Genomic DNA, 139,485 nt, shown 5'->3' on the forward strand with positions numbered 1-139,485 from the left:
TGTAGAAACCCCGTCTCTACTAAAAATACACAATTAGCTGAGCGTGGTGGCGCACTCCTGTAATCCCAGCTACTTGGGAGGCTGAGGCACGAGAACTGCTTGAACCCAGGAGGTGGAGGTTGCAGTGAGCCGAGATCGCATCACTGAACTCTACCCTGGGCAACAGAGTGAGACTCTGTCTCAAAAAGAAAGATAAAGCGGATGGAGATAATGATAGTACTTTCAGCACAGAGTTGTGAGAATGAAATACCATAATCCAGGAAATGTGTTTAGAGCACAAATGTTATGTGGTTATAGTTTAGTAGCTACCCAGAGTAAGCAGCCATAGCCTGGGGTTTCTTCTGGTCATACCCTGCCAGGAAGAGGAGGTCGCCTTTGTTAACTCTGACTCCCCTGAGATCTTAGCATTGTCGCCTCCATCGGTTTCATTGATACTTCCTTTCTGTGCTGTCTTGTTCTGTGAGGTGGTCCCTGTCATCTCTCCAGGCCCATTTCCTGATACCCTGGGCCCCACACATCACTTGCAGTTAATTAAGCACCCCTTACTCTCTGACATCTCTGTGCCTTTGCATATATCTGTTTGGAATGTCCATCCCTTGGGTTGCCTAGCAAAACCCTATTTGTTCTCTTTAGCTCAAACCAGTCACCACTTGGGTGAAGCATTTTTCCCACCTTGAGGCAGATTTAATCTGTCCTGTTGCCTGTTGTCTGTACCCCTATCACAGCTCAGATCACTCTGCATTACAATTACTTATGTGTCTTCCTCTGCCACAGACAAGGTGTTTCATGAGAGTAAGAAATGTATCTTATTTATTCTGTGCCCCCTACCCCAGCATCTAGCACAGGGGTTGGTACAAGTGGAGGTTGAGAGATGTTGAGTGATAGAATGAATTAATGGATGGATAGTGGGTGTTGGCTTTTTGCCAGCATCACGGGTTCTAGGATATTTGAATGCCCCAAGGACAGGGTGGGGTTAATGCAGGGCACAGCATGCGTCAGCTGTCTTACTGCTTAATAGGCAGTCAACGATTTGGCTAATGAAGATAGAGATAATGATGGCAATAAAATGGTTCTCTAGGCTGACCCAGAGCCACAGCCACTCTCCTGCTTTCCAGTGAGTCATCCCTGGCTGGGCCTGAGGACAGGAATCATGGCTGAGAGGTAGATGGTCAGTCAACAGTGGCTGAACTGGCTCCAGACCGCCTGATCCTGGCCATGACTCACTCCAGCTTGTGCTGCTGACAAGAACCCTCCAGAATTACACAGGTTTGAGTACAAGTCTCAGCACAGGCCAGGTGCGGTGGCTCACGCCTGTAATCCCAGCACTTTGGGAGGCTGAGGTGGGTGGATCACTGAGGTCAGGAGTTTGAGACCAGCCTAGCCAACATGATGAAACCCTGTCTCTGCTGAAAATACAAAAATTAGCCAGGCTTGGTGGTGGGCACCTGTAATCCCAGCTACTCGGGAGGCTGAGGCAGGAGAACCGCTTGAACCTGGGAGGTGGAGGTTGCAGTGAGCGGAGATCGCACCACTGCACTCCAGCCTGGGCAACAAGAGCGAAACTCCGTCTGAAAAAAAAAGAGTCTCAGCACAGACAGTGATCAGCCCAGACCTTAAGTTACATACCCATCTGAGCCTGTTTCCTCCTCTTCCCTCATTAGCAATGAGATACAGATCCCAACCCAGGATGCTGATCATGGAGACATTCTTCCCCACTTTTGGAAAGCCTACAGTCTCATGGAGAAAGCACAATTCCCCTTACTACATTGTACCATAATTATCTCTTTAGTTTTGCCGTATTTGTCTTTATGTTCCTTGCACAAGGCAAGGAAGTAGGGCACGGGGAATGACTCAAGAAATGCAGACAAGAAACAGAAGTGTAGCTCCCAAACCATGTGGACTGGTAGGGAAGAAATTTGAAAAGGATCAAGGTAGAGATTTTTCTTGTTGTTTTTTTTATTTGTTTTGAGACAGGGTCTTGCTCTGTTGCCCAGGCTGCAGTGCAGTGATGCTACCATGCTCACTGCAGCCTCCAACTCCCAGCTCAAGTAATCCTCCCACTTCAGCCTCTCGAGTGGCCAGGACTACAGGCATGAGCCACCATACCTAGCTTATTTTATTTTATTTATATTTTTGAGACGGAGTCTTACTCTGTCACCCAGCCTGGAGTGCAGTGGTGCAATCTCGACTCACTGCAACCTCTGCTGCCCCAGTTCAAGCGGTTTCCCTGCCGCAGCCTCTGGAGTAGCTGGGATTACAGACATCTGCCACCACACCTGGCTAATTTTTGTAGTTTTAGTAGAGACGGGGTTTCACCATCTTGGCCAGGCTGGTCTTGAACCCCTGACCTTGTGATCCCCCCGGCCTTATTTTTTAATTTTTTTGAGATAGAGTCTCACTCTGTCGCCCAGGCTGGAGTGCAGTGGTGCGATCTCGGCTCACTGCAACCTCTGCCTCCCAGGTTCAACTGATTCTCCTGTCTCAGCCTCCCAAGTAGCTGGAATTACAGGCGAGTGTTGCCATGCCTAGCTAATTTTTGTATTTTTAGTAGAGACAGGGTTTCACCATTGTTGGCCAGACTGGTCTTGAGCTCCCAACCTCAGGTGATCCGCTTGTCTTGGCCTCCAAAAGTGCTGGGATTATAGGTGTGAGCCACCGTGCCTGGCCCCTAGCTAATTTTATAATTTTTTGTAGAGACAGGAATCTCACTACATTGCCCAGGCTGATCTTGAACTCCTGGGCTCAAACGATCCTATCACCTCAGCCTCCCAAAGTGCTGGGATTACAGGCATGAGCCACCAGTAGTGCCTGGCAAGGTAGACTTAATAAGGGAAGCTATTTGGATGACGGAAAAAATTAAATAAGTTGAGGAAAAAAGCCTAGGGTGGGCATGGCAGGGAATGCTTCCTAATGGTTGTTCAGGGCTAGAGAAGGGGAAGGGTAAGAGGTGGAAAGATCCAGCTTTTTTCAGAGGTGGGAGGATTCAGAGAGGTGTGGCAGTTAATTAATAGAGGCAGAAACTGGCAGGGCATAAAAGATGTAGAATGACCCTAAATCCCTGAATCTTCTGGATTTGGGTCCTATGTGGGAAACAGGGCTTCTGCTCTTGAAAGAGTGGTTTCATGCGTCTACAAGGTTACACAGGGTGATGTGTGCCAGAGGGATGGGGAGGGCAGGTAGAGAGAGGCCCGGGAGACTGAGGTCTGAGTTTGGGGCATCTGGTGGGAGGTGGGGGGATGCAGGACTTGTTCTGGGCCCTGAAGGATGCCTTTATTGGGGATTTGATTTGGTCCCAGCTGGGGACAGTTGTTGAGCTGAGAGGAGGATGGACATTGAAGTCACCACGGGGAAAGAGGATGAATGGTTAGTTGGGGGTCCCAAATGCCAGGCAGAGCAGTTGGCCTGGGCTCACAGGCTCTGAGAGGACCCTGAAGATGTGCAGACACAGGTCTGCCTACTTAGGGGGCCACTTTTCCCTTTCCTGTGACACGGGGAAGATGAACACACTCTGGATGGGGGTGTCTCCACACTGTGTGCCCCACCCTCAGGTGCAAGGGTGCGTACTTGTGCTGTGTGACTGTGTCAGGGTCTGCAGTACGTTGCTGAGTGACTGTATCTGGGCAGTGCTTTTCTGGGCTGTAAGTGGGTGGTTGGAGAGTCTGTTTTCTGGGTCCGTGTAGGCGTGCCTGAGTTGTACATCTTAGTGTGTGTGTGTGTTGGGGGGGTCCAAGTTGTGTTGTTTGTATTTGTGTGAGATCTCAGCTGTGTTTTTGTCTCTATCTGGTGTCTGACTTGTGAGTGAGAGGCTGGGCAAGGGACAGGGTTCCCCTTGCTGCTGGCACTGGGTCACCATAATGGGTATGAGGCCAATCAGCTGTCGTCCTAACCTGGGGGGCTTAGAGAAAGGCCTGAATGATGACACCTAGACTCTTATCCCCAAGTGAATGGCCTCTTATTGAGCAATCATTAACTGGGCACCTGTGAGAAGAATCCAAACTGTTATGGTGAAGGGGGTGGGGACTGGTCAGGGCAGGACTTACCGCTGGCGAAAGGGGGAGGCCAGAAAATCCTATAGGCATGTGTGTTGTTATCACTCCTTCCTGCTCACCCTTCAGGTCACTCACCCTTACCCATGGCGACTGGGTCAAAATATTTAACAAACAGTGAGGCACAGACATTGACCAATCAGAATAGACACAAGTCATATTCTGAATGGAGCAGTCAGGGAGGTAATGGCTATGCCAAGAGTTGCCTCTTTAGTTGTTAGACAGTGGGAATGTCTGGGAGGAGAATCCCAGGAGAGGGGCTGGGGCAGAGGGGCAGGGAAGGAAAGTTGGGAGGCCTCAGGGCGGTGGCTGTGATCCAAGTGTCATGGAAGGGTTTCAGACTTAAACAACTGATGTAGTCAAATCCTGGTGGTCCAGCTAAACCTTGCTCTGCCTTGGTGTTCAAGTAGTTGCCAGGCCAGCCCTGGGTGCCCTTGTCCTTTCCCTTTGGGAAAATAATGGACCACCATCTTTTGTCATCTGCAGGAATGGGGGAAGTGAATGATCTTAAACTGCAGAAATGGCAGTGACCTTGTCTGTTTCAATTCGGGAATGGACTGCTTCCTGATTGGCTGTGATTGGGCTTTAACTGTGGTGAGAGGGCGCATGAAGTGGGTAGGAGCCAGGAGAGTGGTTAGTGAAGGGTTTGGGAACAGGAGAGCAACCTCCTTCCCCTGAGGATAAAGGCAATGAGGTGATGGGATTGTGAACTGATACTGTTCCCTGGAAAATTAGTTCCAGCAACCCTGTGGATTTTTTCCCTTGGGCTACCTCTGATAGGAGCAGGGTGGGCCCTGGAGGTGAGACAGTCCCTTCTATATGCACAAACGACAGTATCAGGCTCCAAGTGTTTCATACCTTTTATTACAAAAATCAATAACTTAATTCAGTTCTGTATAAAGTCAGTAGGACTTCTGGTCCAATGAGCAGCCTAAGCTTTCATTCCCATCCCAACAAGGGACAGGAGTCTTGGCCCAGAGGCTGTGGGGACCACCAAGAGCCTTCCAGGCAGCTGGAGCACTGTGTCCAAACCAAGGAAGTCCAATGTGGGGTGTGGCTGAGTGAAGGGCTGTTCCTAAGGAGCCAAGTGCTGTCTATACAGCCTTGCCCCCTCCGGGAGCATTGGGTCACCTCTGGGGATGGCCAGGCTGAATCAGCACTGCCAGCCTCTGCCCACCTGATCTCTGCCTGGGCTGCAGCTGGTCACCTCAGCAAGAGCATGTCCCCAAGAAGGCCAGCGATGTCAACATCTCCAATGATAGGGCGAAAAAAGAGGTCCCCAAGCAGGCTGGTCGGAATGGACTTGAGGGTGGAGGCTGTGAGGAGGACACGGGCCAGGCGGCCTTGGGCTGCTGGGCACCAGGGCTCCAGGACTTCACACAGCGCCCAGTGAGCCTCCTGCTGCAGGTGCCCAATGTGGGAGGCGGCTTGGAGGCCTGGCACATCTGTGGGCAGAGAGGGAGAAGAGGGTTGGTGAGCATCCTACTCCCAGCCACCAAAGGAAGAGACTGGCCCAAGATCTGGGCCATCAGAGACACCCCTCTGCCTCCTTTGCTCGGCCTTTGAGGTCCCACTACTACCTCCTCCTTTGGAGGAGGTAATTTATTTATCAATTTCCATTGTATTCATCCATCCATTTATGAAGAGGCAGTATGGAGTAATGGTTAAGAATCAGGTTTCCTGAGTATGAATCCCAGTACTGTCACTTAGCTGGGTGACCTTGGGCAAGTAACTTAATCTCTGGGCTTCAGTTTCTTTATTTGTAAAACGAGGATAATAATATTAATAGGACCTGTCTCCTAGGTTTTTATGAGATTTAAATGAACTAGTATATGTAAAACCCTTAGAATAGGGCCTAACATATGGTAAGTGTGATATGAGTATTTGCTACTATTATTGCAATTAACTACTACGATTTATGCGTGCCACAGGGACTCCTGGGGAACGCTCATCTCAGATGCTCTCCAGATTACAAAGAGCACTGTCTCATCTGCCGCTCTCCTGGCCGAATTCCACAAAGACTCCTTTCCTGTCCTCCCTACACCCCTTTCAGTTCTCTCTTCTAAGTGATCTTTCTGAACCCACAGAGGAGTTTCAGCTCTAGAGCTTCACCATGCAACCTTCCTTTGAAGATGTGACTGAGACACAGCTGTGTCTGCCCACCCCACCTCCCCCCCAGCCTTCTCTAAAGGTCAGAGCAAATTTCTCAGGCAGAGTGGCAAGGGCCAGTCTCTGGAGTGAATAGACCTGAGTTGCCATCCTGGTCTGTCCCTACCTGGTTGTGTTATCTTTAGCTCGTCACTTAGCTTCTCTGTACCTCTTCTGTGAGATGGCTATTTGATGAAAATGAGGAACCGGCCAAGCACAGTGGCTCACGCCTGTAATCTAGCACTTTGGGAGGCCAAGGTGGGTGGATCACCAGAGGGATCAGGAGTTCAAGACCAGCTTGACCAACATGGCGAAACCCCGTCTCCACTAAAAAATACAAAAATTAGGCCGGGCGCGGTGGCTCAAGCCTGTAATCCCAGCACTTTGGGAGGCCGAGACGGGCGGATCACGAGGTCAGGAGATCGAGACCATCCTGGCTAACACGGTGAAACCCCGTCTCTACTAAAAAATACAAAAAAAAAACTAGCCGGGCGAGGTGGCGGGCGCCTGTAGTCCCAGCTACTCGGGAGGCTGAGGCAGGAGAATGGTCTAAACCCGGGAGGCGGAGCTTGCAGTGAGCTGAGATCTGGCCACTGCACCCCAGCCTGGGCGACAGAGCAAGACTCTGTCTCAAAAAAAAAAAAAAAAAAAAATACAAAAATTAGCCGGGAGTTGTGGCGGGCACCTGTAATCCCAGCTACTTGGGAGGCTGAGGCAGGGAAAATTGCTTGAACCCAGGAGGCAGAGGTTGCAGTGAGCCAAGATCGCGCCACTGCGCTCCAGACTAGGTGACAGAGTGAGACTCTGTCTCAGAAAAAAAAAAAAAAAAGAAAATGTGGACCCCATGAGATAACAGATATCAAACCCTTAGAAGTTACCTTCCCTGGCTGGCTCCTGCTTCAGCCTTGCCCCCTACCCAGGAGTGTCTGGGAGCTCACCAGGGTTGAAGAGGATGGTCCCTTTCAGGCAGGCATATTCCTTGGGGCTCAGCTCCAGGCCCCAGAAGGACTCCAGACAGCACTGAAGCCACTGCACTGCAGCCAGGGAGGGCTGGGGTCTGTCTGGCGGCTGGCCACTGCCTCCACTGCTGCTGGGCTCCTCCAGTAGAATCTTCTTGAGTATGCTGGGCACTGGGGCCTCAGCCACTTCAAAGGTCACAGCATCTTGGGCCAACCCAAGCAGGAAGAGGGGGCCCCAGCAACCCTGCAGCAGCCGCCGCTGGTCCTGGGGAGGCAGCTGCCAGAAGGATGGCAGGTTCCTGAGGAAGGCCACTGTCTTGGCCAGAACATCCAAGGCCTCCCGGCAGGTGCGATGAGGTGCACATAGCTGGACGGGCCGGTGCTGCCTACATAGGCAGCGGCTACGGGGTCGGGGGACAGCCCTGAGGCTGGAGCTCAGAAGTGCGTAGAGAATGGCTGGGCGGCTTGCAGCTCCCTGGCATGGGCAGGCCCCTGGTTGGCTGGTGCTCATGGTTGGGATCTGCCCTTACTTCCAGCTCTCTGGCCCTCTGTTCTGCGCCGTGGGTGCTATTTATATTCCCAGTGAGTGGAAGGGGGGGAATGGCCCGACAACCTTGACTCCAGAAGTCATGTTCATTGAAAAAAACACACAGACACTGCCCCTGGCAGGAATGGTGGGGAAGTGGTGGGGGAGGGGGCATTGGGAACCCCACGTGGCACTGATATCACTTCAGTCAATGAAGTGGCCGGTGCAGGGCACAGGGCCACCTGCCGCTCACTCAGCTGCCCCTTATCGGATGACTCAAGTGGATAAACAAGGTCATTAACCCAGGCTGTACCAGGGCACCAAGGCCCCAGGTGCACAATCAGCAGGTGTCCCCATTGGTGCCTGCTCTTGTGTGCACAAAAGACTAGCGCTTTCGCTAAGCCAGGAAGTCAGCCCCAGAGCTGGGTGGGCCTTGAATGCAAGGCCCGACCTGGAAGTGCCTTATCACTAGCTTGTTTGCCTAACCTTGGGGCCCTGCTTCTGTTGTCGGCCAGGAGCAGGCTACAGGGAAGGGAGCCAGGACCCTGGGGGTGCTGGGAGGACTTTGCCCGCTGTCCAGTCTCGGAGGCCCCCGTCCTCTGGTTTCAGTTCTGGGCCCCCTGCAGGAATAAGGTCCTTCAGAATCCCTATCCCCTGCCTGATTCCTACCACTCCTGAAAGTCCAGTTCTGCTGAGAAGAACTCACAGAGTTATAATAAAAGATAGTTGCCAGCTGGGCATGGTGGCTCATGCCTGTAATCCCAGCACTTTGGGAGGCCGAGGAAGGGGGATCATTTGAGGTCAGGAGTTCAAGACCAGCCTGGCCAACATGGCAGAATCCTGTCTCTACTAAAAATACAAAAATTAGCCGGGCATGGTGGCATGTGCCTGTAGTCCCAGCTACCCTAGAGGCTGAGGCAAAAGAATCACTTGAAACTGGGAGGCAGAGGTTGCAGTGAGCTGAGATCATGCCACTGTACTCCAGCCTGGGCAACAGAGCAAGACCCTGTCTCAAAAAAAAATATATGTGTGTGTGTGTGTGTGTGTGTGTGTGTGTGTATGGTTGCCATTCTCTGAGCACCTGTTATGTGTCAGGCACTTCCCACTCTAATATTGGCAGCCTCCTTCTAAGGCTAGATTCTTACTTTGTGAGACTAAAAAAGTTAAAGTGACTTGCCCAAGGTCATCCCACCAGGAAGACCAAGCCCAGATCTTGCCTGACTCCAAAGTCCTTGTTTGTTCCCCTGGACCCATTGGCCCAATTGCACAGCCAGAGCCTGAGATTCTCTGAGCTTGTGGCTAGCTGCCCCCACCTTGCTGCTGCCTGCTTTGCAGCCTGCTCTGCCTACTTGTGATCTAGGCAGAAATGTTGCTCTGCTGCCATGTGGCTCCTCTGTCCCGGGCATCTTTCTCAGATGGTGGAGCACCGCGGATGAGAGAAGGTGGAGAGGCCCTTGGTTGTGTCATGTTTCTGGACCTTGGCCAGTCCAGCGTGGCAAGCCTTCTGCTGCATGCTGTTGGGCAGCCTGGTGCCCTGGATGGGGAGAGAGAGGCTCTGGCATCACCAGCTCTGGCATCTGCTCCAGAATCCATCACTTTTCAGTTGTGTGACTTGGGTTGATCCTTGAACCTCGATGAGCCTCAGGAGCCTCACTGGGACAATAATGCTTGCCTCTAGGGCTGCCATGGGGACAAAATGAGGTCCTGGTTGTTAAATTCCAAGTACTTTCTGGCATATGGTAGGAGGATTTTTCTGCCCCTTTCCTCTGTGGAGCTGAGCACCAGTGGACAAACAGGCATACCTCTTTCATTTGATTATTAGTCTTAATCCTTAAATTTATAAAGTTCCTTTCATGTCTTTAAATCTCACTGAATCTTCACAGTGTCCCCTCGAAGCAGACTCGAGTCAGACTGGCTGGGTCCAAATCCTGCTTCTTCACTTAGCTGAGTGACCTTGGGCAAATCACTTTCTCTTTCTGTGCCTCAGTTTCCTCATTTTTAAAATGATGACAAGAATATCTAGAGGTGGATATTGGTTTTATGGGGCCTGACGGTTACGATTTGGAGGATCCTCTTTAAGAAAAGAATACACAGGCCGGGCGCGGTGGCTCAAGCCTGTAATCCCAGCACTTTGGGAGGCCGAGACGGGTGGATCACGAGGTCAGGAGATCGAGACCATCCTGGCTAACACGGTGAAACCCCGTCTCTACTAAAAAATACAAAAAACTAGCCGGGCGAAGTGGCGGGCACCTGTGGTCCCAGCTACTTGGGAGGCTGAGGCAGGAGAATGGCGTAAACCCGGGAGGCGGAGCTTGCAGTGAGCTGAGATCCGGCCACCGCACTCCAGCCTGGGCGACAGAGCCAGACTCAGTCTCAAAAAAAAAAAGAAAAGAATACACACCCGGGTACGGTGGCTCACGCTTGTAATCCCAGCACTTTGGGAAGTTGAGGTGGGAGGATCGCTTGAGGCTTCAGGAGTTCAAGATCAGCCTGGTCAACACAGTGAGACTTCATCTCTACCAAAAAAAATTAGCCAGTGTGGTGGGGCACATCTGTAGCCCTAACTACTTGAGAGGCTGAGGCAAGAAGATGGTTTGAGCCCAGGACTTCAAGGCTACAGTGAGTTATGACTGTGTGACTGCCCTCCTGCCTTGCTCTAGACAGAGCAAGACTCTGTCTAAAAAACAAAAACAAAAACAAAACAAAACAACCTCCCCACACACACAAAACCTCCCCCCAAACCCTGAATATTTATATTTATTTGGTCAATGGGAACCCTTTTAAGCTGGGGTCCATGTCATTTTGGCCTGCTTCCATAATTCCTGGAACATTTGCTTTCTGGTATAACAAGATAACAACTTTTCCAGCCGCTGGAATCAACCAGTACTCCAAAGAGCTCTGATTCAATCTTTTAATGGAAAATAATATTTAGAAAGCATGAAGTAGGCACTAGAATCATACTAAAAAACCAAGAACTGGTCAGACGCGGTGGCTCACACCTGTAATCCGAACACTTTGGGGGCTGTAGTGGGTGAACTGCTTGAACCCAGGAGTTCAAGACCAGCTTGGGAAACATGGTGAAACCCCATCTCTGTAAAAAATACAAAAATTAGCCAGGCAGGTAGTGCACACCTATAATTCCGGCTACTCGAGAGGCTAAAGTGGGAGGATCACTTGAATCCAGGAGGGCAAGGCTACAGTGAGCTGTGATCATGCCACTCCACTCTAGCCTGGGCAACAGAGTGAGACCCTGACTAAAAATAGATAAATAAATAAAAATCGGGCCAGGCATGGTGGCTCATGCCTGTAATCCCCAACACGTTGGGAGATCAAGGCAGGCAGATCAACTGAGGTCAGGAGTTTGAGACCAGCCAGGCCAACATGGTGAAATTCTGTCTCTTCTAAAAATACAAAAATTAGTCAGGTGTGGTGGCATGCAATGGTAGTCCCAGCTACTAGAGAGGCTGAAGCGGGAGGATAACTTGAACCCGGGAGGCAGAGGTTGCAGTGAGCCGAGATCGTGCCACTGCACTCCAGACTGGGCAACAGAATGAGATCCTGTCTCAAAATAATAATAATAATAATAATAATAATAATAATAATAGGGCTGGATGTGGGGGCTCATACCTGTAATCCCAGCACTTTGGGAGGCCAAGGCGGATGGATCCCCTGAGGTCAGGAGTTCGACACCAGCCTGGCCAACATGGCAAAACTCCATCTGTACTAAAAATACAAAAGTCAGCCTGGCATGGTGGCACATGCCTGTAGTCCCAGCTTTTCAGGAGGCTGAGGCAGGAGAATCCCTTGAACCCAGGAGGCAGAGGTTTCACTGAGCCGAGATTGTGCCACTGCAGTCTAGCCTGGGTGAGACACAGTGAGACTCTGTCTAAAAATACTAATAATAAATAAAAATAAATAAATAAAATAAACCGTCTGGGCATGGTGGCTCAAGCCTGTAATCCCAGCACTTTGGGAAGCTGAGGCGGCCGGATCACTTGAGGCCAGGAATTTGAGACCAGCCTGGCCAACGTGGCAAAACCGTCTCTACTAAAAATACAAAAATTAGCCAGGCGTGGTGGTGCATACTTGTAATCCCAGCTACTCAAGAGGCTGAGTCAGGAGAATCGCTTGAACCCGGGAGGCGGAAGTCACAGTGAGCCAAGATCCCACCACTGCACTCCAGCCTAGGTGACAAGAGTGAGACTCTGTCTCAAAAAAAAAAAAAAAAAGAAACCAGAATCGTTCATTGTTATGAGGGTCACTAGTCCCAGTCCCTCCTAGAGCTAATGAATGTGTACACACATACACACACATTTACAATTATCTTTATTTCTATAATTACACATACTAAACATGAATTCAGACTATCATCTCCAATTCCAAGCTCATATCACATGGTTCATTCTAGTTTTTGCCTCTTGTGCATTTATACCTCCCGTCTTTCACACTGAGCAATCTGGTGTCCATTATTCTTTCTTTCTTTTTTTTTTTTTTTTGAGACAGAGTCTCACTCCGCCGCCCAGGCTGGAGTGCAGTGGCCAGATCTCAGCTCACTGTAAGCTCCGCCTCCTGGGTTTACACCATTCTGCTGCCTCAGCCTCCCGAGTAGCTGGGACTACAGGCGCCTGCCACGTCGCCCGGCTAGTTTTTTGTATTTTTTAGTAGAGACGGGGTTTCACCGTTTTAGCCAGGATGGTCTCGATCTCCTGACCTCGTGATCCGCCCGTCTCGGCCTCCCAAAGTGCTGGGATTACAGGCTTGAGCCACCGCGCCCGGCCCCATTATCCTTTCTTTCTTTCTTTATTTTTTGAGACAGGGTCGTGCTCTGTCCCCCAGGATGGAGTGCAGTGGAGTGCAGGGTTCAAGTGATTCTCTCTTTTTTTTTTCTTTTTGAGACGGAGTCTCACTGTCACCCAGGCTGGAGTCCAGAGGCCCAATCTCGGCTCACTGCAACTTCCGCCTCCCGGGTTCAAGCAATTCTCCTGCCTCAGCCTCCTGAGTAGCTGGGACTACAGGCACCTGCCACCACGCCCAGTTGATTTTTTGTATTTTTTAGTAGAGACGGGTTTTCACCATTTTGGCCAGGCTGGTCTCGAACTCCTGACCTCCTGATCTGCCTGCCTTGGCCTCCGAAAGTGCTGAGATTACAGGCATGAGCCACTGCACCCAGCATTTTTTTTTTTTTTTCTTGAGATGGAGTTTTGCTCTTCTTGCCGAGGCTGGTGTGCAATGGCACGATCTCAGCTCACTACAACCTCCACCTCCCAGATTCAAGAGATTCTCCTGCTTCAGCCTCCCAAGTAGCTAGGATTACAGGTGCCCGCCACCATGCGTGGCTAAGTTTTTGTATTTTTAGTAGAGATGGGGTTTCATCATGTTAGGCAGGCTGGTCTCAAATGCCTGACCTCAGGTGATCCACTTGCCTCAGCCTCCCAAAGTGATAAGATTACAGGCGTGAGCCACTGCACCCGGCCTAAGTGATTCTTCTGCCTCAGCCTCCAGCGTAGCTGGGATGACAGGTGCATATCACCATGCCCATCTATGTGTTTTTAGTAGAGATGGGGTTTCACCATGTTAGCCAGGCTGCTCTTGAACTCTGGGCCTCAAGCGGTCCACTTGCCTCAGCCTCCTAAAGTGCTGGGATTACAGGCATGAAACACCATGTCCGGCTGCCTTTTTTTTTTTTTTTTTTTTCTTTTTTTTGAGACAGGGTCTGGCTTTGTCACCTAGGCTGGAGTGCAGTGGCATGATCACAGCTCACTGCAGCCTTGACCTCCCAGGCTCAAGTGATTCTCCCACCTCAGCCTCCTGAGTAGCTGGGATTACAGGCTCCCGCTGCCATACCCTGCTAATTTTTAAATTGTTTTGTAGAGACAGGGTTTTGCTATGTTGCTATGTTTTGCTAAGTGTTGGGATTACAGGCATGAGCCACTGCAGCCGGCCCAGATTTGCTTCTTGTTCTGCACATAAACTTGTTTCTCTTTCACTGCTCACATACTTCCAGCTGTCTTGGAAATCATTTATATTGAGATAAGACTTCTGATCCTGTGCAGCAAGGGTCATGAGGTACAGCAAATGGTAGGAATATTCCTGGAAACCCTTTCCGCACCAGGACAGCTCACAATGACTTAACTATACACAAAAGTGACTGCCAGCCACCCAACTATATCCCATCAAATCAATCCAGACTAAATGTATCTCCAACTCAACTTCCCCTTAGCTGGATCACCAAATCCTCATGGTATCTCTGATATCACCTGATTCAAGGGAAAGTGGGATAGAGTGGGAAGAAATAGGAGTCTTAACCAATTGCAGTTTTAGAATTTTGCTTTTGCAAGTTAAAAGAAAAAAAAAAATTGTATGTATTTGACACTATGAAGACATTGCTGGGGTTGCTCCCAGTGCCTAGGATGGGCCCGTGCAAGTTCAAGGCCCTTCCTTAGCTTCACAAAAAATCTGCCTCTGCTAGTGCCCTTCCTAGGGGTGTTTGTGAGGTTCAAATAATGTCTGTATGAGGACACAAAATGCCCGGCACACAGCAAGTGCTCCATATGGGATGGCACTTGTCATTTCGATTGCTGTTGCTATCATCATCATTTTCTGGAAGAGGAAGTTGAGGAAGAAGAGACCCAGAGAAGAGAGGAGACCCTTCTGCTGGGCTGAAAGCTAGGTTCCTGGGTTCTTTTTGTTTTCCTATCCCAATAAATCAGTGTCAGGTCCTTGGGTTTTAAGTCTCAAGTTTTTTGCACTGTGGGGAACTGTGGTTTCTGAGCCCTGTGTGTGGCCTGAAGGCCAGGGTGTCAGTCCTGGAGTCCCTGGAGGTTGAGGAAAGGCCTTGTCTGGGATGTCTACAGCCCAGAGCCTGACTGGGACCATTTGCTCAGAGAGGTGGAAAGTCTCGGTGAGGGAGATGGTCCATCGGCTGCCCTTGGCCCAGGCCCTGCCCTCAGTCTGAAGGGGGAAGACGCAGCCTGCCCAAGAGCCCTCAGTCTGAGGGAGAAGACACAGATGAACTCTAGGAGTCTCTAATCTAAAGGGCGAAATCTCTAGTCTAAAGTGGGGAACACACAATTCCAACCACAAGAGAAACCTAAAGGAAAAAAGGAAAGAAGAAGGCGTCAACTGTGTCAAATGCACCTGAGAAGTTGAGTAAGATAATAGTGACTCATTGGGTTTGGCAATATGTAGCACTGTAACCATATCAGAGCCTTTAAAGAATAGACTAGAATATGCCAGGCACAGTGGCTCATGCCTGTAATCCTAGTGTGTTGCGAGGCCAAGGCAGGTGGATCACTTGAGGTCAGGAGCTTGAAACCAGCCTGGCCAACATGATGAAAGCCCCTCTACTAAAAATACAAAAAAAAAAAAAAAAAAAGAAGAAGAAAATTAATTGGGCATGGTGGTGCCTGTAAGCCCAGCTACTTGGGAGGCTGAGAATCACTTGAACCTGGGAGGCAGAGGTTGCAGTGAGCTGAGATCGTGTCATCACACTCCAGCCTAGGCGACAGAGCTAGACTTTGTCTAAAATAATAATAATAATAATAATAATAATAATAATAATAATGGATAGACTAGAATAAACTGTAGAGAGATGGAAGGTGAGGGAGTAGAGAAACAAGCAAACAAGCTTGCTGCAAATGAGAGCTGAAAATTGGGGAGGTAGCAGCAGAAGAAAGTGGGGTCATGGAATAATAATATAAAAACAGGGCTGGGCATGGTGACTCAAACCTGTAATCCCAGCACTTTGAGAGGCTGAGGCAGGAGGAGTGCTTGAAACCGGGAGTTTGAGACTTAGCCTGGGCAACACAGACTCCATCTCTACCCAAAAAAAAAAAAAAAAAAGGAGGGCTTGGTGGTGTGAGCCTGTAGTCCCAGCTACTCTGGAGGCTGAAGTGGGGAGGATGGCTTGAGTCCAGGAGTTCAAGGCTGCCGTCAGCCATGATGGCGCCACTGAACTCCAGCTTGGGTGACAATGCAAGACCCGCACCTTTAAAAACAAACAAAGGCCGGGCGCGGTGGCTCAAGCCTGTAATCCCAGCACTTTGGGAGGCCGAGATGGGCGGATCACGAGGTCAGGAGATCGAGACCATGCTGGCTAACACGGTGAAACCCCGTCTCTACTAAAAAATACAAAAAATTAGCCGGGCGAGGTGGCGGGCGCCTGTGGTCCCAGCTACTCGGGAGGCTGAGGCGGGAGAATGGCGTGAACCCAGGAGGCGGAGCTTGCAGTGAGCTGAGATCTGGCCACTGCACTCCAGCCTGGGCGACAGAGCGAGACTCCGTCTCAAAAAACAAACAAACAAACAAAAAGACATTAAGGCATGTTTGTAAATTGAAGGGAAGAAGAAAGGTATTTGTGATGCAGAAGCTAAAAAAGGGATAATTAACAGGGATAGAGTTCCTGAAAAGACTAAGATGATGAGATTCATTGCAAAAGTGGAGGGATTAGCTTGGGTGGCTGGGTCCTGTCCCTGCATTAACAGAAGTGAAGGTCAATTTCAGCACCTGTCATAATTTCCTGGGCCCTGTGCAAAGTGAAAATGTGGGGCTCCTTATTCCAAAATTATTAAGAATTTCAAGACTACAACAGAAAAGCATTAAATCAAGCGTGGAGCCTTTCTAAGCCTGGGTGCTGTGCGACTGCAATGTCTACTCCCATGAAGCTGGCCCTGGTCAAGTATGAAATGAGGTCGATGAGAAGGAGGCTGTCCTGTGGTAAGTCCCTTCTAGGATTGGAAGAGATGAGTAAGGCTACTTTCAGCTTCACTGTTCTACAAGCTGGGGGGTCACTAGCAAGGGAGAGGAGCAACACTTGTCCCTTTTTAACTTCCAACTCTGCCAGATTTGAGTCCAGGGCTTTCTAGAAGTCTCCACGGCATCGGGTGACCATAGCAACTCATGCCAAACTCTGAAGCCCACGGCTCCGCCCACCGCTTCGTGGACGCGCTTGTTGATTGGCTCAGAATGTCGACCAATGGTCGGCGAAGCGGGTTGCTTGCCGCACGGTCAGTGGCCGCGAGCCGGGAAGAAGGCGGGAAGAAAGGAGGAGGAGGCAGGCCTGCAGGGGCCGCGCGGGTGCGTGTTTCCGGCTCCGCTGCGGAAGGCGGACGACTAGAGTCGTTGGGCCCGGCGCGACCCGAAGGAGCCTAGAGAGCGCGGGACTAGAGTGCAGAGCTCGGGACGTGGATCAGGGCCGGCGCGATGGGCGGAGAGCAGGAGGAGGAGCGGTTCGACGGCATGTTGCTGGCCATGGCTCAGCAGCACGAGGGCGGCGTGCAGGAGGTAACGGTCCGCGCGGCGTCGGCCCATCCGGCGGCCCTGGCCAAGCTCCTTCCGCCCTTCTCTGCCTTCGAGGGCTGAGACCCACCCCTGGGGCTCGCGGGCTTCTGGGATGCCCCCACATTCTCACCGCGCCCAGCTTCCGGCCTGGCCACCCGCTGGCGGTCTCACCCGGTTCGCATCAGTCCCGGGCCCCCGGCGCCCCTCAGTAGTAGCAATTATCGCGTCCCTGAGCTTAGGATCCCCCTTTAGTTTCACATATACCCCCAACCCCGTTTCCACTTTCATGGTGTCTTCCGAGGAGCATCCCTTAGTAAGAACCGTGCCAAATATAGTGATTTGGATCCACCAAGGCTTGGGGCGAGCCGTCGAATGTGTGTGGTAGGGGCGCGGGGTGATGTTAGCACGTGGTCTTGTTAGGCCTTGAATGGGGGAATAGGAGAGGAGGCCTGTGTTCACGATTAGTTTCCAGCACCTACCAACTTGGAACCTTTACATCTCTCCAAGCCTGAGTTTCCTTGTCTGTGAGACAGCTGCGAATGCCGGTTTCCCGAGAGTAGTGAAGTACCGTAAGTTCTCAGTAATAAGGCTTTTTCATTCAACAAGTATTTGTCGTGTGATTAATGTGTGTCCCACACTCAACGCGACTGGGGATACAAAAACCTGTCCTCGCCCTGATAGAGCTTACAAAGAGCATTTCAAAGGGATAATTCGTGCTCAGTGACAGACACGGTAACACAGTGTATGAATAATAAGGGCCAACTGTTCCAGATTCTGGAGTTGGTTTTTTTGGAACAAACACAAAGTTAGAGGTAGAAAAGTCCGTCAGGATCAGAACTGTCATTCTCAGAGCCAGAAAAGTGGCAGGGATTTGCCTAGATCATGCAGCGTGGTCCTCACCTAGACAGGTCAGTGGGCTTCCCAGAGTCCATGGCTGATTGTGTCTCACTGGAGGTAGGTTTCCATTGAACTTTCTATTGCTATGTAACCCAGGTGTCTGGTGACCAAGGACTTCTAAGCCCTTTGTGGTGGGGAGAGTGCTTCTAATTTGGAAGTGTGAAAAGCCTTCCTGTCTCCATTCCTCTAAACTGTTAACACAAAACTGGATTTGGGAGTGAGTTCATTTTTGAACAAACTGAAAAAGTGTCTAGAAGCAAGAATGGAAATCACTGATATATGTTCTAGCGTCAGATTTCATCAGATTTAGACCCACTCTTGGGCAAATAAAGGGCTTGTGTGTGCTGACTTTAGGTCACCGCTAGATTGTTTCATTCAGCAAGAATTTTACTGAGCATGTACCTTTAGCTGTATCTGGTGCCCAGCATTGCAGGTGGCAGATAGACTAAGCCATGGGTCATGGTCCTATTTGTAAGGTGTTTACCCTCTGCCAGTGGGTCTCTTGCTCTGTGCCATACGTGGCTGAAGGCCTCAACTCCATGACCTCATGATCCTCACCAGGTCCCTAGAAATAGGTACTGCATCTTATTCCTGTTGTACAGAGTTAAGAAACTTCTGCGAAGTCAAAAGGTAATATATGTCTGTCAGATACTCAAACCCTTGGCTACACTTGTACTCCAGCCAGAGTTAATCCATCTTATCCTCCTTTGAAGTGCTTGATTTGCTCTCCCCCGTCTTGCTTTGACCCAGTAACTTTGTGTCTTTTTTTTTTTTTTAGACAGAGTCTCACTCTGTCACCCAGGCTGGAGTGCAGTGGCATGATCTTGGCTCACTGCAACCTCTGCTTCACGGGTTCAAGTGATTCTCCTGCCTCAGCCTCCCAAGTAGCTGGGATTACAGTTGCCCACCACCGCACCCGGCTGATTTTTGTGTTTTTAGTAGAGGCGGGGTTTCACCTGTTGGCCAACCTGGTCTTAAACTCCTGACCTCAAGTGATCCGCCCACCTGAGCCTCCTGAAGTGCTGGGATTACAGGTGTGAGCCGGTGTCTTGATGGGGTTTTTACTTTCTGGAGAGGAAAGCTGGGCCTGGGCTTTTCATGCCCTGGATGCAGAGGAGTGTTGCATACACTTAGGCTGCTTCAGGCATCACAAGGAAAATGAAACGCGCACACTCACACAGGATATGAGAAATCTGCTTCATGGTGGAAGTAACTAAGAGAACCTGCTGGGGAGATGTCTCCTTAGTTGGGAGGCTCAGAGGAAAAATAGTCAAGTCCCAAGTTGCCTCCTAGACAAAAGAAGTTGACTTGTGTGCACTTGAAGGGCTCCCAAATGGCAGCTCCACACCTTTAATCTTCTCCCCATCTTTCAGCTTGTGAACACCTTCTTCAGCTTCCTTCGACGCAAAACAGACTTTTTCATTGGAGGAGAAGAGGGGATGGCAGAGAAGGTAAGTGTTGGAAACTGCTCTCTTTTCGGCAGCTCTGTCTCTTCAGAAGAAAAACTCACCTGGTCTTCCTTTGGCATAATAGTAACTAACTTTCAGCAGAAGCGAAATGTCAAAGGTGAGGAGTTGGGGAAGGGAAGGAAGCTGTCATTTCTTCGGTCTCCACTCCTTGCTCAGCGCTCTATCTACCTTATTTCCCATGATTTTTGCAGTTCTACAAGAGGGGCAGGTGTTAACTATCCCCGTTGAGGAAACTGGCTCAAGAGAGTTTTGCACCTTATCCAAAGGCTTGAGCTGAGCTATGGGAGAACCAGGGTTGAAACCAGTCTGTTGAAAACCTGCCCTCTGTCCCAACACAGTGCCTCTCAGTTCCTTTTCCAATGAGGAGGTTTTATTTTTTATTTTATTTTTTTCTGAGATGGAGTCTTGCTCTGTCACCCAAGCTGGAGTGCAGTGGCGCAATCTTGGCCCACTGCAACTTCTGCCTCCTGGGTTCAAGCAATTCTCCTGCCTCAGCCTCCCGAGTAGGTGGGATTACAGACGCCCGCCACTGTACCTGGCTAATTTTTGTATTTTAATAGAGATGAGGTTTCACCATATTGGCCAGGCTGGTCTGGAACTCCTGACTTCATGATCCGCCCGCCTTGGCCTCCCAATGTGCTGGGATTACAGGTATGAGCCACCGTGCCCGGCCAGGAGGTTTTATTTTTACTTTTATTTATTTTATTTTATTTTATTTTTTTGAGATGGAGTCTCATTCTGTCACCCAGGCTGGAGTGCAGTGGCATAATCTCGGCTCACTGCAACCTCCGCGTCCTGGGTTTAAGTGATTCTTGGGCCTCAGCCTCCCAAGTAGCTGGCACTGCAGGCAGGCGCCACCATGCCTGGCTAATTTTTGTATTTTTAGTAGAAATGAGGTTTCACCATGTTGGCGAGGCTGTTCTCGAACCCCTGACCTCAAGTAATCCACCCATCTTGGCCTCCTAAAGTGCTAGGAGTACAGGTGTGAGCCACTGCACCCGGCCTGAGAAGGTTTTAACTAATTACCTAGGAGATGAGACTGGGCAGATACTAGAAACTGATGCTTAGAAATAAATTTAGAAATACTCAGAGCCATGTCTTCCCAGATGCTCTGACTCAGAGTTTAAGGGTTCGTGTTTTGTAGTCTTGATTCTGAGACCTTGAACTCCTTTCTGATTCCTTAAGGTTGTAATTATACTTTTGAAAATTGTTATATCATGAGGATTCTACCTCACTTAGCTGTTCCGTTTTTTTTTTTTTGAGACAGAGTCACTCTGTCACCCAGGCTGCAGTGCAATGGCATGATCTCGGCTCACCACAACCTCCGCCTCCCGAGTTCAAGCAATTCTGCTGCCTCAGCCTCCCGAGTAGCTGGGATTACAGGCATGCACCACCATGCCTGGATGATATTTGGATTTTTTAGTAGAGATGGGGTTTCACCATGTTGGCCAGGCTGGTCTCGAACTCCCGACCTCAGGTGATCCACCTGCCAGCGCATACAGAAATTAACGAGACATTGCAGGTGTGAGCCACCCGTCCAGGGCTTTTTTTCTTTCTTTTTTTTTTTTTTTTTTTTTTGGAGATGGTCCGGCTCTTATGCCCCAGCAGGCTGGAGTGCAATGGTGCAGAAATCTTGGTTGTCTGCAATGTCCGCCTCTTGGGGTTAAACAATTCTTGTACTTTCGGCCTCTCCTGAGTAGCTGGAATTACAGGCATGAGCCATCATGCCCGGCACCATTATCTTTATAATAGACATAAATAAGAGACATAATAAGAAGGAGATGTTCTTTGCAAACTGTTTCTGTGGCTTCAGGATTCTAACAAGTTGGTAAACTCTTTAATGTGTCTTGAAGAAGGTTTTGAGAGGCCAGCCCACTCTGTAAATAGACACATTACCCTGATAATTAGGAGTCCCAGGTTCTTGGTCTAGCTATGTTACTTAGTCGAGTTCCCAGCAATGCTCTGGTTCTTTTCATCTTTCCATCTGTAAAATGGGAGAAAGTAGACCCCTTCTAGCTCAGATATTCTTTCTGTATTGTCACTAACACCTCTGGCTTTTCTGTGGGTCAGACTACCTGTATATACCTCATGCCTCAAACTTACCAAAAATACAAAAGCACTTTTAGTTTTTATAGGTTTTGGGGCTAATCATTTATTTTTTCTTTTCTTTTCTTTTCTTTTTTTTTTTTTTTTTTTTTTTTGAGTCTCGCTCTGTCGCCACGGCGGGCTGGGTGCAGTGGCGGGATCTCCATCACTGCAGCTCACGCCTCAGTTTCACGCCGTCTCCTGCCTCAGCCTCCCAAGTAACTGGGACTGGGCGCCCGCCATCTACGCCCGCCCTAGTTTTTGTATTTTTTAGTAGAGGCCGAGGGGTTTCACCGTGTTCGCCAGGATGGTCTCGATCTTCTGACCTCGTGATCCACCCGTCTCGGCCTCCCAAAGTGCTGGGATTACAGGCTTGAGCCACCGCGCCCGGCCTTTTTTTTTTTCTGACACGGAGTTTCATGCTTGTTGTCCAGGCTGGAGTGCAATGGCATGATCTTGACCCACTGCAACCTCTGCCTCCCAAGTTTTAAGTGATTCTCCTGCCTCAGCCTCCCAAGTAGGTGGGATTACAGGCATGCACCACCATGCCTGGCTAATTTTGCATTTTTAGTAGAGACGGGTTTCACCATGTTGGTTAGGCTGTTCTCAAACTCCTGACCTCAGGTGATCTGCCCGCCTCGGCCTCCCAAAGAGCTGGGATTATAGACATGAGCCACCGCACTTAACACTTTGGATTGTGTTAGGTGCTGTATCAGACCCTTTGGGATTGCAGAGGTGAATACAGATTTGTTCTTTGTTTTCATGGATCTCACAGTGTAGCCAAAAACAAACAAACAAAAAAAACAAGCAGTGAAAAAGTAGTGGGTGTTGGGGCAGAAGCCCTGGGAACGTAAAACTAACTTAGGTTGGGGGCTCAGAGAAGACTTTGTGAGGAAGTGATGCCTCAGGTATGAAGGATAAATAGCTGTAAGAAGGGAGAGAGATGAACCCTGGGGGGGGGTGTGTGTATGTGTATGTTTGAGGCAGGGTCTTGCTCTGTTGTGTCCCAGCTGGAGCACAGTGGCGTGAGCACGGTGGCGCAATCCAGCTGCCTTAGCCTCCCAAAGTGCTGGGACTACCTAATTTTTCTTTCTTTTTTTTCTTTTGAGACGGAGTCTTGCTCTATGACCCAGGCAGGAGGGCAGTGGAGCAATCTCAGCTCACTGCAACCCCCGCCTCCCGGGTTCAAGTGATTCTCCTGCCTCAGCCTCCTGAGTAGCTGGGATTAGAGGCGCCTGCCACCACGCCCAGCTAATTTTCGTATTTTTAGTACAGCGGGGGTTTCACCATGTTGGTCAGGTTGGTTTTGAACTCCTGAGCTCGTGATCTGCCCGCCTCGGCCCTCCAAAGTGCTGGGATTATGGACATGAGCCACCGCGCCCAGCCTCTAATTTTGCTTAACTGTAAGAGGGAATAATCCTTACCTCACAAGGAAGTTACAAGGATTAAAAAAAAGGCAAAAGACCACAATCCACTTCAGAATCCCTTGGGGCCACATGTGTTTTGGTATTTAAAATTATTTGGATTTCAGGAAGGCAATACCGTGCATATAATGTGCATTATAGATCATAATCCAATCCTAGGGCCAGGAGCTGCATCCTGTAACAAAACACATTAATATTTCTGTAGAGAATACCTGATACTGCAAACTTACAAAAAATTACAAAAGCACTCTTAGATTTTATAGCTTTTGGGACTAGGAATTGTAGACTTGAATACAGCCATAGCGATCTAATCAATATGGCATTGATAGAAGAAGAGAAAAATGGACCAGTGAAGCAGACTAGAGAATCCTGAAATAAAGTCTAGCATTTATGAGGATTTAATGTGTCTAATGTGGTAATTCAGTTCATTAGGCAAAGCATGATTCAATAAGTCATGCTGCTACGTGGAATTTTTTTTGGTTAGAAAACCAAAATTTACCATCTGTCATACTCTATAAAAAAAAAAATACAGGTAAGAAAAATCCTGTAAGGAAAGCTAGGAATCTGTAGTCTTATATGGGGGAGACTTCAAGATTAGAAAACTGGAAGCTATAAAAGAAGAGATAGCTGTTTGCCTTTTCAAATGCTGAAAATTTGTAAATGGTAAAAGAGACATATTTAAGTCAATTGAAGAACACTAGATTATGAGAAAATATGTAGTGCAGAGGATGAATAACATTTAATGGTTAATTTCATATTTAGGAACTCATAAATAAAAATTAGCCAGGCCTTGTGGCACACGCCTCTAGTCCCAACTACTTGGGAGACTGAGGTAGGAGGATTGCTTGAGCCTGGGAGGTTGAGGCTGCAGTGAGCTGTGATTGCGCCGCTGTGCCACTATGCTCCAGGCTGGGTGACAGAGCAGGACTTTGTTTCCAAAACAAAACCCATAATGAGATACTACTTCACATTTGTTAGGATGGCATCTGTTAAAAAAAAAACCAAAATAACAAATGTTGACAAAGATAGGGAGAAACTGGAACCCTTGTATACTGTCGGTGGGAATGTCAAATGGTGCATCTGCTATGGAAAACGTTATGGCAGTTTCTCAAAAAATTAAAAAATAGAACTATCGTATGGTCCAGCAGTCATTCTTGTGGGTATATACCCAAAAGAATTGGAAGGAGGATTTATTTGCACACCCATGTTCACTCCTTATTCACAATAGCCAAAAGGTGGAAGGAACCAAAGGCTCCATCAGCAGGTGAATGGATAAACAGAATGTGGTATAGACATATTCTGGGATGTTATTCTGCCTTAAAAGGGAAAGAAATCCTGTCCATTGCTACATGGATGTACCTTGGAGGACATCGTGTTACATGAAATAAGCTGGTCACAAAAGGACAAATACAGTTGATCCTTTGTATTGTGGGCTCTACATCCATGAGTTTAACCAACCACTGATGGAAAATACTTGGAAAAAAATTTTTTTAAACGAGAGTACAATAATAAAAAATAATATGAGTTAAGCCCGACGTGGTGATGCACACCTGTAATCCCAGCTACTTGGGTGGCTGAGATGGGAGGATGGCTTGAGCCCGGGAATTTGAAATCAGCCTGGACAACATAGCAAGACCCCATCTAAAAAAACAAAACACCACATTAAAAAAAAATACAATCTAATTATTTACATCCATAGCACTTACATTGTATTAGGTATTAGGTAATCTAGAGATGATTGAGAGTATATAGGAAGATGTGTGTAGGTTATATGCAAATAAAATGCCATTTTATATAAGGTACTTGAGCATCCTGAGAAATTAGTGCTGAGGAGTGGTCCTGGAACGAATCCCCATGGGTACGGTGGGACTGCCCTGTTACATTCCACTTACATATCATTGAAGGCGTATTTTTTGATAAGTAAATATTGTGTGACTAAAAGAAAAGTTACTGTTTTAAAACATAACTGTAGGGCCAGGTATGGTGGCTCACGCCTGTAATCCTAGCACTTTGGGAGGCTGAGGCGGGTGGATCACCTGAGGTCAGGAGTTCGAGACCAGCCTGACCAACATGGTGAAACCCTGTCGCTACTAAAAATACAAAAATTTGCTGGGCATGGTGGTGGGTGCCTGTAATCCCAGCAACTCGGGAGACTGAGGCAGGAGAATCGCTTGAACTCAGGAGGCGGAGGTTGCAGTGAGCCGCGATTGCACCACTGCACTCCACCCTGGGCAATAAGAGTGAAACTCCGTCTCAAAAACAACAACAACAACAACAAAACATAACTGTAATGATATTACTTCCTCCAAAAAGGCATACTAATTCTTTAAATATTACCAGAGATCCACATCCACTCAGGGTTCTGATTTCCCTCAGTGCTCTCTTACTGTTTTGTTTTGTTTTGAGACAGGGTCTCGCTCTGCTGCCCAGCCTGGATGGTGTCCAGTAGTGCGATCATGACTCACTGCAGCCACGACCACTAGGCTCAGGTGATCCTCTCACATAAGCCTCCTGAGTAACTGGGACTATAGGCGTGCCCCAACATGCCCAGCTAATTTTTGTATTTTTTGTAGAGTGGGGGTTTCACCATCTTGCCCAAGCTGGTCTCGATCTTCTGATCTCAAGCAACCTTCCCGCCTTGGCCTCCCAAAGTGCTGGGATTACAGGCATGAACCACTGCGCCCAGCTCTTTTGTTTTTTAAAAAATTATGGGCTGAGGTGGGGGGATCACTTGAGGCCAGGAGTTCAAGACAGTTTGGTCCAACATAGACCATATCTGTACAAAAAAATTGAAAATCATTGCATTCCAGTCTGGGAACAGAGCGAGACTTTGTCTCAGAAAAAAAAAGTGTGGTAAAAAGCACATCATAAAATTTACCCTCTTAACCTTTGTTTTGATTTTTTTGTTTGTGTGCTTGTTTGTTTGAGATGGAGTCTCGCTCTGTTGCCCGGCCTGGAGTGTGGTGGCACCATCTCAGCTCACTGCAACCTCTGCCTCCCAGGTTCCAGCAGTTCTCCCACCTCAGCCTCCCGAGTAGCTGGGATTACAGGCGTGTGCCACCACGCCTGGCTAATTTTTGTATTTTTAGTAGAGATGGGATTTTACCATGTTGGCCAGGCTGATCTCAAACTCCTGGCCTCAGGTCATCTGCCTGCCTTGGCCTCCCAAAGTGCTGGGATTACAGGCATGAGGCACTGCGCCCTGCCTGTTTTTGTTTTGAGATGGAGTCTCGCTTTGTTGCCCAGGTTGGAGTGCAGTGGCACCATCTCAGCTCACTACAACCTCTGCCTCCCAGGTTCAAGAGATTTCTCCGGCCAGTCAGGCGCGGTAACTCATGCCTGTAATCCCAGCACTTTGGGAGGCCGAGGCGGGTGGATCACGGGGTCAGGAGATCGAGACCATCCTGGCCAACACCGTGAAACCCTGTCTCTACTAAAAATACAAAAATTAGCCGAGTGTGGTGGCACAAGCTACTCGAGAGGCTGAGGCAGGAGAATTGCTTGAACCTGAGAGTTGGAGGTTGCAGTGAGCCAAGATCGCCACTGCACTGTAGCCTGGCGACAGAAGAAGACTCCGTCTCAAAAAAAAAAAAATATTTTTCCTGCCTCCGTCTCCCAAGTAGCTGGGACTACAGGTGCCCACCACCATGCCCGGCTAAATTTTGTATTTTTAGTAGAGACAGGGTTTCACTAATATTGGCCAGACTGGTCTCGAACTCCTGACCTTGTGATCTGCCTGCCTCAGCCTCTGAAAATGCTTGGCCCTTTTTTTTTTCTTCCCTCTGAGACAGAGTCTCACTCTGTCAGCCACTGGAGTGCAGTGGCACGATCACAACTTACCTTGACCTCCCCAAGGCTCAGGTGATCCTCCCACTTTAGCCTCTTAAGTAGCTTGGACTCCAGTGCCATCATGCCCAGCTAAGTTTTTTTTTTTCTTTTTTTTTTTTTTTTTTTTTTGAGGCGGAGCCTCGCTCTGTCGCCTGGGCTGGAGTGCAGTGGCGGGATCTTGGCTCACTGCAAGCTCCGCCTCCCGGGTTTACGCCATTCTCCTGCCTCAGCCTCCCGAGTAGCTGGGACTACAGGCGCCCGCCACCTCGCCCGGCTAGTTTTTTTGTATTTTTTAGTAGAGACGGGGTTTCACCGTGTAAGCCAGGATGGTCTCAATCTCCTGACCTCATGATCCGCCTGTCTCGGCCTCCGAAAGTGCTGGGATTACAGGCTTCAGCCACCGCGCCTGGCTTTTTTTTTCTTTTTGAGGCGAAGTCTCGCTCTGTTGCCCAGGCTGGAGTATGAGTGGTGCGACCTCAGCTCATTGCAACCTCTGCCTCCCCAGTTCAAGCGATTCTCCTGTCTCAGCCTCCTGAGTAGCTGGGGTTACAGGTGCATACCACCATGCCCAGCTAATTATTGTATTTTTAGTAGAGATGAGGTTTCACCAAGTCAGTCAGACTGGTCTTGAACTCCTTATCTCATGATCCTCCTGCCTCAACCTCCCAAAGTGCTGAGATTACAGGCGTGAGCCACTGTGCCCGACCCCCAGCTAATTTTTCTATTTTTTTGTAGGGATGAGGTTTTACCATGTTGCTCAGGCTGGTCTCTAACTCCTGGGCTCAAGTGATCCACCTGCCTCGGCCTCCCAAATTGCTAGGATAACAGATGTGAGCCACTGTGCTGGCCCATGTTAAGCATTTTTAAGTGTACAGTTCAGTAGTGTTAAGTGTACTTAGATTATGAAACATATTTGTAAAACCTCTTTGCATCTTGTGAAATTGAAACCCTGTACCCATTAAACAACTTCGTTTTGCTCCCTCCCCTACCTCCTGGTAACTGCTGTTCTATTTTCTGTCTAGGTTGACTACTTTAGATACTTCATATAAATGGAATCATACAATATGTATCTTTTTGTGACTGGCTTTTTTCATTTAATGTAATGTCCACAGATTTATCCACATTGTAGTATGTGACAAGATTTCCATCCCCTTTAAGGTTGAATAATATTCCATTATATATATATATCACTTTTTTTTTTTTTTTGAGACAAGTCTTGCTCTGTTTCTTGCCCAGGCTGGAGTGCAGTGGCACGATCTCGGCTCATTGTAACCTCAGCCTCCCGAGTAGCTGGAACTACAGGCACATGCCACTATTCCCGGCTAATTTTTGTATTTTTATTAGAGTCGGGGTTTTACCATATTGGCCAGCTGGTCTCGAGCTCCTGACCTTGTGATATGCCCAACTCGGCCTCCCAAAGAGCTGGGATTACAGGCTTGAGCCACTGTGCCCAGCCACAATTTTTTTTTTTTAATCTATTCTTCTCTTGATGGACTTTTGGGTTGCTTTCACCCCTTGGTTTTTGTGCATAGTGCTTCTGTGGACATAGGTGCACAAATCTTTGAGATTCTACTTTCAATTCTTGTAGGTATTACTCAGCAGTGTAATCTATTGAATAATATGGTAGTTTTTGTTTTGCTTTTGTTTTTGTTTTTGTTTTGTTTTGTTTTTGAGACAGAGTATCACTCTTGTTGCCTAGGCTGGAGTGCAATGATGCAGTCTCAGCTCACTGCAACCTCTGCCTCCTGGGTTCAAGCGATTCTCCTGCCTCAGCTTCCTGAGTAGCTGGGATTACAGGCGTGTGCCACCACAGCTGGCTAATTTTTGTATTTCTAGTAGAGACAGGATTTCACCATGTTGGCCAGGTTGGTCTCGAACTCCTGACCTCAGGTGATTCACCCGCCTCGGCCTCCCAAAGTGCTAGGATTACAGGTGTGAGCCACTGTACCCAGCCAGTTTTTAGTTTTTTGAGGAAATGCCATGATCTTTTCCATAGCAGATGCACCATTTGACACTACCACTAATAGTACATGAGGGTTCTGTATTAGTCCGTTCTCATGCTGCTATACCCTAGACTGGGTAATTTATAAAGAAAAGAGGTTTACAACTGAGCACGGTGGCTCACGCCTGTAATCCCAGCACTTTGGGTGGCCAGGGCGGGCAGATCACAAGGTCAGGAGATCAAGAACATCCTGGCCAACACGGTGAAACCCCAGCTCTACTAAAAATACAAAAAATAGCTGGGTGTGGTGGTGTGCGCCTGTAGTCCCAGCTACTTAGGAGGCTGAGGCAAGAGAATCGCTTAAACCCAGGAGGCAGAGGTTGCAGTGAGTTGAGATCGTGCCACGGCACTCCAGCCTGTCGAGAGAGCGAGACTCTGTCTCAAAAAAGAAAAAAAAAGTAAAGAGGTTTAATTGACTCACAGTTCTGCATGACTGGGGAGGCCTCAGGAAACTTAAAATCATAGAGGAAGGCATTCCTTCACAGAGTGGCAGGAGAATCAGTGCCAGCAGAGGAAATGCCAGAGGCTAATAAAACCATCAGATCTTGTGAGAACTCACTCGTATCATGAGAACAGCATGGGGGAAACCACCCCCATGATTCAATTACCTCCACCTGGTACTGCCTTTGACATGTGGGAATTACAATTCAAGGTGAGATTTGGGTGGGGAAACAGAGCCAGACTGTATCATTCTGCCCCTGGCCCCTCCCAAATCTCATGTCCTCACATTTCAAAACATAATCATGCCCTTCCAACAGCCCCACAAAGTCTGAATTCATTTCTGCATTAACCCACAAGTCCAAGTCCAAAGCTCATCTCTGACAAGGTATTAGTTCACTCTCATGCTGCTGTGAAGAAATACCTGAGACTGGGTAATTTATAAAGGACAGAGGTTCTGTTTTTTTATTTTATGTATTTATTTTTTTTTGAGACAGAGTCTTGCTCTGTCATCTAGGCTGGAGTGCAGTGGTGTGATCTCAGCTCACTGCAACTTCCGCCTCCTGGGTTCAAGCGATTCTCCTGCCTCAGCCTCCCGAGTAGCTGGAGTTACAGGTGCCCACCACCACACGTGGCTAATTTTTGTATTTTTAGTAGAGACAGGGTTTCACCATGTTGGCCAAGCTGGTCTTGAACTCCTGACCTCAGGTGACCTGCCCCCCTCGGCCTCCCAAAGTGTTAGGATTACAGGCATGAGGCACCGCACCCGGCCAGGAAAGAGGTTTGATTGACTCATAGCTCTACATGGCTGAGGAAGCCTTAGGAAACTTACAGTGAGGTTGGAAGATGATGGGGAAGCAGGCACCACATTTCTCTTTAAGACATTTGTCTTTTTTTAATTGGGTTATTTCATTACGATTGTTTGATTCCCAATTCAAACAAGGTTCACACATTACACTGGGTGATAGAAACCTGTAGATTAAGAGACCTCAAAAACAAAAAATTAAGGATCGGGCACAGTGGCTCAGCCCTATAATCACAGCACTTTGGGAGGCTGAGGTGGTAGGATCGCTTGAGCCCAGGAGTTGAAGACCAGCCTGGGTAATATAGTGAGACTCCATCTCTACAAAAAAATTTTTTTTTTTTTTTTTTTTTTTTTGAGACGGAGTCTCGCTGTGCTCCCAGGCTGGAGTGCAGTGGCGTGATCTCGGCTCACTGCAAGCTCCGCTTCCCGGGTTCACGCCATTCTCCCGCCTCAGCCTCCCAAGTAGCTGAGACTACAGGCACCCGCCACCACGCCCGGCTAGTTTTTTGTATTTTTAGTAGAGACGGGGTTTCACCATGTTAGCCAGGATAGTCTTGATCTCCTGACCTCGTGATCCACCCGCCTCGGCCTCCCAAAGTGCTGGGATTACAGGCTTGAGCCACCGCGCCCGACTTTTTTTTTTTTGACTTGGAGTCTCACTCTCGTGATGAGGCAGGAGTGCAGTGGCATGATCTTGGCTCACTGCAACCTCCGCCTCCTGAGTTCAAGCAGTTCTGCCTCAGCCTCTCAAGTAGCTGGGATTACAGGCACCCACCACCAGGCCCGGCTAATTTTTGTTTTTCTGTTTTTTTGTTTGTTTGTTTGTTTGTTTTGAGAGGGAGTTTTGCTATTGTTGCCCAGGCTGGAGTGCAGTGGCCTGATCTCAGCTCACCACTACCTCTGCCTCCCGGGTTCAAGCGATTGTCCTTTCTCAGCCTCCCATGTAGCTGGGATTACAGGCATGCGCCACCACGCCTGGCTAATTTTTGTGGAGACAGGGTTTCTCCATGTTGGTCAGGCTGGTCTCAAACTCCCGACCTCAGGTGATCCGCCCGCCTCGGCGTCCCAAAGTGCTGGGATCACAGGCGTGAGCCATTGAGCCCGGCCTAATTTTTGTATTTTTAGTAGAGACAGGGTTTCGCCATGTTGGCCAGGCTGGTCTCAAACTCCAGTGGTCTAACTCTTGACCTCAGGTGATCCACCCGCCTCGGCCTCCCAAAGCGCTGGGATTACAGGCATGAGTCACCCTGCCTGGCCTACAAAAGAAAATGTAAAGATTTAAAAAATAAAACACAAGAGATCTCTTTTTTTCTTGCAATTTGTTTTTTGAAGAAATGGTTATTTGTCCTGGCAAAGTTTCCCACAATCTGGATTTTGCATATTGCATCCTAAGAATGGTTTTGACTCACAGCAGTTCTGACACCAAATGTGTGGGTTTTTCCACCACTTAACAAACCAGTTCTCCAGTTCTCTGGACACCAACTGGGTGTCCTACTATTCAATTGAATTCTGACCCCAACTACCCAGAATTACTGCAGCTTCCACAGGTTAAGGACTCAGTCCCATAAGACGGCGGCCACTTGACACATCAGTCATAAGTTCCAAGTTGCCTTGTGTACTTCTGACCAACCAGCTATAAACTGGGGTTTGCCATGACCACCTTTTCGGGTTTAATAATTTGCTAGAATGATTCAGAACTCAGGAAAGTGCTTTATTTACTGTTACTGGTTTATTATAAAAGACATAACTCAGGAACAGCCAAATAGCTGTGTAGGGCTAGGTATTGGGATGGGGCATGGAGCCTCCATACCCTCTCTGGGTGTGCCACCCTCCCAACACTTTGATGTGTTCACCAACCTAGAAACTCCAAACCCCATCGTTTAGGGGGTTTTTTGTTTTGAGACAGGTTCTCGCTGTCACGCAAGTTGTAGTGCAGTGGCGCAATCTCGGCTCACTGTAACCTTCGGTTCACAGCAACCTCCGGCTCCTAGGCTCAAGCAGTCTTCCCATCTTAGCCTCCCGAGTAGCTGGGACTGCAGGCATGTGCCACCATGCCCAGCTAATATTTTCGTATTTTTGGTATAGACGGGGTCTCACCATGTTGCCCAGGCTGGTCTTCAACTCCTGAGCTCAAGCGATCTGCCCGCCTCGACCTTTCCAAAGTGCTGAGATTACTGGTATGAGCCACTGTGCCTGGTAAACTTCAATTTATTTGCACAGTTGTAGTTCCCCAGTGCGTTAGCATTTATTTATTTATTTTTATTTATATTTATTTGTTTATTTTTTTGAGACAGAGTCTTGCTCTGTCTCCCAGGCTGGAGTGCAGTGGTGTGATCATGGCTTATTGGAGCCTTGACCACCTGGGCTCAAGCAATTCCCCTACCTCGGTCTCTCGAGTAGCTGGAACTACAGACACGTACCACTCCACTCAGCTAATTTTTGTATTTTTTATAGAGACAGGGTCTTCCTATGTTGCCCAGGCTGGTTTCAAACTCCTGGGCTCAAGTGATCTGTCTGCCTCTCCTTCCCAAAGTGCTGGAATTACAGATGGGAGCCCCCGTGCCTGACCTGGATTAGCATTTTAATAACAACTCTTTCATAAAATTCTTCTGCCTTCTGAAAAGTATTTGAGAGGGCTGGCATTGTGACACATGCCTGTACTGTCCTGGGCCTCTTCTCGGGGAGAGCGACAGGCTTGGCGTTAGAGCAGGCCCAGCCCTCCCCACCCTGGTTGGCTGTGGTTCCCAAATATGTGTCCAGTGACTGAAGCTTGAGTCTGTGACAGCCTCTGGGTAGGCTTCCACACCGCTGGGGTTATCTGTCTGAGGTTGGGCCTAGGTCAAGTTGATGGGAGGAGGGGTCAGAGGCTGCTGTGATTGGCCTTGACTCTGCCTGGTGGTTTAGCTCTGCCCTTGCTTAACCTCCAGGAGCTAGGAAGGAACAGTACAAATGGGATGTGACATGATTCAGTGGAGCTGGGAGAGGGGAGGGCCCTGTTCCCACCTCCCTTTGGCCACTGGTTGGCAAATGGCTTTAGTTCAAGGTCTCTCTGACTAGGGACTTGGGAACAAGGCCCTGTGGTGGAACAGCCTCTGCTGGCGTAATTATGACCCATGGTTTCCATTAACAGCAGAATGGCCTCCCCTACCAGTTTAATTCGTGGTTTAGGAGGTATATTTGGTGTTCTTTAACCTTGTAGAGTGTGGAGCTACTGTGGTGTGGCATGGGGCAGGGGGTTTGGGCATAGCAGGAGAAATTGGCATCAAATGGATGAGAATCCACAGGGCATTTAGCAGGACCCCAGGTCTGGGGCCCCGTGGGTGACTTCTGTGACCTTGAGCCCCTGCAGAGCTTTCCCTGCAGTTCTGTCTTAGAGATGCTTGAAAGAGGGTTTATTGACCACTGATCACATGGCAAGGCCTCTAGAGGTATGTGCGTGTGTGTGCACATGCACACTGTGTATGGGTTGGCATTGAGTTGAGTGTCCTAAGGGTATGTTCCTGGGCCAGAGGTGAAACTTTGACACTTGACTGGTCATGGAGGATGAATTGGTTTGCCAGGTGACCTGAGAGTGGGGACGAGACATTCCAGGCAAAGAACAACATATGCCAAGACTGCTTTTATTTATTTATTTATTTTGAGACAGGGTCTCACTCTGTTGCCCAGGATGGTAGTGCGACCTCTGCTCACTACAACCTCTGCCTCCTGGGTTCGAGTGATTCTTCCACCTCAGCCTCCCAGGTAGCTGGGACTACAGGCATGTGCCACTACACCTGGCTCATTTTTGTATTTTTAGTAGAGACAGGGTTTCATCGTGTTGACCAGGGTGGTCAAGAACTCCTGACCTCAGGTGATCCGCCTGCCTCGGCCTCCCAAAGTGCTGGGATTATGGGCATGAGCCACCACACTTGGCCAAGACTGCTTTTAGAAATAATAACATAGACCGGGCATAATGACTCACACTTGTAATTCCAGCACTTTGGGAAGAAGAGGCAGGTGAATCACTTGAGCCCAGGAGTTTGGACTAGCCTGGTCAACATGGCGAAACCTTGTCTCTACAAAAAATAAAAACATTAGCCAGGGATGGTGGCATATACCTATAGTCCCAGCCACTGGGGAGGCTGAAGTGGGAGGATCACCTTAGCCCAGGGAGGTTGATTACATTCCAGCCTGGGTGAGTGAGACCCTGCCTCAAAAATAGTAACAACAAGATAGAGGTACAGAGACATGACCTTAGGGTCACGCAAGTAAGAGTAGACCAGGAACTCAAATCTAGGTGCGACTTTGAAGTATGCATGGAACTTGGCCAGGAGGGCTTGTTAAAAATACGGATTGCCTGGCCATACCCCAGAATTTCTGATCCGGTAGATCTGGAGTGGGGCTTAAGATTTAGCGTTTCTAACAGGTTCTAGGTGTTGCTGATGCTGCAGGTCAGGGGAACCCTGTGATGTGGACCTCACTAGGCTCTTGATTTGTGCTGTCATACTCAATCCTCATGATGGATAAGGAAACTGAGGCTTAGAAAGAGTCAAAGTTGTTCACTCGTCTAAGGCCAGGAGCCAAATAATGACAGGTGGCAATAGTATGGGTGGAGGGTCGCCCTTGGGTAGCAGGGAAGCTGGCTAGCACATCGTGGGGTGGAAACTTGGGAAGGTATAGTGGAGAGAAAGGATTTGAAGTTAACAGCTTGCTGGCTGGAGAGAGGGTGAACAGGGTCTTCCTTGCTTTGACTGGGCACGGTGGCTCACACCTACAATCCCAACACTTTGGGAGGCTGAGGCAGGCGGATCACTGGAGGTGAGGAGTTTGAGACTAGGCTGACCAACATGGAGAAACCCCATCTCTACTAAAAATACAAAATTAGCCAGGCATGGTGGCACATGCCTGTAATCCCAGCTACTCGGGAGGCTAAGGCAAGAGAATCACTTGAACCCCGGAGGCGGAGGTTGCAGTGAGCTGAGATCGCGCCATTGCACTCCAGCCTGAGCAACAAGAGCGAGATTTCATCTCAAAAAAAGAAAAAGAAAAGAAAGCTCCCTGGCTTTCTGCTAACGTGGCCTTTCTGGGTGTGGTGTCAAGTCTTGCATAGCTGGACTGTGGTCTTGGAGACAGGATGCACTAAGAGTAAGAGTGATTAGTCAGAAGAGCCGGTCATTGTGGGCCTGAGAATTCAAGAAAGGCTTGTGAGGGAATGAGGCTTGAGTTTTTGCTTTTAACAGCGTCACTTTTTTTGTTTTGTTTTTTTGAGACAGGGTCTCACTTTGTCGCCCAGGCTGGAGTACAGTGGCCTGATCTCGGCTCACTGCAACCTCTACCTCCCTGGTTCAAGCAATTCCCCTGCCTCAGCCTCATGAGTAGCTGGGATTACAGGCGCACGCCACCATGCCTGGCTAATTTTTTGTATTGTTAGTAGAGACGGGGTTTCACCATGTTGGCCAGACTAGTCTGCAATTCCTTTATTTATTTATTTATTTTGAGATGGAGTCTTGCTCTGTCACCAGGCTGGAGTGCAGTGGCACGATCTCGGCTCACTGCAACCTCTGCCTCCCAGGTTCAAGCAATTTTCCTGTCTCAGCCTCTCGAATAGCTGGGACTACAGGCACACACCACCATGCCCAGCTTTTTTTTTTTTGTATTTTTGGTAGAGACGGGTTTCACTATGAAGGCCAGGATGATCTTGACCTCACGTGATCTGCCCTCCTCGGCCTCCCAAAGTGCTGGGATTACAGGCATTAGCCACCGCGCCCGGCCAAGCGTCACTTTTTAAAACAGCCAGTTTATTGAGACAGGTGCTTTGCAGGTATTCTCATTACAACCCTATGAGACAGATGTATTTTCATTTTGCAGATGAGGAAACTGAGGTTCTGGGTGCAGTGCTTTGCCCTTGCACCCAGCAGGTAGAGAGCAGGGCTGGACTCCAGGCTATGGGACACCGTCCCCTGCTCTGATGCCTCATGGCTTTTCTTCCCTCTCCAGCTTATCACCCAGACTTTCAGCCACCACAATCAGCTGGCACAGAAGACCCGGCGGGAGAAGAGAGCCCGGCAGGAGGCCGAGCGGCGGGAGAAGGCAGAGCGGGCGGCCAGGCTGGCCAAGGAAGCCAAGTCAGAGACCTCAGGGCCCCAGATCAAGGAGCTAACTGATGAAGAGGCAGAGAGGCTGCAGCTAGAGATTGACCAGGTGAAGAGTGGGCTTCCCTTCTCTACCCCTCAGATCCCCACTGGCACTGAGCAGGGGGTCCTGTTGCCAACTGCTGTGCTCTTTGCTCCAGAAAAAGGATGCAGAGAATCATGAGGCCCAGCTCAAGAACGGCAGCCTTGACTCCCCAGGGAAGCAGGTGAGATGGACTGCAGGGACTTGGGATGAGCCAGGAAGGAGGTTGGAACTTACAGGAACTCTGCTGCCTACTGCTTTCTCTGAGATACCCTTCCTTATCCTAACCCCTCCCCTCCCGGCTTTGGGAATCTTCCCCATACTTTAAGATCACACTCAGAGACATTGAACCAAAGGATCCAGGTTAAAAAAAAAAAAACCCGCTGGGCGTGGTGGCTCACGCCTGTAATCCCAGCACTTTGGGAGGCCAAGGCGGGTAGATCACGAGGTCTGGAGTTGAAGACCAACTTGGCCAAGATGGTGAAACCCTGTCTTTACTAAAAATACAAAAATTAGCCAGGCGTGGTGGCGGGCACCCGTAATCCCAGCTACTCTGGAGGCTGAGTCAGAGAATTGCTTGAACCCAGGAGGCGGAGGTTGCCATGAGCCAAGATCGCGCCACTGCACTCCACCCTGGGCAACAGAGCAAGACTCTGTCTCAAAAAAAAAAAAAAAACCAACTGGTCTTAACCCATTTATGGCAGGAAAACCCAAGAGCCAGAAAGGGCAGCGCCTATTACAGGTCCCATCTGAGGTTGGCTGGGTTCTGTGGGCCCAGCCATATCCTTTGTCACATGGTATAATAGTCTGAGCTCCTCTCAGGCTGAGATCGGAACCACATTTTACCTGGTTCCCAGTGGACCAAGGCTTGGGGTCTGCCCCTCTGTGGAGTGGGCAGGTACCAAGTCTCTTTTCTTTTGTGACTGTATGCCCAGTGCTAGCCCTGGGCTTGGCCCAGTGAGGGTTCAATGTGTGTCTTGTTTGTCAAGTAAGTAGCTGAGTGTCCCTGATTATAAGCAGGATACTGAGGAAGATGAGGAGGAGGAAGATGAGAAGGACAAAGGAAAATTGAAGCCCAACCTAGGCAACGGGGCAGACCTGCCCAATTACCGCTGGAGCCAGACCCTGTCGGAGCTGGACGTGAGTGGCAGGGACCAGAGGTGAAGCTTAGGGAGCCAGCCTGGGGTACCAGCAGCACTTAGTGGCTTCTTCTGACTGCCTCTGCCCTATGCAGCTAGCGGTCCCTTTCCGTGTGAACTTCCGGCTGAAAGGAAAGGATGTGGTGGTGGACATCCAGCGGCGGCACCTCCGGGTGGGGCTCAAGGGGCAGCCAGCGATCATCGATGGGGAGCTTTACAACGAAGTGAAGGTGGAGGAGAGCTCGTGGCTCATTGAGGACGGCAAGGTGGTGACTGTGCATCTGGAGAAGGTATGTGAGGCCCAGCCCTTCTAGCCTGGGGTGTTGATGGAAGAAGAAAGGAGGATGTGTGCTTATTTTACTCAGGAGCCATGCTGGGGGCATTGTGGAATTATCTTAATCCCCATGACAACACTCTTTAAAGTAGATCTGTCCCTATTTTATTTTCTTAAAGACAAGGTCTCACTCTGTTGCCCAGGCTGGAGTTCAGTAACACCTTCTTAGCTCACTGCAGCCTTGAACTCTTGGGCCCAAGCAATTCTCTCATTTCATCCTCCTGAGTAGCCAAGACTACAGGTGCACACCACCACGCTTGACTAATTTTTGTTATTAATTTTTGTAGATACACGGAGGTCTCACTATATTTCCCAGGCTGGTCTTGAACTCCTGGCCTCAAGCAATCTTCACACCTTGGCCTCCCAAAGTGCTGAGATTACAGGCTTGAGTCAGAAAAAGAGGTCACTGATTTACCCAAGCTCCTGCCTCTGGGAAGGGGTGGAGTCAGAATTGAAAGTCTTAGGGTTCTGAGCTGGAGCGCCAGAGCCAGGGGTCCCAATCCTAGCACTTTGGGAGGGGTAAAGACAGGCGATCGACAGGTCAGGACCTGGGAGTATTCATCTCCCAGCTGGAATAATGTGAAACGCCACTTACTAAAAATACAAAAACTAGCCGGGCCAGGTGGCAGGCCGTAGTCCCAGCCACTCGGGAGGCTGAGGCAGGAGAATGGCTGAACCTGAGGCGGGATTGCTGTGAGCCGAGATCCGCCACTGCACCTCAGCCCGGTGTGACAGAGCCATCTGCCCCAAAAAAAAAAAAAAAAAAATACAAAACTGGGGCCGGGCGGAGGTGGTGGCACCCGGTAGTCCCCAGGCCACCAAATGCTTCCCAGAAAAGCAGGAGAATGGCGTAAACCCAAGAGGTGGAGCTTGCAGTGTGCTGAGATTGCGCCACTGCACTCCAGCCTGGGCGACAGAGCAAGACTCCGTCTCATAAAAAAGAAAGTCTTAGGTTCTAAAGCCACTTCTTTTTCACTGGGTCTGTACATGGATTCAGTTCATCAAATACTTGAACACCTACTCTGTGCGTGGTACTGTTCTTGTTCTAAGTGCTGGAGAGAGAACAGTGAACAAAACATAGGAAAATCTGTGCCCTCAGGAAGCCTACATGCTCAACCTCACTGCCTTTACAGAGAGGTGGGACACAGACACCAGTAAATAAAGGTGGTCTCTGAAAAGGGCCAAAGGTCTGAGGAGAACTTCTCAGGGCACATAAGACCCTGTCCCAGCCTGCCCGACTGGCACTGGCTGCCCTCACTCACCCCTCCATGCCTCTGTACTTGCTTTGTGGCCCAGCTGGAGTGCAGTGGCGCAATCTCGGCTCACTGCAAACTCCACCTCCCGGGTTCACACCATTCTCCTCCCTCAGCCTCCAGAGTAGCTGGGACTACAGGCTCCCGCCACCATGGCCAGCTTTTTTTTTTTTTTTTTTCTGATATTTTTTAGTAGAGACGGGGTTTCACCGTGTTAGTCAGGATGATCTCGATCTCCTGACCTCGTGATTCACCTGCCTTGGCCTCCCAGAGTGCTGGGATTACAGGCATGAGCCACCACTCCCGGCCTATTCCCTGCCTTTTAAATTTATTATTTTTTGAGACAGGGTCTTGTACTCACCCAGGCTGGAATGCAGTGGCGCAATCACGGCTTACTGCAGCCTTGACCTCCCGGGCTCAAACGACCCTCCCACCTCAGCTTCCTGAGTAACTGTGAGCGCCACCCTTCCTGGCTAATTTTTAAATGTTTTTTGTAGAGACAGGGTCTCATGTTGCTCAGGCTGGTCTGAAACTCCTGGGCTCAAGGGATCTTCTTGCCTTGGCTTCCCAAAGTGTTGGGATTAGAGGTAGGAGCTACCACGCCTGGCACTTCCCTGCTTAAAAACTTTTTCAGGCTGGGCGTGGGGCGCATGCCTATAATCTCAGTGCTTTGAGAGGCTGAGGTGGGCAGATCACGAGGTCAGGAGTTCGAGACCAACCTGGCCAACATGGCAAACCCCATTTCTACTAAAAATACAAAAAAATTAGCTGGGCATGGTGGTAGGCGCCTGTAATCCCAGCTACTTGGGAGGCTAAGGCAGGAGAATCGCTTGAACCCAGGAGGCGGAGGTTGCAGTGAGCTGAGACTGCACCACTGCACGCGGTGGCTCACACCTGTAATCCCAACATTTTCGGAGACTGAAGCAGGCGGATCACCTGAGGTCAGGAGTTTGAGACCAGCCTGGCCCAATATGGTGAAGCCCTGTCTCTACTAAAAATACAAAAATCCGCCTGGTGTGGTGGGTGGTGCATGTCTATAATCCCAGCTACTCGGGAGGCTGAGGCCAGAGAATTGCTTGAACCTGGGAGGCAGAGGTTGCAGTGAGCCGAGATGGTGCCACAGCACTCCAACCTGGACAAGAAGAGCAAGACTCCATCTCAAAAAAAAAAAAAAGAAAATTTTCTTCCCATTTTAAATCTGGAATACTGCTTTGTGTCTTAGGGCTCAGCCCAAGTGTCACTTTCAAACTTTTCTCCCTCCACCCTGGATGAATATCTCCCTTTCTGCTTTCTTTCCGTTATCACACTGATTTGTAACTGTTTGCCTCTGTGTCTCCCCTAGCTGCAGGAAGGGCAGTCTTGTACCTCTGGACCCAGTATAGGCCTGCAGGGGTCTCAGGTGCAGGATATGGATGAGAGAGTTTGGTTGTGAAAGGGTTAAGGGGTGATTCCTGGTGCACAGAGCAGGCCACCTCCCACCCCCTGGTTGTTCTCTTCACAGATCAATAAGATGGAGTGGTGGAGCCGCTTGGTGTCCAGTGACCCTGAGATCAATACCAAGAAGATTAACCCTGAGAATTCCAAGGTGAGCCCTGGCTGGTTGGGAGAACTTCGGCAGGAGGGTGAGGGGCCTAGGTGTTTCCAGAGCTTCACCAATTCCCGTCACTGCCTGCCCTCAGCTGTCAGACCTGGACAGTGAGACTCGCAGCATGGTGGAAAAGATGATGTATGACCAGAGACAGAAGTCCATGGGGCTGCCAACCTCAGACGAACAGAAGAAACAGGAGATTCTGAAGAAGTGAGCAAGAGGGGTTCGGGGAGGGTGGGTGCCTGGGGGCTTAGATTTTAGTGACAGCAGTGAGTGGATCACTGAGCTGCCTCAGGAGCTGCCCTGCCCCCTTTCCAGCCATGTTTATGGCTTTATGGCTTTGGCTTGCCTACTCTTGTCACTTGCTGAGGTCATCTTGAGGGCAAGGCCGGCTCATGGCTCATGATAGGAGGGAAGGGGTAACAGGCGGGTCATTGCCACCTACAGGAAAACAGTGCCAGTGTTGGCACCTCAGCTTCCAACCTCGGGGCTCAAATGGGTCTCAGATACCCTGGGCACTGCTCTTGCCCAGCCTGGCTCGGTGTTGCTGAGGTCTAAAGAGATTAGACTTGACACGGGGGTGCTGGGAGAAGGGACAGCTTTAGAAGAGAAGGATGAGTTGTTTCATCTTCTTGCTTCCCTTTCTCCAGGTTCATGGATCAGCATCCGGAGATGGATTTTTCCAAGGCTAAATTCAACTAGCCCCTGTTTTTTCCTCCCTGAACTCTTGGGGCTGAGCTGCAACTACCCAACTTACTTTCCCACTCTTCTCTGGGACTTGTGGGCCTCAGGGCTTGGGGCAGGCATGGGAATGTCCCAGGCACACAGGTCCCAGGGCATCAGGAGAAAGGCTGGGGCTTGGGGCCTTGTCCTCCCCATTTGGCCTACTGTTACACATTAAAACAATTTGCCCAGCTCCTTCTGTGTCCTCTCTTGCCTCTGGCCTTTCTCTGGGGCACAGGCCTCTTACGGCTGCTGCTGGGAACTGGGAGTTTGGCTTCTAGCCCAGATTCTGCCGTGTGACCTAGGGCAAATCCTTGCCCTCTCTGGGCCTCAGTTTCTCATTACTTAAAGTGAAGATTAAAACAGGGCTTGGCCGGGTATGGTGGTTCACACCTGTAATCCCAGCACTTTGGGAGGCTGAGGTGGGCGGATCACCTCGTCAGGAGTTTGAGACCAGCTTGACCAACATAGAGAAACCCAGTCTCTACTAAAAATACAAAAATTAGCTGGGTGTGGTGGTGCACACCTGTAATCCCAGCTACTTGGGAGGCTGAGGCAGGAGAATCGCTTGAACCCGGGAGGCAGAGGTTGCAGTGAGCCCAGATTGCACCACTGTACTCTAGCCTGGGTGACACAGTGAGACTCCATCTCAAAAAAATAAATAAAACAAGGCATTTAGTCTATGTATGTTTCTGAACAAAGGTTGAGTTTTTCTGGCTACGGAGACCAGAACACGTGTCAGGTTCTCAAAGGGGCACATGACCCAGCAGAGGTTTTTTTTTTTTTTTTTTTTTTTGAGACAGTCTCGCTCTGTTGCCCAGGCTGGAGTGCAGTGGCCGGATCTCAGCTCACTGCAAGCTCCGCCGCCCGGGTTCACGCCATTCTCCTGCCTCAGTCTCCTGAGTAGCTGGGTCTACAGGCGCCCGCCACCACGCCTGGCTAGTTTTTTGTATTTTTTAGTAGAGACGAGGTTTCACCGTGTTAGCCAGGATGGTCTCAATCTCCTGACCTCGTGATTCGCCTGTCTTGGCCTCCCAAAGTGCTGGGATTACAGGCTTGAGCCACCGCGCCCGGCCGACCCAACAGTTTTAAGACTGCTGGACTTGTTGATCTGATTTTCACTGCCCACTGCAGCGGGTCTGCCCTCTAGCCGTGAATCAAGTATTCTTCAAACTAGAGACTATTGTGTACCAGGACAGAAGAGCAGCATGGGCCAAGGTGACACTTCCTGGCTTGGGAGGGGTACCAGGAAGACAGCTCAGGCCTCAGATCTGGTGTGTATGTGGTACAGGGACCTTACCAGGAGGACAGAGTAAAGTCCAGTGAGGCCTCATTGTTTTTATCTCTGACCTGGACCTCTGCAGATTCTAGGCCTTCTCAAAGCTAGCTCCCAGGGCTGAAGAGGTGCTCCCCTTTGCTCAGATCCAGCCCACAGAGCTGACCCCTGCCCCACTTTGGCTAGAGGGTGGAGGTCAGAATGCTTGAGCCACAGAGGTTATAGCAAGAATGTCTAGGTTGACTTGCTGTGAGTGCTTAGTTCTCTGGCCCCTAAATTTCTGGAATGCAGATGTCTTTTAGAATTTCAGAGTAGCTGGTCACAGTAGCTCATGCCTGTAATCCCAGCACTTTGGAAGGCCAAGGCGGGTGCATCACGAGGTCAGGAGATTGAGACCATCCTGGCTAACACGGTGAAACCCCGTCTCTACTAAAAATACAAAAAATTAGCTGGGTGTGGTGGTGGGCACCTGTAGTCCCAGCTACTCGGGAGGCTGAGGCAGGAGAATAGCACGAACCAGGGAGGCAGAGCTTGCAGTGAGGCGAGATTGCACCACCGCACTCCAGCCTGAGCAACAGAGCGAGACTCTGTCTCAAAAAAAAAAAAAAGCTGAGTGTGGTGGCACCTGCCTGTAATCACAGCTATTTGGGAGACTGAGGCAGACGAATCACTTGAACCTGGGAGGCGGAGGTTGTGATGCGCCACTGCACTCCAGCCTGGGCCATAGAGCGAGATTGCCTCGGGGAAAAAAAAGAAATTCAGAATAGCTTGTTAAAGATTTCAGAGAGGCTATGCAGTACATAGCTTTGTTTTCCAAACTTGCTAAACCTTTTTTTTCTGGGAATGCAAATAGTGGTTTACAAGGCTAGGTTTGGAAAATGGTGCTCTACGGCTGAGGCTAGAGTGGAGGGTTTGTGGTGTCACTCCCACTCTACTCCTGTTCTGCCCTGTGGTCATTTTAGTCTTGTGGAGGCCACCCGGATGCGACAGCAGAGCCTGGAGTTAGAACTGGACCCTACGTTCATAGTCCCGAGAGATCATCCTGTTTTCCTTAGGAAACTGGACAAACAAGTACAGTTTGTCTAGTAGTTACTTTCCAAAGGGTGCCTTTTGGAACAATAAAAAGGGCGGTGGGGGCAGCGGGTCATGTGGGAGCTGGATCAATACCTTCTAGCTGGTTAATTAAGAATGGGCTGGTGGACCTGCCCTGGCCTCTCTGCTGAAAGAGGACCAGTAGATAAGCCTGCGTGTGAGGAGCAGCCAAGTAGGATCCTTCTCAACTCATGGGCTCTGATACCTAAAGAAGGGATTCTGCATCTGCCCCAGCAAGGCCAGAGCCACAGTTACCAACTGCGTGTCCCACTAAGTTCCTTGACCTCACTGTGAGCCCCAGGTTTCCTCTCTGTGAAATATAATATCCCTTCTCCAAGGTTATTGGAAAAGCCAAGATATTGGTGAAAACCACAGTGCTGGCCGGGCACGGTGGCTCACACCTGTAATCCCAGAACTTTGGGAGGCTGAGGTGGGCAGATCGCCTGAGGTCAGCAGTTTGAGACCAGCCTGACCAACATGGAGAAACCCTGTCTCTACTAAAAAATACAAAATTAGCCAGGCATGGTGGCACATGCCTGTAATCCCAGCTGCTCGGGAGACTAAGGTAGGAGAATCACTTGAACCCGAGAGGCAGAGGTTGCGGTGAGCCGAGATCGCGCCATTGCACTCCAGCAGCCTGGGCAACAAGAGCAAAAACTCCATCTCTTAAAAAAAAAAAAAAAAAAGAAAACCACAGTGCTCTGTTACCACCACAGAGAGAGTGGGAGAGGAGCATCAGGTCCAAGGCTGGGTAGGGCCAACAAATGATCAGGGCTTTGGGGAAACGGGGCTGGGCAGAAGCAGGCCAGCCTGCAGGTGGTGGACTGGGAGAGCAGAGGCAGTTCAGACAGGTCTCCCTCGAAGAACCTCTCAAACAGTGTCAGAAACCATTTATCCAAACTTTCTCAGGCACAGACTCTGTGCTTGGTTCTTTATCTCCTGGAACTCACAGTGAACCTGAAATGGGGGCATTACTCCCATTTTATTCTTCCTACTTCAACTGCAGAGCACTAAGCCAGGCTGGACACCTATATCCTGTCTCCCGCTCTGCGCAGCAGTTAAGTGAAGGCAGACAGGAGAGAAAGGACAGCCAAGATAAGCAGGCAGATACCAATTAACTTTTCCTTAAAACTATGGTCATGTTAACATACAGAACATCAGCCAAGAACCAGAACCAACTGCTTAACATAACATAGAGTGGGCCCTGCCCACCCCCCAATACAATATATTTAAGATAAGCTTCTTTTAGCCGTTGAACTCCCCCAGGGAGGGAGAAGTTTGTATGATTGGTGAGGGTGGCAATACGGGGATAGAGTCAGGGTTCACTCCCAGAAGGTAATGCCTAAGTCCTTACTTTCCATGATCAGGCCACCTGAAGACCATGAGCAGGAAAGAAGAGGCCCAGGCAGGGATCAGACCAGCTGGGGATGCAAAGAGATGTAGACCCTATGGCCCAGTGAAATGCACATGGTCCAGGAACCCAGTCAGCCAAGGCAGGAGGAGCCAGAGTGGGCACTGCTTCAGGTCTAAGGCCCAGCCCCTCCTGCAGGGGTTCCTGGTCCCCCTCTTCATTCTGTAGGCTGTGCTTCTCCCAGAAACGGTGTGGCAGCTGGGCCTGGCAGGGGTTAGCAGTACACCTGGAGCAAGGGTGCCCCCGATGAGTCTGTGTCGGTGCCCTGGAAGGATGAGTCATGGCTGGCTGGGTACCCTGGTGGGAAGGAGAGGAGAGGAAGAAACAGGCTCAGGGGAAGGAGCTCATCCAGATCCCACGACCAGGGAGAAGCCTGCTGAGAAGGAGCAGAGTGGGACTTGAGCCTGGGTCAGTCTGATCCAGGCTGGATGACCCACTCAGTTTATTGACCTGTCGATGAGCCCTAGCCTCCCTTTGTGTAAAAGGATAATGATCCCACTCCCGGGGGTTGTTGTCAAGGGCAGTAAGACCACAACAGAACCACACAGGGTGCCTTTCCAGCACCATGCTGGATGGTTCTCCACCCACTACTTTCCTAGTCATCTGGGTGTGGGGTCTGATCACTTTCAGCTTGCCTGTTCTGGGCACCTGCACCCACTTTAAGTCAGCTTGCTGGATGGAGATGGGTCTGTGGCTGCTTAGGCCCCCATCCCTTTTTGATGTCATCCTCACCACTCCAAGAGAAAGCTGGGAGAGGAGCATGTAAGGGGCCCCTAGGGTAGTCCCCCACCCTCCACACCCCTCGTTAGGTCAGGACCACACCTGGAGCTCCATAAGGCCTCAGCTTCCGGGCGATGGCATCTGCAGTCGTCTCCTGGGAGATCTGCACTGTCAGCTCTAGGGAGGGAACGTGAGGCAGGCAGTGGTCATTAGCATGTTCTTTCAACCCCATTTCCTACTTCTGTTCCCAGCTCGATGAGGGAGGAGCCACTCACTCCTGGGCAGGGCTAGAAAAATAATGCTTAAAAAAAGACACATAGACAACGTGTGCATGCGCAGAGTGATGGATGAGTAGGAGTTTTGGTTAGCCCAGAACAGGTCAGAGGTCCAAGTTCATGTGGGTCCCTAGGTCCTGTTAACCAGACCAGGCCTAGAAGCTACTCTGGCATGAGACAGCAGGGGAGAGGAGCCTTTTGGGAAAACTTGTTGAATGCAGAGGGAACCTTGTCCTTTCTGGGGACAGCAGCGATGGCCAGAGAGCTCTCCCAGGGTCTGCATGCTTCTCTCAGCCTTGCTCAGACCTCACAGGGAAGGGCCAGAGTGGGAGCTGGGGAGGGGGAATGCAAGAGTTGACAGAAAGGAGGAGGAAGGGCAGGGACTAGCTGAGGGGTACACCCACTGTGGCCAAAGACCCCATTCCAACCCTCCCCTGGCCAGAGCCTCCCCTACTCTGCCCCTCAGCCCCATGGGGCCCCCACCTACCATCCTGGCTGAGACCTGAGCCCACCATGGTCTCATGGCCACTGTCAGGGGCAGCAGTGGTGGGGGCAGCAGCCCGAGTTGAACGACCCTCCGAGGTCTGTGGGCGAGCACGGCTCTTTCGGGTACTAATGCGAATGATCCCGCGTACCAGGCGGCCCTCAGCATCCTGCTCATCCAGGTGGTAGTCCTGCGTGATGCTGCTGATAAGGTCCGAGATCTTACTGGTCTTCTCCAGGAACACAGTGTCTGATGTGCACTTGGCCAGCTCATCGATCTGGTGTACGCTGAACAGCTCTGTCAGCTTCTTGAAGATGAGCACATCAATCTCTCGGCTCGACATGGAGCCACTGCCCATCTCGGGCAGGTCCAGGTCCGACTCATGGAAAGAGTAGTACTCCTCAGAGCCACGAGGACTACTGACAAGGGTGCTGGGCAGGCTGTGTCGCATGGGTGGGGGATCGGCCAGTGGCTCCTTGCAGCAGGAGTCCGCATCAGGTGCTAGGGAGGTGGCCCTGGGATAGGGATACACAGGGATGCCTTTGAGCTTAACGTCGGGATAGCTGAAGCTGCTGCCCATGGTTGACTTGAGTCGCTGGCCATCCCGCCGGCTGGGGGGTGCACGGTCAGGGCTAGGGGGCACTCCATTGTGCTCCTTGGTCCAGTTGGCTTCGGCAGCCCCCTCAGTGGAGTCCTCAGTAGAAAGGCAGGGGCTGCAGCCCCGCACACAGGCTCCACAGCGCTGGAGGCAATCCCGGCAGCGGCGGAAACAGAAGGCAGCCCGGCACCACTCCCACACCCAGGGTCGCCAGAGCAGGCAGCAGGCAGGGGTCTCAGTGGCCGGCTCAGCAGAGCCAGAGATGAAGGTAATGCTCTCTGGCCCATGGTGACCAGGGTCCTTGGGGTCTGGTCTACGGGTGCGGCGGCTTGGTGGGGGCTGAGGTGGTTTATCATATGTCTCCAGACATAGCTCTGTTGGCCGCTCCCAGGGTCCCAAGCGTGGAGGCCCAGATGCTGGGCGGGGGTGTCCAGGGCGGGGCATGGCTCATTGCATGGTTTGCAGCAGCCAGGCACCTGCAGAGGAGAGGCCAGGAAGGGGTCAGGATCAGAAGTCAGGGACTAACTCCTGGGCTGACTTGAGCAGCTGCACACTTCTAGTTTCTCAGAGGCCTGGGATGTGGAGGGACCCAAGTATGCCCATAAACTCTCATATCTTGTGGCCCTCCCTCCACAAAGTCTCTGTGGTCTAACCCAGATTTCAAAATTCCCTGTGACTTAGGCTTATTGGGATGGCTATGAAAGGTTGAACATCTTATCTGAAATGCCTGGGTCCAGAAATGTTTTGGATTCTGGATTGTGGATTGTATACATTATACTCACCTGTTAAGCATTCCTCATCCAAAAATCTGAAATGCTCCAATGAGCATTTCCTTTAAGTATCATCCTGGTGCTCAACTTTCAGATTTTGTAGTGTTTTGGATTTTTGGATTAGGGATACTCAATCTCTCAATCTGTATTTAAAAATAATCTCCCTTCCCCCAGAAAATAATGAGTGTTGGCAATAATGTGGAAAAACTGGAACCCTTGTGCATTTCTGGTGGGAATGTAAAACAGTGCAGCTGCTATGGAAAACAGTATGGTGGTTCCTCCAAAAATTAAACATCAAATTACCACATGACCCAGCAATTCCACTCTGGATACATACCCAACCTAATTGAGAGCAGAGACTCCGATGTTTAGACCAATGTTCACAGCAGCATTATTCACAATAGCCAAAAGGTGGAAACAATCCCAGTGTCTACCAATGGATGAATGACTAAACAAAATGTGGTATATACATACAATGGAATATTATTCAGCCTTAAAAAGGAAAGGAAATTTTTTTTTTTTTTTGAAACGGAGTCTTGCTCTGTCGCCCAGGCTGGAGTGCAGTGGCTCACTGCAAGCTCCGCCTCCCGGGTTTACGCCATTCTCCTGCCTCAGCCTCCCGAGTAGCTGGGACTACAGACGCCCGCCACCTCGCCCGGCTATTTTTTTGTATTTTTTTACTAGAGACGGGGTTTCACCGGGTTAGCCAGGATGGTCTTGATCTCCTGACCTCGTGATCCGCCCGTCTCGGCCTCCCAAAGTACTGGGATTACAGGCTTGAGCCACCGCGCCCGCCCTTTTTTTTTTTTTTTTGAGACAGAGTCTCGCTGTGCCGCCCAGGCTGGAGTGCAGTGGCGCAATCTCCGCTCACTGCAAGCTCCGTCACCTCCCAGGTTCACGCTATTCTCCTGCCTCAGCCTCCCGAGAAGCTGGGACTACAGGCGCCCGCCACCATGCCTGGCTAATTTATTTTTTATTTTTTTTAGTAGAGACGGGGTTTCACCGTGTTCGCCAGGATGGTCTCGATCTCCTGACCTCGTGATCCGCCCGCCTTGGCCTCCCAAAGTGCTGGGATTACAGGCGTGAGCCACCGCACCCGGCCCAAAAAGGAAATTCTTATACATGCTGCAACATGGATGAACCTTGAAGAACTTATGCTAAGTGAAATAAGCCAGACACAAAAGGACAAACAGCCGGGGTGTGGTGGCTCATGCCTGTAATCCCAGCAATTTGGGAGGCTGAGATGGGTGGATCACTTGGGCACAGGAGTTCGAGACCAGCCTGGCCAACATGGTGAAAGCCATCCCTACTAAAAATACAAAAATTAGCCGGGCATGGTGGTGCACACCTGTAGTCCTAGTTACCTGGGGGACTGAGGTGGGAGGACCACTTGAGCCTCGGAGGTGGAGACTGCAGTGAGATGAGATCGTGCCATTGCACTCCAGCCTGGGCAACAAAGCCAGACCCTGTCTCAAAAAAAAAAAGACAAATATTGTAATATTCCACTTGTATGACCTCTCTAGAATAGTCAAATTCATAAAGACACAAAGTAGAATGGTAGTTGCCCGGTGCTGGGGACAGAGGGAACTGGGGAGTTAGTGTTGAATGGGTAGGGAGCTTCAGCTGGGGAAGATGAAAAAGGTCTGGAGATGGATGGGCAATAGTTGTACAACAATGTGAATGTATTTAATACCACAGGAATGATGCTTAAATATGGGAATGATGCTTAAATATGTTTTGTTTTTTCTTTTTCTTTTTTTTTTTCTTTTTTTTTTTTTTTTGAGACGGAGTCTTGCTCTGACACCCAGGCTGGAGTGCAGTGGCCGGATCTCAGCTCACTGCAAGCTCCGCCTCCCGGGTTTACGCCACTCTCCTGCCTCAGCCTCCCGAGAAGCTGGGACTACAGGCGCCCGCCACCTCGCCCAGCTAGTTTTTTATATTTTTTTTTAGTAGAGACGGGGTTTCACCAGGTTAGCCAGGATGGTCTCGATCTCCTGACCTCGTGATCTGCCCGTCTTGGCCTCCCGAAGTGCTGGGATTACAGGCTTGAGTTTTTTTTTTTTTTTTTTTTACATGGAGTCTCACTCTGTCACTGAGGCTGGAGTGCAGTGGTACCATCTCGGCTCACTGCAACCTCTGCCTCCCCGGTTCAAGCGATTCTCTTGCCTCAGCCTCCCAAGTAGCTAGGATTACAGGCACATGCCACCACGCCCAGCTAATTTTTGTATTTTTAGTAGAGACAGGATTTGGCCATGTTGGCCAGGCTGGTCTCGAACTCCTGACCTCAGGTGATCCCCCCACCTCAGCCTCCCAAAGTGCTGGGATTACAGGTGTGAGCCATGGCACCCGGCCCTTAAATGTGGTCTCTGTTTTTTTTGTTTGTTTGTTTTTTGTTTGTTTGTTTGTTTAGACGGAGTTTTGCTCTTGTTGCTCAGGCTGCAGTGCAATGTCGTGATCTCGGCTCAATGCAACCTCCTCCTCCCGGGTTCAAGCGATTCTCCTGCCTCAGCCTTCCGAGTAGCTGGGATTACAGGTATGCACCACCACGCCTGGCTAATTTTGTATTTTTTTTAGTAGAGATGGTGTTTCTCCATGTTGGTCAGGCTGGTCTTGAACTCTCGCCCTCAGGTGATCTGCCCGCCTTAGCCTCCCAAAGTGCTGGAATTACAGGCATGAGCCACTGTGCCCGGCCAAATGTGGTTTCTTAAAAAAAAGGTTAGGCCAGGTGCAGTGGCTCATGCCTGTAATCCCAGCACTTTGGGAGGCTGAGGTGGGTAGATGATTTGAGGTCAAGAGTTCTAGACCAGCATGGCCAACATGGTGAAACCCTGTCTCTACTAAAAATACAAAAATTAGCTGGGTAAGGTGGTGGGCACATGTAATCCCAGTTACTGAGGAGGTTGAGGCAGGAGAATCACTTGAACCCAGGAGGCAGAAGTTGCAGTGAGCCAAGATGGCGCCACTGCACTCCAGCCTGGGCGACAGAGTGGCAAGACTCTGTCTCAAAAAACAAAAAAACAAAAAAAGGTTAATAAGGTACTTTTTTTTTTTTTTTTTTCGAGATGAGAGTCTCGCTTTGTCACCCAGGCTGGGGTGAAATGGCACGAATTCAGCTCACTGCAACCTCCGCCTCCCAGGTTCAAGAGATTCTCCTGCCTCAGCCTCCAGAGTAGCTGGGATCACAGGCATACAACATCACACCCGGCTAATTTTTGCATTTTTAGTAGAGATGGGGTTTCGCCATGTTGGCTAGGCTGGTCTCGAACTCCTGACCTCAGGTGATCTGCCCACCTCAACCTCCCAAAGTGCTGGAATTACAGGCATGAGTCACCGCACCCGGCCTAATATGGTAACTTTTATAGCTATTTTACAGAAAGATCTCCTGGATCTCACTTTCTGTGAAGTGGTCTCCCCCAGTTTCTTCCTGTTGTTGGTAAGTTTTTCTTGTTGAGAGTCTCTGTGGCTGCTGAACAAATGCCTTTTCATAAGACTTGCTATGGAACCTGATCATTAACACTTATTTCCCTCCCCTGGTCCTTCAAATCAGATCTGGGAATGTAAGAGGTCCGCTGTCAATATTTCAGTCTTACTCACATTTGCCCTGCTAGCAACATTTAACACCAAGCCCTGTTGGTGTCCTTTGATTAGATAAAAATGCTGAACCACAAAATTTGTCTTCTTTCCCATTCTGACCTGGTTGCTAGGAAGCTCAGAGCTAAGACTTCATTCACTTCATAAACACTGAGGCTGACCCTGTGCTGGATACTGTAGAACCAAAAATGAATGAACTACAGATCCTGTTCTTGATGATTCACACATGGTTTTGTAGGGAAAACAGATGCTTAAAAGTTTATAAGATGAGGGCTGGGCACAGTGGCTCATGCCTGTAATCCCAGCACTTTGGGAGGCTGAGGCGGGCGAATCATGAAGTCAGGATTTCGAGACCAGCCTGACCGACATGGTGAAACCCTGTCTCTACTAAAAATACAAAAATTAGCTGAACGTGGTAGAGCGTGCCTGTAATCCCAGCTACTCAGGAGGCTGAGGCAGGAGAATCGCTTGAACTTGGGAGGCAGAGATTGCAGTAAGCCCAGATCGCACCACTGCACTCCAGCCTATGCAATGGAGACTCCGTCTCAAACAAACAAACAAGTTTGTAAGATGGAGCATGTAGGATATATGAAGCATCATGGGAGTAAATAACTCTGCCTGACAGAAGGAAGATTATGCAGTAGTGTATTTGGGAAGGTCCTTGATTTCATGTAGGGGTTTGCCAGGCAGTAACCATCCTTAGCTTGGATTTTCTGAGACACTGATCCCTTATCCTTTTATTCCTGATTTAATGGCACTGGGGTCTGAAACTGGGGGTGCGTGATGAACATGGAACTGGGCATCGGGATATCTGTGTTTTAGTTCTACTTCTGGCCCTGATCTAACCCCAGATTTGGCACTGGGGAAAATTAATGCCACCTCCCTAAAGAGGGCCATCATTATCTCTCACCCAAATACTGTCACAGCCCCCATTCTGTCCACCTCCATTCCCTCTTACTTGCTGTAACAAGTAAAAACTTTAAAATGTTTAGAGGAACATGGCAGATACCACTTTAATCAAATGATCAAAGATAGTATCACCATAATGGGATGAACTGACATCATGTTCCTCTTGATACTATGTACTAAGGAGGATACAACTCATGAAGTATTCCTGTCAAAAATGCATAACCTAAATGTAATCATGAGGAAATAACAGACAAGCCCAAGTTGAGAAACATGACAACTAAATGCAATGTGATCCTAGATAGGATCCTGGATTGGGAGGAAAAATTGGAAATTGAATAATGTAAATAACTGGTGAAATATGTTATTTGATAGTATTATATCAATGTTACATTTTCTGAATTTGATTACTGTGGTTATATAAGATAATGTTCTATTATTAGGAAACATACACTGAAGCACTTGGGGATAAAGGGCAGGATATCTGTAACCTAATCTCAAATGGTTCAAACACAAATGAACAGAAGGTATGTGTGTGTAGAGAAAGGGAAAAAGGGAATGTTACCCACTGGTAAATGGGGATGTGAAAGATACAGTTCTTTTATTTTTTTATTTTATTTTATTTTTAGAGATAAGGTCTCCCTCTGTCACCCAGATTGGAGTGCAGTGGTGTAATCATAGCTCAATGAAACCTCAAACAACTGGGCTCAAGTGATCCTCCTGCCTCAGTCACTTGAGTAGCTAGGACTACAGGTGCATACCACCCTGTCCCACTAGTTTTTTGTTTTGGTTTGGTTTTTGGTAGATATGGGATCTTGCTAGGTTGCTCAGGCTGGTCTTGAACTCCTGGCCTCAAGTGATCCTCCTGCCCTGGCCTCCCAAAGTGCTGGGATTACAGGCATAAGCCTCTGTGCCTGACCTAGGATACAGTTCTTTAACCATTCCTACAACTCTTCAACCTACTCTCCTGGCCCTACTCAGCACTCCTTCTCCAGGGACCCTCTGGAATCACTAGTCAGATGGGAGGCCCTCTCCCCATGACCTTCGGCTGGGCTGTCAGCTGGGTCAGCCATGTACTGATTGTTTGAGGATAAGTCTATGTCCCCAAGGACCATGACCCTGAAATGCAGGGACTGTGTGTAATTCTTTTCTTCCTCAGTGTCTAGAACAGTGTTTGGTACACTAGGTGCCTCAGGGGACTGACACATTCCAGGTTGCCTCAGGGTAGAATCAGGACCATTGGGTAGAAAGAAAAAAGACTTAGGCTCTAGGTTGACCAGAGTATAGATGGAGGATAGGAGGTGACAGGGAGTGAAATCCCATCTGCAAAGGTATCCCAATTAAAATTGTAACAGGTGATTTTAAATTCCCTTGCAATCCGAGGCAAGTGGTTAAAAATTGTTGCTTTAGTTTGAGAAATGTGGGGTTGGGTATGGATTCATACATCCACGGAATTAACAGATATTTACTGAGGGCCCACTGTGTGCCACATGCTGGATTTATTATTATTATTATTATTATTATTATTAAGACAGTCTCACTCTGTCACCAACGATGGAGTGCATGGCACGATCTTTGCTCGCTGCAACCTCTGCCTCCCAGGTGGAGGCAACTCTCATGCCTCAGCCTCCCGAGTAGCTGGAACTACAGGTGCATGCCACCACACCCAGCTAAATTTTTTGTATTTTTAATAGAGATGGGGTTTCACCATGTTGGCCAGGCTGGTCTCAAGCTCCTGACCTCAAGTGATCCACCTGCCTCAGCCTCCCAAAGTGCTGAGATTACAGGCATAAGCCATGGTGCCTGGCCAGCTGTTCTAAATTCTTTTTTTTTTTTTTTTTTGAGATGGAGTCTCGCTCTGTTGCCCAGGCTGGAGTGCAGTGGCATGATCTTGGCTCACTGCAACCTCTGACTCCCCGGTGCAAGCGGTTCTCCTGCCTCAGCCTCCCGAGTAGCTCAGCCTCCGAGTAGCCTCCCAGGCGCATGCCACCACACACGGCTAATTTTTTGTATTTTTAGTAGAGACGGGGTTTCACCATGTTAGTCAGGATGGTTTCGATCTCCTGACCTCGTGATCCACCCGCCTTGGCCTCCCAAAGTACTGGGATTACAGGCGTGAGCCACCACGCCCGGCCCAGCTGTTCTAAATTCTATGGATAAAGTGATAAAACAGACAAAATCCCTCAACCTCAGGAGTTTACACTCCAGTGAGAGTTGATTATTGATGGCTTACACTGTTCTAAGTACTTCAGACATAATAACCAATTAATTTTCACAACCCTCTTTGTAATATTATTACCTGTATTATTATACTGAAGCATAGACAGGTTAAATAAGTTGTCCAAAGGCATACACCTATCTGTACACAATTGGCCTGGCCCCAGACTCTTATCCACTACCCCATCCCATGTATTACTTGGGAGGAAAGAGGCAGTCAAAGCTGCCAGCTGCCAGCTCCATGGACCAGCGTGTGCCCTGAGAGAGCCCATGTTGGGAGCCCTGTCTTCCAGGCTCAAGCCTTCAGGAGAGTGGACAAATCTACAGTTAACCATGCTGAGCTGGGAGGTATCTGGGGCTCCTGAGGATGGGCTGGCTATTTTCTTCTCCCCCAACCTCCAAAGCTTCAGGACTCGCTAATATTGATTAAATTAATCCAACAGGTATTTATTGAGCACCAACGAGGTGCCCAGCGTTGTGCTAAATGCTGAGAAAACAGCAGTGAATGGGCCAGAGGACTTTTCACCTTATTTGACTCTCACAATTGCTCTGTAAATAAGTAGCATATCTCCATTTCACAGATCAGGAATCTGAAGCTCAGAAAGGTGAAGTGACTGCCCCAGAGACACCTAGCAAGAGAGGGCTGGAGTAGGATTTGCACTGTGGTCCGCCAAGCTCTGGAGCCTGCGTACTTTGTGTGTGCCACACATCTCCAGCGGGACTGGGATGAGAAGAGAGGCAAGACCTGGGATAAGAACAATGCCTGCCTCAGTTCCCCACTTCCCTCCAGCCATTGAACGCTCCTGAAGTCAAACTCAGGCAGTTTCTTCCAGGCTATATCTCCCCGACCCTGCTGCTGCCACCGCCCCGCACACCCCGCCCAATCCTACGAACCCTGGTCACTTGGTTTAGTGAGGAGAGGCTCCCTGTCCCTATTGTGGCTTGAGGCAAGATTCTTAACCTCGCTTTCCTCATCTTTAAATAAGGAGAGACTACTATCTTCATGCCCCGCCAATCTCGTGAGATTTAAATGAAATAGTGAGGGGGCTTCCTGCAGTGGCATTGCACATGGGAGGGGCTAGGTCACTGGGCGCTCTAAGGCACCGCAAGGATCTTCCCGGAGTTCAGATGGTCCCGGCCAGCCCTCCCTGGATTTCTCTCTGATGCTTCCCTCTTCCCCATTAGTCTCGCGAACACACACACACTGAAGGGTCTATGTACCGTCTCCTCCTCCCAGGGTCCCCAGGACAGGCCCGGCCGCACCAGCCTCTGCCCCCAGCCCAGTGCCAAGCCTCGGACACCGGGCCGGGGAGGACCACCCCAGTCCTGCTCGAGAAACAGCCGTCGGCTCAGTGCACCCCCGGCCTCCTGCCCCAAAGGTGCAGCCCAAGACTCCCATATCCGCCGGCACCTGGTCCTGGGGACAAGGAAGAACCAGACCCTGGCACTGCCCCTCGGGCTACCACAGCCCCTACGCCAGCTCTGCCCTCGGGGCGACCACTACACTCTCCAGCTGCAAGGGCCCTACCCCGCGGGCGGACCCAGCCTCCCTCCCGTCCCGACGCGGTTCCTCGGGGTGAGCACCAGCCTTTGCCCCATCCCGACGCTGCCCCCCGGTGAGCGCGGCCCCAGCACCCAGCCAGTGCAGCCCTGAGAGCGAACGCGGCCCCTCACCCCATTCTGCGCGCCCAGCCCGGGTGCCCGCTCAGGCCGCTCCCCAGCCCGGCCCGCGCACCCCGGAAGTAGGAGGGTGGCCCCGAGGAACCGGGCCCGGGACCCTCCCCTGTCCGGGCTCAGCCTCGGGGGCTCCCCACACCGGCGCCGCCCTGGTTTGCGCCCCCTCGGGCCCGCGCGGGGCTTACCTGTCGCGCCAGGTGAGCCGCCTCCGGCTCAGCCCCTCCCCCGCCCCCTCGCCGCTCACCTGGGGCGCAGGTGAGTGTCTCGCGGGAGCGCTGCACGGGCCGCCGCTAGGGACACACTTCCTGCCTCCGCGAAGCGCCGCCGCGCACCTGGACCGAGGCCCCGCCCCTGGGCTCTTTGAAGCTGCGCGGCCCCGCTCGGGTGCTCGGCCTTTCGGCCTAGTCCGGGTAGGTGAGATGTGGCGGAGAGGGGTCGAGAGGCGCTGGGGCTCAGTCTCCTCTTCTATTCAACAGGCTAGTGGTCCTGTCAGTCTCTGAGCACCTGTGGAGCTCCTGCCGGGCCATAAAGCTCCAACTCAAAGGGAAGCTCTCTTCTGGGAAGCTTTCCCTGACCCTGTCTGTTTTTCTGTTGCATAGAACAGTCCCTGTACTCAGCACACTGTCGTTTTCTTGTCTTCTGTCTCTTCCTTTAGCCTCCTTCCTTACAAGCTTTGGTCTTGTTCCCCTGTGTTCCTGGTGCTCAGCACAGGTCCTGGCACATACTAGGTGCTCAACAAATATTTTCCACTGAATGAGGCCCTAGGCCCCAATCTCTCCCTTTGCCCTGAGGCAGAACTGGGAGCCTGGGCCACTGATCAGTTGACCTTTTCTTTTTTTCAGAGAAATCTGCAGGTAAAGACAGGAACCTCAGCTCTGGGGCCCTGAGTAGGGTAGAGGAGGGGTCCAGGATATGCAGCTCTGAAAGATACATCCAGGATCAAAAGTGGTGGCCAAAATGGGCCATGGTCACTACATCCAAAAAAGGTCTCTGCAAGAGGCATCACCATTGAATGTCAAGAAGGCAAGGCTCAGACTGTCCTGGGTTACTATTCCTCTTAATATTAATAACAACTCAATAACTTAACAATAGCATTAATAAACAAGTGACTTGGCCAGGCGCAGTGGCTCACGCCTGTAATCACAGTACTTTGGGAGGCTGAGGCGGGCGGATCACGAGGTCAGGAGTTCGAGACCAGCCTGGCCAACATAGTGAAACCCTGTCTCTACTAAAAATACAAAAAATTAGCCGGGTGTGGTGGCGGGCACCTGTAATCCCAGCTACTCTGGAGGCTGAGGTAGGAGAATGGCTTGAACCTGGGAGGTGGAGGTTGCAGTGAGCCGAGATTGCGCCATCAACTCCAGCCTGGGCGACAGAGCGAGACTCCGTCTCAAATAAATAAATAAATAAACAAACAAACAAGTGACTTTTAGGGTGCATCTCCAGGAGCCATGCATGCCTAAACTGTTAATCTGTGAAGTGGGTCAGGTATTATCATATCAATTTTACAGTAAGAGAAAACTGAAGCTTAGAGAAGGGACATTGTTTGCTGAGGCAGTTGGCACAAACTGACTTTGGGCAAGGCACTTTCCTCCTCTAAACCTAATCTCTGGAGATAGTAGTACCTTTCTTCCACTGGGAGGATTAAAAGAGATAATGGATGCAACAAGAAGATATCACTGGGATGCATCAGGCATAGGTGTTCAATTTCCACCAGAGACCCTCCACCCCAGAGCCTCCCACCACATCTTGTCCACATTCCCTCCTGAGGAAGGTGGCACATTGTATTCTTATTTGGAGCTCAGAGAATGAGTCACATCCTCACTTCACAGTCACATCTTGTGCAGTTGAACATCTGTGTACTCTGAAACCTAGCAAGTCCATTCCTATGTACAGCCACAGTAAGCTCTTGTACAATGCACCAGTAGAGAATGTATACAAGAATGTTAGTAGAAATATTGTTTGTGGTAGCCTCAAACCGAAAACACGAAAACACGGAGATGCTACTGACAGGAGATAGAGAAATGTGCGATATTCATGCAAAGGAATTAATTATAGAGCAGTAGAAAATGAATGAAAAATAGCAACATGGCTGGATCGTGGTAATATAATATTGAATTGAAAAAAGGCAAATCTCAGAAGACTACATATGGAATGATATCCTTTATATATGATTCAAAAATAACTAGAACTACTACATTTAGGCATAATATTTGGTTGAACCATATGAATTTGCTGTTATTGACCTGTTTTGATCTAAAAGTAATGGCAAATTCATGTGCTTCAGCCTAATTTTTATGTGAAAAAAAAACCATTTAAGAAAAGAGCAAGGGGTTGGGTGCAGTGGCCTGGGCCTGTAATCCCAGCTACTTGGGAGGCTGAGGCAAGAGAATCTCTTGAGCCAATGAGTTTGAGACCAGCCTGGGCAACATAGCAAGACCCTGGCCCAAAAAAGAAAGGAAAGAAAAGAGCAAGGGAATGAGAAACACAAAGTTCAGAATAATGAATACCTGGGGGGCTAGGCATGGTGGCTCATGCCTATAATCCCAGCTCTTTGGGAAGCCAAGGATTTGGGAGGATTGGTTGAACCCAGGACATCAAGACCAGCCTGGGCAACATAGAAGGACCTGTCTCTACGGAAAAAAAAGAAAAAAAGAAAAAAAGAAAGGCTGGGCATGCATCTGTAGTCCCAGCTACTTGGGAGGCTGTGGCAGAAGGATTGCTTGAGCCCAGGAGTGAGCCATATTAACACCACTGCCCTGCCCTCCAGCCTGAAACACACACACACACACACACACACAATTACCTGGGGGAGGATGCAGAGATCCTCCTATTAAATCTACCTGTGGGAGAGAAATAGGTAGATTTAATTTTTAGCAATGTTCTGATTTTTGTGTTGAATAGTGGATTCCGGAGGTTTCATTTTATAATGAATGAATGAAAAAATATAAGTTTATGCTCTAATGCTAAATAATTAGAGTTAGTGTCACTTGCAAAGGTCTCAAGATATGCAAACACATGAGAGCCTAGGGTCTTATTTATTTTATTTTATTTTATTTTTTTGAGATGGAGTCTTGCTTTGTTGCCAGGCTGGAGTGCAGTGGCACGATCTCGGCTCATTGCAACCTCTGCCTCCCGGGTTCAAGCGATTCTGCCTCCTGAGTAGCTGGGACTGCAGGTGTGCACCACCTTGCCCAGCTAATTTTTGCATTTTTAGTAGAGACAGGGTTTCACCATGTTGGCCAGGATGGTCTCAATCTCTTGACCTCAATGATCCACCCACCTTGACCTCCCAACATGCTGGAATTACAGATGTGAGCCAATGCGCCCGGCCTAGGTTCTTATTTAGTTTTTGTTGTTGTTGTTGTTGCTGTTGTTGGAGACAGGGTCTCACTTTGTTACCGAGGCTGAAGTGCAGTGATGTGATCTTGGCTCACAGGAGCCTCCGCCTCCTGGGTTCAAGGAATCCTCCCACTTCAGCCTCCCGAGTAGCTGGGAGTATTATTTAGTTTTCTCCCCATTTATTTATTCATTCTTTTTAAAAAAAAAAAATTGGGCCGGGCGCGATGGCTCAAGCCTGTAATCCCAGCACTTTGGGAGGCCGAGACGGGCAGATCACGAGGTCAGGAGATCGAGACCATCCTGGCTAACGGTGAAACCCCGTCTCTACTAAAAAATACAAAAAACTAGCCAGGCGAGGTGGCGGGCGCCTATAGTCCCAGCTACTCGGGAGGCTGAGGCAGGAGAATGGCGTAAACCCGGAAGGCGGAGCTTGCAGTGAGCTGAGATCTGGCCACTGCACTCCAGCCTGGACGACAGAGCCAGAGTCCGTCTCAAAAAAAAAAAAAAAAAAAAAATTAAGGTATGATTTACTTATAGTAAAATTCACCCTTTTTAGTGTACAGTTCTGTCAGTTTTGAAAAATGCATACAGTGGCACAACCGCCACAGCAATCAAGATATTGATCAGTTCCATCACCCCCCAGAAATTCCCCTGAACCCCTCTGTGGTCAGTTCCTCCCCTTGACTCCAGCCCTTAACAACCATTGATCTTTCTTCTGTTTCCATAGTTTTGCTTTTTCCAGAACTTTAGTTGTAGAAGTGCAGAATTGCTCTACAAAATTCTAATTCTGTGGTACCTAAAATGCTGTGGATTAATAAGAATATGATGACTGAAGCAGCTCAGTGCTACTTTCCTTGCCTAGAAAGCAAAAAAGGAAGGAAGGAAGGAAGAAAGGAAGGAAGGAAGGAAGGAAATAAATATGATCTCAACCTCTGGCTATGCTTTCTGGTGAGTGTTTTGTGAAGAGTTTTGCAATAGGCACAAGGTAGCTGTTATAATTCTAATTATAGCCACACTGAAACTTCCCCTTTCTCTGCTCCTCTCCCTCCCTCACTCAAAGATACTGGGCCCTGTTCCCAAGGGTCCTTCCCATTGCCACGGTGCATATTCAATAACTCTGTCAAAAATCAATGACACTCTTGGGCCAGGCATGGTGGCTCATGCCTGTAATCCCAGCACTTTGGGAGGCCGAGGCAGGTGGATCACTTGAGATCAGAAGTTCGAGACCAGCCTGGTCAACATGGTGAAACCCTGTCTCTACTGAAAATACAAAATTAGCCAGGCGTGGTAGCAGGCGCCTGTAATCCCAGCACTTTGGGAGGCCGAGGCCGGCAGATCACCTGAGATCAGGAGTTCGAGACCAGCCTGGCCAACATGGTAAAACCCTGTCTCTACTAAAAATACAAAAATTAGCCAGGCATGATGGCAGGCGCCTGTAATCCCAGCTACTCAGGAGGCTGAGGCAGGAGAATCACTTGAACCTGGGAGGTGGAGGTTGCAGTGAGCCAAGAACACGCCATTGCACTACAACCTGGGTAACAAGATCACAACTCTGTCTCAAAAAAAAAAAAGAAAAAATAAAAAAATCAATGACACTCTAGATACATACACAAAATAATCAAAATAGGGCCTTAAACAGATACTTGTATGCCAGTGTTCTTTGCAGCATTATTCATAATAGCCAAAAGGTAGAAACAACCCAACAGATGAATGGATAAACAAAATGTGATATATATACGTGCAAGGGAATATTATTCAATCATAAAAACAATGAAGTTCTGACACATGCAACAACAGGGATGAACCTTGAAGATATTATGCTAAGTGAAATAAGCCAGATACAAAGGACAAATATTGTATGATTCTCACTTACATGAAATATCTAGAATAGTCGAATTCATAGAGACAAAGGTTAGCGGTTATCAGGGGCTGGAGGGAGAGGGGAATGGGGAGTTACTGCTTAATGGGTACATAGTCTCTGGAGTGATAAAAAAAAGTTTTGGAAGTAGATAGTTGTGATGGTTGCACAACACTGTGAATGTAATTAATGCCACTGACTTTATACTTTAAAATGGTTTAAATGGCAGATTTTATGTAGAAGTATTTTCCCACAATTAAAAACCAAACAATACCATATAATTTTTACTAGTCAATTTAAGTAAATAAATAAATAAATAAATAACAAAACAAGCCAGGCGCGGTGACTCATGCCTGGTTTTTTTTTGTTGTTTTTTTTTTTGAGACGGAGTCTCGCTCTGTCGCCCAGGCTGGAGTGCAGTGGCTGAATCTCAGCTCACTGCAAGCTCTGACTCCCGGGTTTACGCCATTCTCCTGCCTCAGCCTCCCGAGTAGCTGGGACTACAGGCGCCCGCCACCTCGCCTGGCTAGTTTTTTGTATTTTTTAGTAGAGACGGGGTTTCACCATATTAGCCAGGATGGTCTCGATCTCCTGACCTCGTGATCCACCCGTCTCGGCCTCCCAAAATGCTGGGATTACAGGCTTGAGCCACCGCGCCTGGCCGGGGACTCATGCCTGTAATTCCAACACTTTGGAAGGCTGAGATGGGTGGATCACCTGAGGCCAGGAGTTCGAGACCAGCCTAAATGACATGGTGAAACCCTGTCTCCGGTAAAAATACAAAAAAAATTGCCAGATGTGTTGGCTCATGCCTGTAATCCCAGCTACTCAGGAGGCTGAGGCAGGAGAATTGCTTGAACCCAGGCGGCAGAGGTTGCAGTGAGCTGAGATTGCGCCGTTGCACTCCAGCCTGAACGACAAGAGCGAAAATGTCTCCAAATAAGTAAATAAAAATAAATAAATAGGCCGGGCGCGGTGGCTCAAGCCTATAATCCCAGCACTTTGGGAGGCCGAGACGGGCGGATCACGAGGTCAGGAGATCGAGACCATCCTGGCTAACACGATGAAACCCCGTCTCTACTAAAAATTACAAAAAACTAGCCGGGCGAGATGGCAGGCGCCTGTAGTCCCAGCTACTCGGGAGGCTGAGGCAGGAGAATGGCGGGAACCCAGGAGGCGGAGCTTGCAGTGAGCTGAGATCCGGCCACTGCACCCCAGCCTGGGCAGCAGAGTGAGACTCCGTCTCAAAAAAAAAAAAAATAAATAAATAAATGAAACAAACCCCCTCCCCACCAAAAAAAAAAAAAAAGAAAAACAGTGACACTCTTTGAAGCAAAACAGAGTACCTTATAGGTCCATCATTGAGCTGGCAAAGGAGACAGGTCTACTGGGGTGAATTTTCCAGGTCACAACCTGCCTCTCCTGTGCACTTTCCTTTACAGTTTACAAAACAACACATTTTTTATTTGATCCTTATTACAGCCCTATGAGGTCGGCATCGTCATATTCATTTTTACAAGTGGGGAAACTGAGGCCATCAAGGTTAGACCATTTGCTCAAGGCCACACTACGAATGAGTAGTGAAGCTGGGTGGGAACCCCATCTTTCTGATTCCCTATACAGTATTCCTTACTGTGCCCTCCTCCAAGCCCTTACAGCTGTGTCTGGGTTTCTTTCTTTCTTTCTTTTTGAGACAGAGTGTTGATCTGTCTCCCAGGCTAGAGTGCAGTGGCATGATCTTGGCTCACAGAAACCTCTGCCTCCCAGGTTCCAGCGATTCTCCTGCCTCAGCCTCCCTAGAAGCTGGGACTACAGGCATGTGCCGCCACGCCTGGCTAATTTTTTGTATTTTTACTAGAAATGGGGTGTCATTGTGTTAGGCAGGATGGTCTCAGTCTCCTGACCTCATGATCCACCCACCTCAGCCTCCCAAAGTGCTGAGATTACAGGTGTGAGCCCCCGTGCCCAGCGTGTCTGGGTTTCTTTCTAAGCAGAGTGGACAACTGCCTCTGTCATCAGCCTCTTGAGCTCAGTTTTTCCTTTTGGACTTGACCTGGGGCCATTGTCCCAATCCTCTGCTTTCCCGGTGGTTGCTCCACTCTCTTCAATTTTTACTTTTCTGATCACCGTCCTCAACCACCATTTAGGTTCCTGGGCTGGTGGTGACAGCTTGCAGGGAGAAGAGAGGTATCAAGGATGACGCTGGGCTTCCGGCTGTGTTACTGGATGAATGGAGATGACTGGAGAGGACAAGTTTGGGGTGTAAGAATGCAATGTAGTGTTAGACCTGTTGAATTTGAGGATCTGTAAGATAGCCCAGACATATCACCATTGTATCCATGGATGCCATTTTGGAGTGCTGTTTAGGAGCTGCAACACATACAGCATTGGGGCTGCGGAGGAGCTGTGGGTCAGGGGAATGTGGGCAGTGGTATCTGGAGCCGGCTTCAGTCCGCCTGCCTCCCTTCCTTCCCTGGGTATCTGCTGCTTGCCTCTGGTGTGCTTCTCCCATGAGGGCACTAGGGGACAGCACACAGCAGTGGAAATTGCCAGAACTTCAGGGTCACAAGTTCTGACTTGGAATACTAGATGCTTAACTCTGCAGTGTGAACTTAGCCTCTTGGGACCTTAGCATTTCTTTTTTTTTTTTTTTTGGAAATGGAGTCTTGTTCTGTTGCCCAGGCTGGAGTGCAATGGTACGATCTTGGCTCACTGCAACCTCCGCCTCCTGGGTTCAAGCGATTCTCCTGCCTCAGCCTCTGGAGTAGCTGGGATTACAGGCGCGGGCCACCACGTGCAGCTAATTTTTGTATTTTTAGTAGAGACAGGGTTTCACCATGTGACCAGGCTGGTCTTGAATTCCTGACCTCAGGTGATCCATCCACCTCGGCCTGCTAAAGTGCTGGGATTACAGGCATGAGCCACCATGCCTGGCCCGGACCTCAGCATTTCTCATCCAAAAATGGGTTTAACATGAGGCAGGACAATACAGTGGTTTAGAGTGTGAGCTCTGGAGCCATGGGATCTGAACTTGTGCCTCAGCTCATACACGTACCTGCTGTGTGTTCCTTTGGCCAAGTTATTGAACTCCTCTGTGCCTCAGATGCCCCATCTGTAAAGTGTGGGTAATAGCTTCATGTGGTTGTTACAACGGAGACCAGCACATAGTAAGTGCTAAACAGATGTTAACTATTTTATATTAACCCCTTTCCTCACCTCCACGCCCCACCCTCTGGCTCTCTGCCCTGCCATTCTGGGGCTGGGACTCTCAAAGGCAAGACCACTGCCTCTGAGAATAAGCCGAGCAAATTACTGGTATTGACCACGACTGCCTACAACTTGTTAGGTTTATTATGTGCCCTATTCCATTTAATCCCCATAATAAGGCCAGCAGGGTGGCTCACACCTGCAATCCCAGCACTTTGGGTGGCCAGGACAGGAGGATTGCTTGAGCTCAGGAGTTCAGACCAGGCTGGGAAACAGCAAGACCTTGTCTCTACCAAAAAAAAGGGAAAAAAATTAGCCAGTATGGTGATGCATGCCTGTGGTCCCAGCTACTCAGGAGGCTAAGGCAGGAGGATCACCCAGTGAGTGAGTCTGGGAGGTGAAGTTTGGTCAAGGTTGCAGTGAGCAGTGATCATGCCATTGCACTCCAGCCTGGGTGACAGAACAAGACCCTGTCTGTCCCCCCAGCAAAAAAAAAAAAAAAAAGTGTTACACTGGTGGGATGGGGACAGTGGTGAGGGGGACGAGGGGCAAGCAAACGGGCTCTGTACTGTGTGGAAGCTGTGGACAGAGGTATAGGGGGAGCCCCCTGGAACTCCAGGCTGCATTGTTAGACGGGAGGCCCCAGGGATTCCTGGGGTTCTCTGGCTTGAGCCAGTGCTGCATCCCGTTGGCTGGGCCTAGAGGGAGCTGCAGGCTGAGGAACCATCTTGTGCCAGTTTGAGGCAGGTTCTGCTGGTTGGTTCCAAGTCCCTAGTAAAAGTGTTTTTCAGAGTCCTTGTGCCAAAGAAGCTTCATCCAACCCCCTCAATTTGCCAATGAGAAAATGAGGTGCAAGAGGGGAACAAGCTTAGTTGAGGTCACATAGTGAGTAAGGCATGGGCCTCGGTGAATATGGACCTCTACTCCCTAACCTGGCTCTGTGTGGTGTCAGGTTAAACCTGGGTTCAGATCCTGCCTTTACTGCTTGGTGCTTTGTGAGCCTGGACAAGTGACTCAGACTCTCTGGGCTTTAGTTTCTACATCAGTGAAATACATTTATTCATTCAGCCCTTCTCTTGGCTGCACCCTCATCCCCCACCATACTACTCCCTCACTGTTACACACACACACCCACACACACACCCCTCCCCACACACACACACAGAGGCATGGCTACACATGGCCGAGCTGAGGCTCCTGGTCACTAAGAGAGAGCACTGCAGCTCTGGCCACCGAACACCACCCCCACTTTCCACCCACCCCAGCCAATTTCACTGCCTCTTGGAAGCCTTCCTAGAGAGCCCGCAGCTAGAAGGCGGTCCCCTATGCCAACTCAAGGCCATCTGGGCGCCTGAGTGACCTTGACCTCCCCTGTTGCTTTTCCCGCCTCCAGACTGAAGCTCCCAAAGGGCAAGTTCTGTTCTGATTCATCCCTCTGTCCCCAGCACCCAGCCGAGGGCAGAGCCCAAAGGCTCCGGCTGGGAGTGTTTATGGAGGGGGTAAGTGAAGGAAGCCCCTCCAATTCTTCCCCTTTCTCAGGAGCCCATGGCCACCAGCTTTGCCTCCCAAACCATCGATGTGGCAGAAAGTGCCCTGGAGAGAGCGGTCAAACAGACCTGGCATGGAATCCTGGTCCAGCCTTTTCCTAACTGTGTGAACTTGAGAAATGACCTCACTTCTCCAAGCCTCAGTTTCCTGTTCTATAGATAGCATTCCTGAGGAAGAGACACTTAAACTGAGAATGGAAAGACCTAGATGGAAAGACCGAGAGGAAGAGTGTTCCAGGCAGGGTGAACAGCTGGTGCAGAGGCCCTAAGGTTGGGATAAGTTCAGCATGTTAGAAGAACAGGAAGGAAGCCAGTGTTGTCCCAGTGCAGTGAGCAAGGGGGAGAGGGACTTCTTTTAATCGTTTTTTTTTTTTTTTTTGAGACGGAGTCTTGCTGTCACCCAGGCTGGAGTGCAGTGGTGCGATCTTGGCTCACTGCAACGTCCACCTCCTGGGTTCCAGCGATTCTCTTGCCTCAGCCTCCTGAGTAGCTGTGATTACAGATGCGCACCACCATGCCCGGCTAATTTTTGTATTTTTAGTAGAGTAGGGGCTTTCAGCATGTTGGTCAGGCTGGTCTCGAACTCCTGACCTCGTGATCTGTCCACCTTGGCCTCCCAAAGTGCTGGGATTACAGGCATGAGCCACCACACCTGGCCGGGACTTCTTTTAATCTAAGGGATATGGGAACTGATTGGAGGGTGCCAAGCCAGGGAGTGGCCCTGTTTGCTGTCTGGTGATTGCAGGAAGGCAATGCTCACGCAGGGAGTCCAGGTGAGAGATGATGGCGCCTGGGGATGTGGTGAGAAGTGGTCAGATCCATGAAATATTCCACAGGCGGATCCCACAGGACTGGATGTAGAGGGTAAGGGAAGAGGGGACTTAGAGTATCCCTTGTTTCAGTTATTTATTGCTGAGAAACAAACTATCCCTGAAACTTAGTGGCATAAAACAACAATGATATATCATTGTTGATGATCTATCTAAAAATTCTGTCGTTTGGCTGGGGCTCAGCAGGGCAGTTCTGGTTCCTCATGGCTGATGCATGTGGCTGGGAGCTTAGCTGGGACTGGATAGCCCAAAATGGCTTGTCTTCCTCCATGGCCTCTCATCACTTAGGAGTCTAGCCGACCGTGTTTTAGGAGGGCAGCTGGCTTCCAAGAGGACATGCCCCATTGTGCAAATGCTTATCAAGCCTCTGCTTGCTTCATGCTTCTTGGTGTCCCATTGCCAAAGCAAGTCCTACAGCCAAGCCCAGAGTCAACATGGGAGGGGACCATACAAGAGCATGGATCCATGGAGGCCTGGTTCATTGGAGGCCACCAGTGTAACAGTTTAGCACCACCCCCTACGTTTGTGGCGGAAGGAAATGAATGAAATTCAAGGGTAGAGGGGAGTGGGTGGGGTTTGCCAGAGGTCGTGGGGTGACGGTGCAGGGTCCTGCCCAGGACCTCCCAAATTAGGCACAGGAGGACCCTGGGCTTGGGAGAGTCAGCAGCGTGGAGACACGAAGTCCCCGGCAGTTCTGGTGAGGGAGGTTGGGGTGGGAGTGGGGATGGAGAGGGGGCAGTCATCGAGGTAGGGAGCCCAGGAAGTCTCCCTGAGCCCCTACTCTGTGCCTAGCCCTAGGCCAAGCACTGAGAGAACAGGACTCAGTGAGTGACCCTGAGGAGCCCACAGCGTGTCAGGACACAGACTATGCCCAGAGATGCCAACACAACGTGAGAGGTGACAGTTTAATGCTGCAGTAGAAGGTTATCCAGGGCCCACTGGGCCCCAGAGGAGGGATTCCAGGAATGCTTCTCCATTTGAGGAGGCGCTAGAAAATAGATGTGGGTCAGACAAGGTGGTGCAGGGTGAGATACCAGCCGCCTTCCATCCCTGGCAGCAATAGGTAAAAGCAGACACACAAGAGAAGACCATGAAGATAATATTCTTCCCATTTTATGGATAAGCAAACTGAGGCTCTTAGTGAAGAAGTAACTCAACCCAGACCTGTCTCCCCGCATCCTGGGCTTCTTTCCATCCTGTCCAATTCTTGTCTAAATCATAGGGAAGGTGAGGGAAGGGAGGGCTCTCTGCAGAGCTGGTGTGGGATGGGGAGGAGCTGCTGTGGGAGTGCCCCTCTGTCCTAGGCTTGTGCTACCTCCCCTAAGGAAGTCCTTTCTCACTGTGGGCAGAACCCTGTGAGGAGACATCAAGGGATCTGGTGCCATGGACTGGGGATGGGCAGACCCAGACTTGTGCCCAAGGAGCCCCCAATCTGAGGAGGGAACCCCAGCCTTGCCTTCAGGCCCCGCTCTGTGGAATCCAGGCCTCAGAGTCTCCCTGTCTGAGGGGGTAGGGAAACGTAGGTCTGATCTCAGGAACCCCAAGTCTACAGGGATGAAGGAGAACTGTGTGAAGGTCAGAAGCCATAGGTCAGGGCCAGAGAGAGCATGGAGTATCTCAGGCTGGGTCTGAGCAGGGTTCCCTACCAAGTGGGGAAGGAGAGTCATTGCCAGGTTTAGCCCTTGGGGCTCAGGTTGGGGAATAGGAGGGAGGCTGGGAGCTCAGAGCCTGGTCTAGTTCAGCCTTGGTCTGAGTGACCCTGAGTTTGACCTACTCTTCTAGGCTGGTCCTGCGGGTCTCCAGGACTCTGCCAAGCAGAGCTGCAGCACGGGAGCTCAATGATACATAAGCCATCCCAGAAGAATCTGAATGGTAGAAAAAAGGAAAAAATACACGAGCCAGCTGAACTCTGGCCTTCTGTAAAAGGAAAGGCAGCCCCACATTCGACCACAGCCTGAGCCCTGCTGTCCCTTCCTCCCAGCATGTCTGGGGGCGGGGGTGGGGGTGGCTGCTGTGTCCTCAGAAATGGGAGGAGGAGAATGGAAGGGATGGAGGGAGAAAAAGGAGAGGTCCTGAGGTATTCAAGAAACAGGCTATTTTTAAAAACGCACTTAGAGTCCTCATTCTATCTGGCTGGTGCGAAATCCAGTCTCCATCATTGTTGGGCTCTCTTAACCTATGATAGCCCCTAGAGTTTGGCCAAGGCCCAGAGATGTTACAGAACCAGATATGAACAAGACCCTTCAGCCGGGTCCGATGGCTCACGCTTGTAATCCCAGCGCTTTGGGAGGCAGAGCAGGCAGATCACTTGAGGTTAGGAGTTCAAGACCAGTCTGGCCAATATGGTGAAACCCCATCTCTACTAAAAATACAAAAAGTAGCCGGGTATGGTGGCAGGTACCTGTACTCTCTCGGCTCAGGAGGCTGAGGCAGGAGAATCACTTGAACCCAGGTGGTGGAGGGTACAGTGAGCTGAGATTGTGCCATTATACTCCAGCCTGAATGTCGCAGCAAGACTCCATCTCAAAAAAATAAAAAAAAAATACAAAGATTCTGGGTCAGGTCCCTCCTGCTCATGTACATTGAAGCTCCAGCTCTGGCTGGCTGCCGCCCCCCCACCACCCAGGGATGGGGATCCTGGGATGCTCCCACCCCCACCTCAGCAGGCTCTCTGGCTGAGCCTGAAGCTTCCAGGCCCAAGAGGGATTGCTAGGCTGGTCCCAGGTGCTTGGCTGTAGGATGCTGAGGGACAGGTCTCCAGACCCAGAGACTAGAGTGGGAAGCTCCTTCCCCAGCCTCTTAGGCAGGGGTGGCAGTTAGGTTCCCCAGTTCCAGGGAAGGGATCCAGGGCCTGAGTTCAAAGGGATGAGTGCCATTCAGAAGGTGGGATCCCACACGGCTCCCAGAGAAGCAAAGATTCCATGTTCCATGCACAGCTGGCATCAAATGGCACAGCCCCTCACCTGATGGGGTCAGGTGGGTCAGGGGACCAGAGCAGCCCGGTAACCAGACTGAAGGGCCTTGTTGTTGTTGTTGTTGTTGTTGTTGTTTTCTGAGACGGAGTCTTACTCTGTCATCCAGGCTGGAGTACAATGGCACGATCGCAGCTCACTGCAACCTCCGCCTCCCGGGTTCAAGTGATTCTCCTGCCTCAGCCTCCCAAGAAGCTGGGACTACAGGCACGTACCACCACGCCCAGCTAATTTTTTGTATTTGTAGTAGAGATAGGGTTTCACACTGTTAGTCGGGATGGTCTTGACGTCCTGACCTCGTGATCTGCCTGCCTCGGCCTCCCAAAGTGCTGGGATTACAGGCATGAGCCACCACGCCGGTCACTTTTTTTCTTTTTTCTTTTTTTGGAGACATCATATCATTCTGTCGCCCAGGCAGGAGTGCAGTGGCACCATCTTGGCTCACTGCAACCTCCACCTCCAGGGCTCAAGCGATTCTCATGCCTCAGCCAGGCTGGTCTAGAACTGCTGAAGTCAGGTGATTGCGCCTCAGCCTCCCAAAGTGCTGGGATTACAGGCGTGAACCACCATGCCTGGCCCTATTATCTTTTAAATCTCAGCAACAACTATAGTTAAGTCCCTTTCTTCAAGCCTAACATTGTTTATTTGTGCCACCTCCCTTTCTTTGTCTTGATCAATTTTGACAGAAGTTGCTCAGTATTGTTACTCTATCAGTTAGGAATTGGATTCAGCTGGAGTCTAACCCGAGGCCAGCAGCTAACTGTTCCATCATTCCTAAGGACAGGCCCCTGCTTGTTCCTAAGGTTCTTGATGGCATGCACCAAATCTGAGTTTCTAACAGCAAGATGGAGAAAAGTAGAGAAAAAAGGGCAAAGGTTGTGGCCACTTCTTCTCGCTGGCAGCTTCCTGTCAGCCCAAGGCTCAGCCCTTGGTCCTCTCCTCTCATCTCACGGTCATCTCGTCCAGTTCAGTGCTAGCTATGTGATCATTCCAAATTCATATCTTCAGCCCCATCCCCTCCCCTGAGCTCCAGAGACAATTTCAACTGCCCACTTGAAATCTCTGCTTGAATATCTAAAAGGCATTTCAAACTCAACATGTCTAAAATTGCACTCCCTAGAAAAGAAATCCAACACAATGCTGGAGCCCCAAGTGGCCTCTTTCTTCTGAATGCTTTCTGATTGCAGTGGTGATTGCAACTTGGCTTCCACTCCCCAAATAGAATACAACTCTTGGTACTGCATCATTCAATGGAACTCAACCTGCACCTTTTTTTTTTTTTTTTTAAGACGGAGTTTCGCTCTTGTTGCCCAGCTAGAGTGCAATGGCATGATCTTGGCTCATCGCAACTTTCACCTCCCAGGTTCAAGCGATTCTCCTGCCTCAGCCTCCCAAGTAGCTGGGATTACAGGCATGCGCCACCACACCGGACTAATTTTGTATTTTTAGTAGAGACGGGGTTTCTCCATGTTGGTCAGGCTGGTCTTGAACTCCCAACTTCAGGTGATCCGCCCGCCTTGGCCTCCCAAAGTGCTGGGATTATAGGCATGAGCCACTGCGCCCGGCCTGGTGCATTTAAAACAAAAAAGAAAAAGAAAATATAAACTGGGCACGGTGGCTCACACCTGTAATCCCAGCACTTTGGGAGGTCGAGGTGGGCTGATCACCTGAAGTTAGGAGTTCAAGATCAGCCTGACCAATGTGGTGAAACCCCGTCTCTACAAAAAAATAACAAAAATTAGCCAGGTGTGGTGGCATGTGCCTGTAGTCCCAGCTACTTAGGAGGCTGAGGCAGGAGAATCCCTGGAATCCAGGAGGCAGAGGTTGCAGTGAGCCGAAATGGCGCCACTGCACTCCAGCTTGGACAACAGAGTGAGACTCCATTTCAAAAAGAAAACAGAATGGCATAGAATAGAATGGCAAGGAAATATCAGTGTGCCCCACACATAATTGGGGTGAGTATGGCTTGTGAAACTTTAGTCTGTATATTGAGTCCTGTTGTAAAATGCCAAATCATGAGCTGAAGGAAAACAAATTTTGACTGATCTAGGCCTCGGGGTTCAACAGGTGCCCTTGGGACAAATGCCAGCTGTACGGCTCACTTACTGAAGAGGAGTGGCCCTTTCTTATTATTTCCGTTAATTTTTTCCCTTACTTCATGGTCAGTGCATTGTGGAGGCCAAGGCAACTCCATCTTGGATGCTAATCTGTCATGCTGACTTCTGATTAACCCTAGTTCCGGGAAGGCCTCCAAGATTTCCAGTTCTTTGTGTAAGCGCAGATACTTACCATAAATCCTGCCCTTAAGTCAAAACAACCTTGGTGTTTTCATACTTCAGTTGTCCTATACATCTCTTCAGAATCACGTATACTCTTTCCCTATGGTAGATAAGCCCTGGGTCGGGGGTAATGTTCCCCAGGAAACGGGCATAACTTCTGTTTGTAAGTCCCTATTATATGTTTCTTTCTGAAAAACCGGATCTGTCAGCCTTTTTCTTTCTTCCTTTTTTTTTTTTTTTTCTTTTTGAGACGGATTTTCGCTCTTGTTGCCCAGGCTGGAGTACAATGGTGCAATCTCGGCTCACTATAACCTCCGCTTCCCAGGTTCAAGCGATTCTCCTGCCTCAGCCTCCCTAGTAGCTGGGATTACAAGTGCCCACCACCACACCCGGCTAATTTTTTGTATTTTTAGTAGAGATGGGGTTTCACTATGTTGACCAGGTTGGTCTCGAACTCCTGACCTCAGGTGCTCCACCCGCCTCAGCCTCCCAAAGTGCTATGCCACCATGCCCGGCTCAGTCTTTTTCTTCAGCCTTTTAGCTTCTTCAGATTTTGGGGGTAGGTTTGCATAGGCCTGCCCAGGACAGGACTTCAGGACATCATCAATGCCTTACAAAAGATAATTTTGCAACATAGCCATAATTTTTTTAAGTGCTATATATAAGGAGGGGTTTCTCTGCACCCTTCTTCTTCCATTTTGCTGGAGATGGAACTCTCTTCTTGTAGCTCTGTCCCTTCTCATTCTATCAGCACAGAGCGTTGTGTTCCTGCTTTATGTGCTGACTTTGCATTCCACAAATGAGCCAAACTCTCTTCTGCAAAGTCTTTGCACTTTCTGTTCCTTCTCCCTGGGTTGCTCCTTCGTGGCACTCCCTGGCCTGGCTCCCTTGCATCCTTCAGAATTTATTGGCTCACTTAACTAAAAAGTCCAAGGGTAGAACTACCTTCAGGTACTGCTGGCATCAGGTGCTCAAGTGATTTTACCACTCGTCTGGTTTCTGTTTGTTTCTGTGCTCTCCTGCCAGGCGGGCGCATCCTCAGGCAGGCACTTTTCTTGTGATGGCAAGATGGCTGCCTGCATCTCCATGTTTATAATCTATTCGGTCAAAAATTCTCAAGTGACCGGGCGTGGTGGCTCACGCCTGTAATCCCAGCACTTTGGGAGGCCAAGGTGGGTGGATCATGAAGTCAGGAGTTCAAGACCAGCCTGGCCAAGATGGTGAAACCCCATCCCTACCAAAAATACAAAAATTAGCCGGGCATGGTGGCGGGTGACTGTAATCCTAGCTACTCAGGAGGATGAGGCAAGGAGTTGCTTGAACTCTATCTCAAAAAAAAAAAAAAAAAAAAAAAAAAAATCTCAAATACAGAGTTTCTCTTTCCCAACAGTTTCCACAAACATCCCAGTATTGAGTTTCATTGGCCAGGCCCAGGGTCACAAGCCCATTCCTAAAGATGGGCCCATTCCTAAAGACAAAAAACAAGCACTGAGCATGTAGGAGAGATGGTTCCCCACAAAATATAAAGTCACTGTTACCAAAAGTAGTACAAATGATGCTGGGAAGACAAAAGCCACAGATGCCTACTCCGTCATCCTTGACTTCCCTTTCTACTGTAGATTTCCTTGGTTATTCCCTACACTTCACTGTTCACTTCCTTCATAGCACAAATGACCTTATTTGTGTTGACTCTGTGGCCTTCCTCTCTTGCCCTGGCTTGAGAGTGCCTCAGAGGGCAGGGGTCTTGCCTGTCTTGATCACTGCTACATCCCCAGCACTTGGAGCAGTGTCTGCACATAGTAAGTGCTTAATAAAGGCTTTTTTTTTTTTGAGATTTGAGTCTCGCCTGTCACCCAGACTGGAGTGCAGTGGCCGGATCTCAGCTCACTGCAAGCCCTCACTTCCCGGTTCCCTGGGCCATTCTCCTGCCTCTCAGCCGCCTCCTGAGAAGCTAAGACTACAGGCGCCGCCACCTCGCCCGGCTAGTTTTTTGTATTTTTTAGTAGAGACGGGGTTTCACCGGGTTAGCCAGGATGGTCTCGATCTCCTGACCTCGTGATCCACCCGTCTCGGCCTCCCAAAGTGCTGAGATTACAGGCTTGAGCCACCGCGCCCGGCTAATAAAGGCTTGTGGCAGGAATGAACTTGCTGGAGAGCCAGGCGCTTGTGCTTTCTTTTTCATTTCAACTTCTTTTATTCATTTTTTTTTTTTGGAGAAGGGGGTCTTGCTCTATCACCCTGCTAAAGTGCAGTTGCACCAACATACCCCACTGCAGTACCAACCTCCCAGGCTCAAGCAATCCTCCTCCCTCAGCCTCCCTAGTAGCTGGGACTACAGGAGCGTGCCACCACACCCGGCTAATTAAAAAAAAAATTTTGTGCCGGGTGCGGTAGCTCACGCCTGTAATCCCTGCACTTTGGGAGGCCGAGGCGGGCGGATCATGAGGTCAGGAGATCGAGACCATCCTAACACGGTGAAACCCCGTCTCTACTAAAATACAAAAAAATTAGCCGGGTGCGGTGGCGGGCGCCTGTAGTCCCAGCTACTCGGGAGGCTGAGGCAGGAGAATGGCGCGAACCCGGGAGGCGGAGCTTGCAGTGAGCCGAGATCGCGCCACTGCACTCCAGCCTGGGCCACCGAGTGAAGACTCCGCCTCAAAAAAAAAAAAAATTTGTTTTGGACAGGCACGATGGTTCATGCCTGTAACGCCAGCACTTTGGGAGGCCAAAGCAGTGGATCACCTGAGGTCAAGAGTTCGAGAGCAGCCTGGCTAACATGATGAAATCCCGTTTCTACTAAAAATACAAAAAATTAGCCCGGCATGGTGGCACGCACCTGTAATCCCATCTACTCGGGAGTCTGAGGCAGGATAATCACTTGAACCTGGGAGGCAAAGGTTGCAGTGAGCTGAGATCATGCCATTGCACTCCAGCTTGGGCAACAAGAGCGAAACTCCATCTCAAAAAAAAAAAAAAAAAAAAAATTCTCCTTTCAGCTTGGAGGAGACCAAGGTGCAACTTTCTTCAGTCATCCAGAATCTAGGTTTGTCCAACATCAGCCGCCTCCCCAGTGCTGCTGAAGTTCGGCCCCAACGAGATCAAAGTCATATACCTGAGGTGCACCAGGGGTGAAGTTGGTGCCACTTCTATGCTGGCCCCCAAGATCGGCCCCTTGGGTCTGTCTCCAAAAAAGGTTGGTGATGACATTGCCAAGGCAAAGGGTGACTGGAAAGGCCTGAGGATTACAGTGAAACTGAACAGTCAGAACAGACAGGCCCAGATTGAGGTAGTGCCTTCTGCCTCTGCCCTGATCATCAAAGCCCTCAAGGAACCACCAAGAGACAGAAAGAAACAGAAAAACATTAAACACCGTGGGAATATCATGTTTGATGAGATCTTCAACATTGCTCAACAGATGCAGCACCAATCTTTAGCCAGAGACCTCTCTGCAACCATTAAAGAGATCTCGGGGACTGCCCATTCTGTGGGCTGTAATGTTGATGGTTGCCACCCTCATGACATCATAGATGACATCAACAGTGGTGCTGTGGAAAGCCTAGCTACCTTTTTTTTTTTTTTAAAGACGGAGTCTCGCTCTGTCCCCCAGGCTGGAGGGCAGTGGTGTGATCTCGGCTCACTACAAGCTCCGCCTCCCAGGGTCACGCCATTCTCCTGCTTCAGCCTCTGGAGTAGCTGGGGCTACAGGTGCCTGCCACCGTGCCCGGCTAATTTTTTTGCATTTTTTTTGGTGGAGACGGGGTTTCACCGTGGTCTCTATCTCCTGACCTCATGATCTGCCCGCCTCAGCCTCCCAAAGTGCTGGAATTACAGGAGTGAGCCACCACACCTGGCCACCCAGTTACTTAAGAAGCACAAAGGAAAATATTTTAATAAAGGATCATTTGACAACTGGTGAAAAAAAAAATTATCGCGGCCGGGCGCGGTGGCTCAAGCCTGTAATCCCAGCACTTTGGGAGGCCGAGGCGGGTGGATCACGAGGTCAGGAGATCGAGACTATCCTGGCTAACATGGTGAAACCCCGTCTCTACTAAAAATACAAAAAACTAGCCGGGCGAGGTGGCGGGCGCCTGTAGTCTCAGCTACTTGGGAGGCTGAGGCGGGAGAATGGCCTGAACCCGGGAGGCGGAGCTTGCAGTGAGCCGAGATCACGCCACTGCACTCCAGCCTAGGAGCACAGCGAGACTCCGTCTCAAAAAAAAAAAAAAAAAAAAAAAAAAAAAAAAAAAAAAATTATCTTTGTAGAGATAGGGTCTCACTCTGTTGCCCAGGCTAGTCTGGAACTCCTGGGCTCAAGCAATCCTCCTGCCTTGGCCTCCCAAAGTATAGGGATTACAGGTGTGAGCCACTGTGCCCGGGCCCAAAAATTCTTGACCTTGATTTCTCAGCCAGATCTGCTGTTTCTCAGTTTTTCCCATTTCAGACAAGTGTACCCTAATCCACCCTGCTGCTTCATCCACAAAGCCAGAGGGCATTCTGTCATCCCCACACTAATCCATGTATAAGTCCTTTCGTTCACCTCCAAATAAAACTCAAACCCATCCCCCATCCCAGCCCTTGCCAGCATTCCTGGCACCATCCCCTCTCAGCTGGGATTATGGCGGTAATCTCCTAACTGGTCTCCTTCATTCCCTTCTTGCTCCCTTTTAGTCCATTCATTTTACACAGCAAACAGCATGATCTTTTAAAAACAAATCAGATCATGTTGATCCTCAACTTAAACCATTTAAAGGCTTCCCCTGCAATTAGAGTAAAATCTGAAATCCTCACCCTAGCCTTCGGGCCCAAGCTGTGTCTCTACCTTAGTCCTCCTCACTTTCCTGCTGGCCCACCAGGCACTGCACTCACTGATTTTTCTGCCTTAGGGCCTTTGCACTTCCTATTTCTTCTGCTGGGAAATCTTACTCCCCAATTCCACTTGCCTAGTTCCTGCTCATCTTTCAGGTCTCAGCTTAAATGTCACTAAAGGAGAATATTTAATACCTCTCTGACTCCCTTTTCTATCATGTCACTAGCTTATTCCTTGGTCATGATTTCTAGGGAAGAACTCTGGAGGCACACTACCGGGGTGTTGAATCCTATTTCCACTGCTCCTTGACCATGTGACCTTAGCTAATCACTGCTCTGTCCTTCAGTTTCCTCATCTGCAAAATATAGTACCCTGTAGGATCAGTACCTGGCAAAGAGGAAGCACTAAGTAAATATTTTAATTAAAAAAATTTTTTTTGCAGGCATGAGCCACCATGCCTGGCCTAAACATTTCTTGTTATCGGCTCACTGCAAGCTCCGCCTCCTGGGTTTTTTACGCCATTCTCCTGCCTCAGCCTCCCGAGTAGCCGGGACTACAGGCGCCCGCCACCTCGCCCGGCTAGTTTTTCGTATTTTTTAGTAGAGATGGGGTTTCACCATGTTAGCCAGGATCGTCTCGAACTCCTGACCTCGTGATCCGCCCGTCTCGGCCTCCCAAAGTGCTGGGATTACAGGCTTGAGCCACCGCGCCCGGCCTCTAAGTAAATATTTTAATTAAAAAAATTTTTTTTGCAGGCATGAGCCACCATGCCTGGCCTAAACATTTCTTTTTAGAGACAGGGTCTCTGTCATCCAGGCTGGAGTGGAGTGGCACAATCATAGCTCACTGCAGCTTCAAAATCCTGGGCTCAAGCGATCCTCCCATCTCAGCCACCTGAGTAGCTGGGACTACAGGAACAGGCCACCATGCCTGGCTAATGTTTTTATTTTTATTTTTGTAGACATAAGGTCTTGCTTTGTTGCTCAGGCTGGTCTTGAACTTCTGGCTTCAAGCGATCCTCCTGCCTCAGCTTCCCAAAGTGCTAAGATTATAGGTGTGAGCCACCATGCCTCGCCTTAAATATTTTAAAAATATTTATTTATTTATTTAGAGATAGGGTCTCACTCTGTCACCCAGGCTAGAGTACAGTCAAAATATAGTACCCTGTAGGATCAGTACCTGGCAAAGAGGAAGCACTAAGTAAATATTTTAATTAAAAAAATTTTTTTTGCAGGCATGAGCCACCATGCCTGGCCTAAACATTTCTTTTTAGAGACAGGGTCTCTGTCATCCAGGCTGGAGTGGAGTGGCACAATCATAGCTCACTGCAGCCTCAAACTCCTGGGCTCAAGCAATCTGCCTCAGACTCCTGAGTAGCTAGGACTATAGGTGTGAGCCACTGTGCCCAGCCATATATATTAGAAGGCATTTTATTATTCCCTCATGGTACATTTCTTGGGATTTAACTATTTTGATTTCTGAGATGTAAGCTTTGTGGAAACAGGGATTGCACTGCATCTCTTGTATTTACTGCTGTGCCTCTAGCACCTTGCACAGTGGCTGGTGTGTAGTAGGTGCTTAATGACATTGAATTAATGCATAAATACGGACGGGACCTCAGCCCTTATGGAACTGACGTTGCCCTACTTGCCCTTCAAGATATGGCTATTTTAGAGGTGTGAAAACTGAGACCCTAAAGGTGGGGTGATTTGGCTGGGCACGGTGGCTCACGCCTGTAATCCCAGCACTTTGGGAGGCTGAAGCGGGTGGACCACTTGAGGTCCGGAGTTTGGGACCAGCCTGGCCAACAGGGTGAAACCCTGTCTCTACCAAAAACAAAAACAAAAACAAAAAACACAAAAATACAAAAATTAGCCAGGCGTGGTGGCAGGCACCTGTAATCCTAGCTACTTGGGAGGCTGAGGCAGAGAATCACTTGAACCTGGGAGGTGGAGGTTGCAGTGAGCCAAGATTGCACCATTGCACTCCAGCCTGGGCGACAGAGTGAGACTTTGTCTCAAAAAAAAAAAGAAAAAAAAAAAAAAACACCACAAAAAAAACAAGGAGGGATGATTTGAGCAATGCTTCAAGGGGGAAGGTATAATTTCTACTTTTCAGAAACGTGATAAATTTCTCTTCCTCAGGGCTGTCTACAGAAGTGGCATCCATCTTCTTAGCAGCATGACCACCCTCACACCCCTTGGGAAGCCCAAGAACGTCAAAAAGAGGACCAAGAAGTTCATGTGGCATCATGAACAGTCTGATGGATGAATCAGACTGTTAAGTGAAAATTAAGTGTAACTGACAGAAACCTAGCAGTATTGGCAGTAGGGTACAGAGAAGATTCAAGGGCCAAATCTTGATGCCCAGCATTGGGTATAGGCAGAACAAGAAAACAAGGCACATGCTGCCCTGTGGGTTCTGGAAGTTCCTGGTCCACAATGTCAAGGAACTGGAAGTGCTGCTGATGTGCAGTAAATCTTACTGTGCTGAGACTGCTCGCAATGTTTCCTCCAAGAACCATAAAACCTGAGTGGAGAGAGCAGCCCAACTGGCCCCCAGAATCTCCAACCCCAATTCCAGGCTGCGCAGCAAAGAAAATGAATAGACGGCTCACGTGCATGCTTTATTTGTGTTTAAATAAAACCACGAAAACTGCAAAAAAAAAAAAAAAAAGTAACACCAAAAATGTGATGAAGCATCAAAATCACATGGAACCTGCTACCACCACTGTGAACACAAGTCATAGCCTTTTATTCTAGGAATAATAACTAGGGCGAAGCTTTCTTCACAAGAGAAATCAAACACAGAGAAACCTGGGCTCCCTGTGTAGGGCAGCAGGATGGATGGATTGTAGTGCCATTGACTGAGATGACATTGATACTGTAGTTGTGCCTTCCTGGGGAAGACATCCAGTCCCCTATCCAAGTAATTGGCACCCACACCAACATTTTGTTCATGTCATATTTAGGAATCCAGAGGCCTCATTTCAAAAAAAATTTTTTTGAAACAGGGTGTTGCCCAGGCTGGAGAGCAGTGGCACAATCTTGGCTCACTGCAGCCTTGACCTCCTGGGCTCAAGCGATCCTCCCACCTCAGCCTCCTGAGTAGCTGGGGCTACAGACATGTGCAACCATGTCCAGCTAATTTTTAAATTTTTTTGTAGAAACGGGGTCTCCCTATGTTACCCAGCCTGGCCTCAAATTCCTGGGCTTAAGTGATTTTCCTGCCTCAGCCTCCCAAAGTGCAGAGATTACAAGCATGAGCCACTGTGCCTTGCTTCCAGAGGCCTCATTTTACAAATGCAGGAACAGAGACTCAGAGAGAAGGACTTGCTCAGGTCTACACAGTAAATTAAGCCCAAGTCTTCTGACTTCTAGGAAAGATTTTGTTTCTTTTCTTTTTTTTTGTTTTTGTTTTTGTTTTTATTTTTTGAGGTGGAGTCTTGCTCTGTCACCCAGGCTGGAGTGCAGTGGCACAGTCTTGATCTCGGTTCACCACAACCTCTGCCTCCCGGGTTCAAGTGATTCTCCTGCCTCGGCCTCCTGAGTAGCTGGGATTACAGGTATGTGCCACCACGCCCAGCTAATTTTTGTACTTTTAGTAGAGATAGGGTTTCACCATGTTGGTCAGGTTAGTCTCGAACTCCTGACCTCGTGATCTGTCCGCCTCGGCCTCCCAAAGTGCTGGTATTACAGGTGTGAGCCACTGCACCCGGTGGAAATATTTCTTTAAGCCCTAATTGATATAAAAGCTTTTTGTTTGTTTGTTTGTTTGAGACAGTGTCTCACTCTGTCACCCAGGCTGGAGTGCAGTGGTGCGATCTCAGCTCACTGCAACCTCCACCTCCCGAGTTCAAGTGATTCTCCTGCCTCAGCCTCCCAAGTAGCTGGGATTACAGGTGTGCACCCTTGCACCCAGCTTTTTTTTTTTTTTCAATTAGAAAAAGTATTTATTTCTGCTCCTTTCATACATTTTATTGTTCAGGAAACAGTCTTACATACATATCTGAAATAATCTACCATCATGCACTCTAGTTAAAGCGAAACACCACACATAAAGCTGATCAGCTGTCCGGAGTTCTCAGCTTATGTAATCTTACTTCTTGATTTTATGTTAATTTCTGAAAATCAGAAATGTCATCTCTAAAAAATGTGAAGGGGGTTGTAAAAAATAATCACTTTACTTGATATTATAGTTGAGATATGGAGTATATTTTCTTTAAGAAATGAAAAACTAATTAGAAAATGCCACTCACCATCGTTGGTACAGCAGTAGGTCAGCAGGAAAAAAAATACTGTGATAAACTTGTCTCTTCAATACCAAGAAGAAATTCTGGTCCAAGCTTCAATACGCTTCCTGTTTTTTCACTAGATATTTCTTTTACTGCTGCTTTTCATTCTTTTCCACATTTCATATTAGAGGATTAGTATAGCCTTTAAAACTTCATTGTCAGGAGAAACCCAGTATCCACTGATTTCTTCTCAAAGGCACTCTAACCCATCAGATAGCTTGCAAGTTTCATTCTCATAAATACTCTAGCCATGAAAAACTCAATAGGACACAGATGAAACCAATGAATAGAAGAAGAAATCTATTGAGTGTAGGATATTTGGGGCATTCGATTGGTCCAGGATTATGAAACCTAAACCTCCCATTGTAAACAGGAAGCTGGATGCAAGTCCTTCCATAATATATTGTCCATTTACTCTGTAGGCAAAGAAAGCTACTGGCCTCTGATGCCCACGTTCATCAGTCATAGAGCCAACGCTTGGAGGTTCAACAATAACATCATAAATGATTCCTCCGGTGATGAGGAAGTAAGACACCACCACCAGAGCATACACAGTCATGGCCGACGGCACGTGCAGCCAGGGTGGCTTCTTCAGCTTCAGGTTAGGACATTCGAGCACTAAGAACAGGACATGATACAAAATCTCCATGGCAAAAGCTCTTTATTTTATTTATTTATTTATTTTATTATTATTATTGTTATTGAGACGGAGTTTTGCTCTGTCATCCAGGCTAGAGTGCTGTGGTGCAATCTCAGCTCTCTGCAACCTCCGTCTCCCAGGTTCAAGAGCTTCTTCTGTCTCAGCCCCCCAGGTAGCTGGGACTACAGGCATGTGCCACCATGCCCAGCAAATTTTTTCTATTTTTAATAGAGACAGGGTTTCACCACGTTGACCAGGCTGATCTTGAACTCCTGATCTCAGGTGATCCACCTGCCTTGGCCTCCCAAAGTGCTGGGATTACAGGCGCGAGCCACCATGCCCGACCCATATAAAATCTCTTGATATAACAATGGAGAGAAAGGAGTGAGGAGGAGGAGAAGAATGAGGAAGCATTGAATCAGGTGTTCACTGGCAGGCAGGAACACTGACAGGTGTGTAGGGCAATCAGAGACCTTGCCGGCAGGGCAGGGGAGTCTGTTAAAGAAAGGGGAGGTGGAGGCTGGGGCCTGACTGGGTTATTTTCAGAGCTGCTATTTTTGTCTGCATCTGCTAAATTATTAAACTGAGATCACTTCCTAGAGGGTGCCAGGCCAGGTTGCCAGGGAGAGGCTGAAAGGGAAAGGTTGGATCTCTTAGCAGAGGCCTCAGATATTCTAGGCTGGGATGGAAATAGGCTCCTCAGGCCTTGACCCCTTCCCCACCCCACTCTCAGCTGATGGAGGGGATTGGGGATCCTGCTTGGGGCCATAGCCATAGTCACTGTCCCCTCCACAAGGCTGTCTCTGCTGGCTGTTGTCCTGGAGTCAATAGATACATACTGAACCAGACTCTAGAACCTGGTCCCATCGCAGCTGCCTCTTCTCTTTCAGGGTCTTGAACTCAAGCCACAGGTTTTGAGTCAGATAGATACAACCAGATATGACCATAGATATGTGAGATCTTGGGCATATCCTTGCATGTATCAATGTCCTTGTCTATGCCATAGATATTAGCCGTTCCACTTCTCAGATGAAAACCCTGAAATTCAGAGAACAAAGGTGCCTTTCTCAGGGTTGCATAGCTAGAAAAGGACTGAACTATGATTCAGACATAAGTGTTTCTGATTTCAGGCTCTTTTCCTCTATTCTTTTTTTTTTTTTAATTTTTTTTAATTTTTTTGAGATGGAGTTTCGCTCTTGCTGCCCAGGCCGGAGTGCAATGATATGATCTTGGCTCACTGCAGCCTCCGCCTCCTGAGTTCAAGCAATTCTCCTGCCTCAGCCTCCCAAGTAGTTGAGATTACAGGCGTGCGCCACCACACCTGGCTAATTTTGTATTTTTAGTAGAGATGGGGTTTCACCATGTTGGTCAGGCTGGTCTTGACCTCCTGACCTCAAGTGATCCTGTAATCCCAGCACTTTGGGAGGTCGAGGCGGGTGGATCACCTGAGGTCAGGAGTTCGAGACCAGCCTGACCAACGTGGTGAAACCCTGTCTCTACTAAGAATACAAAAATTAGCCAGGCATGGTGGCGGGCACCTGTAATCCCAGCTACTTGGGAGGCTGAGGCAGGAGAATCAGTTGTGAAGGGGTGGCCTGCCCCTCCACACCTGTGGGCGTTTCTCGTTAGGTGGAACGAGAGACTTGAGAAAAGAAATGAGACACAGAGACAAAGTATAGAGAAAGAAAAAGTGGGCCTGGGGGACCGGCGCTCAGCATACAGAGGACCCACGCTGGCACTGGTCTCTGAGTTCCCTCAGTTTTTATTGATAATTATCTTTACCATCTTAGAAAAAGGGAAGTGACAGGATAATAGGATCATCGTAGGGAGAAGGTCAGCAGTAAGACATATGAATAAAGATCTCTGTGACATGAATAAGTTTAAGGAAAAGTGCTGTGCCTTGATATGCATATGCAAACATCTTCATAAACGTTTTTAGTGCATAAAGAGCAGCATTGCACTAGCAAGTCCCGCCTTTCGCCCTAAGGCGGTTTTCTCCTTTCTCAGTAAACAGAACATACAATCGGGTTTTACACCGAGATGTTCCATTGCCCAGGGACGGCAGGAGACAGATGCTTTTGTCTATCTCAACTGCCAACAACCGCCAAGAGGCCTTCTTTCCTCTTGTACTGGTCCTCCTTAGCACAGACCCTTCACGGGTGTCAGGCTAGGGGACAATCAGGTCTTTCCCATCCCACGAGGCCATATTTCAGACTATCACATGGGGAGAAACCTTGGACAACACCTAGCTTTCTTAGGCAGAGGTCCCTGCGACCTTTGGCAGTGTACGTGTCCCTGGGTACTTGAGATTAAGAGAATGGTGATGACTTTTAACCAGCAAGCTGCCTTCAGGCACTGGTTTAACAAAGCACACCCTGCACAGCCCAAAATCCTTTAAACCTTGAGTCACCACAGCACATGTCTCTTGCAAGGACAAGGTTGAGGGTAGGATCACAGATTAACAGCATCTCAAATACAGAACAAAATGGAGTCTCTTACGTCTACTTCTTTCTATATAGACACAGTAACAGGCTGATCTCTCTTTCTTTTCCCCACAGGTTGAACCTGGGAGGCGGAGGTTGCAGTGAGTTGGGATCGTACCATTGCACTCCAGCCTGGGTGACAGAGTGAGACTACCTCTCAAAAAAAAAAAAAAGAAAAGAAAAAAGAAATAAAGAGAGAAAGACAGGGTCTTACTCTGTCTCCCAGGCCAGAGTGAGTGCTGTGGTGCAGAGGTTGCTCACTGCAGCCTCAAACTCCTGGGTTCAAGGGGTCCTCCCACCTCAGCTTCCCATGTAGCTACAGGCGTGCACCACCAAATCTGGCTAATTTTTAAAATTTTTCATACAGACAGAGAGTCTTGCTGTGTTGCCCAGGCTGCTCTCAAACTCCTGGCCTGAAGCGATCCTCCCATCTTGGCCTCCCAAAGTACTAGGATTATAGGCATGAGCCACTGTGCTTGGCCTATTCTTTTTTTTTTTTTTTTTTTTTTTGAGATCGGGTCTTGCTCTGTTACCCAGGCTGGAGTACAGTAGCAAGAGACAGGTCACTGCAGCCTCGACTTCCTGGACTCAAGTGATCCTCCCACCTCAGCCTCCTGAAGAGCTGGGACTACAGGCATGCACCACCATGCCCAGGTAATTTATTTTTATTTTTCTTAGAGATGAGGTCTCACCATATTGCCCAGGCTGGTCTTGAACTCCCAAGTGCTCAAGTGATCCTCCTGCCTCAGTCTCCCAAAGTGCTGGGATTACAGGCATAAGCCACCTTGCCTGACATCCTATTCTTTTTTAGTATTTTAGAATTTTATTTGTTTTTCAGATTTTCTACAAAAGGAATGTACTTTATAACTTTTATAAAGATCAGAAAAATACAACAATCATTGTAGTTTAAAGATGGATTTCCTCATTCCAGATGTTGTGTTTGCTGGGCTGGATATGCACTAATAGGTGGTGGACTGTGGCTCCTGTCCACTCTGAGAGTGTGGTGCTCAAGCCAGTTAAGAAAGTTGACAAGAAGCTGGGTGCGGTGGCTCATGCCTGTAATCCCAGCACTTTCCGAGGCCAAGGTGTGTGGATTGCTGGAGGCTGGGAGTTCTAGACCAGCCTGACCAACCTGGAGAAACCCCGTCTCTACTAAAAATACAAAATTAGCCAGGCATGGTGGCTCGTGCTTGTAATCCCAGCTACTCGGGAGGCTGAGGCAGGAGAATCGTTTCAATCTGGGAGGCGGAGGTTGTAATGAGCCGAGATGGCACCATTACACTCTAGTCTGGGCAACAAGAGCGAGACTCCATCTCAGAAAATAAATAAATAAATAAAATAAAAAAGAATAAATGAATGAATGGAGAAGGGGACTTCTCCATTCTCAGCAAGCTCTACCCTTGTGTGTTATTTCTCTTTCCTTTCTTTCTTTTTTTTGAGACGGAGTCTCACTCTGTTGCCCAGACTGGAGTGCAGTGGTGCAATCTCAGCTCATTGCAACCTCTCCCTCCCGGGCGCAAGCAATTCTCTGTCTCAGCCTCCCAAGTAGCTGGGATTACAGGCACCTACCACCATGCCCAGCTAACTTTTTTGTATTTTTAGTACAGACGGGGTTTCACCATCTTGGCCAGGCCGGTCGTGGACTCTTAACCCCGTGATCCACCCATCTCTGCCTCCCAAGGTGCTGGAAATACAAAGGTGAGCCACTGCACCCGTCCTACCCTTGCTCTGTGCCCAAACTGGAGTGCAGTGGTGTGATCTCGGCTCACTGCAACCTCCGCCTCCTAGGTTCAAGTGATTCTGCTTCAGCTTCCCGAGTAGCTGGAATCATAGGCATGCACCACCACGCCTGGTTAATTTTTCTATTTTTAGTGGAAATGGGGTTTTGCCATGTTGTTCAGGCTGGTCTTGAATTCCTGACATCAGGTGATCAGCCTGCCTCGGCCTCCCAAAGAGCTAGGATTAGAGGTGTGAGCCACTGTGCCCGGCTGTGTTATTTTTCTTTTCTTTTCTTTCTTCTTCTTCTTTTTTTTTTGAGACGGTGTCTCGCTCCTGTTGCCCAGGCTGGAGTGCAATAGAACAATCTCGGCTCACTGCAACCTCCACCTCCCGGGTTCAAGCGATTCTCCTGCCTCAGCCTCCTGAGTAGCTGGGATTACAGCTGTGCACTATCAAGCAATTCTCCTGCCTCAGCCTCCTGAGTAGCTGGGATTATAGCTGTGCACTACCCCGCCCAGCTAATTTTTTTTTTTTTTTTTTTTTTGAGACGGAGTCTGGCTCTGTTGCCCGGGCTGGAGTGCAGTGGCCGGATCTCAGCTCACTGCAAGCTCCGCCCCCCGGGTTTACGCCATTCTCTTGCCTCAGCCTCCCGAGTAGCTGGGACTACAGGCGCCCGCCACCTCGCCCGGCTAGTTTTTTGTATTTTTTAGTAGAGACGGGGTTTCACCGTGTTCGCCAGGATGGTCTCGATCTCCTGACCTCGTGATCCGCCCGTCTCGGCCTCCCAAAGTGCTGGGATTACAGTGCAGTGGCATGATCTCAGCTCACTGCAACCTCCGCCTCCCGGGTTCAAGTGATTCTCCTGCCTCAGCCTCCCGAGAAGCTGGGACTACAGGTGCGCACCACCACGCCCAGCTAATTTTTTGTATTTTTAGTAGAGACGGGGTTTCACCATGTTGGCCAGGATGGTCTCGATCTCTTGACCTCATGATCCACCCGCCTCAGTCTCTCAAAGTGCTGGTATTACAGGCGTGAGCCACCGTGCCCGGCTAGATTTTTGTATTTTTAGTAGAGATGGGGTTTCACTATGTTGGCCAGGCTGGTCTTGAACTCCTGACCTCAGGTGATCCATCTGCCTTGGCCTCCCAAAGTGTTGGGATTACAGGCGTGAGCCACTGTGCACGGCCTACATTTTTATTTTTTTTCTTTTTTTTTGAGACAGAGTCTCGCTCTGTCGCCCAGGCTGGAGTGCAGTGGCCGGATCTCAGCTCACTGCAAGCTCCGCCTCCCGGGTTTATACCATTCTCCTGCCTCAGCCTCCCGAGTAGCTGGGACTACAAGCACCCGCCACCTCGCCCGGCTAGTTTTTTGTATTTTTTTAGTAGAGAATGGGGTTTCACCGGGTTAGCCAGGATGGTCTCGATCTCCTGACCTTGTGATCCACCCGCCTCGGCCTCCCAAAGTGCTGGTATTACAGGCTTGAGCCACCGTGCCTGGCCCAGCCTACATTTTTCAATTCAGACAAATGTTTATTGAGTGCCTTATGGGGCCAGGCACTCTACTTGACTTCAGGGGATTCTAGTGATAAGCAAAACCAGTCAAGGGGAGAGACTATTAATAATTAACAATAAACAAATACATATATATGACTCATGGGAAATACCCAGAGGATAGCGGAAGGGAGCATTGTCGGAGAACAGGGAGGTAAAGAGTGACCATGGAGTGGGTCATATCTGTGTTTGAATCCTTGCTTGGCCATTTACCTGCTGTGTGACCTTGGACAAGCCTCTTCACTTCTCTGGGCTTTGGTTTCTCATCAGGAAGAGAAGGCTATCAATCTCCCTTTCTTAGGGATGATATCACGAGACAGAGAACATTCATTCCTCCAATAAATATATATTGTGCATCTTCTCCCACTCAGACAAATTACTTGCCCAAGGTCACCCAGATGGGCAGTGTGTGTGGGTTTTGAACCCAGGTCTGACTGGTTCTCTGGATCTGGCCAGTGGTAGGGGGTGGGGATAAGTCCTAGTCTTCTTCCCCTGAATCAGTCCTTCAGGAGTTGGGAGCAGTGATCTGCCTCATGAAGGCAAAACACCTGTCTATTTCCCCACCACCATGGCAATGAGGGGCTTCTGCCCTGAGAAAGACCTATGGTTGCATGACACAAAAGAGACTGTTCAAAGGGACGTCATCATTCAGCAGGGCAAGGCTCCTTGCTGGGGGCAACCTGGTAGCTCCTGAGCCTCCCTCATCTTCACTGAGTCCCTCCAACTCTCTGAGTTCCCATGCCCCTCACTGAACCTCCCTTCCCCCATGGCGATCCTCCGCCAGCACCTTTGCACACACTCAGCCCCTTCCCTGCACTGAGCCCCAGCAGTCACTGAACAGCTCTTCTTCCCCTCTGACTAAGCCATCCTCCCAAACCCTCCCCTTCCCCTCACTGAGTCTCCACCACCCCTGGTCACTGGGCACCCGGCCTCTGACCTCCTACCTCCCCAATCCCTCCACCCTTCCTTTTCGCTGAGCCTGGCGCCTCTCACCCACCCGCCTTCCTCTCCCAGCCGCTTCTGAGCTGCCTCTTTGGAGCCCAACTGTCTCGCCCACGAGTCCCCATCACTCAGTCTCACTCAGTCTAAGACACCTGAAAGCACTTAGAGAACATGTGTTCGTGGGGGGAGGATGAGGCTCTGTCATCATCCTGCACATCATGCAAGCATGCCATCTGCCTCCTCTTCAGGCTGCAGCAGTCACACTGGCCACATTTTCCGCAGGTCCTCCTGAGCCCAGGGTCTGCTGCAGTCCTACCCAATCGGGTTCAGGGCTGGTTTCTGTACCCCCGGCCCTTGCCCCCACCCACCACAGAGACCTCCCATCTCTGATGGCACCTTCAAGTAGATGGAAACTGAGGCAGGCCCATGATGTCTGGGCCAGTGTTTGGTATGACAGCTTTATTTCTGTTGGGGGAAAAGTGAGCAGGGCTCCATTCTATCATTTGTCAGGGCCAGATGAGAAGCGTCAGATAAAGTCCCACATAAGGAACGTCCCTCCACCAAGAGGAGTAGACCCAGGTATCTGAGCCCCCAGAGGGCATGAATGGCTGAGCTGGTGCATTTCTGTCCAGATTCAAGAATCTGGATTCAGCCACAAGTCGGCAATATGACATTGGGCAAAGCACTACTGCCCTTCAGGGTCTCAGTTTATCCTTCTTTATTTTTTGAGATTGAGTCTTACTCTGTCGCTCAGGCTGGAGTGCAGTGGCACAATCTCTGCTCACTGCAACCTCTGCCTCCCGAATTCAAGCGATTCTCCTCCCTCAGCCTGCTGAGTAGCTGGAACTACAGGGGTGCGCCACCACACCTAGCTAATTTTTTTGTATTTTCAGTAGAGACAGGGGTTTCACTATGTTGGCCAGGCTGATCTAGAACTCCTGACCATAGGTGATCCACCCACCTCGGCCTCCCAAAGTGCTGGGATTACAGGCGTGAGCCACCGCACCTGGCCAGTCAGTTCCCCGCCCCCGGCCTTTTTTTTTTTTTTTTTTTTTTTTTGAGACGGAGTCTTGCTCTGTTGCCCAGGCTGGAGCCCAATGGCACGATCTTGGCTCACTGCAACCTCCGCCTCCCGGGTTCAAGCGATTCTCCTGCCTCAGCCTACCGAGTAGTTAGGATTACAGGCGCCCACCACCACGACCGGCTAATTTTTTCGTATTTTTAGTAGAGATGGTGTTTCGCCACGTTGGTCAGGCTGGTCTTGAACTCCTGACTTCAGGTGATCCGCCCGCCTCGACCTCCCAAAGTGCTGGGATTACAGGAAACTGTAATCTGTTTCCCCCTCTTTAAAAGGTGTAGGAACACCCGCTGGGAGGAGTAAACACGAGCCGGGGCAGGGAAGGAACTCTGCACACCGTGGGGTCTGGGACTCCTCTGTGATGCCACCAAGGTTTGCAGGCTCAGCGGCAGCGCTGAGGTATTTGTTCTGCGAATAAAGGACCCTACCTATGGTGGAATCAGCCCAGCCAGATCTCCGTCCCACCCGGACGGCAGTCGCCCCTCAGCGTTAACCCTTCCGCTGCCCCAGTGAGGTGGGAGAAGGGGGTCCTGGAGAGCCCTGTGGCCCAAGAGAGACCAGGCAGAACTGATTCGGCCAAGGGCAGCATGAGGTGTGGGAGGAGCACTGCACAAGGAGTCAAGCCTCCCGCGTTCTAGCCCAGGCTCTCTTCGCACAGAGGCCTTAGGTAAGACCCTCCCCCGGATGGAGACCGGATTCCATGATTTTCTAAACACCAGCTACCAGAGCTTATGACTCTGAGGGGCCTAACCAGGGAAGATGAGGCTCCCTTTGCACCCAAAATTTGGGGAGAGGCGAAAGAGAACTGGAAGCCCTAGCGGGCAGAATCCGACGAAGGGCAGGACCTGAACGGTTTCAGCAATGTCCTGAATGCGCAGCGGTGGGGACGGATTCAGGGCGTGCCCGTCTCTGATTGGCTGTGCCGTCCGTCGCTCCGCCTCGTATTCTATAAGATGCGCAGGCGGAGGGCGCGGCGCTGGGGGTGAGGGCTGTGGCAGTGTCTCGCTCTTCACGTTCCCGGTGTTCATCCTCCCTGCGCACCTACAGCCGCAGACCGCCGGGGGGCGGGGGATGCCGGGCTGCCGCATCAGCGCCTGCGGCCCGGGGGCCCAGGAAGGGACGGCAGAGCCGGGGTCGCCGCCGCCGCCCCGGGAGCCCATGCCGTTCTCTCAGCCCCCGCCCCCAACTCCGACCTTGACCTCTACCCCGACCCCGGGTCAGTCCCCGCCGCTGCCGGACGCAGCCGGGGCTTCGGCAGGCGCGGCCGAAGGCCAGGAGCTGCAGCGCTGGCGCCAGGGCGCTAGCGGGGTCGCGGGGCTCGCCGGCCCCGGAGGGGGCTCTGGCGCGGCGGCGGGGACAGGGGGCCGCGCGCTGGAGCTGGCCGAAGCACGGCGGCGGCTGCTGGAGGTGGAGGGCCGCCGGCGCCTGGTGTCGGAGCTGGAGAGCCGCGTGCTACAGCTGCACCGCGTTTTTTTGGCCGCTGAGCTGCGCCTGGCGCACCGCGCGGAGAGCCTGAGCCGCCTGAGCGGCGGCGTGGCGCAGGCCGAGCTCTACCTGGCGGCTCACGGGTCGCGCCTCAAGAAGGGCCAGCGCCGGGGCCGTCGCGGCCGCCCCCCAGCGCTGCTGGCCTCGGCGCTGGGCCTGGGCGGCTGCGTGCCCTGGGGCGCCGGGCGACTGCGGCGCGGCCACGGCCCCGAGCCCGACTCGCCCTTCCGCCGCAGCCCGCCCCGCGGCCCCGCCTCCCCCCAGCACTGACCTCCACGCCTGGACCCCTGGCCGCCCCGACAAGCTTCGCCGAGGTGCCGACCGACCGACTGATCGCGGACGCCGGCTGCATGGACTACGGATCCGCAGGAAGAGACAGTGGGGGGCCAGGGGCCCAGTAGAGGAGGCTGAGGTGCGGTCTTAGCGGCTGGTGCGTTCGAGGGTCAGGGCGTGTGGGGGGCTGGTCCAGGGCCGCGGAACTCCCTTCCCTGGAGCTTCTGGCGTCTGCTGGGTCCTTAGTAAAGCTGCCACGTTCTGTTCCCGCCTCTCCCCGACCATCTGGGGAGTGAGAGGTGGTAGCACCAAGTCTCCAATTGTAAGAGTTGGACTCTTGACGGGGCTCGATCCCAGGAACGGGTTGGCGGCAAACTTTTACCATTTGGAACCTGCGGCACGGATGCAGCGCCCCCAATCCTCACCCTCACTTGCGTGGCCTTTCCCGGGCCCCTCGGAGCTGTGAGCAGTCTTGCCCTTGAGGATGCTGCTTACTGGCCGCCCAGCTCCATGCCTTCGGGAGGACAGAATGAGTCCCCAGGATGGGGTGGGGGCTGGCACAGGGCTGTACCGCTGAATTCCCCTCTAGGCCTGTTTCACCTGTGGGAAGACGGAATCCCAGAGAGGTTTAGGATTTGTTCTCTTCATACTTACGCCCTTCTTCTAGGATACAGCTTTTCTTACGCCGTCATGCAGGTTCGCTAAAATTATGGCCTGACTCAGATAACCAGGACAGGATGTCTAGCACCTCCTCACCCAGGGACCCTTACATAGCAGAACCTAGAGGCTTAACTCCCAAACTGTCACTAAGATGACTTGGCCCGGGTGGAACCAGGTGATACCCTTTAACAGGCCCCAAGGGGGCGGGTATGGCATCATCTTCCAGAAAGGGGGGCCTTAAAGAGCCAGATCTGAGGTGAGATCTGCTTCTCTTCCTGTCCAAATGCCCTTCGGCCTCCCATTTCTCTGTCCCCACTGTGAATGACCTGGCTACTGTATTGCTGCTCACCAGCTGAGTTAATTTCACTCTCACCTGTCAGTCTGCGAAGTGGATCTCTTCGCCTTCCCAGAGGGGCTATGGTGATGTCAATACAGGGCAGAGGTCCTTCTTCTTCCCCCCTAAATCATGGAAAGATCATTTATTTTTTGTTGTTTGTTTTGAGACAGAGTTTCACCCTTGTTGCCCAGGCTGGAGTGCAACGGTGCGATCTTGGCTCACCGTAACCTCCGCCTCCCGGATTCAAGCGATTCTCCTGCCTCAGCCTCCTGAGTAGCTGGGATTACAGGCATGCATCACCACGCCCAGCTCGTTTTGTATTTTTAGTAGAGACCAGATTTCTCCATGTTGGTCAGGCTGGTCTCAAACTCCCCACCTCCGGTGATCTGCCCGCCTCGTCCTCCCAAAGTGTTGGGATTACAGGCGTGAGCCACCGCACCTGGCCGATAATGTATTATTTTAACTCCCAGCTGGAAACAGGCACTGCTTTTGCTGATAGAGCCATGAACTAATTTAAAGTCCTACTTTTGCAGAGTGAAGAGGGGATTTCTCAAGGTCACATGCCAGTGAGGGAAGAACCAAGGTCCCTGGCCTGTGTGTGCACCTCCCACAGTACCCTGGACAGGGGCTAGGGAGAGTTGTCGTCTGGATCCTGTCTGCTCTGTGGCTTAGAACAACTCTGCCCCCTCTCTGGGCCTCTTTCCTCAGTCCTTCCTTGAGTCAGGGCTTGGGAATGAGGTGAAGAGGGGAGGATGCTTCCTCCCACAGGAATCTGGGAGGGTCAGGTGCAGTGCTCTGACAGCTGAGGCTTGGGGCCCTTACCGGCTCCTCCCTCATCAGCCCTTCTCCCTGGATACCAAACTTTTTGACTGGTTTCTCGGCTAACAGCCAGGCTTTCCTGAATGCTTTCTTAGCTGGGGAAGGGGGGTTCAGGAGGGGGTCTCAGAGCCTCTGACAAAGCTAGGGAACCCCAGGGAAGCAGTGAAGGGGGCAGTGCCATCCTCTGGTCTTTCCAGACAGGGACACCTTCCAAAACCACTTGGGTCATTTGGGGTCTAGAGGCTTAGAGAGGACAGGACTTCTTGGAAGGAGCTCAGCTCAGGTGCTGGGCTGCAGCCAGGACCGTTCGTTTTCTGGGTTGCATGGGAGGGGGCACTTGGTCCAGAGGAGCTTTTAGCTAATGGTGTAAAGTGCTCGGTGCCATCACAGTTTTGACTTTCTCCAGGATTTATTTGTAATCAGCTTGTCCCGATTTGGGGGTGGGGTGGGTGAGTAGAGAATTAGAGATGATACTGGCTAGTGTGTGTGTGTGAGGTGGGGGGTAGTAAATGGAGATTGGTCCTGCTGTCACAGGCAGCTCTGCCCCCTCCCTCCACTTCCAGATGTCCCACTGCTCCTCATCAAGCTTCCTGGCCGCGGCACACACATGCAGACTTGAACCCCAGCTCCTAGTTAGTGCTATGTCCATTACCCCATAGCCAACTAACAAAAGGCACCTTCCTACACCTGCCTGACCCTCCAGGGGTCCCTCTAGAAGCTTACCCATCTGGCTTTATTCAGGCCAGGTGCAGTGGCTCATGCCTATAAGCCCAGCACTTTGGGAGGCCAAGGAGGGCCAATCACTTGAGGTCAGGAGTTCAAGACCAGGCTGGCCAACATAGTGAAACCCCATCTCTACTAAAAATAAGAAAAATTAGCCAGGCGTGGTGGCGGGCGCCTGTAATCCCAGCTACTCGGGAGGCTGAGACAGAATTGCTTGAAACCAGGAGGTGGAGGTTGCAGTGAGCCGAGATCGCACCACCACACTCCAGCCTGGGCAACAGAGCAAGACTGTCTCAAAAAAAAAGAAAGCTCACCCATCTGCCTCCATTTTCTTCTTAATCAGCAAATATTGATAGGGGCTCAGAAAGCAGAGCCAAATCACAGGGTCTCTACTTTTAAGGGCTTATGTCTCCTAGCCTTTTCCAGGCAGGCTTTCCTGGCTGTCACTATCCCAGGGGACCCCTTAGGGGCTGAGCAGTTTGTTGGAGGCCAGCTCTATCCCTGGACAGAAGGCTGACTTTCAGAACACTTTCTTGGTGGCCCTCAGCTCTGGGGACAGGACTGAGTACAGGGATCTTGGGGGACCTGTGCATGGAGGACACTGACGGCCACCAGTGAATGTATATCTCAGCAAAGGGAAATGAGGGGAACAGGAGCCTTTCTTCAGGCTGGTGCTTGGGGCTGGGAGACCAGTTCAAGGTTCTAATCTAGGCACCTGCTCCTCAACTGGATAACCATGTGGGCGGTGCCACCAGAGGGCAGTGTGGGGCTGCTTTCTTGAGAGGAAGGAGGCGTGGCCTGGAGCAGGTTCAGTCCTTTATTGTTCCCGCCCCCAGTCATCCCCTTCCCGGGTAGTCCCGGGGCTTCCTAGACATTGGGCTGTAGGGGTCTGGGAGAACGAGCGGGGTAGTCGCGGTCGGCGCAGCCCTAGAGCGGGAGTGTAGTTCTGGGGATAGCCTGGATGGAGTGGGACTGGAGGCCAGAGCTGTGCCTAGGGGCGGGAACCCTCTTTGAAAGGGGAGCAGAGGAAGTTCCTTTGGCTGGGCTGAACCTGGAACCCCGGGGAGAAGACCCATTAAGAAAGACTTCCAGGAAAGACAGGTAGCCCTTGTTGGGGGTCACTATCAGGATAAAAGACCAGAGTCATTTTGTATTCACAGATTTGTTACACTAATTGATCAGAACCCAGGGTCCCGCTGCCAGTGGCGGCCAGGGTTGCCTCTTAGAGATTAGGCTGGAGCCACAGAACATGGCCGAGGTGCTCCAAGCCTGTAGCCGCTCCCCTTCCCTAAGCCTGTCAGCGGGTTCTTTGAGAACAACTCGGGTGCTCAGGCTTCTCAGAGCTGAAGGAGAGGCCTGCTGTGCAGGAGGAGGTATTTGGGAAAACTTGGAGATCCCCAACCTACTTCTTTCCCCATTGGTCCTTGACTGCACCCTGGCCAGGGGCGATGGGGGAAGGGAACCCTTGGTTCTGGAATAATAACCACCTCCTCTATGCCAGGCCCCTGAGCACTTTACACCCATTAATCTGTTCCGGTCTTCCCAACCACTCTGCAAAGTAAGGGTTATTATTCCCATTTCCACAGGTGAAGAAAGGGGGGGTGGGTGACTTGCCCAAAGACATAGGAGCTGTAAGTGGGGGATCCCTTAAACATTAGGCTATATGGTGATTCATTTATCAGGCTAAAGAGGGGTCCATTTAGGGGGATATCTGGGCTCCCACATTCAAGGCTGTGTATAGTGACCCCTGGTCCTTCGGTCTTGGAAGGGACATGAGATGCTGGAGGGGTGGCAGAAGGTGCCCCTCCCAGAGTCTAGGCACACCCCAACCTGGTTGGGCCTTCGGGGGTGAGTCAGGCTGAGTCAACACACCTGGCTTCTGACGGTGGGCCAAGGATGCTCAGGGCTCAAGCCTCCCAAGGGCTTGCTTTGGAGGGCTGCCTCCTCTCGCTGCAGATCTGGGCTGGAATATTTGGTGTCAAGGCAAGCAGAGAGCCTGGGATGGCAGAGGAGGAGGATGACAAGCTTCATGGTGGGGGCAAAAAGGGCTGCCGGTGGAACAAGACAGACCTGAGATTTAGTCCTGGCCTGGAACTCCTCAGCTGAGGGACCCTGAGCAATGCCTTCCCTTTTCTGAGCCAGTTTCTTCTGATTTTTTGTTTTTGTATTTTTTCTTTTTTTTTTTTTTCCAGATCCAGACCTACAAATGTTTTTGTATTTTTGAGGGGACCTAGGGAGTAGAAAACTTGAGTATTACCTGGGTGCGGTGGCTCATGCCTGTAATCCCAGCACTTTGGGAGGCCGAGGCGGGCAGATCACCTGAGGTCAGGAGATCGAGACCAGCCTGACCAATATGATGAAACCACATCTCTACTAAAAATACAAAAATTAGCCGGGAGTGGTGGCATGCACCTATAATCCCAGCTACTCGGGAGGCTGAGACAGGAGAATCACTTGAACCTGTGAGGCGGAGGTGGGCAACAGGAGCAAAACTTGGTCTCAAAAACAAACAAAAAAAGAAAACTTGAGTATTAAATGAGAAGTCATACTAAGTACCTGGCACATAGTAGAGATCCATAAATGATGGAACCAATTTGCCCAGCCCTGGAGAGGCTGCCAGGACAGATCCCCAGGCAGCGTGGGCCTCTGCTTCTCTAGAGCATCACCATATCAGGAATCCCTGGAATGGGCCCTGGGGAACTCCATAAGGGGAGAAGTGGAGGAGGGGCAGGCTTTTCATCCCAGGAACATTCCATTCTAACTGCTCAGGCTAGGGGATCCCAGCCAAGGACAAAGGCCCAAGGGAGCCTCTGCTTCCCCAGGAGCCCCATTCCATACTATTGCCTCCTGCATCTTCTCTCCACAGTGCCTGCCGCCCCCCCGCCCCACAACTTCAGGCAGATTTCAAGTTGAAGGGTTTGGGTGGGGCTGGGTGGCTGTGGGAAAGAGGCCATTAAAGCTCTTGGAATTATTCTTTCCAGCTCCTTCCAACTCCTCAGAGCCTCCACTCTATGGATCTGGACTCCTGGATTCGGCTTTCTCCCCGGGCACTTTCAGGAAGACGTTGAGAATTGACCTTACACAATCCCAGCGCCCTCCTCACAGGAGCCTTTCACTTCACAGTGGCAAGGGGCTGGTTCTGGGGAACTGGCCGAGGCTCTGAATTCATATACCCCACGTTTGACTTTGGCTTACACGATACAACTGGAGATGTTGCTACAGGTCCCTGAGATGCAATCAGATCAAGCGTAGCAAGCATTGCCAATGGGAAACTCAAAAGAATTTACTTATTTTTCCCTTTCCCCCTACCCCATCCCCGGCCAAGAATTTCTTTTAAAGATACCGTCATCATTCTTAAACAACACTCTTAACCCCCAGCCGGGGTCCTCATTTTAGTAGATGTCATTGCTTCAAGTTTAATGGCACCGGGAGGCCTGTTTGAGGGAAAACATTAGTTTGAAAAATCCCTGTTTCCTTCATCCACTGCCCTTGTTCTCTCCACATGGGAGTATGCCTGTGGCCCCTCAGAAAGTCTGCTAGCTTCTAGGGGTTGGGATGGGGGACACACCTTTTTCTCAGGAAGAGGTGGTGGCGATGTAAAACATCTAAGCAAAGTTTTCAATGGAAAAAAAGGAAGCACATTTAAACATCCTGATAATGGAGGGAAGGGGGCACATTTACACACAGCCCAGAACTTGTAGAATTCTGCGAAGTGAATGTATATTGAATTAGTCTCCTGCCTTATACATTCAGGAAGAATAAATTTCCATAATGTAAGGCAAATGCATGGGGTTCTGAGGTTTACTTTGTAAGTGTCCTTGCTGCCTTTCCTCTGTGTCTATTATGGCTCTTTAAGTTGACAGTTCCTGGAGCAGCTTCTATTTAATTTCGTTCGGCAGTCTGGCCCTGTTGACTGACTTTGATTTGCAGACCAATTCTCCCTTGACCTGACTCACAGCCACCTGCTCTTACCCCCCTCCTCAGGAAGTCTTCCTCATTAAAGGATGTGATGAGGGAGCTCAGGGATGAGAATGCACATGTGAGACTGTGTGACACTGAGGGGGGTTGTGCGAATTGGTGACAACATGGCAGCACGATGGCCTGTGGGGGTTGTGTGACTGTGCTGGTGACCATATGGACCTGTTTGTCAGTCAATGGGTAAGCAGGAGATAGCACATTCAAACTGGGAAGCATTTTAAAAATAGGCTATTCTGGCCTGGCATGGTGGCTCACACCTGTGATCCCAGCACTTTGGGAGGCTGAGGCAGGAGGGTTGTTTGAGCTCAGGAGTTCGAGATCATCCTGGGAGATCCCTTCTCTATAAAAATGAAAAAATCAGCCAGGTGGGGTGGCGGATGCCTGTGGTACCAGCTACTTAGGAGGCTGAGGTGGGAGGATTGCTTGAGCCCAAGAGGTCAAGGCTGCACTGAGCTGTGATCGTACCACTGTGCTCCAGCTTGGGCAACAGAGCAAGACCCTATCTCAAGAAATAAAACGAGACTATTTCCAAAGGCATGGGTTGGGCTTAAGAAACTAACAAGGGGCTGGGTTTGGTGGCTCACACTTGTGATTCCAGCACTTTGTGAGGCTGAGGCGGGCAGATCACCTGAGGTCAGGAGTTTGAGACCAGTGTGGCCAATGTGGCAAAACCCCGTCCTATTAAAAATACAAAAATTAGCCAGGCGTCATTGTGTGCACCTGTAGTCCAAGCTCCTTGGGAGGCTGAGACATGAGAATCGCTTGAACCTGGGAGGCAGAGGTTGCAGTGAGCCAAGATTGTGTCACTGCACGCCAGCCTGGGTGAGTGCTGTTCCACCTGCCAGAAAAAAAAAAGTGAGAAGGGATGGTGCAGCTCTCTGGGGCCAGCAACAGTGAGAAGCCTTTACAGCTCTTCAGTCTGAGGGTGAGGAGAGGTCACTGTGTGGAGTGGGGCTCCTGACAGGAACGGTGACCTTTGGTTGAGGGATGTGGCCAACCATGGCAGCCTGGTAGAGAGGGAACAAAGAGAATAAACATCTTCTCCTCCCTTAAGTCTCCTTAAGACGCTGGGATGTCTCATTGGCAACCCAACAGGAAGCTGGGGAACAAGGGAGCCATTGATGCAGTCCACAGATGCCAGCCCCCAGGGCACAGAGCAGAAGTTTGGCAAGTGAAAGCGGAAGGGCAGCATATCATGTAACTGTCTGAGGCTGTGCCTTGTTCGTCAAAGTCCACAGCAATGCTCCTTCCCCATCCGCTCCTTCCCCATCCGGAGCTCCCATCACCCTCGGGTCTGAGTGGGAGGGTGGACTGTTGCTTGAAGAGCACAGTGAGGTTGGAAGGTAGAGGACAGGGCTTTCCCCCTCAGTCTTTGCCTTGCTGGCTCTGAGTCCCAGTTCCTGATTCCTGCCTGTCCTGGTGTCTTAGGTAGCCGCAGGAATTGTCCACAGGAGGAACCATGTCAGCCACTGAGTTGGTGTTTTTCTCACACCCAGAAACACTGCACCACTCCCAAACATAACCACAGGCATGCTGCTGCCATCATGAGCCCTGGATAGTCATCACAAGCCATAATTAGTGTCACATGTGTACCAAGAAAACGTACATCTTGGCCATGTGCGATGGCTCATGCCTGTAAATCCAACACTTTGGGGGGCTGAGGTGGGCAGATCACGAGGTCAGGAGTTCGAGACCAGCCTGACCAACATGGTGAAATCCCATCTCTAGTAGAAATACAAAAATTAGCTGGGTGTGGTGGCGGGCACCTGTAATCCCAGCTACTCAGGAGGCTGAGGCAGGAGAATGGCTTGAACCCAGGAGGCGGAAGTTGCCGTGAGCCGAGATTGCGCCACTGCACTCCAGCCTTCTGGGTGACAGAGCAAGACTCCGTCTCAAAAAAAAAAAAAAAAGAAAAAAAAAGAAACGTACATCTTGCCATACTGCTACACTGTGCCATAGTCACATATAAAATGAAATGACAAATGTCACAGTGATGTCAAATTATGCCCTGCTGTCACATATGTACAGGAGACAACTGTCACAATCCTGTGAAATCACAGTGCAGGAGCAGGATGGAACAGAAGTTAACAGCAATGGCTCTGGATCCAGACAAACCTCTTTGACCTCTCTGGCCTCAGTTTCTGTGTCTGCCAAATGGAAAGAATGCTTTCTTTCCCCTTGTGGAATTGTTGCAAGGATGATATGGGAGATCATGATTGGGAAGACCTCAGCATAGTGCCTGCTAGAGTGAAGCCCACCAGGAATGGTGGCTGCTACTGTGGACACCTGTCTCACATGTCCCCACTGCCTCACACCCGTGCGTGTGTGCAGTACCAGCAGCTGGATGAGGCCAGCCAGACACCCTCAGGTGCATGTGTGAGAGCACGTGCACATTCACAGGCAAGCTCTCTGCCCGGAATGCTCTTTCTCTAAACATCTTCATGCTCACCTCCAACCACCTTTATGTCTTTGTTCAATCAAATGTCACCTTTCAATGAGTTGCACCCTGACTTTTTTTTTTTTTTTTTTTTTTTGAGATGGTGTCTCGCTCTGTTGTCCAGGCTGGAGTGCAGTGGTATGATCTCAGCTCACTGCAACTTCCGCCTCCCAGGTTCAAGCGATTCTCCTGCCTCAGCCTCCTGAGCAGCTGGAATTACAGGCACATGCCACCATACCCAGCTAATTTTTGTATTTTCAGTAGTGAAATACATGGGGTTTCACCATGTTGGCCAGGCTGATCTCAAACTCCTGACCTCGGGTGATCTGCCCACCTCAGCCTCCCAAACTGCTGGGATTACAGGCATGAGCCACTGCGCCTGGCCCCTGACTTATTTTTCAATTTGCAAACCCGAGCATTTCCAGTCCCTTATCCTGCTATATTTTTGCATATCACTGATCATCTAAGACCATACGGTTCAGTTTATTTTCTGTCTACTCCGTTAGAGTGTAATCTTCACAAGGACAGGGATTTTTTTCTTTCGTTTGCTGATGTATTCCCAGCACCCAGAACGGTGTCTGGCACATGGTGGCTGAATGCAGCGTATACACACATGTACCACACAGGTTTCTGGCTTTTTCAGCCCTTAACACAAGCACATCCAGGTGAACTCCACCCCCCAGCCCAAAAACGTAAGTCTGTTGTGTTTATACTGTAAGCCTCTCATGCCAAGGCTGAAATGGGCAACTCAGGAGGTGGGACAAACTTAGTCCTTCCCATGACCATAGTTGGGTGGTCACAGCTGGGATGGGGATGGGAGCTGCTTTTAGTCACCAAGCAAATAAAGCCTGTCTGCTCACTTTCCAGCCATTTTGAGCTCAACAGCAGAAGGGACTTAGAGCAGGTGAGGTGGCTGGACTCACCCTGGTGACCTGGGGCCTCCTCTGCAGCATTGTTTTTTCCACCCTGGCTGGAACCATCAAAGTCACCACTTCAGAGGCCCCTAATGTGGCTGAATATGTTAAGGGCTTTGCAATCCCTGGATCAAAGAGGCTGGACAAACAGCGGGCAGCGTCCAGGCCCATGATTGACTGGCTGATGCCCTGAGGGCGCAGCATGCTAGGAGCTTGTGGTTGACACTCCTAGACAGCCTGGCATGGCACCATCTGGGTTTGGGAAGGGGAGACCCTCCCCGTCCAGGGGATCTGATTAGAGCGAGCCAGAGCACACCCATCAGTGCTCGGGGCAAGGGAAGGAGCTGGAGGACTGAGGGAGCCTCTCCCAAGTGGAGGCCCTACCTGGACTCAGGCTTAGGGGGGACTCTAGCAGTTCCCCAGTCTCAGCCACCTTTACTGCAGGGGCCTCCAGTCCAGATTCAGCCAGCCTGTTCTCTAGCTGCTCCCTAGGAAGAGATGGGGTAGACAGAGCTAGGTTCAAGTACCCCTGAGCACCAGAGTCTGAGTCTAGGCCCAGAGCTATTTGGATTCCAGGTAGAAAACATAAAAATATTTACTCCTTAACAAGAGTCCTAGACCTGCTAAGGCAACATGCAGGTTCAGGTCACACATGTAGACAGCAACTCTCAATATGCAGCTGGTCAGGCTGGGGCTGGGGTTGGGAGGAGGGGCAGTCCTCCAGCCATAGCCCAGGCTTCAAACCCCACCCCCCACAAACGCTCCCTTCCACAGTACAAGCCAGACTCCAACTAGGGGAGGCAGCTGCAGCCCCCACAGCTACAGAAGGTCCTTATTTCCCCAGAAAAAGCATGGCACTAAGGTTCAGTGTAGACAGTTTTTATTATAAGGCAGGTGTTAAGAGTGCAAAATAGCAACAAATCCAGGGGAATGCCAAGGGGGTAGGAGTATGGCTCCCCTCCCCTATGTGAGAGCCCTGTAACCAAGCCAGTGGGGTGGGAACATTGACTTGACTGTGGCAAATTCAGGCTTAGCACCCTCCAAAGAACAAGCTCCCAGGCAGGAGGGCTCCTTGCAACAAGGGGGAAAGGAGTGGCACCCTGGAAGGGGCCTGGGCTGTGACCCACCCTGGGCTGCTTGGCTCCTGTATACTGCCCACCTCAACCCCTCACGAGGAAGGCTTCACAGCTTGGGGTATGTATTTCAGAGAACCGGGCTAAACCCAGCCCCCCCCAAACCCATGTATCTGCCTCAGGCCTCAGTTTCCCTCCTCCCAGTGATTACCTAAGTTGGACCATCAGGCCCTGTAGTGGCCCAGCCTGACCAAAGTGACAAGTCCCCGTAACATACCATATATCAGTCAGTGTGTGGGCTGCAGGCCCTCCAAAGCTGCTGGGATCACCACAGGCTGGCCCTAGTCAAAGAGACCCTCTTAGGCCATGGCAATCAATCCGAGGTGCTGTGCATTAAGGCTACCACCCCAAATTTGTTTCGTCCCCTGAAGGCAATTGACTTCCAAGACAAATGGCTCCTGCACCCCACTGTTATGTGGGTCCAAAAGTGTGATGCAATAACCAAAGGGTCCTCCTGCTGAGAGCCACAGGGGCCTCGTGCTCGGGGAAGTCCGGTCTGTTCAATTGAAGGCCCAACCCTGCAGTGCTGGGCCACCTGGCACAGGCTGCGTCTCGGGTCATGTCCTCCACACACTCTTGGAGGCCCCACCCCACCCCGTGAGGCCCAGTCCCTTCCCTTCTGGCCAGGGTCTGAGTCAGTTACAAGGCAGCCAGGTGGGATAGGCACGAGCCAGGAGAGGCTGCACAGGGGTCACGTAGTAATTGACAGTGGCTGGCACAACCCCGTCGGTGCCTGGAGGGCGCCAGGCCAGGGCGGCAGTGGCAGCCGGGCCCTGCTCAGCCAGTGCCTGCAGCGCCAGTGCGGCAATGAGGTCCAGCGTCTGGCGGCGCTCGTGGTTCATGAGGCACACGGTGCTCTCGTTGACCACCCGGTGCAGTGTCACCAGGCAGGCGTAACGGCGGGCTGCGTCACCCCCACCAAAGTGGGCCTCCAGGTAGCGCTCTAGGGTGCGCCGCTGCTCCACCAGGTCTGGAAAGTCGATGAAGAAGCGGGAGCACATGTAGCGCTGCAGGGCGCGCACATCGGTGCTGGGCCGGGGCCGGAAGCCCCGCACCAGGAGGTGGCAGTACTTGAGGAGGCCACCACCTCGGATCTCCTCGGGACTGCGCGTGGCGATGACACGGTGCCGCAGGTGCTCCAGGGCCTCGGCGAAGTCCCCATATAGGCTTTCACCTGTGACTGTTGGGTGGAAGGCCTCAGACATGGGAGTGGACGAGCACTGGCCAAAGAGCAACAGGGAGTCCAGGATGATCTGGAAGGAGTCTATGCTGAATTCAAACTGGCGTCTCACTGAGTCCACAAACTTGAGCTCCACGTTCTTGCCGCTCTTGTTGGACAGTGAGATGAGACTCCAGCGGTCCGAGTCTGTGCATACTTTCACCAGCTTCTGCACGTATGCCTCCTTGAGTGTCAGTGGCGTGATCTTGGCCCGGTTCACACCGGCTGGCAGGAAGTCTAGCAGGCAGGCCAGCACCACTGCCTTGGTCAGCTGGAAGGATGCCTCACTGCACAGGTCCACCCGGAACACCAGGTCCAGATCCTTGTAGCCCAGGCCACTCTCAGGGTGCAGCACGTGGCTGGCAGCAGAACCATGCAGCCGCACACTGTGCACGTGTAGGCCCTGCTCCTCCAGGCTGCTGCGGACCACCTTTGAGGGGAAAGCAGGAAGGAGAGGTATCAGGAGCAGGCCCCAGGGGTCCACCAAGGACTTCCATGTACTTGTCCCAGTAACGTCAACCACTGTTGGCCCTAAGTCAACCACTGTTGGCCCCTAACCAGCTGTTAAGCTTTTGGAAAATCATCTAACTTTTTATTTTATTTTTTTGGAACGTGGGAAGTCATTTAACTCTCTAAGCCTAATCTGAGAATGGACTATCTGGAGGAATGACCAGGAAGAATAGCAATAATAATAGCACACATCTGCATAGAATTTACTAAACAGCAGGTCACTTAATCCTTACAATAACCCTGTGAGGTGGATACTATCATTCCCACTTTACACAGCAAAAATGGAAGTACAGAGGGGTCAAGTAACTAGCTCAAAGGCAAACAGCTGGTGAATGCAGAGCTGGGAATAAAACTCAGAGTCCAAAGTCTTTTTTTTTTTTTTTTTGAGACGAGTCTCACTTTGCCGCCAAGGCTGGAGTGCAGTGGCATGATCTCGGCTCACTGCAACCTCCATCCCCCGAGTTCAAGTGATTCTTCTGACAGGTGCCTGCCACTGTGCCTGGCTAATTTTTGTATTTTTAGTAGAGATGGGGTTTCACCATCTTGGCCAGGCTGGTCTTGAACTCCTGACCTTGTGATCCACCCGCCTCCGCCTCCCAAAGTGCTGGGATTATAGGTGTGAGCCACTGCACTCGGTGGTCCAAGTCTTAACCATGCTATTCTACCTCTCAAACTGCTAGTAAAACAGTTCTGTGCCAGGCACTGCGCTAACTGCTCAAACATGTTGGGAATATGGTTAGCATTTCACATTCATGACCACATTAACCCTCCCAATAATCCTACATTTGAGTATTATTTTGATTGATAGACGGAGGACCTCAGGCACAGAAAGGTTAAGAAACAAGTCAAGGTCATAGAGCGGTCAGGCTGAGACCAGAACCCAGGTTAGTTGGATTCTCAAGTTCATGTATGTCCTTTTGACTACAATGCACTCATCCTAATTCATCCTTACAAGGACCCAGTGAGGCAAATATTATATACTTTTTTTGCTCTCAGATGAGGAAACTAAGGCTTACAGTGGTGAAACAGCTAAGGCTCAGTGAAAACTCTCAGCCCTCAGACAGCCCCCAGGCCTGATGGCACAGGACAGATAAACCTATAAGTGGTCCCTCCCCTGAGGTACCAGGTAGGGAGAAGAGTGAAGCTGGGGGTTGGGGACATTCAGTTTTCTCAGTAACCCAAAGTTGCCCTGAAAGTGACCAGGCAGCATTCCTGTCCTGAGTGATTCTGCAACCCTGCCTTGCTGCCAAGTCAGCACCCAGCTCCAGACCAGGCTGTTCTCCTTGCCTCCCAGGGAATTACTACAAAGAATGCACCTAAGTGCTGAGAAGGCAAGCTGTGGTGGGGCAATCCGAGGCGGGCGGCGCCCTCCAGGAAGACTTCCGGGAGGAGCACCTTTACCAGGGGAAGATATTGTCATGGCAATGGGGGAGGTAAACAACTGGCCATAAGGAACACGGAGAATGGGGCATAAGCAGCTGGCCATCAGGAACACAGAGGGTGGCGGAAGGAGGCTAGGCACCTAATGAGTGCCAAGCAATGGACCTTGTTGCCAGAACCTATGGGGACAGGTCTTTCATTCGTTCTTTTTTTTTTTTTTTGGGACGGAGTCTCTGTCATCCAGGCTGGAGTGCAGTGGTCAGCTCACTGCAACCTCTGTCTCCCAGGTTCAAGTGATTCTTCTCCCTCAGCCTTCTGAGTAGCTAGGATTACAGGTGCCCATCACCATGCTCAAATAATGTTTGTATTTTTAGTAGAGACAGGGTTTCACCATGTTGGCCAGGCTGGTCTTGAACTCCTGACCTCAGGTGATCTACCTGCCTCAGCCTCTCAAAGTACTGGGATTACAGGCATGAGCTACCGTGCCAGGCCAAGTCTTTTTTTTTTGTTTTTAATATGGATTTTTTTTTTCTGCCTTTCCAAACCCTTCTCTACCTTCCTTTCCTCCATCCTTTATTTATTTATTTATTTTTTTTTGAGAGAGTCCTGATTTTGTAGTCCAGGCTGGAATGCAGTGAATGCAGTGGCACAATCTCAGCTCACTGCAACCTCTGCCTCCTGGGCTCAAGCAATCCTCCCACCTCAACCTCCCAAGTAGGTGGGACTACAGGTGTGTGCCACCACGCTGAACAATTTTTTATTGTTTGCAGTGATGGGATTCTGCCAGATTGCCCAGGCTGGTCTTGAACTCCTGGACTCAAGCTATTCTTCTGCTTCGGCCTCCCAAAGTGCTGGGATTACAGGCATGAGACACTGTGCCCGGCCTGGGACAGGTATCCTGGGAAACTGAAGCTCACAGGAGTGATGTCACCTGCACAAGATCACGTGGAGATGCCTTCAAACCCAGGTATGGCTGACTCCAAAGCCCATCCTGTTTCTACCACATTACAGTCCCAGGGTTCAGAAGGAACAGGGACTAGTTCGAATCCACCTTCCCTTTCTAAATTTCAAAGCAAAGGCAACCCTCAAGGTACTGAAGCCCAGAGCCAGAGTAGTTGGAGAACAGGAAGATGGGGGTTGAGAGATGCCTTGGACAGACAAGGTCAGTCGCTGCAGTCCAGCCTGTGGGACTTCTAACCCACACCCTGGCAGCTGGCAGCTGTGCCTGCATGGGCCAAAGACCTTGGTGGAAGGACCCAACCAAACCTGCAGAGAAGACCAGCCCCTTCCTCAGATCCCATTAGGGCTGAGTGAGCCTTACTCAGTGCCAGCTCCTGCTCCCAGGCCGGTGCCCACCCCAGGGCTTGGCATCCGGCCTAGTGAGTAGGTAGCAGTACTCGTTAAATCCCCTGCGTCAGGGCCATGGGGCCAGCTGTGTCAGCCAGCCAGTCGCTGTTGTCTCCTTCCCAGGTGTGACTACAGCCAGCTTGGCAGGCGGTCACCAGATACCACCACACCCAAGTACTGCAGGGCAGCTTGGTGCCTCCTGAATCAGACTTTCCAGCCATGGAGGGGCAGTGGCTGCACCCTCCTTTCTCCCATGCCAAGGCCCTCCCCACAACCACTCTGCTCCAGGCTGCTGCTGAGACCTGCAGGGAGACTGACAGACGCTGTCAGCCAGCAGGCTTACAAAACTCACATGCTGTGCCGCCTGATGCAGGCCCTCTGGCTGCAGCTGGAGAGATCAGATTGTCTAGTTCAATCCTCTGGGCCCAGAGAAGGCAAAGGTCTTGTCCAAGGTTACACAACCAATAAAAGGCCTCCCTGCCTGTAGCTCTGGGAAGCCTCCTTATGGTAGGGTGGGTCCCTTTAGCACAGGTACAAGCAAGAACAGCATCTCTACACTTGGATCGCCACTACAGGCAAAGCCTTGTAGGGGTGGAGAGGGAGAAAGCTTCCAATTTTTGAGCCATAGGACAACTCAGTAGCAGTGAAAAGCCCCAAGGCAACAATCACCACCACCCTCCCCCTCTCCCCTGCCCCCAATCCTGCACACATCCCAATAGCTTTAGAAGCTGCCAGCTGTGGATTCCTTCCAAGAAACTTTCTTTCCTGTGGAGGCAGCTGTACAGGTCAGGTGAAGGCACCTGTCCCCTTCGGAGTCTGGAACCAGAGAGGGTGTTGGAGTGCAGCAGCCTAATCCATCCATCCCAGTTGAACAGATGGGGACACTGAGCCCAGCAAAGAGAATCAACAACAAATAGTCCAGGGCCTGAATCCAGAAGTCCAACTTCCCAGCCCAGCTCTGAAGTCTCTGCCCCCCTTCCTCAGTGTCGCCGACAGCTCCCTGTTCTGTGCTATCTCTGACTCGGGTTTAGAAGGATATGGCACCACCATTGCATTGTAAAGTTAGCTTCTATTGACCTGGAGTCTCCCCCATCTGGCTAGGAGCACCTGAAGGGATGGAGGCTGAGTCCCAGTCATATCTATGCCCTTGGTTTCCTAAACAGGGCTTGGCACAGAGCAGACACCAAAAGAGGCTATCTGAGCCATACTGACAGGGCAAGGACTTCCCCTCCTTCCAGGGTACCCCTTGTTCTTGCAGAGGGGGGCTGCCATACTGAGCTCCACCTTCCCCTCCCTGCCATGCCTGGGGCCACAGTCCTGGAGGTGCAGCAGCTGGGGCCCCAGGAATTACTTGACGGTCCTGGGGAGAAAAGCCTCGACTGGTTTCCTAATCACCCAGGTGACAGCGAGCAGCCGAGGCATTCCTCGGCGAACTCCACTGGGCCGCCTGTGAGTCAGCCCAGGAGAATCTGCCCCCACCCCCTCCAGTTCCTAGTTCCTTGGGAGGGTGGGGGAGGTAATCCCCCAGGAGGCACCCCTCCCCCTCTGTGGGAAGCCCAGGTAGTAGGAGGCAGGGGAAAGGCCCGCTTCATCCAAAGGAAGCCATCAGCTGGCAGGAACGCACAGGAGTCCTTGCTGGGCTTCTTGGTTTGTTTTATCAGAGGACCCTCCCTAACACCTAGAAGTTGACCTTGGGAGCCGGGGAAGGGGTGGGAAAACATTGAACCTACTGTAATCTGCTCCTGGGAAGACCCAAGATTCTCCAGGTTTGATTTTCACCTCATGAAGCAATCTTGGGTGGCAAACTGACCCAGCTATAAAATGGGTACAATAATTACCACACTCTGGTATTTCAGAACATGACAGCGTCTGGGCTGTACAGATGAAAAAGCAGTCTTGGGGTCGTTGAGGTTCAGATAAAGGGAAGAGTTGAAGGAGGGACGGGCTGTCAGAATTCTTTTCTCCCTTTCCTCAGGAGAGAGGGGACGTGGGGCCTGAGGCCTGGGTTGGCCTTCATTTCCAGTCTTGGGAAGGAGAAGAAACACCTAAATTGGTCACTTAATGTTGCCCTTGGGGGTGGGGTATCAGGTCTGATCTTTGGCTTAATAAATCTTGGGCCACAACCCCAGCTGAGAGAGAGGGAGTCCCTGACTAGTTTTCGTGGCTTTTCCACGGGGTGGAGGGGGAAGGGGCGGTTTCTCCAGCAGAGGGCTGTAGGAGCACAAGGGCAGAGTCTGCTCCTAGAACCTCGAGAGAGAAAAGGAGGGTGAGGTCCAGGGATGCCCAGATAGGGAAGGAAAAGCTATTTTGGACTCAAGCATGCACACTTACCCACCCAGGGCTGCCTGGCGTCTTTTGTCCTTGCAGGCAGGGACAAATTCTTCCCCCAATGCCCTCGACATCCTCCTCCCCTCTCCCAGCCAGGCCCTGGGTGAGTGATCCGTGGGGAATCAGGGTTCTCTAGGAGTCGAGATGGAAAAGCCAGGTGAGGAAGGATTAGTAGATGCAGGGGGAGGTCTGATCTACCATTCAAAATGCTGTGCAATTGTTACAGCCCTGTCTCCGTTCCTCAGTTTCCCTAGCTGTCTAGAAAGTCAAACAGACTACAAATGCCTTCCAGCCACGAGGGCCTCAGAAGGGATTCCCCCACATACCCCGCCGGGCGTCCTCTCACCTGCACGATCTGCCGGGGCTGCACACTCAGCGTGGGGAAGTTGCCGCGCCCATGAATGGGAATCGGCTCGCTCAGGAGAGCGTCCAGTCGCTTCACCTGTGGCCAGCTCAGCCCGCTCAGGTGCCGTCCGGGGGAGGCCGACAAGGCCTCTGGGTCGGGGCCGCCGCCTGCCGGGGCTGCCGTGGCCACCGCCGTGGCCGCAGCCGTTCCCACCTGAGCAGCCGCCCGGTCCCGGCGCTCAGCTCCGCTCTCCGACGGCATCATCTGCCCGGCTCCCGAGCCCCGAGGGCAAAAACCGTGGGGGTGGTTAAGGGGAGGAGGACAGGGAGAGCCGCTGGGCAGGGGCCAAGGCGGGGAGGGGCACGGAGGCAGGGACGGGGCAGCAGCGACGGCGAGACAAAGCCAGGGCACACCTCGGACGGCGACGACTTACCGACCCTAGCGCCTGCAGCCCGAGGCCCAACGGACTCTTATAGGCCGCGGGCGACATGCCCATTGGCCCGGGCCGCTGCCACACAGCGAGAGCCGCCCCGCCTCTCGACGCTCCGGACAGTGGTCTGCAGAGCTTTGCACGTGAGTCACTGTTCTCTAGGGAGATTCCGATTGGCTAGAGGGCACGCCCCTTCCCCGCCCTCCCTCTCAGGCTGAATTCCCTCCTTTGGTCCTTGAAGAACTTCTGTTCACTGTGATTGGCCCGGGCCTGGACTTAAAGGGACAGCGCCCACCCCGCCCCCGCAGGGTCAGGAGGGAGGGAAGTGACCTGTGGAGTTTGTAGCAGAGTCAGACCACTGAGAAATTCCAGGTTCTGTTTTTTGTTTTTTAGCGCTGAGAGAAATTGAGAAGTCACTGAGTCTTGTCCTCCTGGTCACCTACTATTTTCAGAAGCCCAAAGAGATTGCGCCACGTGATCGACTCTGCACAGCACTGCTCATGCTCTGGCACTTTTCCAGAGCCTAGGAAAGGTATAATAATAAACTCTGTGCATACCAAGGTAAAAGCTTTTTTTTTTTTTTTGGAGACGGAGTCTCGCTGTGTCACCCAGGCTGGAGTGTAGTGGCGCGATCTCGGCTTACTGCAACCTCCGCCTCCCGGGTTCAAGCAATTCTCCTGCCTCAGCCTCCCGATTAGCTGGGATTACAGGCATGCGCCACCAAGCCCGGCTAACTTTTGTATTTTTAGTAGACACGGGGGTTTCACCATATTGGCCAGGCTGGTCTCGAACTCCTGACCTTGTGCTCCACCCACCTCGACCTCCCAAAGTGCTGGGATTACAGGCGTGAGCCACCGCGCCCGGTCCTAAGGTAAAGGCTTTCTAAGGCACTCTGTTGATTGGCCTTGCAAACCACAGCATGATGAGCGTTGATGTACAGCATAGCCAATTTAGGGAAGGAGAGATCTGCTCAGAGAGGGTTTGTGATTACCCCACTGTCACACAGCAAACTAGTCAGGCCTTGGTCCTGAACCAGGGCTATAGAATCTGTGGTGCATGTTTTTTCCACTGTACCTACCCAAACCCAGCACCTTTCTGGGGCTAGAGAATGAATAATGTGTTTACATGTTTTTCTGCAGGTCTAGACAAAATATAATTTTAAAAAATATATGTTTACATATTTTGATCTCACACTTTACAGGACCTAGGGGATGAGGCTTATGATTGTTGTTACTTTTATTTTTTATTTTTATTTATTTATTTTCTTGAGACAGAGTCTCGCTGTCGCCCAGGCTGGAGTGCAGTGGCAATAATCTCGGCTCACTGCAAGCTCCGCCTCCCAGGTTCACAGCATTCTCCTACCTCAGCCGCCCGAGTAGCTGGGACTACATGCGCCCACCACCACGCCTGGCTAATTTTTTGTATTTTTAGTAGAGACGGGGTTTCACCATGTTAGCCAGGATGGTCTCAATCTCCTGACCTCGTGATCTGCCCGCCTCGGCCTCCCAAAGTCCTGGATTACAGGCGTGAGCCAGCGCACCCGGCCTATTTATTTATTTGTTGAGACAGGGTCTCACTCTGTTGCCTGGACTGGAGTTGACTGGCATGATCATGGCTCACCGCAGCCTCAACCACCCTAGCTCAAGCAATCCTCCCAATCCCAGCCTCCTGAGTAGCTGGGACTACAGGCACACCCCACAGCACCCGGCTAATTTTTCTATTTTTTTGTAGAGATAAGGGTCTGGCCATGTTGCCCAGGCTGCTCTTGAACTTCTGGGCTCAAGTGATCTGCTCGCCTCAGACTCCCAAAGTGCAGGGATTACAGGTGTCAACTACTGTGCCTGGTCTGTTGTTACTTTTGTTTTTTTATTTTTCCCCAACCTCACCTGTTACTTTTAATTTTTTTTTTTTTTTCTGATTTTAAACATTTGTGCTGTAGCAAAAATTCAGAAATTGAGTCTATCTGATTCATTGCTGCAATTTTTTTTTCTTAAATATTGTTCTCCCAGCCAGGCACGGTGGCTCACGCCTGTAATCCCAGCACTTTGGGAGGCTGAGGCGGGCGGATCACCTGAGGTCAGGAGTTCAAGACCCGTCTGGCTAACATGGTGAAACCCCGTTTCTACTAAAAATACAAAAAATTAGCTGGGCATGGTGGTGGGCACCTGTAGCACCTGTATTCCCAGCTACTGGGGAGGCTGAGGCAGGAGAATCACTTGACCCTGGGAGGCGGAGGTTGCAGTGAGCCGAGATCCATGCCATTGTACTCCAACCTGGGCAACAAGAATGATACTCTGTCTCAAAAAAAATTTTTTTTCTAACAATACATTAAATTAAATTTCCTTCTCGTAATAGTCTCCCATTCGCCTGTCAGACAGATTGGGGAGGAGTAATACACAAAATTTACAGGAGAAATCATGACCTAGAAACAGTAAACTACATCCCAATGCCATCAGGTTGACTCTGACAGACCTGGGACTAAACCCCAAGAGCCGGACTCTCACAACATAGTAGCTACTTCCTCTTTCTGGTGGCCAGCCCAGTCAAGAGGCTGCCCCTCTCGCTTCACTCCATCTTGTCTGCAATCAGGGGCTTTCTCTGGCCCTCAGGGAGGGGACCCACTACTTGTGCTACTGCTTGACTATGTGACCTTGGGGAAGTCCCTTTCATCATCCTCAAGGCAAGTGCTTGCTTTGTTTTACCTTTTCTTGAAAGATAAGAAATGGAGGGGCCCGGTGGTTCACGCCTGTAAGACCAGGGAGACCTCATCTCTATATAAAACATAGGGAGACCTCAGTCAGGAGATTGAGACCATCCTGGCTAACACAGTGAAACCCTATCTCTACTAAAAATACAAAAAAATTAGCCGGGTGTGGTGGCGGACACCTGTAGTCCCAGCTACTTGGGAGGCTGAGGCAGGAGAATGGTGTGAACCCAGGAGGCGGAGCTTGCAGTGAGCCGAGATGGTGGCACTGCACTCCAGCCTGGGTGATAGAGCAAGACTGTCTCAAAAACAACAACAACAACAACAACATAGGGAGACCTCATTTCTATATAAAATTGTAAAAAGGCCGGGTACAGTGGTTCATGCCTGTAATCCCAGCACTTTGGGGGGCCAAGGTGGGCGGATCATGAGGTCAGGAGTTCAAGACCAGCCTGACCAACATGCTGAAACCCCGTCTCTACTAAAAATACAAAAAATTAGCCGGGTGTGGTCGCACGTGCCTGTAATCCCAGCTACTCAGGAGGCTGAGGCAGGAGAATTGCTTGAACCCAGGAGACGGAAGTTGTAGTAAGCTGAGATTGCACCACTGCCTCCAGCCTGGGTGACAGAGCGAGACTCCGTCTCAAATAAATTTTAAAAATAAATAAATAAATAAATAAATAAAAAGAAATAGCAGCCGGAAGTGGTGGCTCATGCCTATAATCCCAGCGCTTTGGGAGACTGAGGTGGGAAAGTCATCTGAGACCAGGAGTTTGAGACCAGTCTTCTTTTTTTTTTTTTTTTTTTTTTTGAGACAGAGTCTTGCTCTGTCACCCAGGCTGGAGTGCAGTGGCACCATCTCGGCTCACTGCAAGCTCCGCCTCCCAGGTTCAGGCCATTCTCCTGCCTCAGCCTCCCCAGTAGCTGGGACTACAGGCGCCCGCCACCACGCCCAGCTAAATTTTTTTTTTTGTATTTTTAGTAGAGACGGGGTTTCACCATGTTAGCCAGGATGGTCTCGATCTCCTGACCTCGTGATCCGCCTGTCTCGGCCTCCCAAAGTGCTGGGATTACAGGCGTGAGCCATTGCGCCCGGCCGAGACCAGTCTTCTTAGCGAGTCCTCATCTCTACAAAAATTAAAAGAAAGTAGCCTGGCATGGTGGCACGTGCCTGTGGTCCCACCTAGTCGGGAGGCTGAAGTGGGAGAATCACTTGAGGTGGGGAGGTCAAGGCTGCAGTGAACCATGTTTACACCACTGCACTCCAGCCTGGGTGACAAAGAGGGACCCTGTCTCAGAAAAGAAAAGAAATAGATAGAAATCTCCTTTGGCTGAGTCCAGAGTCTCCAAACCCTTGAACTTGAGACAGAGAGCCTCAGGTCTCTCTGAGGCTACTGATGAAAGAGCTTGAGGCTCAGCCACAGCACTGTCTCTTACCCCCACCTCCATACCCCAGCAGAGGAAGGAGGGGTGGGGGAAAGGAAACTAACATTTACTGAACACCTACTATGCACTAGATTATTTTACATACATAATAAGCTGTAATTCCTAAAGCTACACCACAAGATGTGGGATCATTATCCCCAATTTACAGATGAAGACACCGAGGTTTAGAGAGGTTAAGTGATATGCCCGAGGTTATATGGTCACTAATTGGCAGTTTGGGACTCAAATCCAGGTCTCCTGACCCCAGAGCCCTTTCGTTCAACCGCTCCTCTAAGAAGACTCAGCACAGATCAGTCATGCTTGGCACAGTCGTGGCACCACCCACAAGATCTATACATTCATTCATTCATCAGCCAACATACATTCTGAGCACCTACCTGTGTACCAGGTGCTGGGCTAGGCCCTGAGAAATAATAGGCAAGGTCCCTGCCCTTCTAGAACTTTTTTTTTTTTTTTTTTTTTGAGACAGAGTCTCACTTTGTTGCCAGGCTGGAGTGCAGTGGCACAATTTTGGCTCAGTGCAACCTCCGCCTCCCAGGTTCAAGTGATTCTCCTGCCTCAGCCTCCCAAGTACCTGGGATTACAGGCCCACACCTGACTAATTTTTGTATTTTTAGTAAAGGGTTTCACCATGTTGGCCAGGCTGGTTTCGAACTCCTGATCTCAAGAGATCTGCCCACCTTGGCCTCCCAAAGTGCTGGGATTACAGGCATGAGCCACCGTGCCCAGCCCTTCTAGAACTTTCGCTCTTTCTCCCTTTTTTTGTTTTAGAGATTGGGTTTCACCATGTTGCCCCAGCTAGTCTAATTCCTGACCTCAAATGATCTGCCTGCCACAGTCTCCCAAAGTGCTAGGATTACAGGTGTGAGTCACTGCTCCCAGCCCTAGAACTTTCTAATGTCGAAAGACAACAGTCAAGTAAACAAATAAAGAATACATTTCTGATAGTGCTAAAAAGAAAATAAAACAGGGTGATGGGGGAGAGAGCAACCGTGCATGTGTGAGTGTGAGATAGAGATACGGCAAGCGCGAGAACGAGAGATATCATGAGATGGTGTGGTTATGGAAGTCCTCCATAGTGAGGTGACATTTCCATTGGATCTGTTGGATCCACTTCTGCCCCATCTCCCTGTGTCTGGACAGCCAGGGCAACAGAGAAGGTACCAGGACACATATTCCTAGAACCCTGAAGGCCAGAACTAGGAGGGCCTTTGTCAATCTTTTTTTTTTTTTTTTGAGACAGAGTCTTGCTCTGTCACCCAGGCTGGAGTGCAGTGGCACAGTCTCGGTTCACTGCAACCTCTACTTCCTGGGTTCAAGCAATTCTCCTGCCTCAGCCTCCTGAGTAGCTGGGATTACAGGTGCCCGCCACCATGCCCGACTACTTTTTTTTTTTTTTGTATTTTTAGTAGAGTAGAGGTTTTACCTGTTGGCCAGGTTGGTCTTGAACTCCTGAGCTCAGGCAATCCGCCCACCTCGGCCTCCCAAAGTGCTGGGATTACAGGCATGAGCCACCGCGCCCGGGCCTGTTAATCTTCTCACTTTATAGATGTAGAAACAGTACAGAAATCAGGAGGGATTTACCCCAGGGAGAGTAGCTATGCTGGAAACCAGGCAGGGGGCAGGGCCTTGCAGTGACTGACTGGTGCTATGCCCATCCTAAACACTTGAATCAAGTTTTCTTTTCTTTTCTTTTCTTTTTTTGAGACTGAGTCTCACTCTGTTGCCCAGGCTGGAGTGCAGTGGCATGATCTTGGCTCACTGCAACTCCATCTCCCGGGTTCAAGCGATTCTCCTGCCTCAGCCTTCTGAGTAGCTGGAACTACAGGCACATGCCACCATGGCCCAGCTAATTTTTGTATACTTTTTTAGTAGAGACGGGGTTTCACCATATTGGCCAGGCTGCTCTCGAACTGCTGACCTCGTGAACCACCCGCCTTGGCCTCCCAAAGTGCTGGGATTACACGTGTGAGCCACCGTGCCTGGCCGAATCAAGTGTTCTAAGGAAGGAAACTCTGAGATCTTTTTCCTCTCTCTTCCCTCCCTCTTTCCTTCCATCTGAGCTCGAAAGAACAATTAGCAAATTCATGCTTTGTGAATCACCTTTCTGTTGACACTTTCATTCCTAAAGCTGATTGTTTCAATGTTTGCCCAACATTGAACAAGACCTGATCATCACTGTGATGGGGCTGGAGATAATGGGGGATGTAGGAAGCTGAAAGAGAAGGGGTATATCCAGTAGGATTTTTCATTTTCACTAAGACCAGCTTTTAATTGTTCCAGTGAATGGAGGGGAACGTTGACTGGAGTACCCTCTGAAGAGTCCAGTTGGCTTTCAAATATTATATATGAGCCTTCCCTCTTCCTCCTACATAATTTTTCCATCTTAATTATTATTCCACCTGATTTTATTATTTTATTCCTATTATTTATTTTTCCGAGATGGAGTCTCACTCTGTCATCAGGCCAGAGTGCAGTGGTGTGATCTCGGCTCACTGCAACCTCTGCCTCCTGGGTTCAAGCAATTCTCCCACCTCAGCCTCCTGAGTAGCTGGGGTTACAAGTGCCCGCCACCATGCCCAGCTAATTTTTGTATTTTTAGTAGAGACAGGGTTTTGCGATGTTGGTCAGGCTGGTCTCAAACTCCTGACCTCAGGTGATCCACCCACCTCGGTCTCCCAAAGTGCTAGATTACAGGCGTGAGCCACCGCGCCTAGCCTATTCTTATTTTTTTAGAGACATGGTCTTGCTTCTCCTGTCACCCAGACTGGAGTGCAGTGGCGTGATCATAGCTCAACCGCAGCCTCAAACATCTGGGCTCAAGTGATCCTTCCACCTCAGCCTTCTGAGTAGCTAGGACTATGCCAAGCTAACTTTAAATTTTTTTGCAGAGATGGAGTCTTACTATTTTACTCGGGGTGGTGTCTCCTTACCTCAAGTGATCCTCCTGTCTTTGCCTCTCAAAGCACTTCAATAATAGGCATGAGACCCCGCACCTGAACTCCGACTGATCCTTTTTTTTTTTTTTTTTTGAGACAGAGTCTTGCTCTGTCGTCCAGGCTGGAGTGCAGTGGCATGATCTCGGCTCACTGCAACCTCTGCTTCCTGGGTTCAAGTGATTCTCCTGCCTTAGCCTGCCAAGTAGCTGGGACTACAGGCGTGTACCACCATGCCTGGCTACTTTTTGTATTTTTAGTAGACACAAGGTTTCATCATGTTGGCCAGGCTGGTCTCGAACTCCTGACTTCAAGTAATCTGCCCTCCTCAGCCTCCCAAAGTACTAGTATTACAGGCGTGAGTCACCTCACCTGGCCAACTGATTCTTTTTGAGATGGGGTCTTGCTCTGTTGCCCAGGCTAAAATGCAGTAACTTGATCCTGGCTCGCTGCAGCCTTCACCTTCCAGGCTCAAGTCATCCTCCCACCTTGGTCTTCACAGTAGCTGGGACCACAGGCATGCACTACCATGCTGGGCTAATTGTTTTATTTGTAGAGATTGAGTCTCACCATGTTGGTCAGGCTGATCTCGAACTCCTGGGTTTAAACAGTTCTCCCGCCTAGGCCTCCCAAGGTGCTAGGATTAGAGGCTTGATCCACCATGCCAGGCCTCAATAGATTTTAAAAGGAAACTTACTCTGTATGATAATTGAGTCTTAGTGATATAATCACTCTTCCTATCTGGACCTCAGTTTCCTATTCTGTAAAATGGGAGTGAAATAGGAGTCAGGCTCTTCCATGCATATCTTCTATGTTTGAGATGGTGGGAAGGGAGAAAGGGTCCTGGGGAGAATCTTGTTTCATACATTGGCCCCTTCTCAGCTTCGGGACCCCAGACAAAAGTATTCTAGGAAGTGCTATGTAGCTATATTATCAGCCCAGGTTACTGAGTGCCCTCTGTGCCTGGAACTGCACTAGGTGTTTCCACACAGTCTTTCATTTAATTTTTTTTTTCTTTTTCTTTTTTGAATTGGAGTCTCACACTGTCGCCTGGGCTGGAATGCAATGGCGCAATCTCGGCTCACTACAACCTCCGCCTCCTGGGTTCAAATGATTCTCCTGCCTTAGCCTGCCGAGTAGCTGGGATTACAGGCGCGTGCCACCATGCCCGGCTAATATTTTGTATTTTTAGTAGAGACAGAGTTTCACTATGTTGGCCAGGCTGGTCTGGAATTCCTGACCTCATGATCCACCCGGCTCAACCTCCCACTGTGCCCGGCCTTCTGGTTTTTTTTTGTTTTTTTTTTGAGCCAGAGTCTTGCTCTGTCTCCCATGCTGCAGTGCAATGGCACAACCTTGACTCACTGCAACCTCTGCCTCCCGAGTTCAAGCGATTCTCCCACCTCAGCCTCCCAAGTAGCTGGGATTACAGGCGTGCAGTACCATGCCCAGCTAATTTTTGTATTTTTGGGTAGAGACGGGGTTTCACCATGTTGCCCAGGCTGGTCTTGAACTCCTGACCTCAAGTGATCCGCCCGCGTCAGCCTCCCAAAAAGCTGGGATTACAGGCATGAGTCACCGCACCTGGCCTCATTTAATTTTCAGAACATGATCTTATGAAAAGGTGCAAACTCTTACTTTGCAGAAGTGGAAACTGAAGCTCAGAGAGGCTCATTTGTTCAGGGCTCCACAGTTGGAAAGAGGGACTTTATAGCCAGCTCTGACTGAATCCCAGGCCTGTTCTCTATCCAGGGCTCTGCCTCTGAAGATGACACAGTGAGTTCAGCTACATACCCTGAAGTAAAGAGGATCACCTATCCCCTCCTTCTATGGTTTTTGTCCTCCACCCTACCTCAGGCCTACCAAGGTAATGGACCTTGTCATTAACAATAATTGTACCCCTACCCCAGGTAATTTGAATACCAAGTATCCTATCCTCCTAACACCACCTCCTATCTTTCCAGCTCACTCCTTGTACAGCTGGGAGTCCAGTAGTTCTTTGACCTGCCAGAACCTCCAGTCCACTGATACTGTTTTTGGTCACTGTTCCTTGCCTCCCTCATGTCTTGACTTTCCTCCTTTACCAGCTAGACTCCATGGAACATTGCTATAATTACATCCTAGCAACCCCTTATAATTACTTCCCTCAACCCCCTTGCCCGCTCTCATTAAACTGCATCCACCTGGCAAGGCCACACCCTGGTTAATTCCACACAGGTGACGGAGGCTAGTGAGAGACACAGCCCTGCCGACTGGTCTCCTTCGAACGTCATGCCCACTATCCTCCAGGGGCCCTTAGCACTCGCTGGCGGGCAATCCCACCACATGACCCAGGCTTTTCACTCTCCTGCAGTCCTGCAGGACAAGGACATAACTTCTCTCTCCTCTGTCCCCGACAGCTCCTCCCCCATTGTCCTCTCATCCGGTGTTTCTGCTTCCTACTTCACTAAGAAAACAGGCAATCAGAGTAAGAGGAATAGTGTGGGGTGGTCAGAGGAGAATAAAAATTCCAGACAGCAGTTTCACATGACTATAGGCGAGGGGCTGATAAGACTCTGAAGAACAGGATGTGGACCAAGCTGGCCGAGACTGACTGGACCCAACATGGTGCTGGATTTGACATAGGTTTTTCCTCGGACCTCATTATGATAGATGCAGAAGGAAGATAAGGGGAAGGGTCCCTGGTGAATCTCCCACCAGCCTGCCCACTGGGAGGATGGGGTGGAGACTCAGGAAGTTCACACCATTTGCGAGGGGGAGGAGTGTGGCCTCTCCTGTTCCTGGATGGGGACCTGGGATTCAATCTGTGAGGTGGGAGCCTGTAAGCAGGAACTCCTCTTGCTATGCTGAGCTTTTTTTTCCTTTTCACCCAATAAATTCTGTTCCCCCTCACCCTTCAAAGTGTCTGCGTGCCTAACTCTTCCTGGTCCTGTGAGAAGAACCCGTTTTTTCCTACAACAATTACATGCCCATTAACATTAACATACCAAAAATCACACACCCACCAGCACCACAGCAGTTCTGAGAACACCCATAATTGGTGTAAAAATGAGTGGCGCCACAGTTCCGAGAAATCTCCACCTTTCTCCAGGAGTTTTCATGAATATTCCACCACTTGGTGAAAGAAACCCATAAAATGGCCGGGCATAGTGGCTCATGCCTGTAATCTTAGCACTTTGGGAGGCCGAGGCAGGTGGATCACCTGAGGTCAGGAGTTCGAGACCAGCCTGGCCAACATGGTGAAACCCCGTCTCTACGAAAAATACAAAAATCAGCTGGGTGTGGTGGTGCATGCCTGTAATCCCAGCTACTCGGGAGGCTGAGGAAGGAGAATTGTTTGGACCTGGAAGGTGGAGGTTGCAGTGAGGCAATATTGCACCACTGCAGCCTAGCCTGTGCGGTGGGAGCGAGACTCCATCTCAAAAAAAAAAAAAAAAAAAAAGAAAACCCTAAAGATAAACCCAAACCCTCTTGTGTGACTCTCTCTTGAGTCTGCCCACACTCCCGCTCAGTGTGTACTTTTTGCTTTGCAATAAATCTCGGTATTTTCACTACTTTCTGACTCATTCGGGAATTGCTTCTCGCAATGGCATCAAGAACCTGGACACTGGCTGGGTTGAGGTTCTGCTGGCTTTGGGGGACCTTCCCCAGCCCACCAGTATCAAGAAAGCAATTTCCTTGGATTCAACACCTCTATCCGTTCACCTGGGTCTGTGCCTCGTCGTTTTCAGCCTCCACTCCTGCCCCTGAGAATGACCCCTGCTTGCTCCTTTCCAAGGCTACACCTCCATTTGTATACCACATCTCATCCTTCTCACAAGCTCAAGGCCTTTGCTCCAGCAAGTGTCCCTCTGTCCCTGACTAGATCATTCCAATCACCATTAAAATATGATCTCTTGGGCCAGGAGTAGTGGCTCACACCTATATTCCTAGCACTTTGGGAAGCCTAGGCAGGAAGGATCACTTGAGGCCAGGAGTTCAAGACCAGCCTAGGCAACACAGGAAGACCCTGTCTCCAAAATAAAATAATGAAAAACAATTAGCCGCGCGTGATGGCTCACACTTGTAGTTCTAGTTACTTGGGAGGCTGAGGCAGAAGAATTACTTGAGCATGACAGTTCAAGGCTGCTGAGCTATGATTGCGCCACTGTACTCTAGCCTGGGCGAGAGTGAGATCCTGTCTCAAATAATAATAATAATCTGCCAGCTCGGAGTGGGTGGTCACACTATATCCCATAGAACTAGGAGGCCAAGGTGAGGATCATCTGAGGTCAGGAGTTTGAGATCAACCTGGGCCACAACATGGAGGAACCCTGCCCTACCAAAAAATACAAAAACAGCCTGGCATGGTGAGCAAGTATGTTTGTAATCCCATTCACTGGGAGGCTGAGGCAAGAGAATTGCTTGAAGCTGGGAGGCAGAGGTTGCAATAAGCCGAGATCGCACCATTGTACTCCAGCCTGGGCGACAAGAGTAAGACTCTGTCTCAAAAACAATAATAATAATAAATAATAATAATAATAATAATAATAATTTATTGCGTCTAAAAAAAAGAAAATGCACAACAAAACCAAGAGCCTCTCTTGACCCCAAGCCTCTCCTCTTCTATCCCACTTCTCTCTCTCTTTTTTTTTTCTTTTTTTTAAGCCAGAGTCTCTCTCTGTCACCAAGCTAAAGTGCAGTGGCTCCCTCTTGGCTCACTGCAAACTCCACCTCCCCCATTCAAGTGATTCTCCTGCCTCAGCCTCCCAAGCAGCTAGGATTACAGGTGCCCACCCCTTCGCCTTGCTAATTTTTCTATTTTTAGTAGACACAGCGTTTCACATGTTAGCCAGGATGGTCTCAAACTCCTGACCTCAGGTGATCTGCCCACCTCGGCCTCCCAAAGTGTTGGGATTACAGGCGTGAGCCAACATGCCTGGCCCCCATTTCTCTGTATAGCAAAACTCTTTGACAGCATCTACAATTGTTGCTGCTTTCAGGGTTCTCCTGTTCGCTCTTGCATACACTTCAGCCTGGCTTCTGTTGCCAGCACTCTACCCAAACTGCTTTTGTCAGAGTCGCCAGTGACCTTCACATTGCCAAATCTAATTTTATTTATTTATTTATTTATTTATTTATTTATTTATTTATTTATTGAGATGGAGTTTCACTCTTGTTGCCCAGGCTGGAGTGCAGTGGCGCAGTCTCGGCTCACTGCAACCTTCACATCCCGGGCTCAAGTGATTCTCCTGCCTCAGCCTCCCAAGTAGCTGGGATTACAGGCATATGCCACCATGACTGATTAATTTTGTATTTTTAGTAACAATAGGGTTTCACCATGTTGGCCAGGCTGGTCTTGAACTCCTGACCTCAGGTGATCCGCCCACCTTGGCCTCCCAAAGTGCTGGGATTACAAGCGTGAGCCACTGTGCCCAGCCAATTATTTTTATAAAAGAACAACTTCAATGAGATATAACTCACGTAACATATAATTCATCCGTTTTTTAAAAACTGTTTGTTTGTTTGTTTGTTTATTTAGAGATGGAGTCTGGCTCTGTCACCAAGGCTGGAGTGCAATGGTGCAATCTTGGCTCAATGCAACCTCTGCCTCCTGGGTTCAAGTGATTATCCTGTCTCAGCCTCCCAAGTAGCTGGAATTACAGGTGTGTGCACCACTACTCCTGGCTAATTTTTGTATTTTTAGTAGAGATGGAGTTTTGCCGTGTTGGTGAGACTGGTCTCGAACTCCTGACCTCAAGGGATCCACCTATCTCAAGCTCCCAAAGTGCTGGGATTACAGGCATAAGCCACCGCGCCTAGCCTATATGTTTTCATTTCTCTTCAGTATACATTCAGGAGTAGAAATGTTGGTTGTAAGGTAATTTTTTTGTTTAGCCATTTGAGGAACTGTCAGACTGCTTTCCAAAGCAGCTGCACCATTTTTCATTCTCACTAGCAGTGTTTGAGGACTCCAATTTCTCCACATCCTCACCAACACTTGTTGATTACTGTCCTTTTTGACTATAGCCATCCTGATGGGTGTGAAATAGTGTCTCATTGTGGTTTTGATTGCATTTTCCTGATGGCTAATGAGGTGAGTATCTTTTCATGTGCTTATCGGTCATCTGTATCTTTGGAGAAATGTTAATTGAGTTCCTTTGCCGATTTTTAAATTGTGCTATTTATTATCATTGAGTTGTAAGGGTTCTTTATTTATTCTAGATACAATCCCTTATATGATTTGCAAAATTTTTTCCCATTTTAATTATTAATTCTTAATCCTCATATTTTATTTAACCTCTAAATTGCCCAAGACACAGCTGATCATTCCTTCTTTGTAATTCTTTCTTTTTTCTTTCTTTCTCTTCTCTTCTCTTTTCTCTCTCTCTCTCTCTCTCTCTCTCTCTTCTTTCTTGATGGATTCTCACTTTGTCACCCAGGCTGCAATCTCTGCTCACTGCAACCTCTGCTTCCCAGGTTCACTCAGCCTCCCAAGTAGCTGGGATTACAGGTGCCCGCCACCACACCTAGCTAATTGTTGTATTTTTAGTAGAGACAGGGTTTCACCACATTGACCAGGCTGGTCTCGAACTCCTGACCTCAGGTGATCCGCCTATCTCGGCCTTCCAAAGTTCTGGGATTACAGTCGTGAGCCAATGTGCCTGGCTCCTTTTAATACTTTCTTCCTTTGGCTTTTTTTTTTTTTTTTTTTTTTTTTTTGAGACAGAGTCTTCTCTGTTGCCTGGACTGGAGTGCAGTGGTGTGATCTCTGCTCACTGCAACCTCTGCTTCTGAGATTCAAGTGATTCTGGTGCCTCAGCCTCTGGAATAGCTGGGATTACAGGCACAGGCCACCATGCCCAACTAATTTTTGTATTTTTTGGTAGAGATGTGGGTTTCTCCATGTTGGCCAGGCTGGTCTCAAACTCTTGGCCTCAAGTGATCCACCCGCCCCAGCCTCCTGAAGTGCTGGGATTACAGGTGTGAGCCACCATGCATGGACCTTCCCTTGGCTTCTAAAATACCACAGTGTCCTAGTTTTCCTTCTGTTTCACTGACTGCTGTGGTTTCCTCCATATCCACTCAGCCTCTAAAGAATGAAATGCCCAGGACTTACTCCCTGGTCTTCTGTTTTCTGTCTACACTCATTCCCTTGGTGATCTCACCAGTCCCAAGCTTGAAATACCATCTCTGTGCTGGCAAATCCCAGATTTATTTATTTATTTATTTATTTGTTTATTTATTTATTTAATTTTTTTTTGAGACAACATCTCACTCACTCTGTCACCCAGGCTGGAGTATAGTGGTGTGATCTCGGCTCACTGCAACCTCTCTCCCGAAATCCCAAATTTATATATTTCAGTCCAGAGCTCTGTCTGGCACTCCAGGCTCATTTATTTAATTTTAGTCAACATCTCTACTTTTATGTTTGTAGTCATCTCAAATTTTGCATGTTCAATGTTGACTTCTTGAACTGAAGTCCTAGCAAATGGCAAATTCCAGTTCTTGGCCCCAAGCCCTGAAGCCACTTTCCACTCCTTTTTCTCTCACACTGCACTTTTGATTTGTCAGCAAGCCCTGTCGGCTCTGCCTTCAGAACCCAGACAGGCCCTGACCACATCTCGGCCCCACCCCCAGCTTACTGCCACCTCTGTGGTCTAAGCCACGCCCCACTCTCCAGGATTTTTGGAGCCTTTCTGCCTTGTGCTTCTCACCTACAGTGTTTTCAACCCAGCAAGCCAGTGTGATCCTTTTTAAACCTAAGTCAGATCATGTAATTTTAATGCCTCCTTCTCATTTGGAGTAAAAGCCACAATCTCCTGCCACACCCCTTCCCTTATCAGGGGCAGCCATACTGGCCTCCCTGATGTGCCTCAACCATGCCAGGCACGCTCCCACCTCGGGGCCTTGCAACTGCTCTTCCATCTGCCTGGCATGGTCTCCTTTGATCCCCACATGGCTGCTCCCTCAATTCCTCCAGGTCGTTTTCTCCATGTCTGCTGTTCTCAGGGAGGCCTTCTCTGACTATCCAATTAGAATGGCACCTCCGCTCCCCACACCTGCTGGCCTCTTCTCTATTTCCAAAGTACCTAACACCGTCTACCATGCTGCGTATTTACCTATTTATTGCCCCATTTCCCGCCCCTGGAACCAAAGCTCCAGGAGAGCAGGGATTTTGTTTTCTATGTAATCCAGCACCTGAAACCTGTGTATGCTCAGTAAATATTCATGGGATGAGTGAAGGTGATACAGGACTAATATGGGTCGCAGAAGAATGGAAAATTCCAGGCAGCAGTTTCACATGACTAGCAAAAGGAAGCTGTTGAAATAACTGCAGAAGCTAAGGGCTCATAAGACCCTGAAAAATCAGGGCATGGGCCAAGCTAGCTGAGACCAACTGGACACAGCATGGCACTGGATTTGACCTAGGTTTCTCCTAGGACCTCATTATACGCTCATTAACATACTAAAAATCACACACCCACCAGCCCCACAATAGTTCCCATATTTGGTGTAAAAATGGGTGGCACCACAGTTCCAAGAAATCTCCACCTTTTTCCAGTAACTTTCATAAATATTCCACCCCTTGGTTAAAGAAATCTATAAAAATAGAAACCATAGCCGGGCACGGTGGCTCACGCCTATAATCCCAACACTTTAGGAGGCCAAGGTGGGCGGATCACATGAGATCAAGAGTTTGAGACCAGCCTGGCCAACATGGTGAAATCCCGTTTCTACTAAAAATACAAAAAATTAGCTGGGCATGATGGCACATGCCTGTAATCCCAGCTACTCAGGAGGCTGAGGCAGGAGAATCGCTTGAACCCGGGAGGTGGAGGCTGTAGTGAGCCAAGATCACGCCATTGCACTCCAGCCTGGGCAACAAGAGCAAGACTTTGCCTCAAAAAAAAAAAAAGAAGAAGAAAAAAAAAAAAAAACCGCAAAGCCCCTTGTGCGATTCTTTCTTGAGTACACCGGCACTCCCCTCTTGAGTGTGTGTACTTTTAAAACTTTAAAAAAAATTTTTTTGAGACAGGGTCTCACTCTGTGGCCCAGGCTGGGAGTGCAGTGGCACAATCACAGCTCACTGCAGCCTCAACCTCCAGGGCTCAAGCTATCCTCCCACGTCAGCCTCCTGAGTAGCTGGGACTACAGGCACTCGCCACCACACCCAGCTAATTTTTGTAATTTTTGTAGAGATGTTGCCCAAGCTGGTCTTGAACTCCCAAGCTCAAGCAATCCGGGATTACAGACATAAGCCACCGTGCCCTGTCAAAGCTCCAGTTCTTCTTTTTTTGTTGTTGTTTTTGGTTTTTGTAATTTTTAGTAGAGACGGTTCTGTTAGCCAGATGGTCTCTCGATCTCCTGACCTCGTGATCCGCTCCATTTCGGCTCCCTCCCAAAGTGCTGGGTGGCTTGAGCCACCAAGGCCGCTTTTTCGCTTTTTTTTTGAGACAGAGGTTCTCTCTTGTTGGCCAGGCTGGAGTACAATGGCGTGATCTCGGCATACTGCAACCTCCGCCTCCAGGGTTGAAGAGATTCTCCTGCCTCAGCCTCACAAGTAGCTGGGATTACAGGCATGCCACCACCGCTAATTTTGTATTTTTAGCAGATGGGTTTCTCCATGTTGGTCAGGCTGGTCTTGAACTCCCCACCTCAGGTGATCCACCTGCCTTGGCCTCCCAAAGTGCTGGGATTACAGGCGTGAGCCCACCGGCCAAAGCTCCAGTTCTTGTCCCATCTTGGTCTCTTATTGCCAAGTGACCTGGTGCAAACCCCTTAACTGGTTTCCCTCGGCTGTCCTCCTCTATTCATTAGGTCATGACCATCTATGCCTCAGGGCTGCATAAAAGACCCAGTGTGTGAGCAGTGTCTGGCATGTAGTCAAGGCTGGCTTGCCCTCCTCAGGAAACCACCAATTCTGCTAATTTGGCACAAGCTTCAGACAGGTGTGGGATTTCGTGGTGCGGGGATACAGTGGAGTGGGAGAAGGAAGGTAGAAGAGAGAGGGGACACCAGAGAAAGGCAGACGAGGCCCTGAGAGAGAGAATCTGCAGGCCAGAGGCTGGACTTGAAGGCTGGTGAGGCACAGAAGCCTGAGCTGTCCCTGGTGGGATGAGCAGGGCAGATGGTTCCAATCTCCCTTCCCTCAGGTGTGGAGCTGCTCATGAAGCCCCTCCCTGTCTAGAAGCTGGTTCAGCCCATCTGACCGACCCTGTAGGGAGGCAGGCAGAGATGAGTGGGTGAGAGTCATTTCACAGGTGAAGAAACTGAGGCTCAGGGAAGGTGGCGATTTATGCCTCTGTCTCATCTCTGCCAGGGTAGAAGCTCCTGGGATTCAGTTTCATTTAGTTCCTGTTTCTTGCTCTCAGGGCCAATGCTGTTGATTGAAACCGAGTGAGTGCTCCTCAGTAGTTTCCCAGCCCCACCAGACCCTACCTTTGTAACAAGTATCAGTATCTTGCAATGCCCCTTTCCTATAACAGAATACATCTATAGATTATGTGATCTATTTATACACTACTAATTTATTTATTTATTTATTTTTTGAGATGGAGTTTCACTCTCATTGTCCAGGCTGGAGTGCAATGGCATGATCTTGGCTCACTGCAACCCTCCTCCCAGGTTCACAGCCCCTGCCTGAGTCTCCCAAGTAGCTAGATTGCAGGCATGTGCCACCATGCCCACACTGTGCATTTAGTAGAGCTGGGGTTTCACCATGTTGGGCAGGCTGGTCTCGAACTCCTGACCTCAAGTGATCCACCCACCAGCCTCCCAAAGTGCTGGAATTACAGGCGTGAGCCACCATGCCTGGCCTTTATACACTACTAATATAGCAGTGGGATGAGCCAAGCATAGACAAACCTCAGACACCGGATTAAAAGAAGGAAGAGAGGTTTTTATTCGGCCGGGAGCATCGGCAGACTCGAAATTCAAGAGCCGAGCTCCCCAAAAGAAATTCTTGGATCTTTTAAAGGCTTACAAGTGTAAGGGGTCCACGAAAGGGTCGTGATAAGTCGAGCAAGCCGTGGAAACGTGATCAGCTGGCATGCATTAGCTACTGCACCAAAAAAGTTTTACAATGCTTTTTTTCATACAGTGTCTGGAATTTACAGATAACACAAGTAGTTTAGGCCAGGGGTTGATGTTATTATTATTACTTTGTTTAACTCCTAGGGCTGGGGGGTGGTGCCAAGGTTGTCTGGCTATTTATCTTACTTTTGTTTCTTTCTCTCTTTCCTCCTGTCTTGTGAACTAGGCAAGGTAGGGGGAGGAGGGCAGCAGGAGTAGTAGTGGTCTCCTTCCTTACTAATTTTGAAGAAAAAAAAAAATCAATGTCCTAACTGAAAGTAAGAAAATAAAAGTAAAATCAGGTCGGGCGCGGTGACTCACTCCTGTAATCCCAGCACTTTGGGAGGCCGAGGCGGGCAGATCACGAGGTCAGGAGTTCGAGACCATCCTGACCAACATGGTGAAACCCTGTCTCTACTAAAAATGCAAAAATTAGCCAGGCATGGTGGCGTGTGCCTGTAATCCCAGCTACGTGGGAGGCTGAGGCAGGAGAATTGCTTGAACCCAGGACATGGAGGTTGCAGTGAGCCGAGATAGCGCCACTGCACTCCAGCCTGGATGACACAGTGAGACTCTGTCTCAGAAAAAAAAAAAAGGGCCAGGCGCAATGGCTCACGCCTGTAATCCCAGCACTTTGGGAGGCCGAGGCAGGTGGATCACGAGGTCAGGAGATCGAGACCATCCAGGCTAACACGGTGAAACCCTGTCTCTACTTAAAAAAAAAAAAATTTACCGGGGCGGGGGGGGGGACCCCTAAACCCAACAAAAAAAAAAAAAAAAAAAAAAAAAAAAAAGTGAACCTGGGAGGCGGAGCTTGCAGTGAGCCGAGATCGCGCCACTACACTCCAGCCTGGGCGACAGACTGAGACTCCGTCTCAAAAAAAATAAAAAGAAAGAAAAGAAAAACAATCTATAATCTCTCTCTCTCTTTTTATTTTTTATATTTTATTTTATTCTTTTGAGACAGAGTCTCGCTCTGTCGTCCAGGCTGGAGTGCAGTGGCGCGATCTCGGCTCATTGCAACCTTAGCCTCCAGGGCTCAAGCGATTCTCCTGCTTCAGCCTCCAGAATGGCTGGGTTTATAGGCACTCACCACAACACCCAGCTAAGTTTTGTGTTTTTAGTAGAGACGGGGTTTTGTATTTTAGTAGAGACAGGGTTTCACCATGTTGACTAGGCTGGTCTTAAACTCCTGACCTCAGGTGACCCACCCGCCTCGGCCTCCCAAAATGCTCCCAAAACGCGGTGGCGTGAGCCACCACGCCCAGCCTATTTATTTGTTTAATTAATTAATTAATTAGAGACAGAGCCTCGCTCTGTTGCCCAGGCTAGAGTGCAGTGGCTCAATCAAGGGTTATCGTAATCTCTGTCTCCTAGGCTGAATCTATTCTCCCACCTCAGCCTCACCAGTAGCTGAGACTACAGGTGCACACCACCACACCCGGCTAATTTTTTTTTTTTTTTTTCCAGAGACTGGGTCTCGCAGTGTTGCCCAGGCTGGTCTTGAATTCCTGGGCTCAAGTGGTCCGCCCTCCTCAGCCTCTCAAAGTGCTGGGATTACAGGCATGAGCCACCACGCCGGCCTTGTCTTTTTTTTTGAGACGGAGTCTCACTGTCACCAGGCTGGAGTGCAGTGGCGTAATCTCGCCTCACTGCAACCTCCGTCTCTCGGGTTCAAGCGATCCTCCCTGCCTCGGCCTCCTGAGTAGCTAGGACTACAGGTGCGCACCACCGCGCCCAACTAATTTTTTTTTTTTTTGTATTTTTAGCAGAGACGGGGTTTCACCACGTTGGCCAGGGTGGTCTCCATTCCTTGACCTCGTGATCCGCCGGCCTCGGCCTCCCAAAGTGCTGGGATTATAGTCGTGAGCCACCACGTCTGTCTTTTTAAAACCTGTAAATACTCAGGCCTACTCTTGTAGAAAAAAGGCTTCTCAAATTTGAATGTGCCCGGGAGTCACCTGCGGCTCCTGGGAAAATGCAGGTTCTGAGTCAGCAAGTCTGGGGCTAGACCTGAGAGCCTGCATTTCTAACCTGCTCCCAGGTGGTGCCCAGTTATTGCTCCGCAGGCTGGCAAAAGATGACCTTGGCTGCAGATCTGAGGGGCTGCGAAGCTCAGGGCGTCCAGTTCCCGGAGTGTCCCCTGCCCAGAACCGTCCCCTCCCAGACCCCAGTGAGGGTCAGCCCTCTTCCAGGCCTGCCCTAGACCGCTGCCCAGGGAAGCGCCCGCACTGCCGCAGCCGCAGCCGCCCAGTCTGATTCCTGGCAACCACTTGGCTGGGCGCCCGCTGCAGCGACAGCATTTCCCACGGGAGGAGCCGCGCCGGGAATGGGCCGCGGGGGAGGGAGGGAGGCCCCGCCCCGGGAATTGTCCTCTGAAGGGGCGGGGCATGGGCGTCCCCGGCCCTGCTAGCCCCATCTCCTTCCCTGTCCCTGCTTGGGTGAGTAAATTCCTAGTGCTTTGATTCGCTTGCCCCTCCTTCCGTCCCTCCCCACTTCCTCCTCGCTCGCTGGTTCCCTCCACCTTCAGTCTGAGCTGCGCCCTTACAATGGGGAGCCCGCGGTGACCCGGCTGTTCCCTATCCGCCACCTCCCTCCAGGCAGGAGGCTTATGGAGGGCTATTGCTGGTCTGGGCAGGGCAGGGGCCGTGCTTCCTGGGGAGGACGGAGGAGGTCTCCCACCCGCGATAACGAGGCCAGGCTAAACTGCTTTCCCGACTCTGCTGGAAGGCAAAACATGAGCCCCTAACAACAGCAACTGTCCTTCCCTCCCAGGAGGACTGCACTCTACAGTTTACAGGACACTTTTCTTGCCACTGTCATGTTTTATCCTCATAAACTCGGTATTCTTGCCATTTCACAGATGGCAAAACTGAGGTCCAGAGAGGCCAAGTCACTAGGACAAGGTGCCAGAGCTCAGAGGACATTCCAGGACCTGAACCTGGTATACCATACATGTTGTAGGAGAAGCTTTCTGGATCTTCTGGGCCTGGATTATCCAGGAATACCATTCCAACCCTTGAACTTGGGGCTCTAAATTTCCATCAGGATCCTTTTTTTTTTTTCTTTAGAGACAGTTTCCCTTTGTTGCCCAGGCTGGGGTGCAGTGGTGCAATCTCGCAACCTCTGCCTCCCAGGTTGTAAGAGATTCTTCTGCCTCAGTCTCTGGAGTAACTGGGATAACAGGCATGCACCACCATGCCCTACTGCTTTTGTATTTATTTATTTATTTATTTATTTATTTATTTATTTTTTTTTTCGAGAAAAGTCTCACTCTTATCCCCCAGGTTTGAGTGCAATGGCTCCATCTCGGCTAACTGCAACCTCTGCCTCCCGGGTTCAAATGATTCTCCTGCCTCTGTCTCCCAAGTAGCCGGGATTAAGTCTCCTGCCACCACGCCCAGCTAATTTTTGTATATTGTAGTAGAGACGGAGTTTCACCATGTTGACCAGGCTAGTCTCGAACTCCTGACCTCAGGTGATCCACCCACCTCGGCCTCCCCAAGTGCTGGGATTACAGGCATAAGTCACTGTGCCCGGCCTGCTTTTGTATTTTTAATAGAGACGGGGTTTCGTCATCTTGGCCAGGCTGGTCTCGAACACCTGACCTCAGGTGATCCACCTGTCTTGGCCTTCCAAAGTGCTGGGATTACAGGCATGAGCCACCCCACCTGGCCACCATCAGGATCCTTAACTTTGAATACCAGAGCTGGAAGGCTAAACCATTATACAGAGGGGGAAACTGAGGCCCACGAAGGGGAAGGGTCTTGCCCAAGCTCAGAAGCCAGATAAGGTTCTGACCCCCACTCCTTAGAGTCTCAGATGAAGTTTCTGGGCCTTTCACAGCTCCCTGTCTTTCCTGCTTGAGCAACTGGGGCCTGTGTTTGGGTACAATGGGTGGGAGGGGTTAGGGCAAGAATCCTCCAAATCAAAGCATGCACCCAGCAGGGAAGGGGAGAAGATTTAGTGCCTCTGAAAATACACTTTGCCTTTAGGCTTTATTTCCTAAGACAGAGATGTGTCACTAAAGCAAGGAGATGATAGTGGGTTTTGACTTGATTTTGTTTTTCACTATTTTGCTTCCCAGGCAGGAGGCCCAAGCCCTGACAACAGAGGTGAGAGAGGCTGTGCCAGCCCTGCTCGGGGCATTTTTGGGCTCAAGGGCCAGACTCTGCCTCCAGTCTAGGGCCAAGCTGGGGCCTGTGGCAGGATCAGATAGAGGTGAGTGCATTTTCTGTGAGTGACCCCATTGAGGCCTAGCCCAGAACAGGTGGGGGCTCTGTGTGGGCCTGGGTGGAGATCTTTCTCACTGGGCACAGACTCAGTTTATGACCAAGGTCAGGGCCCATCCTGGGATCAGGGAACAGGGAGAAGCAGCTCTTAGCTTCTCCCAGGACAGAACCAGCCCAGGATTCTTGCTCTAGGAGGGTGAGTCAGGCAGGCCTCTTGGAGTCCACAGGTCTTAGGCTCTTGGGCTGGAGCACAGGCTCTGGGTGAAGGTGATGTCCGTGAGCTGAGGTCCAGGCTCTCTGGCTCACCAGTGGGTGGCTTTTCAGGGCAGATGAACCCCCCATCTCTACCCACATTCCCCACCTTACAGCTCAACCACCAGGACTCTGTGAACATGACTGGCCATCTCCTTCCACTGCTCCTACTTAAGGTCCTGGTGCTTACACAGGAAAGTGGTACCACAACCAGCTTTTTCTAGTGGCAGCTGGACTTGTGGTCGGGGGGGCGCAGCTTCTCTAACTGTCCTCAGGGCTCTGTCCAGAGGTATGGATTCTGGTAAACTGGCTAGCTGGAAAGAATAACCAAAAGCCCTCCACCATGGTCAATTTCAGGCTACACGCATGACATCACTACACGTGAAGTTGCAAAGAGATGTGCAGAATTGGCTCCAGAACCCCCCTGTCCCTGTCCCAGGACAGTCCCGTTGCCTTCCACGGGGCCCAGAAAGGTGCTGGGGTCCTGCTGGCTTACCAAGTTAGGGTACCCTCGAGGACTTCCTGTCCTGCCCTTGTGCCTGTTGGTGTGAGGTGACTGTGATTATGATTGTGGCTATAGCTGACATTGTGATTGTGATGGTTACTGGTGTCTTTTCAGTGATGGGGAGAAGAGGCCAGTCAAGGAAGTGCCTCTGTCACTCAAGGGACACTGCCAGGTGCCCAGGAGTATGAAGGCCAATTAGGGCCCAGGGTCCTCAGGGCTGTGTTGTGGCTCTATGCAGGAAACTGGAAACCTGATGTGACCTAATGGACACATCTCCTGCCACTCTCCCCTCCCTCCACTGTGCAGTGATCACCTGGCCTCATGCTGCACTGAGGAGACAGGAACCCAGCTGTGGGATGCACTCACCTTTCCATGGTGTAATCTGTATTCCCACCTGTACCACGCCCATCTTCTCCTTCCTGACTCCCATCTGAGGTTGAGTCCCTCCTCTTATCAAAGGACAGTCTTTTTCTTTGAGATAGAGTCAGCTCACTGCAACTTCTGCCTCCCCAGTTCAAGCAATTCTCCTGTCTCAACCTCCTGAATAGCTGGGATTACAGGCGTGCACCACCATGCCTGGCTAATTTTTTTGTATTTTTAGTAAAGATGGGGTTTCACCATGTTGGCCAGGCTGGTCTCGAACTCCTGACCTCAAGTGATCCTCCCACCTTTCCCTCCCAAAGTGTTGGGATTACAGACGTGAGCCACCACTCCAGTCCTAAAAGACAGTCCTGCTTTTTCCGGCGGTGACGACCTACCCACACGAGAACATGCCTCTCGCAAAGGATCTCCTTCATCCCTCCCCAGAAGAGGAGAAGAGGAAACACAAGAAGAAACGCCTGGTGCAGAGCCCCAATTCCTACTTCATGGATGTGAAATGCCCAGGATGCTATAAAATCACCACGGTCTTCAGCCATGCACAAACGGTAGTTTTGTGTGTTGGCTGTTCCACTGTCCTCTGCCAGCCTACAGGAGGAAAAGCAAGGCTTACAGAAGGATGTTCCTTTAGGAGGAAGCAGCACTAAAGGCACTCTGAATCAGGATGAGTGGGAAACCATCTCAATAAACACATTTTGGATTAAAAAAAAAAAAAAAAAAAAAGACAGTCCTTAGTGGCTTCCCATTGGCTGGAATAAAATGCTGATTCTTTATGGGAGACTTTAGCCTCATCTCCCCCTCACATCCCCGGCTCCTTGTGTTCCAGTTTCCATTGGCTCCTTTTCCGTTCTACAAGCACAACAAGCTTGTTCCTACCTCAGGGACTTGGAGCCCACAGTTGCCTCCTAGTCTCTGCATGTCTGGTTCCTCATCCTCCCAGTCTCTTTGTTGTGGTCGGCCCAGCACTGATCGTCTGCGGTTGCCTTGTTTACTGCAGTGTTTGTTTACTGACTTGTTTCAGGGTCTTCCCTACAAGAGTGTAAGCTCCATGAGGGCAGTGTGCTCATTCTCTGTGGTACCTGGAATCTGGCTGGTACCAGATAAATGCACATGGAATATGTATATACATGTCTGTGTTTATTTCCCCTTTTTGTCCCTGGGCCGTTGTTAACATCTTGTTTGCAGGTCCAAGCCTGGTTTCTTCTCTCCACTGGGCTATAAAGGGAATGGGCCAAGTGTCCCCCCAACATTTGGGCCAGAATATGAAAGAAGGGCTAGTACTCTGTAGGCGCCCCGGTGGTGGGGGCAGCAGAGGTTGCTGGGTGAGCCCAAGGGGCTTTGAGCCTCCTGGGGTTGAGAAGTCCGGGAGCCTCCAACTTTGATTTGCTTTTGGTACAGAGGGCAGCATTTCCTCCAGCTTCTGTGTGTGTCCCGGCCCCCGGGCTTCCTCTCTGAGCAGGACTTTCGTTGTTTTCTGTCTGCCCTGTGCCCATTTCCTCCTTCCTCCCTCACTCCTGAGGATGAGATCCTCCTCTTATCAAAGGACAGCCCTTCCTGTCTTCCCATTACATCCAAAGCCCCTTTCTCTTTGGGGAGGAGCCCCCACTACGTGAGTCTTGACGGACATCTGGGCCCTATCGCCCACTATAGAAGCTGGAGGGGACCACAGACGCCTCTTCCTACTCCCCGGCAGGGAGGACATGGGCACATAACCTGCGGCGGCCAAGGCGCATAGCCCAGGGCTTGGAGTGAGCGATGCCAAGACAGGAGGGTGAGAATTCATTTAGAAAGGTGGCCTTTGCCAGCCTGGCCAATATGGTGAAATCCTGTCTCTACTGAAAATTAAAAAAAAAAAAAATTAGCTGGGCATGGTGGCGCGTGCCTGTAATCCCAACTACTCAGGAGGCTGAGGCACGATAACTGCTTGAACCCGGGAGGCTGAGGTTGCAGTGAGCGGGATTGTGCCGCTGCATTCCGGCCTGGGTGACAGAGGGAGACTCTTCTCAAAAAAAAACAAAACAAAACAACTGGTCTTTGGTAGCAGTTGCCAATATGGTGTCTGGTGGTGACAGTGATGTCCAGGTGTCTTGCAGCAGGTTTGGCCTGTCCAATGCTGTCACTTCCTTCATTTCTGCTTTCATCTGAGCTTGGGAGGTAGTTTGAGAAGTCGCCGTTGCAGTTGTGGAGGGGTGGGGAGAGCAAGACCCCTTTGGAGAGGAGCTAACAGGGTTTCCTGCCCCAGAGCTCTGCCGCCACTCAGGTGCCCAGAACCCGCCACCCAAATTCCATTGTCTGAGAGCTCAGGGTTGAGCCCCCTCCCTCCTCCACCACATCTCCTGAGGCTCCTCCCACCAGGTATCCCAGCTGAAGAGGCTCTTCCCTGGGAACTGCTGCCTCAGCCCAGATTCAAGTCAGACAACAGGAAGGACTTCCTGACTGGGGGGGATGGGAGGCCCTGGACAAGGTCAGTGGGGGCATTTCTATCCCAAGACAAGGGACTGACTTCTGGAGGCCCTTTTCCAAATGACAGACAGAAAGAGCAGAGTTTTCTTCAACCTGGCCAGGGCAGGGAGAGAAGGTTTTTAGAACAGGGCAAAGCACGTAGGGCCAAAGAGCACCAAGGTTAAGAGCTCAGACTCTGGAGCTAGACTCCCTGTGTTACATCCCAGCTCTGTCACTAACTAGTTGTGTCATCCTGGGTAAGCTACTTAACTCTGCTTCAGTTTTTTTATCTGTAAAATAGGAGCAATAGTAGTACCTATCTCAGGAGGTTTAAATGAGTGAGTTGAAATTTGTAAAGTGTCAGAGCAGTGCCTGGCACAAAATGACCATTATATAAATTATTTATTTATTTATTTATTTATTTATTTATTTATTTATTTATTTGAGACGGAGTCTCACTCTGTCGGCCAGGCTGGAGTACAATGGCGCCATCTCAGCTCACCACAACCTCTGCCTCCCGGGTTCAAGCGATTCTCCTGCCTCAGCCTCCTGAGTAGCTGGGATTACAGGCATGCACCACCACGCCTGGCTAATTTTGCATTTTTAGTAGAAACGGGGTTTCTCCATGTTGGTCAGGCTGGTCTCCAACTCCCAACCTCAGGTGATCCACCCGCCTCGGCCTCCCAAAGTGCTGGGATTACAGACATGAGCCACCGCGCCCGACCATAAATGTTTAATAAAAGAAAGAAAAGATATTAGCTGCTTCCATTTGAGAGCTACCTGGCACTGGGCACCGTGCCATGTTCTTTATTTGCATTACCTCTAATCCCCACATTACACGGTAAGATAATTATTCTTGCTCCTATCCTGCAGATGAGGAAACTGAGGCCCAGAGAGGGGAAGTCAGTTGTCTAAGTTGACCTAGACGGATTCTTCGAGTTCCCTATTTTATCACACTCTTGCTTTTCTCCACCACAAAGGCAAAGCATTGATGAGGCAGGGGGAGGGACAAAATGGGTCTTCCAGAGGTGCTCTTGGACGCTCCCAGCCACACTACAGCCAAAAAGCCCTCCGTTCACAAACCATGCCGTCCTCGTCAGAATCTGGGAAGGGTTCCTAGTTGTGCAGGGTAAGTAGTATGCTCAGAGCCGCAAACATCTCATTAAGCAATTACCCCAGAGAGCACCAAGTCAAGGAAGTGACCTCACTGCCATGTCGACACCACCCTGCCGCCAGGGTGGGAGTAATGGGGGTAATCATGGACGTGGTGGCAATGACATTGATGGTGACGCTGAGTGATGAAAAGGTGATGGCTCTATTAGATCTTGATGTTGGCAGAGGAAGTGAGGGGGCTGGTAATGACTTGAGGGTAGTTCAGGTGATTGTTAATGGCAGTGGCAGATCACAGTCTTGGTGGAGAGGTGACAGTGGTAGTGGCGATTTGTGGGGCAGACGCTGTGGCTTGGCTCGCTCAAGTCCATTGCACCCTCCTAGCTGGGGTGGCTGGACAGCAAAGCACTGCCTGTCCCTTCCCTGTGGTGCCTGTGTAGGGACAGGCTCCACCAAGAGACTCACTGCAGCAAGGTTTGGAAGGCGGAATCCTCTCTGCTTCAGTTTCCTCATTTACAAAATAGGAATAGGCCGGGTGTAGTGGCTCTCGCCTGTAATCCCAGCACTTTGGGAGGCCGAGGCGGGCAGATCACCTGAGGTCAGGAGTTCGAGACTAGTCTGAGCAACATGGTGAAACCCTATCTCTACTAAAAATATAAAAATTAGCTGGGTGTTGTGGTGGGCACCTATTGTAATCCCAGCTACTCAGGAGGCTGAGGCAGAAGAATTGCTTGAACCTGGGAGGCGGAGATTGCAGTGAGCCGATATTGCACCATTGCACTCCAGCCTGGGTGACAAGAGTGAAACTGCATCTCAAATAAATAAATAAATAAATAAATAAAAATAAAATAAAATAGAAATAATAATAGAACAGTGCCTGTGGCACATAATAAGCACTATGTAAGCATTGGTTGTTGTTGCTAAATTGTCATTTTATTAATTTTAAGTTATTTTGTGCCCCCTTTTGGCTGTTTCTGCCAGCCTGCAAGGTCGTGGGAACACGAGGTTTTTCTGCACTGGCGATCTGGTGTCAGGTCTCCAGCATTTAAGGCTCCAGCCTTGTGCTTGCTCAGAAGTAGTCGCAGGGCTGAAAGCAGGGGTAGCAGCTTCTTAAATCCAGCTTTCTAATCCCTGCATTGAAGCTTCAGGGGTAAGCTTTTGAATTCACACCTCTGGCGTTGGCTTTCTCAGTGGGTCAAGTGTGGAAAGGTCTGGAATCATTCCTGGAGGCTTGGCTCATTGGGACTCTCTGATGGTTGTGCAAGGACCTACTGCCCTGTATTAAATACCTTTCTGCTAAAAACACCAAGAGGGGTTTCTATTTCCTGCATTGAGATAGACCCTGCTCTCACCAGACCCTGCCACGTTCTCTGCGTCCCCTCTTCTGGGTCCTCATCTCTGCTGCTCTTTCCTTGGCGTCATCATTGCCACCTCTATGCGTTCTGAAACTCCACCTTCCAGGCTCCCCCTCCCCGAGTCCTGTCCTCTCCTCTCCGTCTCTTCCTCTTCCTCCTTCATGGTGGGTCTTCTCGGGGGGCTGGCTGCCACGGCCTCACATGTCCCAAACTCACCACATGGTCTTCTCTCCCCAGTTTGGCCTCTGTCTTAGCCTGGGGCCCAAACCACAAAGAAAGCTGGGAGCCTCCCTAGAACTTGAGCCTCTTTCCACCCTCCACTCTGTCTGGGTCTTCTAACATTCAGTGAGCGCCTACTGTGTACTGGCCCAAGAAGCACCCAGAGTTGAGGTTGACCCAGCGTGGGCTCCTGGATGTATGTAAACACCTGTGAAGTTCCACAAATGAGAGGGATGATCTGTAATAAGTCTAGATTTTCAACAGTCAACAGGGAGGTTCAAAGACGCGGCCGCCTTGCCTCAGTTTGGGTCACCTCTAAAGGGCCCTTTCAGCCCCAGAATTCCCTGTGGAACAGGCTGAGGCCTCGGCCGTAACTTCTGCTTCTCACTCCCTTTTGGGGTGGTCCCTGAGAGCAGCCCCCCATAAGCTGCTGAGTGAGGATCTCCTCCAAGTCTGTTTCAGGACCCCGGAGCCCAGAGGTGACTGCCTCTGAGACAACCAACCAGCCATAGTAGAGGCTCTGGCTTGGCACCCACTGGAGTCCCCTGAGGGTCAGACTTTCCTGCCTCCTCCTTCTTTCTCCATTTCTGCAGCCACCACATGAGGCCAAGGTCATGGCGCATCTAAATCTCCACAGCTTCTTTAGTGGTTTCCCTCCCCTCTCTTGCCTCTTCTGACTCCTTCTCCACAGGGCAGCCAGAAGGATCCCAGCAGATCCAGGCAATCTACAGCTTAAGCCCTTCAAGGCTACCCATTGCTTTGACGATAAATTGAGCTCCTGACCCCAGGAGTTACCTCCCAGCTCTGCACACCTCCTCTCAGCTGCCGCAGCTGCCTCAAGGCTGCCTTCCTGGTCCCCACGCCTCCCTCC

At 50.2% G+C, this 139,485-nt stretch overlaps 7 protein-coding genes and 1 pseudogene across 9 annotated transcripts; 4 read left to right on the forward strand and 4 right to left on the reverse strand.

Annotated features, from left to right (window-relative positions):
* Nucleotides 1–4,893: 4,893 nt before the first annotated feature.
* NR0B2 (nuclear receptor subfamily 0 group B member 2) lies at nucleotides 4,894–8,482 on the reverse strand. The gene is made up of 2 exons (XM_003891402.5): nucleotides 7,133–8,482; nucleotides 4,894–5,491 (listed from the first exon to the last, which is right to left on the reverse strand). Exons 1-2 carry the CDS (start codon nucleotides 7,662–7,664, stop codon nucleotides 5,250–5,252), a joined length of 774 nt encoding a protein of 257 aa, XP_003891451.1. The 5' UTR covers nucleotides 7,665–8,482; the 3' UTR covers nucleotides 4,894–5,249.
* Nucleotides 8,483–16,732: 8,250 nt separating this feature from the next.
* Nucleotides 16,733–41,291, forward strand: NUDC (nuclear distribution C, dynein complex regulator). Of its 2 annotated transcripts, XM_003891403.4 has the most exons (9): nucleotides 16,733–16,961; nucleotides 19,229–19,306; nucleotides 35,883–36,086; nucleotides 36,178–36,243; nucleotides 37,080–37,199; nucleotides 37,294–37,488; nucleotides 40,287–40,370; nucleotides 40,465–40,583; nucleotides 41,024–41,291. In XM_003891403.4, exons 1-9 carry the CDS (start codon nucleotides 16,881–16,883, stop codon nucleotides 41,073–41,075), a joined length of 999 nt encoding a protein of 332 aa, XP_003891452.1. In that variant the 5' UTR covers nucleotides 16,733–16,880; the 3' UTR covers nucleotides 41,076–41,291. The 2 variants fall into 2 exon arrangements, with proteins under 2 accessions (XP_003891452.1, XP_009201003.1); XM_009202739.3 differs by lacking the exon at nucleotides 37,080–37,199.
* Nucleotides 41,292–44,580: 3,289 nt separating this feature from the next.
* KDF1 (keratinocyte differentiation factor 1) lies at nucleotides 44,581–56,740 on the reverse strand. Its single transcript, XM_003891404.4, has 4 exons — nucleotides 56,299–56,740; nucleotides 46,358–47,428; nucleotides 45,698–45,772; nucleotides 44,581–45,172 (listed from the first exon to the last, which is right to left on the reverse strand). Exons 2-4 carry the CDS (start codon nucleotides 47,394–47,396, stop codon nucleotides 45,090–45,092), a joined length of 1,197 nt encoding a protein of 398 aa, XP_003891453.1. The 5' UTR covers nucleotides 47,397–47,428; nucleotides 56,299–56,740; the 3' UTR covers nucleotides 44,581–45,089.
* Nucleotides 56,741–75,140: 18,400 nt separating this feature from the next.
* On the forward strand, nucleotides 75,141–79,226 carry LOC116274122 (annotated as a pseudogene).
* A 1,667-nt stretch (nucleotides 79,227–80,893) lies between these two features.
* LOC101024016 (oligosaccharyltransferase complex subunit OSTC) lies at nucleotides 80,894–81,986 on the reverse strand. The gene has a single exon (XM_009202755.4). The coding sequence runs from the start codon at nucleotides 81,896–81,898 to the stop codon at nucleotides 81,509–81,511; it is 390 nt and encodes a 129-aa protein (XP_009201019.2). The 5' UTR covers nucleotides 81,899–81,986; the 3' UTR covers nucleotides 80,894–81,508.
* Nucleotides 81,987–90,384: 8,398 nt separating this feature from the next.
* Nucleotides 90,385–97,741, forward strand: TRNP1 (TMF1 regulated nuclear protein 1). 2 transcript variants are annotated; one of them, XM_009202780.3, is made up of 2 exons: nucleotides 90,385–91,576; nucleotides 96,940–97,741. In XM_009202780.3, the coding sequence occupies exon 1, from the start codon at nucleotides 90,532–90,534 to the stop codon at nucleotides 91,414–91,416; it is 885 nt and encodes a 294-aa protein (XP_009201044.3). In that variant the 5' UTR covers nucleotides 90,385–90,531; the 3' UTR covers nucleotides 91,417–91,576; nucleotides 96,940–97,741. The 2 variants fall into 2 exon arrangements, with proteins under 2 accessions (XP_009201044.3, XP_003891454.4); XM_003891405.4 differs by having other exon boundaries at nucleotides 90,385–91,558.
* Nucleotides 97,742–102,150: 4,409 nt separating this feature from the next.
* Nucleotides 102,151–110,113, reverse strand: TENT5B (terminal nucleotidyltransferase 5B). Its single transcript, XM_003891406.4, has 2 exons — nucleotides 109,551–110,113; nucleotides 102,151–104,069 (listed from the first exon to the last, which is right to left on the reverse strand). The coding sequence occupies exons 1-2, from the start codon at nucleotides 109,812–109,814 to the stop codon at nucleotides 103,056–103,058; spliced, it is 1,278 nt and encodes a 425-aa protein (XP_003891455.1). The 5' UTR covers nucleotides 109,815–110,113; the 3' UTR covers nucleotides 102,151–103,055.
* A 23,708-nt stretch (nucleotides 110,114–133,821) lies between these two features.
* On the forward strand, nucleotides 133,822–134,211 carry LOC101025074 (40S ribosomal protein S27). The gene has a single exon (XM_009202796.4). The coding sequence runs from the start codon at nucleotides 133,881–133,883 to the stop codon at nucleotides 134,133–134,135; it is 255 nt and encodes an 84-aa protein (XP_009201060.1). The 5' UTR covers nucleotides 133,822–133,880; the 3' UTR covers nucleotides 134,136–134,211.
* Nucleotides 134,212–139,485: the final 5,274 nt, after the last annotated feature.

The sequence above is a fragment of the Papio anubis genome, chromosome 1, assembly GCF_008728515.1.
Source record: "Papio anubis isolate 15944 chromosome 1, Panubis1.0, whole genome shotgun sequence".
In the NCBI taxonomy this organism is placed as follows: Eukaryota; Metazoa; Chordata; class Mammalia; order Primates; family Cercopithecidae; genus Papio; species Papio anubis.

Excerpts from the sequence above, each read along its gene's own strand:
- NR0B2 (XM_003891402.5), bottom strand. The coding sequence starts at position 7,664 with ATGAGCACCAGCCAACCAGGGGCCTGCCCATGCCAGGGAGCTGCAAGC. Across the intron at positions 5,492-7,132 it reads GACCATCCTCTTCAACCCTG|ATGTGCCAGGCCTCCAAGCC; the intron begins GTGAGCTCCCAG and ends CTCTGCCCACAG.
- NUDC (XM_003891403.4), top strand. The coding sequence starts at position 16,881 with ATGGGCGGAGAGCAGGAGGAGGAGCGGTTCGACGGCATGTTGCTGGCC. Across the intron at positions 19,307-35,882 it reads AAGAGGGGATGGCAGAGAAG|CTTATCACCCAGACTTTCAG; the intron begins GTAAGTGTTGGA and ends TTCCCTCTCCAG. Across the intron at positions 37,200-37,293 it reads AGACCCTGTCGGAGCTGGAC|CTAGCGGTCCCTTTCCGTGT; the intron begins GTGAGTGGCAGG and ends TGCCCTATGCAG.
- KDF1 (XM_003891404.4), bottom strand. The coding sequence starts at position 47,396 with ATGCCCCGCCCTGGACACCCCCGCCCAGCATCTGGGCCTCCACGCTTG. Across the intron at positions 45,773-46,357 it reads CTCAGGTCTCAGCCAGGATG|AGCTGACAGTGCAGATCTCC; the intron begins GTAGGTGGGGGC and ends TTCCCTCCCTAG. Across the intron at positions 45,173-45,697 it reads GAGGCCTTATGGAGCTCCAG|GGTACCCAGCCAGCCATGAC; the intron begins GTGTGGTCCTGA and ends CCTTCCCACCAG.
- LOC101024016 (XM_009202755.4), bottom strand. The coding sequence starts at position 81,898 with ATGGAGATTTTGTATCATGTCCTGTTCTTAGTGCTCGAATGTCCTAAC.
- TRNP1 (XM_009202780.3), top strand. The coding sequence starts at position 90,532 with ATGCGCAGCGGTGGGGACGGATTCAGGGCGTGCCCGTCTCTGATTGGC.
- TENT5B (XM_003891406.4), bottom strand. The coding sequence starts at position 109,814 with ATGATGCCGTCGGAGAGCGGAGCTGAGCGCCGGGACCGGGCGGCTGCT. Across the intron at positions 104,070-109,550 it reads AGCCCCGGCAGATCGTGCAG|GTGGTCCGCAGCAGCCTGGA; the intron begins GTGAGAGGACGC and ends TTCCCCTCAAAG.
- LOC101025074 (XM_009202796.4), top strand. The coding sequence starts at position 133,881 with ATGCCTCTCGCAAAGGATCTCCTTCATCCCTCCCCAGAAGAGGAGAAG.